The 114,076-nt window shown below is 39.1% G+C and overlaps 1 protein-coding gene and 1 pseudogene across 3 annotated transcripts; one reads left to right on the top strand and one right to left on the bottom strand.

Moving 5' to 3' along the window:
• Positions 1 to 234: 234 nt before the first annotated feature.
• Positions 235 to 61,250, bottom strand: KLHL7 (kelch like family member 7). Of its 3 annotated transcripts, none has more exons than XM_036247337.1 (11): positions 60,930 to 61,250; positions 40,726 to 40,828; positions 39,741 to 39,834; positions 39,310 to 39,434; positions 34,875 to 35,050; positions 32,351 to 32,525; positions 24,610 to 24,752; positions 9,188 to 9,428; positions 5,453 to 5,654; positions 3,109 to 3,206; positions 235 to 1,602 (listed from the first exon to the last, which is right to left on the bottom strand). In XM_036247337.1, the coding sequence occupies exons 1-11, from the start codon at positions 61,047 to 61,049 to the stop codon at positions 1,319 to 1,321; spliced, it is 1,761 nt and encodes a 586-aa protein (XP_036103230.1). In that variant the 5' UTR covers positions 61,050 to 61,250; the 3' UTR covers positions 235 to 1,318. The 3 variants fall into 3 exon arrangements, with proteins under 3 accessions (XP_036103230.1, XP_036103232.1, XP_036103231.1); XM_036247339.1 differs by lacking the exon at positions 60,930 to 61,250 and adding an exon at positions 60,292 to 60,444; XM_036247338.1 differs by lacking the exon at positions 60,930 to 61,250 and adding an exon at positions 43,697 to 43,720.
• Positions 61,251 to 61,361: 111 nt separating this feature from the next.
• LOC118620344 lies at positions 61,362 to 72,668 on the top strand (annotated as a pseudogene).
• The last annotated feature ends 41,408 nt before the right edge of the window (positions 72,669 to 114,076 follow it).

The following is a 114,076-nucleotide window of genomic DNA, read 5'->3' on the forward strand; positions in this document are numbered from 1 at the left end:
TTATGTACATAAAAACCCTACATAAAGAGAAATATCATTCGTTTTTACAATTTCATTTAAACATTTTTAGTATTTAAGATTATACAACTCCCAGATAAAGAAAACAATGAATATTAAAATAGAAACACTGCTTCACAAATTTTATAAACAATCATTATCTAACACATCTAAAATAAAGAATAAAATAGAACTTAGTCTATTTTAAGTTAAAAAATATTTAATATTACCAGATAAAAACATTGATGGTGACAGTTTTATATGGCTCATTCCATACATTTCATGATGTAAAAGGGCAAAACATTACTAGGAAAGGAATGAGTAGATGGGTTTGTAAAAGATATATTGACCACATAAATGAAATTAATATAAGATGACAAATGTTCGATTCAAATTACTATAAAACTTTTAGATATAATGGGGTCAAACATCTCTGATGTGTCTTGCTAAGAGAAAGAAATCATGTGCCTTTTAATCCATAAGAAGTTCAAAGTCAACACTGATATTGTATAACTATCAGTGCTATTCTAGTGACCTATAAATTTGCTCTAAATAGCTTTATTTTTGGCTAGTCAATCATTCTTACATAATTGAATTTTATTTAAAGTGAGGACTGAAGAGACAATCATTTTTAAAGCACTGGGTAAACTGACATAAATTAATGATGGGTACTAAGCTTGACATTTCTGTTTAAAAGATGGGATATATTTAATTGGATTGAATATATTTCATCAGGAGTTTGGTACATTTTTAAGTCCCAAAATGCGACTACAAAGTTTGTGAGAGAGTATGTGCATGCCTCTACTCACTCTGCCGTGCTTTTAAAAATGGAGCACATTTGGCACTAAACAGAACAAATGAAGACAAGCGAAATTATGTGAGACTAAGCTGCTCCATACTACTTTAGTCTTGACTAAACCTAAACAAACAGACCTAGCTACACAGCACTTCTGTGATGTATGAAAATAGAATCTACATCTAAGACGAGACTATTTCACTGATGAGCCAATCCCCCACTCTGTCATATAATATAGTCACAAATGTGAAATTCATTGAAGAATTCATATTTTCACCAAATGTTTAATATTTTTCAAGTTTTCCTGCTAGATATGTTCATGATTATGTGGGCAGCTAAAATGTGGTCTTTGAATTAAGTAAGGAAATCCATATAAAAAAAATCTATTTTATAGGGATCTTTCTTCACTTGAAACTTCCTTTAAAAACAAACCACCAAACTAAAACTTTGCAACCAAACTTTTGGAACCAAGTACTGGTGGCCATATTTTTGAGTCTCTGATGAGTCTTGAAGTCCACTCATTTTTCATGTTTCAAGGGTTTCTTCATTTGCTCCACAAGTATCAACCACACAAATTAAACAACTTGTTACTGGAAAAGCTCGAACTTTGGAGTTGGCAACCCATTTGTCTGTTTCAGTATTATATTCAAGAATGTGTCCTAATCGACCCACACCTTGAAAACCAGCCAAGACGTAAACTATAGAGCCAACTGCTGCACACTTCACAGTCACACCCTTCCATGGCATCGGTGAGACCATCTTCCATTCATTTAATTTTATATCATAATATTCCACATTGTCCAGACCACCTTTAAAAGAATAAAACAAACAACATAAACTATATAAACAATTCTAAGACAGCCTCTTCAAGTAATAATTCTTTGCATTTTTCCAACCTTTTATTGTGAAAATTTTTAAGCACGCATAAAAGGTGTAAAAATTTTATAATGCCCACTTATCTACCATTTGATTCTTAGTCTTACCTTAATACAGCAGAAATTTAACTTTTATTTTTAATCTAACAATCATAAATATTTAATTCTACAAAATTAAAAATTTTCTATCTGTTCTAGAAAAATAAAAAAGTAAACCAATCTGTGTATCTTCCTTCTGATTAACTTTCATTATAATTACTCAAATGTCTCACTTTGTCCTTATACTATTTATCTTTCAGCAGTTTATGAAAAACAGCAATGTGTAGAAATAGGAGAAGGGAAAGAAGTTAATTTATTATTACACTGAAATAATACTTAATGGTACTCACTAAAATGAGATTATGGAGTATCTATAGATTCAGTACAAATTCTCCATTATTTAAAGCAATTATTTAATATTTTTGTACACCATTTAAGAAAATAAAAATGTCAAATTTACTCATTAAAAAATAGTAATATCGATATTTTCACGCAATATTTAAACATGTTTAGGAATATTTGCCATTCAGAACTTGAATACAAGTCCTAAAGCCTGTATTTAAAAAGTTTTTTTAAAGTTCAAATATTTCTGTCACTTAAACAGTTCTTAAACTAGTGTGACACTATACCCCAGGAGGTATTTAGAAATGTGTGGAAGCCATCTGAATCTGTTACAATGGCTGATGGCATTACCCACATTTCGTGGAAAAGGATGTTAAGCATACTCCAGTGTTTCATAGTTCCCCAAAACTATAAACATAAGTATAATGATGTATGTGATAATGCTTGTATCTAGATTTTATTTTTTTATTCCTCACCCGAGGACTTTTTTTTTTTGCATTTATCTTCAGATAAAGCGGGAGGGATAGAGGGAAGAAGAGAGAGAGAAATATCGATGTGAGAGAGACACATCGAGTGGTTGCCACCCACATGACCCCAACCAAGGCCGGGGACAAACTGCAATTAATGTACATGCCCTAAGCGGGAACCAAACCTAGGACTCTCTGGTCCACAGGCCGTCGCTCTAACTGTTGAGCCAAACCGGCCAGGGATTGTATCTAGATTTTAAGAAATGTTTGTGGCCCTGGCCGGTTTGGCTCAGGGTTGGAGCATCGGCCCAGGGACCAGAGAGTCCCATTTGGTTCCCGCTAAGGGCACATACCTCGGTTGCAGTTTGTCCCTTGCCCTGGCTGGGTTGTGCAGGTGGCAACCACTCGATATGTCCCTTTCACATAGATGTTTCTCTCTCTCTTCCTCTCTCTCCCTCCCACTCTATCTGAACAAAAAATGGAAAACTGTTCTTGGGTGAGGATAAAAAAATATATATATTTCTGTAATTTAAGATAAGGAAATATCAGCAAACACGTTGGGAAAGTTGAACAGTGAATTAATATTACACACCTAAGCCATTCTGACCACCCACAGCAAATATTTTGTCTTTTACAAACACCAGTCCATGATTCTTCCTGGCCTCAATCATTGGACATAGCTCAGTCCATCTGAAAAAATAAAAGAATGTTTTTAGTGTACTGTTCATAGGCAGTAAAAAGACTCATACTAATTTATAAGAAAGATCTGTTATCCCAACTAAGTGCTCACTTACCAGTTACATATATGTGTGTATGCATGCTTACACACACACACATCTGGAAGGCTAGAAAACAATAGCTTAACAGTGATTTTGAGTAATTTATTTATAGGTAGATAGATACAGATTTTATTCCCTTCAACTCTCATAGGATATGAGATATAGAATATATCTGGAGACTCTTATTATGTCTTTGGAAGAAATCCACTTCCTGTAGTTCACAATAACTTGTAAAATGGTAACAAAAAATAAGGGAAAGATACATAAAAGACTATAAAGCATGAACACTGTCATATGTGGTTTTAATTAATATTTGTGTATGAATAGGTAAAACAAATTTATCATGGGCCTCTAGCAATCAGCAAATTAGTAGTATCCATTACTATTCACATGTTCATCCTCAAATTTACACTTAGGACTTTGGCCAGCTCTAGTAACTAAAGTACTATCATTCTGTTAAGTTTAATAACTTATTAGTATGTTGCTGTGTTCTCTGAGATTGAGAATATAAATGTGGATACAAGTGTTGAAGGACACCAGTTGACAGGTAATAGCATCATATACACATAAATCACAGACAAGGTGGTTAGCTATTTTTTCTATGAGATTAAATCCCTTCTGTTGCATATACTCCCATACACATCACTGACATTTGTGTTTGTGAAGGTGGTACTGGCCCACAGGCTTGTGTTCTTAACAGCCAATAACCAAAATACTCCAAACAACAGCAAAAGAAAAATTTGGCATAAGTGTTAACTCTCTAATATGGTTATTTCTATCTCTTCTTTTAAACAATGTGATGAATGTAACTTTTCAAAACATAATTAAGACATAATGGTTAAAGATGAAATAGTAGCAACTTATTTGTTGCCTTATATTTATGTATGTATTTTAAACAATGGTTTGGCAGTCACCACTCTCACCCTCAGAGCACCCTGGAAGGTGAGGTGGGCTACTCTGCCCCTAGTTTTTAGGACAAACACAGGTGCTCGCCAGGGGAAAGACCAGCAGAGAGCCGGGCGGTGAGAGAGCCGCACTAGGTCTTCACTGCTCTCCGTGCAGCGAGCCTTAAGAGTGGGCTGTCAAAGTGCAATCAACATAGTATGCGACTTAGAAAAATTCTCTCTCTACAGCCCTCTCTTCTTCAAATATGTCCATGGTATAAATAGCATGTTTTTATGTAGATATAAGTCTCCTGAAGGTTTAGAATTAAGGAAGTTTCACAAAACATTTTTCTTAAAAACATTTTTCTGACTGCACAGGTTTCATTTCATAGTTTCCAATTAAAGACATTCTAGGTACATAACACAAGAAAATTGTCAAAACTTGGAAGAAACATTCTTATAAAATATAACTTGGATGGCTAGATTACATATAGAAAGGAAATCAAAGACAGGTATCATATGATATGACTTATTTGTGAAATCTAATAAAAAAATAAACTGACAAACAAAATAGATCCAGAGACTTGGAAGTAGGGAACAGACTGACAAACCTCAGAGGGAAAGGAGGGTGGGAAGAGATAAACCAAAGAACTTATATGCATGTATGCATAACCAATAGACAGACAATAGTGTGATAAAGGTGGGGAGAGCCAGGAGGAGGGAGGCAATGACGGGGGAGGGGTGGACCGATATCTGTAATACTTTCAACAATAAAGATAAATTTAAAAGATAAAGAAAATCTTAGTAATATATAACTTATTTTTCATTCTGAGATTTGGAAAATTATATTCACACTACTTTTTTTTTCCCTTTATTGACTTTAGAGAGAGAGGAATGGCGAGGGAGAGAGATAGAAACGCTGATGAGAAAGAATATCAACTGGCCACCTTCTGCATGCCCCCCACTGGGGATTGGGCCCACAACGTAGGTATGTGCCCTGACCGGGAATCGAACCAGCGACCTCTTGGTGCATGGGTCAAGGCTCAACTACTGAGCCACACTGGCCAGGCATAAGCTGAAGCCATTTCTTAAGGTGTTGAGGAAGGGTCCAGGCTGTGAACATGCCCACGACCTTAGCACATTTAAAACTGTATGTACATTCTTAATAGAAGAGCCAAATTTTTCTGTTGGATTCCTTCTGCCTTTTGGCATATTCTTCCACTGAGCTTACAGAATATAATACTGTGAAACAGAGTTTTAAACTGATACATACGTTTCTGTGGCAGGATCATAAACTTCGCAGGAATTCAACACTCGGCCAGAAACATTGTTCCCTAAACTTCCACCACAAACGTAGATTAGGCCATTGGCTTCCACCATCCCATGGCTGCAGCGCTGTGTCAGCATGCTGGGCTTCGTGTGCCAGCTTTCTGTTCTCGTGTCATAACACTCAAACAAATACAGAGCTGAGTTTCCTGTAAAAGAGGGACCATCATGCTTGCAGCAGTGTGTGTGTGTGGGCTTGGAATGAAAAGTTGAGCCAGTTACTGGAAGAAAAAATTTAGGGTCATAGAGTCTTTTCTATACTCAATCAACAATACTAGCAGCAAAATGTAGGAATAGTTGGTATAGACCTTAAAAAATATTCCCAGAAGGATCTGTTGGAGAGACTTATTTATTGGTAATTAAATTTTAGAAAAAGATATTGATTTTATTTCAAAAGAAAGTTAAATAAGAAACTTTATGTATGTCCTCATGCCCAGTTCTGCATGATAGGAATGATCCAAACTTGAAATGTTTATATAGAGAGGAAAAGCATAACTATTTACAGATGGTAAATCCACACCTTAAAATAGGAAAACTACTATCTGATACTATTATGAGGCTTATCATTTAATATTCTGTAACAGTCACTGCACCATTAACAAAACTACTACTTCCTAGTTGTGTGGGTAAGCCCTGAAGTCACGCCGATCCATTCTTGAGTATACTCTCAAGGTATTGTTGTATGTTTCTGGTATATTCTGATTACACTTTAAAAAACAAAACAAAACATTTTTATTGATTTTTTAGGGAGAGAGAGAGATAGAAACATCAATGTGAGAGAGAAACATCTATCAGCTGCCTCCTGCACTCCCCCGACTGGGGATCGAGCCCACAACCCGGGCATGTGCCCTGATCAGGAATCGAACTGGGACCTCTTAGTCCATGGGACGACACTCAGTATACTGAGCCACACCAACGGGGCTGATTATACTTTTTTTTTTTATCTTCACCCAAGAACATTTTTCCATTTTTTTTTTTTGTTCAGATAGAGTGGGAGGGAGAGAGAGGAAGAGAGAGAAAGAGAGAAACATTGACGTGAAAAGGACACATTGAGTGGTTGCATCCGTACTACCCAACTAAGGCTGGGGACAAACTGCAACTGATGTACATGTCCTTAGTGGAAACTGAACCCAGGTCTCTCTGGACCGCAGACCGACGCTGTAACCGCTGAGCCAAACCGGCCAGGGCTAATGGCAAAACATATATTCATTCTGTTTTGCAACTTCTGCACATTATAGGAGCTCAATAAAAAGTTTTAGGAATGATACTATTAAAGACCAAATGCTTTGCCTGCCGGTGTGCATGTTGACCCATGCACCAAGAGGTTGCCAGTTCGATTTCTGGTCAGGGCACATCCCCAGTGGGGGGCATGCAGGAGGTGGCCAATTGATATTTCTATCTCTCTCTTCCTCTCCCTAAAATCAGTAAAGAAAAAAAAAGAAATATATATATATATATATATATATATATATATATATATATATATAAAGTCAAGTGCTTTTTTCCTTCCCAAGAAAAAGAAAGTTAGAACTTTACCCAATTATTTCTCATTTCCCACTCTGCTGAACTTTGCTAATGCTTAAAAACACTACCACCACCCTTATAATTCTCAATCGCAATCAAAATCTTGAAAAGCAAAGATCAGAGAGTAACAAATGAAAAAAGCAATGGTCATGACTAACAATAACTCCTTTTTTAAATAAAATAAAAAACGTTTAAACAGTTTGATAGATTTAATTGGTTGACATTAGGGGGGAATATACAGTATATAGCAGATATAAAAAACTAAGTAAGTGCCCTGGCCAGTGTGGCTCAGATGGCTGAGTGTCATCCCATGGACCAAAATGTCACCAGTTTGATTCCTGGTCAGGGCACATGTTCAGTTTGTGGGTTTGGTCCATGGCTGAGGTGTATATGGGAGGCAACTGATTGTGGTGTTTCTCTCTCACATGGATGTTTCTCTGTCTCTCTTTCTCCCTTCCTCTCTCTCTCTCAAAAAAAAAAAAAAAAAAATCAATAAAACCCTAATTAAATAAAAAACTGACTTAGAGTAAATGAAGTTATCTTTTATTCTTTCTACAGAAAGCATATTTATAGAACAGTTACTTATGATTATTTTTAGCACGTATCATATTTGAAATATAATGTATTAGACATTCTGTGAAAAATGCTTTTAAAGAAGGGAAAAGGTCACCTCTTAAATCACATTTTGGAAATCATACTTTTTCTTGTATTTATCTGGGAGGGGGTGAAAACTTAGATAAATACGCTGAACAAAAGTAAAACATTCTTTGGGCTAATATAAAATCATCAAAGAAAATAAACTTAATTAACATATGTATTCCATATATTAGGTTTACTCAGTCTTCCTAGTTTCTTTATTAGCCCATTACTTAGCTAAAAAAATTACTTTAAAAGATGAAAGCATGTAAAAGCTATATGTGTCTAGTCTGCACCTAGAATATTCATTCAGAAAAATTATTTATTACTAGATTTATGAGGGATCACTTTGTAAGTTACATAAATGTCTAACCATTGTGCTGTATATGTGAAACTAATATAATATTAAATGTCAACTGTAATTGAAAAATAAAAATAAAACAAAAAAAATTATTCATTTAGAAAAAGATCACTATTGGACACTAAGTTATCCACCAATGAGAAAGGTTTTTACCCTGTTCTGATCAATATCAATAACTATCAGTTATTATATTAAAAAGGTAAAGAATAGCCCTGGCGAGTTTGGCTCAGCGGTTAAAGAGCGTTGGCCTGCAGTCCAGAGAGACCTGCGTTCAGTTCCTGCTAAGGGCATGCACCTCAGTTACAGTTTGTCCCAGGCCCTGGTTGGGTTGTGTGGGTGGCAGCCACTCGATGTGTCCCTTTCACTTCAATGTTTCTCTCTCTCCCTCCCACTCTATCTGAACAAAAAATGGAAAATGTCTTCGGGTAAGGATAAAAAAAAAAAAGGTAAAGAATAAAGCAAATAAAAAGTTCATTCTTAGTTTCTTTCTGATGCAAAGAAAGCAAAGATAATACAAATTTTAAAAGCTTGAATGTAGTAAAGAGTCTTAAAAGACCTATAAGTAAGGCAAACTCTGAAATCTTAAAACAAATAATATTATGTATCAAAAACAACTAATCTAGCCCTGGACAGTTTGGCTCAGCAGTTACAGCGTCAGCCCAAGGACCAAAGAGTCTCAGGTTCAATTCTGATCAAAGGCATGTACCTTGGTTGCGGTTCAGTCCTTGGTTCTGGTCAGGGTTGTGAGGGAGGCAACCAATTGATATGTCTCTCTCACATCCATGTTTCTGTTTTTCTCTCTTTTTCCTTCCCACTCTATCTGAAGATAATAGGAAAAATATCCTCAGGTGAGGATTTAAAAAAAAAAACAACAAAAACCTAATCTAGAACTAATCCAGTTATTGTCAATGAAAGAAAGCTTTGTTATGACAAAAATGGACAATTAACATAACCTAGGAAATTGAAGTTCTTGTAAAACAATGACTTACAAAGGAGTAGGGTAAGCCTTCAGGGACATGGGCTCTAAAAAAATAACATATGCATTTAAATTATGCCCCAAATAGCTGGACAAATAACACCAACTGTTTATTTAAATATGAAAGCCAAGATACTCCACTCTAAAGCACATGCCCCAAACAAAAACACCGAGGAAGTCCTTACCGACTTCGGAACCTCCAGATGTATAAATTTTGCCCTCGGCGGCGCAGGCAGCAAGGCTGTCTCTAGGTGTTGGGGGGCCCAGTTTGGAATACCAGCTATCCTTCACGACATTATAGCAGTCCATTCGTTTTATGGGGAAGAGCTGAGAGCCACCCAAAATGTATACAACGTTGTCCCAAAACACGCATGCTGCATCTCTTCGTTTTTCAAAGGGGCAGCGAATGTCTGTCCAGCTATAATCCTGTAACAGGAAAGGGCAGGAAGCTTTCAGTAATGGAAAAATGTAGTTGAAAAGGATAAAGCAAAGATATAGTTGAAAAAATACAAAACACGAGAATATATTAATTTTCTAGAATAAATATAAAAAAGTTTGGCTTGAGACTATTATTTAACCTATGTGATTTTTTCAGAATGTTGGCTGCTTTGGGTCTTTTCTGGCTCTAAAATAAACTTTAATACATTTGGAAGTATCATCATCACCCAGTCTTCTCTTCTTTCTGCTACTGAGGATAATAATACAAGAAAATTATAAAATATGTAGTTTATTTTTAAAAAGTTTTTTTTTTTCCAAATATAAATATCCTTATCCTTTCCCTGCCAGATGCATAGAGCGTTATAAAGAATCAATGGTTGCCCTGGCTGGAGTGGCAAGGTTTCATAGACATTGCCCAGTACACTGAAGGGTGGTGGATATGATTCCCAATTAGGGCACATACCCAGTTTGTAGGTTTGATCCTCAGTTGGGACATGTACGGGAGACTACCAATCAGTGTTTCTCTCTCTCTCCCCCTCTCTCTCTCTCTCTCTCGTCAATAAAAAACATGTCCTGAGGTAAGGATTAAAAAAAAAAAATCAATGTTTAATTTGAAGTTTAAATCGCTATTATACTACTGATGTCTAAAGCTAGAAGGTATTTTGGGGACTTCTGTGAGATACTAATTTTCTGTAAACATTCAGTTGAGCCAGTGTAGTCAGCTGATGCTTAAAGCTGTGATATTTATTATGAAATAATACTTGAGTACAGTAGTTCCCCATTATCCGTGGTGGATTTATTCCAAGACCCCCAGTGAATGCCTGAAACCATGGATGGTACTGAACCCCATATATGTTATGTTTTTTTCCTATACATACATACTATGATAAAGTTTAATTTATAAGTTAGACACAGTAAGAGATTAACAATAACTAAAAATAAAATAGACTAACATATTTTATGTTATAATGTAAAAGTTATGTGAACGTGGAGTATTCTCAAATTGTACTGTACTCACCCTTGTGATGATGTGAAATGATACAATGTCTACATGAGGAGATAAAGTGAGGTGACACAGGCACTGTGACATAGCGTTAGGCTACTACTGACCTTCTGACGATACATCAAAAGGAGGATCATTTAGCCATGATATGAATTGTTTATTTCTCAAATTTTCCATTTAATATTTTCAGACCATGGTTGACTGTGGGTAACTGAAACTGCAGAAAGTGAAGTGGCGAATAAGGGGTACTACTGTAATCTGTTCTGAGTAGTCTGGAAACTTACTTTTTCTTCCCAATGATTAGAAATGGGCATCTATTAGGACTTCACAATGAAGGTTGTTCACACCCCTCTCCGTTTCCTCACTATGTTTGATGACATCCAAGGACAACTGTGCTTTTCTTTTATGTAAATGTCTAGGGGAATGTACCCAAAGTTACAGCATCTTGGATCCTCCCCTTTTTGAGCAAAGAAGCTAGTGTTTCTGACTGTTTTCTGAAAATGGATGCAAATAATTAGGGCTGGATGGAAATGCAAGCAATTCCCAATCTCACTGAAGATGATTAATAACATTCAGTTCCCTTTGGGAAAATATATCAAGTGATATCTATGATGCTAGTATTCCATGTTTCAAGCATTCATCAGATTAGAGCAAAGTATCGTAGAAAATGGCTTTTATTAAGGTTTCTTAGCAAAAAAAAAAAGTCCCTGATATAGAATATCTTGACTTCTGGTGATGATAAGCATTCTGCTTTTTAGGTGACCAGAAAAACAAAGGCTTAATCTACTTTTATTCTCAAATTAAGATCTATGTGTCCCCCTGGCTTATTGTGTGGTATATGTATTGGTAGGCACACAAAACTATAGGATATACAGAACTCCTCTCAATGCTTCAGTTTTACTGAATGGATACTGAAAAATGGGAAAAATATTTTAAAAAAATTTTTTTCTTAGAGAAACTGCATACAACAAAATGAAAATAAAAAGAGACAAAACAATGACTATTCTATAGGGAGCGATCCCTCAAAAGTAAACCAATGGTTCTTTTACATACTCTGCAGATCTATTCATAATTCTTATCTCACCAAGTTCGATAGCAGAGAAATACAATTTCATTAATGAGATACACTGTTAACTCAGTGAATCTCAAGTCTTGCCACTCTTACATCCAACTCATTAATATTATTAGCAAGCAATATGGCAACTTTTCCAGTTTCTAAGGATGTCCTCAAGAACACAGTTTCCATGCTCTTTCTTATTTAACTTCTATTCTTTTTTTTTATTTTTTATTCTCACCTGAGGACATTTTTGCATTTATTCTCAGATAGAGTGGGAGGAAGAGAGGGAGAAACATCCACGTAAGAGAGACACATCAACTGGTTGCCACACACACGACCCCAACAAGGGCCAGGGACAAACCACAACTGAAGTACGTGCCCTTAGTGGGAACCGAACCTGGGCTCTCTGGTCCGTGGGCCAACACTAACTGCTAAGCCAAACTGGCCAGGGAGGCCATTTATTCTTTTTTTTTTTTTTTTTTTTAATCCTCACCTGAGGACACTTTTCCATTTATTGCACAGACAGAGTGGGAGGGAGAGAGAGAGGAAGGAAGAGAGAGAGAGAAACATCGACGTGAAGGGACACATCGAGTGGCTGCCACCCGCACGACCAACCAGGGCCGGGGACAAACTGCAACCGAAGTACGTGCCCTTAGCGGGAACCGAACCCGGGTCTCTCGGGACCGCAGGCCGACGCTCTAACCGCTGAGCCAAACTGGCCAGGGCCCATTTATTCTTTTAATGATCTCTAATACTGCTACTCTTCAAATTAAAAATAACTGCTCACATAGAAGCTGGGATTAAAACAAACACAATACCCTTTCTTTTATCTATTTTTTATCCTCACCCGAGGACATTTTTGCATTTATCTTCAGATAGAGCGGGAGGGAGAGAGGAAGGAAGAGAGAGAAACATGGATATGAGAGAGATACATCGAGTGGTTGCTACCCACATGACCACAACCAGGGCCGGGGACAAACTGCAACCGAGGTATGTGCCCTTAGTGGGAACCAAACTCAGGACTCTCTGGTCCGCGGGCCAACGCTCTGACCTCTGAGCAAAACCAGCCAGGGCCCTTTTCTTTTAGCTAGATGAGCTTAAATATTTAGATGCTAAGTTATGAGGTTTCAAAGAATGAATCCCAAAGGCTTTGGTAACAGAACAGTTCTAACTTTCTAATACTGCTCAGGGATTTAAGTAGGAAATTAATGAGTGCTCATACATACCTGTCATACAGGGTTTGACTATGCTTCAGATTTAACAATTAAAATAAATTGCTCTCACCCGGCTGATGTGGCCCAGTGGTTGAGAGTCGACCCATGCACCAAGAGGTCGCTGGTTCGATTCCTGGTCAGGGCACATGCCCAGGTTGTGGGACCAATCCCCAGTGGGGGGCATGTAGGAGGTGGTCAATCAATATTCTCTCTCATTGATGTTTCTCTCTCTCCCTCTCCCTTCCTCTCTCTAAAATCAATAAAGAAAAAAATTAGAATAAAATAAATTGCTCTCTTGAAATTATAAGCCCATGGGGAAAATGACTAACCTTTGTGTGTGTAGTATGTGTGTGTGACACAGGAATAGGCTCATGTTTCTATTTACTTGCAATCTAGTCTATGATTCCTCTAGAAATCCTGAAGTTTTTAAATCTCTTCCAACTCTCCAAATACTGTAATTGGTCACTCTACATGTTAGACACTAAGTTTGATAAATACTAACTATATATAATATTCTGCCTAAAAGTTCATCTTCTAGGCAGAAAGTAAAATTATCCTTGCAAAAATTTCTTCCTAGAATGCAAAATGGGCTTTATTTCAACTAAAATGTAATGTTTTACATTTGGGATCACTCAATCTGTCAGATGTTAAGTACACCTGTGTTTGAACATATCTGACTTTGACTATATATGAATATATGGGGGGAGGGAAGCTTATGATCTTTTTCTTCTCTGTGTGTGTATGCGTAGACCTCCCTGGGAAGTCTGTTTAATTCTTGCTATCTACCTTAGTACCCTTAATCTGAAATAGACTACTGAGAAGGTGATTTGATATTTGCCCTTTAGTAACTTGTTATACTAGGAGATGAGGTGTGTAGTTGAGGAAGCAAGCATAGAGGGGAGAAAAATAGATGGGAAGTAAGGACTGTCAGCTCAGTGGGTGTAAGTGCTGGTCTTAGCCTAGTGATGGGACCACTCCCAACCTGGGGCCTGCAGGTGAAGGTTTACTTCAGCTCCTTACACTCCTAGGCTACCGGCGAGCTAGAGGGACATGCAGCTTTCCTGTTAGCAAATAGATAGATGAATAATAGCACTAGAGTCAGTGTATGCGTGTGGGCCAGGAAATGTTACCCTAAAAATATAATTTAATTCAGTTAAATTTTTTTTTTTAATCCTCACCTGAGGACATTTTTCCATTTTTTGTTCAGATAGAGTGGAAGGGAGAGAGAGAGAGAGAAACATCGATGTGACAGAGACACATCGAGTGGTTGTGTCTCTCTTGCATGACCCAACCAGGGCCAGGGACAAACTGCAACCGCGGTACATGCCCTTAGCAGGAACCAAACCTGGGTCTCTCTGAACCGCAGGCTGACACTCTAACTGCTGAGCCAAACCGGTCACGGCTAATTCAGTTAAATTAATTGAGGTTATCTAGTCCATGTGAGGTTCTGTATTTAGCTGCTGAGAAGATATGAAAATGTGGAAAATGGAAAGCCTGGAAAAGACATAAGTAGAAGGATTTCTCAAGTTTCCACACATCACACATATGTGCACCTAATACACATGCAGACACTCCCATGTATAGAGTCCTGCCTCCCTGGGCCTTGTCAGCTTTTCTTGCCTCTGCTGCGTTATACCACATTGGAGGCTTTTTTCAAGTTCAAGACTCCTTTTCTTTTTGTTGGTTTCTCCAACTTCCTTTCTCTGAATCCCCACTACACTGATGAAGGAGTACTCCATCATGTCTTGTCCTGTGTGATTCCCCAGCTGTATCAGGTGAAACACTTCCCGAGGTGAGGGGCTATAACATTTCTTCAAATGACTCAAGGCAAAAACATTAGTCTACTATTTTTCTTGAGAGTAAGAACTGATTTTATATAATCTGTATTCTGAAAACACATGGGTCCTCAAAAAACAGAAACACTACAGATATAGGTTTTAATAATCAAGACAACCAAAATCCAAAATGAAAGAAATACTTTTTATTTTTAAGACTTAAGAACTTTATTTTGGATCATTTTGAGAGGAAGCCAGGCAAAATTAGGGAAGATGAGGGTCTTAGAAAAAAAGAAAGCATAATTAACAAAATGGTAAACAACTTGAAGATTTCTTGCAGAAACCTCTAATAGTCAATCTGAGTTTAAGATGACCAAATTGTAATCACTTTCTCTGAAGCCATTATCTGACTTATCCTGGTTTCTTTTTCTTTTTAAAATATTCTCATCTGAGGATATTTTTCCATTTATCTTCAGACCAGGGGTGTGGATGGGGGTAGGGGAAACACGGACATGAGAGAGACACATTGACTGGTTGCCTCCTGCAAGACCCAGACCAGGGCCAGGGACTGAACCACAACTGACTGGAATCAAACCCATGACTCTTTGGTCCATGGGCCGACACTCCAACCACTGAGCCAAACCGGCCAGGGCTAAATCATCTTAGTTTCTAAGGGCTGTCAAATATCACAGAACTATGGTGACAATCAAGTTTACGTCAGATGCCAAAACATTCCTAGAAGTAGTTTCATGAAAAATATACAGACACACTTTTGTTCATTCATTTCACAAGGTCACAAAGAATATAGCTCTAAGAAACTAGTAAACTTGGGCACTGAACTAGGCTCTGTATGAAGGACCTGTGGGTCTCTCATATGTCAGTTAACCTCTCCGGGTGTTAGCTTCCTTATCTGTAAAACAAAGAGACAACTAGTTGATCTTAGCCCCCCAACCCCCTTTTAGCCCTAAAATCCAATTATCGTGTGTCCAAATGATTTAGAATGTGTCAATAACAAAGAGCCACTATTAAATTATTCATTATTGAGCACTTCCCTTTCCAGGAACTATGATTAAATATATTAAAACATTATCTTATTTCCTCCATAACCCTATGAGGCAATATTCTCATTTTATAGATAAGAAAACTAAATCTTCGCGATGTTAACTACCTTGTCAAAGGTCACAGAGTCAGAGAGTGGTGAATCCAAGATTTAAATGTGAATCTCAGACTCCAAAGCTGTGCTCTTAACCCTTCACTGCCCCACTTCTCCAAAAATCTCATTAAGTGGCAGCATAGAAAGAACAATGCTTTGGGAGTGAAGTATTCTGGGTTCTTCTAGTTCCTGTTGTGCTTCAGGCTCAGTGTCTGGGCATTTGACTTGACAGTGGGGAACCTGAACAGCCTCATCTATAAAATCAGGCTATAGGCAGGATGGCCACTGAGGTCCCACACAACCACTTGTAAACACAATGCTCAACCACTAAAACCACAGCTTCTCTGAAAACAGGGACTTTTCCCAGGTCTTGGTGTGATGCATGTTTTAGGGAATGTTCGTATTGGATGACAAGCCACTTTAGTAGAAAAGTATATCTCATCCAGCTGAGCTACCTTCATTATTGACCTTCTAAAGGCCTAAGACTGTAGATATGACACTTGACTCTTAGTTTAGACCAGTCCCTTACTGCAGCTCTGTCCTTAAATTGCACTGACACCAGCGTGCATCTTGTCACTATGGCTCCTGACCCTGTGGCAAGGAACAGGGAGACCTGTGGCCAACCAACAAATAGTAACTGGAGTCAGGGGCCAGGATTTCATCTACTTTTTGGGTAAATCTAAATAGTTTCTATTTTTATCCTTTGCTATTCCTGGAAATTTACCCTAAAGAAAAAACTGGACAGTGTACAAAGTTAGCATATACAAGGATGTTTCACTCAGGGATATTTTAACAGGACAAAATGAGAAATAGGCCAAATGTACATGAAGAAGACAGGCATTAAACAAATTATGGTACATCCTTGTGATGGAATACTCTGCAGTCCATCAAAAGGATGGTATTCTCACTGACATAAAAATACTGCCATTATATAAATGCTGAGAGTAAAAAAATGTTATTACAAAATAGCCTGCATGGCATGATGTCATATATGTAAAACGAGAGGATTTAAATGAAGTTCACTAATTACTGACAGCTGTATTTTGATATTGGGAGAACTATGACGGTCTCCTTTAGATTTTGCTATATTTGAATTTTCTACAATGAGCATGTTTTATTTATTTATTTTAACAGAAAAAGTAAATACAACAACCAGACAAATGGTACCAAAAGTATGGTACCAAGAAAACATCATCTTCTTATACTTATAATAGTGTTAAATGTTTTAATAGAAATGTAAAATTTAAAACTAATTAAAGGCTTTAAGAACTGAAAAACATAAAGAGTTATAATATGAGGCTGGATTTCAACTACAGAATGGATCAGAAATAGTCTCTGCCTTCCTGCCAAATAGTACTTTTCTGAGGGCACTCTAGCTTTTCAGAAGTGAACACATGATTATGCCAAGTAATTTCACAGGCGGAATCCATGTTGAAATGCACTCATTTTCAACAGGGTCACACAAATATTGCTGGAAATATATTAAACCCCAAAGTCCAGAAAGGAATTTAATGATCAGTCATTAGGAGAAAATACTCTGGTAAATCAAGTTCTTTAAGAAATATAGCATTGTAGCTAGGAAAAAAAAAAAAAAGGCTTCCACGGTTAAGGGTGGGTGGGGAATGATTGTGCTGTTGTAAGCTCACAGATAATTAAGAACAATGACTATGCAAACGGGTGTTTCTCAGCTGTTAATGATTAGTTAAAATAAGCAGAGTCTGAAATGATGCCAGAGACCAGCTCAGAGGGAATTACTAATTAAGAATCACTGTTGCCTTAGAAGCTCACAAAATGTTCTTCCCTTCTGCTCTCAAACTAAAACCATAGCACTAAAAATATAAAATTTGAACCTGAACTACGCAGAAATTTAAGTGTGAGATGAAACTCAGCCAAAAGTGAAATCTGACATAAATATTGTGCTCAATAAATAGATGAGATAGTAGGGAAGTATTTCATTGCTAGCACCCTACCAGTTACCTCAACACAAGATTTGTCTGTTTCTGCTCTCTCCCAGCCTTTTTAGGGGACTGACCTGTTAATTTATGATAATTATGGCTGGCCTTGGCTTACAGAGAATGAGTTTGATGTCATCCCACCCATGGTTAGCCATATTGTCATTCGGGTTTCTTGCAGAGACAGTGACTAAACACAAAAGGAAACAGATCTCTGAAGGTGGGAACCTCAGGCATTGTACCTATGTGGGGTACAAGGGGCTGAGGTTGATTTTAGAACAAAACTACAAAAACGGTGTGTTATGGAGATGCTGGGAAAGAAAAAACCAAACCAAACCAAACCAAGGCTCTCAATATTCCTGTTTTGGAAGACATTCTAGGAAGGCAGAGCGCTCTTCTGAGAATTGACCTCAGAGCATGTTTCAACCACTTCTATATAAACGTGAGGACCACTTGTCTAATTAAACTGCCTGCAAACAATCAGGCAGGAGAAATACTGAGCACAAACAGCAAAGAACATTAAATTTTTTTTTTTTTTTTTACCACTGGGTACCTATTATTCTGATGACTAAGGGTAACTTAAGGGATACCCATGACCACCCACACTTGTATTCCAGCAATGTCAGTCCCTGGGGCCCCAGCTGTGGGTCCCATCCTCCTGAGATGACTGCTGCCCATTTTGGACATTTTGTTCCTGTATGTGCTCCTGATCATTTTAGCGGTGCTCGCCTTTTTACCTGAGTTCACTACTTCTATCATACTCTTGCTGGTGGCAAACACTACCGTTACACTCTTTAAAAAACCTTGCTAATTGTTTATTGCAACACCATTTTCCTTTAAGGTTTATACTTTCTTTCATGCACATGTTTTTAAAAGTCTTATGCAACACATTATAACTGCCAATTTCCATCCTGACCACAGAGTGGACTGTCTCCTCAATGGAGGCCTGTTTAAGAGGGAAAGTGTCCATGACACTGTGAGAAAAGGCACTGTGATACCTTTCATAAACAGTATCTCCAACAGGAAATTTGTGCTCTGGCTTGAAGGTAACTTCATTTCTCTCTCTCTCTTTCCCTCCCTCCCTCCCTCTCTCCATGTCTTTTGATTTAGGGGCAATCTATATTTAAATCCAGTCCTATAAAACTAACTGACAAAACTGCCTGTGAAATGTTATATAAAGTTATACTGGTTCATTCACCTTAACAAACTTGAACACAGCCTATCTCAGAGATATCATGGGTTTGCTTCCAGACCATTGCAATAAAGTGAGTGTCGCAATAAAGCAGTCTGCAATCTTTTTTGCTGGTGGAGGGTGTAGTCTACAATTTGTAAACAGAAAAAGAACACACGCAATGTCTGTGAAGCATAATGAAGCGAAGCACATAACATGAGGTGTGCCTGTACCCACACTGGGCCAGACACTAATCTCAGTGATGAATCCTCTACGTCAGAGTTCTGAGTAAGAAAATGTACTCAGGGTAAACCTTCTGGACCTCGTGGCTCCATATAACATGGCATCCTATGGTTTTGTTTTATAATTTTCAGGCTCTGGCCCTCACCCTGTGGTCTTACCCCTTGCTTGTTTTGACAAGAAATATGCAGAATCCCCTTTTCTCTGGTCATAGTCTCCTATGTCTCCACCAAACGGAAGTGGTGAGCCAAGACCCTTACAAGGTTCTAAGTCCTCAGAGCTCATCACTTCATTGACAAGAACAGTCCAAATAAAAACTGGTCAATTAAGTCAACTTTTATTTGGGCATCAATATTATAAGACATTCCCATGCTTCTATTTGAGAACACCAATACTAAGAGAGTAGAGCACTGGATACAGACAAATAACTCTTTTAGTAATCACTAAGCACTTGAAAACTTAAAAAAAACCCAACAGGTACAGGTGGGAAAGGGGAGGCTCAGCAGGCTTTATAAAAAGACTATAACAAGAACAATATCATTTCAATTCAATACAGCGACCCAAGACTTCCTTTTCTGTCAATTTTCAGAAAATATATTAAGATTCTCTATCTTGTCATTTTTCAATCAGCCATTAATTAATACAAATATTTGCCTCCTCTCACCAGTGATATCCAAAGAATATCTAAAGATAATAGTTTACAGGGATACTGGCCTAATTCTAGATAATTCAATTAAGTAATAATGCTTAAATTTTCCCCTTTGAAGGAGATCAGTTCAATAAAAATGATCATTTTTGGCTGGTAGAGAACACACAAAAATGGGTCCCCTTTAATGACAGTTAAAACCATTTTAAGATTTGTGAAAATATTAAGTTCAAGAACTTTAAAATAAAACAATTCCTATATAGTACTTATTATGCAGTCCACTTGAATAATAAAATAATGTTCACTTTGGGAGATTCAAGGTAAATAATAATTTATTATGAAATCAGCCTCCCAAATTGTTTTAATATTAGACAGAATAGAGACTAATCACCTCATATTAAAATATTAAATACAAATAATAGTAAATGGTGCAAAATTTTAAAGATAAAGTTTTATAGCAAAAAGGGCTGGTACTTCTAAGAGAAATGTTTAATAAATAATGTAATGAGATTCTAATAGTGTTAGTTTCAAGGAATAGGACAGAATTGATGAAATGAGGATGTTTTTATTGGTAGTTATTTCCTCAATTATTTGAATTTTTCCACTGGAATTCTAAAAATTTGTGGTTGAAGGCTGTAAGTATAGCAGTGAGTATAGGCCATCTATAAGAGCAAGATAAGACATCAAATGAGAATTCTGAAGTTACAGTCTCACCTCCAGGCTGGTGCAGAATATATATCTCTTTTCAACTGTCCAATAAAAAAAAAAAAAAAAAAAAAAAATCAAGAAAAGTGTTAAAACTACAGACCAAAAAACAAAGGGCTAAGAGTCATTTCACATTTACCTTACTCTAGAAACCATGCTCACTGTCTCCTAAATGGAATCAGGATTCTCCTTGTCCCTCTGTATATGAAAATAGCTATCTATTTTACTTTAAGATAAAATATTACTACCAAAACATGTTTAAGTCTTTATAATTATCAAATTCAACTACAGTTAGGCTTTGGGAAACAGGTGGAGGTATCACTATTATTAACACCTGAAAGCTGTGGTCATGACATTACAACTAAATTCCTATGATTTAAGCTTTTTGCTGGGAAAAAGAGTATATTTACAAATTTTCTATTCTTGACTCAAAGGATCCTGAAAATTTTAAAAACACTGAAATTAAAAAGCCACCAAAGTGTCAATTGTCTTAACCTTACCCGATATGAAATAGATGTGCAGGTGTAACAACCTCTTAAGTACAATGACACTATGCTTATTGGATTGTACTGCACAGGCCATGAAGTCTCATGGGACCTGCTAGTACCCAGTCTTCTGAGAAGGGAAGCCAAATGTCTTTAGTAAAAAATATCAGCCTACATTCTAGAGATGGAGAAAGGATCTGTGATAGATGTATGAGCTGAGAGCAGCCCAACAGAGACAGCCCAAATATGATAGTATTTAGCCAGTCTAACCTAATCTTCCTTCCTTGAAGAGGTCTTTTTGATATCTGGCAGCATATTTACTCTATGCATTATGATGTTAAGTATTATAAGAAGGAGAAGCAGTTGCAGGTCTCCTTCTCTACCAAAATAGAGGAGGAACTGCCAGGAATGGCAGCTCTGTTGCAGCCAGGCCAGATGTAGTCTTATTGGACCAGACTGAAATAACCACTAAAACTGGGCATATAGCTAACACACTGGCTGATGAATATTTCTGTTACTGTCTACTCAGACCATTAGATGAAATTTCTTTTCAATTGGCAAAAATAAAATTACTTCATTGTTTGACCTTGAGGATCTTTTCACTCTCTAGCTGTATGCCATAATCAAAGCTGCAGGAGCCCTGGTCTATGTCATCTTCCCAAAGGCAGCCAGTCACATGCTGGTCTCCTATATTGATGCTCATAATACTCATCGGTTCTGGAGAACAGGGAATGGAAAGGATCCTTCCTGTATGTATTGGTAAGATCAGTGCTTGACAGGACAGAAGTTATTCTAGAATACAGTGTTGGTCATTTCAAAGTCCCTAGACATGGCCTGCTATGCCAAATCCAGCCTTCTGCCAGTTTCTGCAAACAAAGTTTTGTTTGCCCATTTATTTATGTGTTGCTTAGGGCTGATTTCCCACTACAACATCAGAGCTGAACAGTTTCAGCACAGACTATTTAGTCTACAAAGCTGAAGATGTTATCTGCTCCTTCATAGGACAAGTTTGGCAAGCCCTGATTATTGCATGTTGGTATAACCCCTTGGAAATGAAGGATAGCTTGCTGCCCTAAGAATCTCCTATATATTACAGATGATACATATCCTGTGTCCTACTTTTATACTTTTATTGGGTACACCAAAAAGGTGCCAATTGCAAGTAAAACTTATAACAGGAGAATGCTCTGAAGTGGGACAGGCTACAGGAGTACGGCTCGGCTGCTCAGGCTACACTGCGATCCTGGGGCATCAGGATGCTGACCAGGATGCTGCATATAACTTGAAGCATGTCCCAATATGATCACAGAGCATGGTCCTGGGATTTTTGAGCAAGCCAACCTACTTTAAGCAGGTACCATTAAAAAGAAGTTTTAGCCCTGGCCAGTTTGGCTCAGCGGTTAGAGCGTCGGCCTGCGGTCCGGAGAGACCCGGGTTCGGTTCCCGCTAAGGGCACGTTCTTCAGTTGCAGTTTGTCCCCGGCCCTGGTTGGTCGTGCAGGTGGCAGCCACTCGATGTGTCCCTTTCATGTCGATGTTTCTCTCTCTCTCTCTCCCTCCCACTCTATCTGTACAAAAGATGGCAAAATGTCCTTGGGTGAGGATAAAATAAATAAATAAATAAAATAAGTTTTAATTTACTTTAGAAAGAGGAAGGGAGAGGGAGACAGAGAGAGAAACATCGCTCAGCTGCCTTCTACATGGCCCCTATTGGGGATCGAGCCCACAACCCAGATTAGGAATCAAACTGGCAACCTCTTGGTGCACAGGATGATGCTCAACCAACTGAGCCACACCAGCCAGGGCTAAGCAGGTACCATTTTCTCAGTAAACAGCTCATGGCTGGCCACTAGGTTCTAACAGACAGCAAATGCCTGACACCGGGAATCCAGATGACCATATCATTAATCCTTTTTGAAGTTTATCTGATCTACCAAATCATAAATAGCATGCATTTAACCAGTAATCTGATATGTAAACATAAGACTGGGCTTATGAATGTCCAAAGGCACAGAATACCCAAACAGGCTAATTACAACCCTTACCCAGTAGGCTTTTCCCCTCAACCAGGGTTATGTCTTCATGGAGGCAGTCCTTATAAATTAGCTGACAAATTTGAGAGATGGAGCATGGTTCATTTGTGATAGTACTAGCCAAAAATGGACTGCTAAAGCATCACAGTCCCTGCAGGGATGGTACTGAAGAATAATACAGAAGAAACATATTCTGATTTGACAAAATTTCAAGCAGTTTCTTTTATTGTCCATTACACTTTTCAGGATGGAAAACCTGTGGTCAGCTTTTTAATCAATTCTTAGACAGTGGTGAATGGTTTACCCAAATGGGATGTAGACCTGAAATAAGAAAGAATGTAAGACTGCTGACAAGAAGAGCTGGGAAAAGATAAAGTAGATGGCTATCTAGAAAGGACACAAATTTGTGTCCAATATGAATTCTTTCCAGAGTGCCCAAAATTGCAGCAGTTTCTTAATCATCATGTGGATAGGGCTGCATCTATATCTTCCTTCCCCAATCTGATACTTGCTCTATGGCCTTATGAGTGACCACAGTAGCAACAATGAGAGGCTTGCACCACCAGTGGCTATAGAGGCTACTGAACACCCTCAAACTAAGATCAATGTGGCTATCCACTACTGGCCAGCACCCACTTGGTCAGCAATATTGGCCAATGGTAAGCCCTTGATTTGTTACCACACCTTGAGGGAACCAGTGAGTTACTTAACACCAGGCTAACTACACTGGGACCTTTCCATGGTTGAGGGGACAATGCCCTGCCCTCACTGGAACTGATACTTACTCTGGATTTGGACTGACCTTTGTAGTCTTTTGCACTCTTAACACCACAACCATGTGTTTTTATAAGTGCCTTGTACATCACCACTACAGTATCATACACAACACCTCCAAGGGCCCACTTCAGTGAAAAAGATCAGACAAGTATCCTGATGTCAACAGGATGCTGTGGACTTCAGGTATCTATCATCAACCAAAAATAGGCCTAAAAAATAATGAAAGGGCTTAGACTCAACACCAGTTATGGACTTGGAAGGTTGGGATGCTATCTTTCAGGAATGTGGTACCTGCTCTGTCCCAGCAATGCATGTAGTATGAGCAAAATATTGTATTATTCCCCCACAGCCAAAAAAACAGGTCTAAGAAACAGGAGGTAGAAATGTGAGTGGACTCTATTAAGGTTATAATTAGTAATCTATTTTAAAAATTGTGTCCCTAGACCTGACTCAGGCTCTGCTGGCCCAACTGGCACATGTACTAGAAAATACATTAAAATTGGTGATCATTTCTAGATGGTTGCATTAAAGGTGATTTTATCTTTTTTCTTTGTGACTTTCCAGCTTTTCTAAAATGACTATGTATTATTTTATATTAAAACATAATTACTAAACAAAAACAAAAACCCACATACACTCCAGAAGCAGATATTCACTGAAAATGGCATATAAGGAAACAAGGGGTTGCTAACAAAATGAGGTAAGATGGGAAAACCAGTGTTCCATTTCTTTGACAGTGGTTACTGTGCAGGAACTCCAGAGCAATTATGGAAACATTTGTAATCTGCCTAAACCTCAGTTTCCTAATCTGTAAAATGAAGATAACTAGTATCTCATAAGGGATGTGAAGGAATACCATAAACAGTAACATCTCTACAGACATGAGTTATTACTACTGGTGGTAGGTGAGTGTCTATGTGCTCAAAGCTTTCAGAAAGAAAACAAGAAAAATTAATTACCTTTGGATTAAAATATCTACAAGACTGTGGTTGAGAGCCTCCAAACAGGGCTATGCGGTAGTCATGTTTCTTTCTTCTGGGCCTTGTGCCTTCCACCAGTTCCTCCCGATCCTCTGGAGACAGGAGATGGTACCTCATTCCACCTGTAGAAAAATACACGGCAGCTCTTTAAGAACTGCAGGTGCATTAATGCTTTGCTGCGGGGGGGGGGGGGGGGGGGGGGGGGGCACCCAAACATAATAGTGCTTTTATTTGTGTAACTTCTTTTTCTACCATCCCTCTATAGCATTTAAGGAAAGAGTGAGGGGGAAGAGACAGGAGAAATGTATGAGGATCTAATCAATTTATTATTCTCAGCAATTACCATTATGCTGATTGCCCCACTCACTTACTACATACCAGTGAATTATCTGGCTCTTCAAGCAATAGCTGCTAAAATACAATTACTGAAATTCCGATCTAACCCGGCGGTTCTCAATATTAAATGTACATTAGAAATCACCTATGAAATCTCTGAAACCAAGCCTGGGCCATACCACAGACTAATCAAAATCTCTGGTGTTTGGGCCCAGGCGCTGGTATTACCACTCAAAATGTAGTTCAAAGCCCTGGCCAGGTTGCTCAATTGGTTGGAGCACTGTTCCGTGCACCAGAAAGGGTTTGAGTTCGATTCCCAGTCATGGTTCGTATGGGAGGCCACTGATCAATGTTTCCTTCCCTCCCTCCCTTCTTTCCTTCCTCTTTCCCTCCCTCTCTCCCTTCCCGTCTCTCTAAAATCAGTAAACATATCATTGGTTCAAGGACCAGCAGCTTCAGCAACAGGGAGCTTGTTAGAATTGAATTACAGAACTTACCCTAAACCTACTGAATCGGATTCTGCATTTTTAACAAAATATCAAGGTATGTAAGGCACACATTAAATTTTGAGAAGTACTGCGTTAGATGATACTAAAATACTGTGAGGCTTCAGAACTATTGTAATTGATATGATTCTTTAGCAATTTCTTGATTTTGTCAATGGCTGTTTAACAAAAACTTCTAAGGTGTTATTTCAGAAAAAGATTGTTCAATAAATGATGTTAAACAATGATATGGAGAAAAAAATTTTACCCCACCTCATATTTACTCTAAAGAAAATTAAAAATTAATAGAGTATCTGAATTTGCAAAAAATCTTATAAACATACTAAAAAAAAAAAAAAAATAGGATAGTTAAAAAAAATTAGGCCCAGAACTGGGAAGCCTAAGAAAAGACAAAAGATATAGAAGCCAGCCCTGGTCAGTTTGGCTCAGCAGTTAGAGCATTGGCCCGAGGACCAGAGAGTCCTGGGTTTGGTTCCCGTTTAGGGCATATACCTCAGTTGCAGTTTGTCCCCGGCCCCAAACACCCGGTTGGGGTCAAGTGGGTGGCAGTCACTCGATGTGTCTCTCTCATGTTGATATTTCTCTCTCTCTCTTCCTTCCTCTCTCCCTCTTGCTCTATCTGAAGATAAATGCAAAAAAATGTCCTCGGGTGAGGATAAAACAACAACAACAACAACAACAAAAGACATAGACGCCATAAAAAAAAAATTCAGACTTAACTACATAGATTTTAAGTTAAATTACAACATGGCAAACAAACAAACAAAAAAGACAATGACAAAAAGATACCCTATTAATTAATAAGATTACGACCAGAAATAGAGTTAGATTAAGTATCTGAACACAGTTCACAGAAAAAGAACTAACTACAAATAACTCTTAAACATCTGAAAAGATACTCAAGTTGGAGAAATACAACTTAAAATCATATTTTTTCTCTTATCAGACTGGCCAAGACAAAACTGTCTGCAACACAGGGGAAGGTGTGGAGAAGCAGCACTCCCCTCCAATGCTGGTGGGGGTGTGGATGAGTACAAACTATCTGGAAGCCAATACAGCGTGATCCACGGAAATTACAAACGCACACACCCTTGAACCAGTAACTCCTCTTATCAACCTATAGTTAGTTCACTGTCAGGTCAATGGTTAAAAATTATGATATATTGCCCTGGCCGGTTTGGCTCAGCGGTTAGAGCGGTGGCCTGTGGTCCAGAGAGCCCTGGGTTCGGTTCCCGCTAAGGGCATGTACCTCGGTTGCAGTTTCTCCCCGGCCCTGGTTGGGTCGTGCGGGTGGCAGCCACTCGATGTGTCCCTTTCACATCGATGTCTCTCTCTCTCTCTTCCTCTCTCTCCCGCCCACTCTATCTGAACAAAAAAATGGAAAAATGTCCTCAGGTGAAGATAAAAAAAATAAAAAATAAAAACAATTATGGTATACCGCCCTGGCTGGTTTGGCTCAGCGGTTAGAGCATCAGCCTGAGGTCCGGAGAGACCTGGGTTCAGTTCCTGCTAGGGGTGCGCACCTCGGTTGCAATTTGTCCCCAGCCCTGGTTGGGTTTGTGGGTGGCAGCCACTCGATGTGTCCCTTTCACGTTGATGTTTCTGTCTCTCTCCCTCTCTCTCCCTTCTGCTCTATCTGAACAAAAAAATGGAAAAATCACCTCAAGTGAGGATAAAAAAAAATATATATATATGGTATACCCATACAACGGAATAGTATATGTGGCTGTTAAAAAGACTGAAGAAGGATGAATATGTAGACATGGAATGGTGTCCAAGAAATAATGTGGAATGCAAAAAAGCAAGATGTAGAAGAGTATACAGTGTGATATCATTGGTTTTTAAAAATTTATATTTTATGCATATATAAATGCATATTTATATATGTAATTTATATAAGCATATGTAAATAAATGTGTATTCACAAACTCAAGACAACCTTTGGAAGAAGAGGGTAGGGAATAAGGGTATCAAAAAGACCTACTTTTCATTATATACTCTTTTATACCTTTTGAATTGTATGTGCTGCACAGTATTATTGATCCAAAAATAAAATAATGTAAATAACTTTCAACACATGCAGAACACTTCTGTTCATCAGGTTGTATTGGGTCTTTCTTTAGAAGAGGCAGAAGACAGGTTAAGAGAAGAGTTTTTGAGTGCATGAAAATCAATATCAATAATTAGCATTTCCTTCCATTTAAGACTTTGATTAGAAGCACGTGGCATTAGAACAGCTGTAAACCTCAGGGACCGAGGCTCTCATGCATGCTCAAGGGTTTACAAACTTTTTCTGTAAAGGACCAAACAGTAAATATTCTAGATTTTGCAGGTCACATATGGTTTTTGTCACATATTCTCCATTTGCTTGTTTTTTACAGTTCTTTAAAATGTAAACACCACTTTTAGTTCAAGACTGGATTTATCCTGTGGGGTATAGTTTGCTGACCTCACCGCCACCCATTCTGCTCTAAGGGTCTAAGACAGTGGTTCTTAAAGTATGCTTCCCTGGAAACTTGTTAGAAATCCAAATTACGGAACACTGCCCCAGTCCTTTTAAATCAGAAACTCTGGGGTTTGAGTTTCTACAAGGGCTCTACACAGATCACAGGTATAATTTGAAATCTAAGGACACAATATTCCCAACAAGAGAAGACAGGTAGCATGGAAGGAGAGACAGGAGGGAACAGGCCACTGGGTAAAGTGGCTGACTGTGGCCAACTGTGTTGACCCCTAAAGGAAGCATGAACTGTGCCTCCTTTATTGATAGGCATTTTCTCTCTAAGGGCAGGGCTGGGGACAAACACTCTGGCCCCTTTCCCTGAGGAACTTCTTGCTCCTTAGGCTTATTCCTTTGGGATTTATTCCTGTGAGAGTCAAGTATTGTCATTTGCAAATTCTACGTTAAGAACTTGGTCAGGCCCTTTGTGGTGGCTCTGACTGTGTTCTTCATTTTTATTTTATAACTGATTTTCTTTTAGTTGTAAGTTATTTTAGTGTAAATTTAGTCTATTTTTTTTTTCTTCCACTCTCAAAAGACAGCAGTAGTCAGATGACAGTAAGATGTCTGATAATTTGAAGAAGGGAGACTGGAGGCCTTCTTTCTCCATTTAGCTCCGCCCAGGCCCCAAAATCTCAAAGACTCTCAGCTGCTTATGTTTAGTCATAAAATTTTAGAACTCATTGCTCTTTATTTTTAAAAAATGTAATAAACAATAAGACCTCAAGAGCCTAATCCCTATACTTGGTTGGATTTCTGGAATAGTCCTGCTATCCTGTTTCTAAATCAATTCAGAATCCACATCAGAACTAAATACTATACTTGACTACAAATGGCTAGTTGTCTTCAACAGCTCCCACCATGCATGAGGAAACAGGTGCAGCCTCTGCCCAATGAAATGCTAAGGCCAGAAGTATAATACAGTTTGGGAATGAGGCATAGCAAAAAACCTGACATTAACATGTATGAAATGAAAAGATGAAAAGCCCTAATATAGAAACATCTTATTGGTCCCAATTTTCTATCATCTCTCTGCATTTAAGAGACTAGTGGCCACCTATGTTCTACTTCTTACAACTCTACACCTTGGTTTTCAACACACCAGTCTTTGGTTTAAGCAGCTCCGTGAATTCTTCTTCCCTGGTTCTTTTCCGCCTACCACCCCTTAAATGTAGATATTAACAAGGCTATGTCCTTGAGTCATAGATACCCTTTTCTCTTTTTCCCTTAACGCCTTAACTGGATTCAAATATCCAAGTCTTTAAAAAAAATGTATTTCTATTTAACGAAAATTTTTCTTAACTTCCAAATTATGGCGCAAGGGGAAGTGATACTACTTAATAGTTAGGACACTCAACCTTATTACTCTTGAGAAGGATGCGTTAGGCAGGCATGAAAGCGCTCAGTTCTCTTTTATTTCCTTAACTCTGTGCCTGAAACTAGCTACACCTTAAACAAAATGTCCAGATGAAGGACCAATAACAATGTAAGGTTCAAAGTAGGTTCCAGCTACCTTCTACTAGGAGCTTTCTTGCTCATTACATACAGGCACACGTCAGAGATGCTGCAGGTTCAGTTCCAGACCACCACAATAAAGCAAGTATTGCAATAAAGCCAGTCATAATTTTTTTGCTGGTGGAGGGTCTTGCCTTCAATTTGTAAAAAAACCCAACATCCAAGAAGCACAATAAGACAAGGTATGCCTGTATTAATTGAAATCTATACTGCTGTCCCATTTAAAAATTATCTGGCTACGACGATTACCTTAGTTTGCCCAAGAACTGAGAAGCCCACTCACATATACAGACTTATCCTATCAGTTTTATAATAGCTCACTCTTATATGATTCACAATAAAACCAAACATTTAAGAAAAGTTTCCAAGAACAACAAAAAGAGAAAAATGTTCAAAAGCAATACAGAAAATGCAGACAAGAAAAATCAAAGGCACTATAATACTATTTTAGAATAAGATATTATAGATATGAAATAAGAAATTAGAGAATAAGTAAAAGCTCACAGAAATTAAAAAGAGCTGAAATAAAAATTAAGGAAAACTACCAGAAGACAGAACAAAGAGGCAAAGATGGATAAGAAGAGAGACTCAATTGCTGAAGAATCACACTACCAATAGTAGAAAACTGAGAAATCTGAGGCTGACAAGAGAGAATACCCAAGATAATAATAAAAAAAAAAAAGCCCTGGCAGGTTTGGCTTAGCAGTTAGAACATCAGCCCATGGACCAATGAGTTGCGGGCTCAATTCTGGTCAAGGGCACGTACCTCAGTTGCAGTTGGTCCCTGTCCCTGTTCGAGGTTGTGTGGGAGGCAACCAGTCAATGTATCTCTCTCACATCAATGTTTCTTTCTCTCTTCCCCTCTCTCTCTTTCCCTCCCTCCATCTGAAGAAAAATAGAAATATATACTTGGGTGAGGATTAAAAAAAAAAAAAGGATAAGAGATTTTTCTTTCTTACAGCTGCATAGAATTCCATTGTATTTATGTATCACAGCTTTTTGATCCACTCATCTACTGATGGACCCTTGGGCTGTTTCTAGATCTTAGCAATTGTAAATAGTGCTGCTATGAACACAGGGGTACATATATTGTTTCTGATTGGTGTTTCAGGCTTCTTAGAGTATATTCCTAGAATTGGGATCACTGGATCAAATAGCAGTTCAATTTTTAATTTTTTGAGGTAACACCATATTGTTTTCCATAGTGGCTGCATCAGTCTGCATTCCCACCAGCAGTGTACTAGAGTCTCCTTTTCTCCACACCCTGGCCAGCTCTTGTTGTGTGATGATTTGTTGATGGCAGCCATTCTGACAGGTGTGAGGTGATACCTCATAGTCGTTTTAATTTGCATCTCTCTGATGATTAGTGACACTGAACATTTTTTCATATGTCTCTTGGCCATTTGTATGTCTTGTCTGGAGCATGAAAGGACCTGGAGAGTATTATCCTAAGTGAAACAAGCCAATCAGAGAAAGACAAATATCATATGATCTCACTCATTTGTAAAATATAATGAACAAAAACAAGCTGAGGAACAAAATAGACCCAGAGACATGGAAGTGGGGTGCAGACTGACAAACTTCAGAAGAGGTGGATGTGGGGGAAGAGAAGAGATAAACCACAGAACTTTTATACATGTATGTGTAAACAAAGACATAGACAATATTGCTGGGAGGGGGTGGTGAGAGTGGGAGGAGGGAGTCAATGGGGGAGAAAAAGAAAAACATCTGTAACAAAAATAAATAAATTAAAAAAATAAAAAAATAAAAAAAGATGCACACCAACATACATTATTGTGATATTTCAAAATATCAGGGACAAAAAATAGAAGACTTTATATGTTTACAAAGAGAAATAAAGGATCAGATTGGCATCAGATTTCTCAAAAGTAAAGCTGGAAGCTAGTAAATGATGGAGCAATGCCCTCAAAATTCTAACTGAACAGGGTTTTCAACATAATTCTATAACAAGTATAACGAACTATTGCTCAATCTTATGGTAAATAAAGATATGAGATTTGTCAAGGCTCCAAATATTTACTGACTGTATACTCTTTCTCAGAAACCTCTGGGGATACGCTCTATCACACAGAGAGAATTAAGAAAGAGGAAGACCTGGGGTCTAGGCAGACAGCAGATCTAACATAGGAGAGGAGTAAAAGGACACCCCAGGATGGCTGAGAAGGGAAGCCCAAGGATAGAAATTGTGCCTTAGGCCTAGAGAGCAAACAGTCCACATTGGGACAGGCAGAGGAAGATCTATGAAGGATATTTCCAAGAACTAAAATAAAGGTAAAAGATTGTTTAATTGTACAGTCAATTTTATCAAGTGGCATTTTACAAAGGGGTTGGGACTTAGCCTGCAAGTAAAGAAAAACTAAGTAAATGAAAAAAATGTGGCAATTATTAGCGTCAGGCCAAAACAAAAACAAAAACAAAGCTGTTTATGAAAGAAAATGTGAACACAGTACACTCTTTGGCTAAATAAAATAACAAAGGAAATACTAGAAACAAAGTACATGAAAGTTATCGTACACAAAAGGAGACAAAGCATTAAGTATACACACACACACACACACACACACACACACACACACACAAACACCCTCTCGCATTAAGTACACACACACACACACACACACACACCCTCTTACATTCTATCACACATGTCCTTATAAATAAGGGCTGTGGTTAAGTCCCCTCCAAGTAGACAGCTGAGAATCCCAATGGATTAATTATATGGAAGAGCAAAGTCTTGAATGTTTCTCCCTGGCTACTGAGTCTGATTCATTTAAAGGGTTTTTGAAGCCCATGAAAAACTGGTTACATGATCAGGTTATAAATAGATATTAAGGCAACTTACTTATCACCATCTTAAGGCATTCAGGATTGTCTTGAATAAGTGGTTCAGCTTGTACTGTTTTACTTAAGAAATTCTTTGATATAAGAGGAAACCTGACTTTAGCAAGGATATCAACCATAAATGGCTGGCGATTAGGTTCATCGTATTTCAACCACCTGACTGCGGCATCATAAACCTAAGGGGGGAAAGACAGCATAGTAAAGTTCTTAGATGGCAGGAACATTTCCAATTACCTAGATTTATTCTTACATTGAAGGAGAAGAATCTCATAACCACGTATTCCCAATATTTTATTCAGATATTTGCTTTCATCCTCAAAGACTTGCCTATACTTCAGAACAGTTTACATGCTGCTCTAGTGATTCTTTCAGGTAACATGTTTTTTAGAACTAATTATTACTACATAATGTAGTGACAGAGAGAATGTTGAATTTATAATTTTTAAAAACAAACGATCACTTGCTTTTTGGAAGGAGATATGATGCATATTTCTACTGAAAAAACAATAACAAAACGATTGGTCAATGATAGTTTTAATATATGTCCATTTGGTAACAGGAAAATACGTTAATTTCCTAAGAGGCCTTCCATCATCCCAAAAGATGTGAAGGTAACCTATGATTTTATTTCAATCTAATATTCCTGAATTGTGAAATGACAGACTTATCTGCTTTCCAGAAAACTTGATAATATACAAATTCTATATTTAGAAAATAAATTACAGGATTTTAAAAATAAGAACTGTTTTCCAAAACAATACTGTGGCATTCATTTAACTGTACCAAACAAGTCCAAGTTTATTAACATAATTTGATTAACAAATCACAGTTTAAACACACTGAAAACAAACATTATTTCATATACACACATATCTACCACATAGATACCTGAGCTAGTTAAATTTGTTAATTTTGGGTTGGTGGTAATAAGGCCTAAGTTCTCTGATCTCCCTGAGTTGGTTAATTTTTTTTTTTTTTATAGGAATTGATCTATTTTGTTTAAATAAGCTTTCTTTTGGAACAGTTTTAGATTTACAGAAAAGGTACAAAGATAGTTCAGAGTTCCCAAACACCCAGTTGTTAAAATGTTATATTAATATGATACTCCTGTTACAACTAATGAACCAACATTGATACATTATTATTAACTGACGTCCATACTTGTAAACAATTCCTTTAGTTTTTATCCAATTTTCTTTTTCTGTCCCAACCCCATAAAGGATCCCACATTACATTTAGTTATTATGTCATCTTAGGCTCTTCTAGACTATGAAATTTTCTCAAACTTTTGTTTTTGATGACTTTCACAGTTTTGAGTTCTGGTCAGGTATTTTGTAGACTTTCCCTCAATTTGGGTTTATCTGATGTTTTTCTCATTGTTAAACTAGGATTGTAGATTTTTGGGAGGAACACCACAGAGGTGACATTCCGTTCCCATTACATTATATCAAGGGTATATGCTAGCAACAATGACGTATCACTGACGATGTTAACCTATAGGCAGTATTTGTTAGGTTTGACCACCTGTAGGTAGTGTTTGTCAGGTTTCCTCAGTCTAAAGTTACCTTTTCTTCTCTTTCCATTCTGCATATAATCAGTTAATTTTGACCAAAGAACTGAACTTTTTCTTTTTGTCTAGTCAGGTCCTCCAGGTCCAAACTGTGAACTTGCAAACTAATACTCTGGGCCATGAAGAAGACTGGACAAAAGAACATGGCTCAGTGCAAACCTTTTATATTTAGAACAAAAACAACTCAAAACCTATACTCTTACAGTATCTCTATTAGTTTTCTATTGGTGCTGTTAACAAATTACCACAAACTTACTGGCTTAAAATACAAGGAAGGACGTGGGACTGCGAAGAGGGTTTATGTGAATGTCTGCATATCAAGGTGTTACCACACCTCATTCCCAAATACCTCTACCCAGCTTACACCTTTGACAGTGTAGTTTTGAAGGCCAGAGTCCAATATGGGTCACACTGGGCTATAACAAAGTGTCAGCAGGGCTGCCTGAAGGCTCTAGAGGAGAAACCACTTCTTGCCTTGGCCAGATCTAGCAGCCACTTGCACTTCTTGGCTTGCAGCCCCTTCCTCTATCTCCAGAGTAAGCAATGGCCAGCCAAGCCTTTCTCACATCACATCACCCTGACACTGACTCTTCGGCCTTCATTTTCCACATTTAAGGACCCTTATGATTACATGGGGCACACTGGGATGATTTCCTCATCTCAAGATCCTTAACCTATTCATATTTTCCGGGGATTAGGATATAGACATCTTTGGGGGAGGCACTGTTTTGCCTACCATGGTACCCAATAGCTTTATCTCTACCATAGCCAGCCCTTACAAGCACCCAAGACTTACTTTTCCTATGAAACAGATTTTGGAATACTCTGTTTAATGTAAAAAACACATTCTCTCCTAATTATGATTCTTTTCCTTGCCATGTATCCCAATATGAAGCATAAGAGATCAATAATGACATTTTTACCAAGAAAAAATGTGAGAAGGCAATTTAGTCACCTGATCCTCTGCTCTCACAGTCAGAGTGTCCTGGTTGAGGAGATGTGTAACTCGCTTGACATCAAGTTGTAGAAATTCATCAGTTTTATAAACTTCAGTAAAATGCTGATGAATAAAGTCATCTGCAGTTGCTTTTAATTCAGGACAGTCCAGACACTCTGCTAGCACACTTATACCTGAACACAGAAGAAAATGAATAGAAAAATTATTTAAAAAAAAAAACCCAAAAAACCTAAACCTACGTTAAGGATAAAATATGAATTTCATAATCTGGATTCTTTTGTTCCACTGATTTCTTTTATGTCATCTTATGTATGGTTGATTTTGATATTTTCTAGGACAAGCCCCCTTCAACATTTTTCCAAACTTTTCTTGGCTATTGTTAAATAATTTCTGTTGCATATTAATTTTAAAATAAGCTTAACACATTCTACTTTAAAATTTTTGATGCGATTTTAGCTAAGATTACACTTAATTTTTAAATTACTTTGGGGACAACGCCTGCTCTGCAATCTGGAGGAGCTCCACTTAGGAACATGGCATATCTCCATTTATTCAGATTTTTTATTGTCAATATAATTATACAATTTTCTTCATAGAAACCCTAAATTTCCCATTCAGCCTTTTCCTAGCTATTTTAATTTTTGTTTGGGAGATAAGTTAGTAATTGATTATTAATGTTACATTATCAAGAATCTACAAAGTACTAACTGTTCACGGGTTAAATCCAGCCCACATTCAGCTAAAGGGTCAGCAGCTAAGAATATTTTTTTATATTTTTGAAGTGGTGTAAAAAAAAAAAAAATAGGGCAAATAGGAAGAAGGAGGGGTAGGGGAGGCAGCGGAGAGGGGAAGGAAAGGGAATAGGAGAAGGAGGACAAGGAAGAGCGACAAGGACCACATGTGACATAGGCCTAAAGCACTATCTCACACCCTGGCCAGTATTGCTCAGTGGTTAGAGCGTCAGCCGTGGACCTGAGAGGCCCGGGTTCAATTCCTGCTAAGGGCACATACCTCAGTTGCAGTTTGTCCCCGGCCCCAGTTGGGGTCGTGTAGGTGGCAACCATTCGATGTGTCTCTCTCACATTGATGTTTCTCTCTCTCTCTTTCTCCCTCCTGCTCTATCTGAAGATAAATGCAAAAATGTCCTTGGGTAAGGATAAAAAAAAATAAAATAAAATACTATCTCGCCCTTTAGAGAAAATATTTGCCAAACTCTCTCCTAAATAAAATAATTAATTATTGTATGTGGTCTCCCTTCAAAGTCACGAGGTAAATTTTTTCAGTTCATTATCTTGATTTTCCATGTTTCAACTTCATGTTGTCTTCAGATAATGAGTTTTGAAGCTTTCATATTTATACCATATAGGCCCTCATAATTGATGCTGCAAATAAAAACTTGTCATTTTATTTTTTTTTAATTAATTTTAGAGAGAGAGGAAGGGAGAGGGAGAGAGATGGAAACACAGATGAGAGAACATTGGTTGGCTACCTCCTACATGCCCAACACTGGGGATGTGGCCTAAAACCTGGGCATGTGCCCCTGACTGGGAATTGAACCGGCAACCTCTTGATGCATGGGTCTGACGCTCAACCACTGAGCCACACTGGCCAGGCTAAACTTGTCATTTTATAAATGTGCTGACTAATGCATAGCATGGGAGATTTTCATGGTGAGCAGTCGGTTACATCTATACACGTATGTTCCCATCAGGTGATGTTTTCACCAAGAATCAGTATTTGTTTACTGACTAGTTTTTGGCAGTTGAATTTGTTGCAATTATGCAACCTAATTAAATACCACACAAAGGAACAAAATATAAATGTGAAAAGTAGTTGTTCCTATGAAAACTAATCTTGATGTTTAAAACAGATGAGAAAAAAGCTCATATTAGGCATGACCAAGATGACTGATAAAATCTGGGAAAACACTGCAAAATTTTAGAGGGATTGTGTACTCAGACTCTCATTAAGTTATTACTGTTTCTCCATCTGTTCCTTCTGAAATCCCTACTTCAAATTATTGTCCTTGGATCTTCTTTCCTTGTCTTTTATCTTCTCAATAATCGTTTCCATTTCTTTGCATTTTTGTTTTGTATCATGAGGCAATTTCCTGATTGACCTTTAAATTTTTGGTATTCCATTCTACTTTTTTTTAATTCAATTGAATTTCATGGACAATCACCCTCCCCACCCCACCCCACTGTCAAATGCATCCTTTCTATTTTTAGTTCTCCTCCATTTCTTACATTAAACTTGGCTATAGGAGCCATTCATTTTGGCTGTTTAGCTTGAGTTCCCGTCCCTCAAATCACTGGGTTTCCTTCAACTTTGTACGTATGACCTTTGCCTAATTCCATCAGCTGTCATGAATTCCTTTAGCATTCACAGAAGTCAGATTGTTGGGGGCTTCTGGGCAGCAGAAATTGGTAAGTGATGAAAAATAAGACAGGAGTTCTCCAACTGGCTTGCAGGGAGAGCCATATTCAGGGTTAAAAAGAAAGCAGGCTGGAGCACTTCCCTGGGTTACTGAGTAGCTGCACTTGGCTCAACTGGCTGGGTCACTGTCTTTGCCCCAGGCTCCCTTCTAGGCTGCTAGGACCTTCCTCCCAGCTATGTAATCAATGATGACAGAAGGCATCCAGAGGTAAAACTCTTAAATGGTCTCCTCGGAAGCCCAAAGCTTAAGATGTAGTTAGCACAAACTTGCTTCAGGTTACACACTATGCTTTGTACTGCCACATCCACTCCCTACATTCGAGATGAATCATTCCAGAATGAAATTTAGAGTGCTAGGAGTTAGGGAAACATATTTTAGCTTATCATCTTCTAAATCTTTAAAATCCTTCTTTATATTTTTGAGCATATTTACTTATATAAGGGAAATAAATCTCATAATTATAAATCTTATTGATAAATGGAGCCCCTAATTATGGCCCAGAGAAACAGAGGGACTCATCCCAGAGTGTCTATTGGAAATGAAGGCTGGCCTTCTATTTCCTAAGATAGGGATCTTTGCACTATGTAAACCAATGGCTACCTTAAAAAAATGTCATTAGTATATTCACCTGCACAGCTGTTTCCCCTCCTGTTCTATCTGGTTCAGTTCCTTTCCTGGAAACCAGAAACAATCTCCTTCTCATCCCCTTTGCCTAGCTTTTATCCCTCTATAAAATTTACTCCGCTTCCTTTCTACCTGCCTTCTAAGATCTTTTTCTCTGTGCTCACAGTGGGAGTGTGTGCCAGATGAAGTCAGGAAACTGTCTAGGAGGAGGGGAGCCTAGAAAAGGGGAACACAGGAGGCTTGCAAAACTCCTCGTGCATCTCCAGGAGCCCTGTGCCCCAGGCTTTGGCTTCTTGTCATCAGCACCCCTCATCTTCTCCTGTGGGTCAAAAAAATCTTTGCATTGGCTGAATTCCCAGGCCTCTCTTTCTACTGTCCTTGGTTCTGCTTTCTTTCCTAGACTCCTACCCTGATCCTCTTCCCCTCTGAATCACAGCAAGGGCAAGAAAGTTTAATTACAAGGACCTGGATGTTCATTCATGTGCTGCTAAGCATGATCTCCCAGTGGAAAGCATACCACTCCTCATTCTAAAAAAACTCTATCAACCTCCTCTGCTTCACCTAGTATCAAACACAAAATACTCTATTAATGGAGCACTATAGTAGTCCCTTGATTAGTATCTTAATTTACAGTCTAGGATTTTTAAGTCTTCTAGTATACAATAGTTAGCATATCTGACAGTGTGAAGAGGCAGAAATGTGTAGTTAAGGATAAGATTACTTGAATTCCAACCCCAACTCCTCCACATACCAGCTATATGACTTCAGCAAATTACATAACCTCAGTTTCCTTATCTGTGACAGACCACAGTAATCATAAGGGCTTCACAAAGGTAAACAGTCATATTTATGTTATCATATATCACACACCACCACCAGATGCAATCCTAACTCCTTGTCCAGAAAAACAAAAACTCATTACTAAAGCTACTTTATATTTGGGAATATATTGATACAGTATTTAATGAGCTCACTGCTGCCCAAGTTAATATAAACTTCCCTAGGCTCTTCTGCAAATGTATTACTAGAAAAATTTCTAGTGAACAATGTCTTTAAGATTAAATGAGAATACGGATAACCACAGTTTTTTTTTTTTCTTTACTAAAATACACATTAAAAGTTTTTTTTTTTAAAAAAAAAGGAAATTAGCCTGGCAAGAGCGTTGGCCCGCACACCAAAGAGTTGGAGGTTTGATCCTCGGCCCTGGTTGGGGTTGTGTGGGAGGCAACCAATCAATGTGTCTCTCTCACATTGATATTTCTCTCCTTCCCCCTTTCCCATCTCCCTCCCACTCTCCCTAAAAAAATTAGTGGAAAAAATATCTGGGTGAGGATTAACAACAACAACAAAAATAGGAATCTGATTGCTTACCAAGACAATTTGAAGCATCAACTTGTTCTTTCAAAAAATCAACACACATTTTCTTCACAGGTTCAATCTGGTACTGGTTTGCTGCATCTAATAAAGACTGAACGTTGTTGCTATTCACAGAAATTCTGCAGATAAGTTAAAGTAAATATTAATTTCCTATAATGTTTTATTGAAATAATGCTACTGTAGATTGTATCCCACTAGCCCTGAAATTAAGCAAACAATTAAACTTTTCAGTCCTTGAGTTAGTATGACAGAGGATCTTCAACTCTTCAACTCTCCACTCCTAGCTACACAACCCCCTCCCCCCACCCCTGGAAAAACCTTCAAGTTTTTCATTCTGAAGAATCTGGAACACAATGATTTGTTACAATGCTTTGATAGATCCCAACCTTACTCCTACACAACAGAAATAATCCTTCTTAACTTACCTAGCAGTATAAGCAAATTCCACAAGTTGTTCAATAATGTCAGGTTCAGCATCTTTGAGTTCTACCTCAAAGGACTTTGATTCAAGCATGTTAGCTAAAATTAAGAGAAGTAAAGATGGCATGAGTACTGCCACTGAGGAATGAGATCATGCCACGTTAAATATAGAGAGGAATAATACGAGAGAGACTTCTCTGGAAAAAAACCCAGAACGCCCAACATTCCTATAATAAAAGCAAATTAATTCTCCACTGGAGATATGCTGTAAATTAAAACAATCTAAGAAATTAGTGAATTAGTGTACTTCTTTTAAAAAAGGCACCCAAGTGAACAGAGAGACATAAAACTAGATTTAGTATTTACCCAACTCCTAAAATAATTTAGTAGCACTCTTTTAAACTGCTATGAGCAAAATGCCTCTGATATAGCTAAAACAAATATGTAAGAACAATGACCATTATATATAGTCAGCTACAACTAGCAAAGCTCTCATTCTTCCCCCAAACCCTGCAGGTAGCCAGAGTATCAAAGAGAAAACTTGAGGTAGATACAGTTCATAACCTGATCAAGCTCATAAAATAGTACTCAGTAGAGGAACCAGGACTTGGACCCAGTTCTCAACTCTAAATCTAGGTTCTTTCTAGTATGATATGCTACATTTCTTTTTTCATTTTTATTTAGTTTAACTTGCTAGGTAAAACGTCATAAGGTTTACCTGTTCCTTTGCCTTTCCACCAGAGGTTAAGAAGAAAACCCTAAGCACTCATTAGAAGCTATATCTCCATCAATCAAGACTGTGGGCCTTCAGGGCTAATGAAAGGACATGTTTCCTTTGATTAATCGTCACCATGACCATCTGCAATCTTTTCACTGTTCTATGGCCTTAATTTCTTAAATCCTTTAAAAATTAAGAAAAACAGCATATTTTCATTTAGACCCACCTCATTCTCATAGAATAAATAATATGTTTGACTTTAAGATACTTACTTGTGAACATTAAGTTAAAGAAATGACTGGCTGCAGCAAGGACAACACGATGTGCAGGTATTTTTCTTTCCTGAACCATAAGGATCACATCACACAACGTTTTCTAATCAAGAGAGAAATAAATAAAATCAAAAGGGGCTCATTGGGCCTAGTTTAGTAAACATACAAAATAAGTTCTTGTCAAATGCTTTATCTCTATTTTCTATTTAAATCTGGTCTTTTTTCCAGTACATAATTTGTTTATCATGTAAGACCTATTTAGATTTACAGAGCTGCTGCCATGAGTTTGCAGTATCAAAACCAGGTACTGAACTTCCCAACAGTCAGGAAAATCTTCATAATCAGCAAAGAAGTAGTATACTAATCTTTCAGGGAAGCCTTTTTTTCCCCCTCTGAGAGAAATTCTAAGCTATCTATCATAGTGAGATTTTATGGGGACAGTAAATGACATAATGACAATGTCCTTGATGGTTTTACAAATATAACAATCTGTTTTTTAAAATGATCTATTCTTGATAAAATCCAGAGTACACACTGCATTTCCCAAGACACTAGCCTTCAGAAGATCTTTTCTTAAATAATACTTCTCTCAAATGTACTTCTGATAGAAGTTGGATATCAGTCACTTTAAATTGTGATTTCTCACCTAGGCCAAAATAATGTCACTCTAGGCTGCTGAAAGGCGGCAGATTTTGATTAAATACTTAAAATGTTGGAAAAATGGACTATTAAAGAATAAAAAGGTTTACTAGAACCATTAGAGATGAATTTCAAGGAAAAGAAATGTCCTCCTCAGTAAAATAAAAGTTCTATTTCTTCATGAAGCTAAATATATAATGTACAGATAAGACTTGGAAAATGTACAGCCTGGGATATGGTAAGCACTCTTTTAGGCAATGGGATGATGAGGAAAACAGTATATTTAGAGTTTATAAAAAAAAATATCACTCAGAAATCTAAATAATGGCTTAGTAGCTCAGAGGAGATGGCATTTTGCAAATATATATCTCCTTACCCAAGGGTATTTTTCCAATTGATCTTTTTTTTTTTTTTGATGGAGGGGTAGGGGGAGAAACATCGATGCCAGAGAGACACATCAATCGGTTGCTTCCCCAACAACACCCACCAGGACTAGGGATTGAACCTGCAACCCAGGCACGTGCCCTTGACCAGGAATCAAACCTAAGACCCTTTGGTCCTGGGGCCGACACTAACTGCTGAGCCATACTGGCCAGGGTGCATTTTGCATTTTTAAAAATCAATAAGGGAATAAAAGACTTGGGTGAGAGTGGCAAGAACACAGGCAAGGAGAAGAGCTGTAAGGCTAGTGCAATATACCAGGAGACAGATTACTGTGACTTAAACCAGGTGATAAAAAGTAGTCAGATTATAGGTATATTTCAAAGGTAGAGCCAACTAGATTTGCTGGTAGAATAAATGTAGGAAGAGAGGAAGACAAGAATCAAGAATGATTCCAAAGTCTTCTGCCTGAGCAACTGAAAGAATAAAGTGACCATTTAGTGAGATGGGAAAGACTTTAGAAGCAGGTTTGACAGTGGCACAGACTCTGGAGGGGGCTGTGCAGGAATGGTGAATTAAGAGTTCAGTTTTGGCCAGCAGGTGTGGCTCAGTGGCTGAGTATCGCATTTTGCATTTTTAAAGTATTTTGCTGGAACTATTAATCTAGCTTCTGATAGATAAATTACTGCTATTTTCTACTTTATTACTCCATGAAAAAAAAATCTATATAAGATGGTAATACTTATAACTAGAAAGAAAATGGGCCCCAAACAGTAGGCTAAAGGATGAACAAAATTTCACTCTTATGCTTTATTTGAAGACATTTTATAAGGCCTTTGGACTATTGCTTAGAAAGTATATGCAGATTATTTAAAGTTAAAGCTATTGTTATCTCAATAATATCTTGAATTAAAAAAATTATTTCCTTTTATTTGGGGACAGGGTTCAGTGTAGGCATAGCTCTCAGGTGATTTTGCTACATACCACACCAAGCCCCCCACCCCCAAAAACCCAGGTGCAAAAAAACCAAATCAACTATATGGTAATCACCAAAACAAGCTGATCAAATTAAGAGAAGAGAAGAGAAGAGAAGAGAAGAGAAGAGAAGAGAAGAGAAGAGAAGAGAAGAGAAGAGAAGAGAAGAGAAGAGAGAGAATGAAAGGGAGAAGGGAAAGAAGGAAGGAAAGGAAGGAGGAAAAAAAAAGAATACTGACAGAACAGCAAGCAAATCAGGTAGGGGAGGCATTTATGGCTGCTGATGGGAAGTTCCAGAAAATGTAGAGAGCTAAACTGAAATGTGGCAAAAAATCTTTCCAAAGCATACTCAGCAATAGGGAATTTCAGTGGAGCAAATTCATAGGCACTGAAGGAAATTACAGAAATCAGAGGGATCTTTATAGAGCAATTTAGTCTTAATCTAAGATCAATCTCCAGCTGGATATTAATGTGTGTGTAGCGGGAGGGTGGGATGAAAGGGGAGGAGTCTTTTGTATCTAAGTGGTACATTTATCTGATTGTACTACAATAGATTGATAGGTTTCAACAAGAGATGGGACTGACCTAGAGAGAGGTCCCTCCTGCTATCAGTCATCTGGGGAAGAGATGTATCCACAGATTAAGAAATGGGAAGAGAAAGAGACTCAGGTAAACTGGAGAATGTGAGAGGTAACAAGTCCGAGGTGGATTAAAGAGAAACTTAAAGAAAAAAAACCACCTGTTGAATAATACATGTTCACTGAATAAAACAAGAAAAATAACCCTTGCAATTTCTCTATGTCCCTCATATTAGTTATATCTTTGCATTAATTTCAGCTTTTGAATATTTAGACTCTTCTAAACAGCATAGATGTTTGTGTGAATTCATCTGAAGCTCTCATCATCTAAGATTATTTTTAGTAGGGTTTAGTTTAATCCTTCATATTTATTATTGATAACTTATGTTTTACCTTACAAATGCCATCTTCTTTTATGCTATTTATTATGCTTCCTTGCTGTCTTCTTTTTTCTTTACTGCCAGCTGCTATTTTGGTCACTTTTTCTTTGCACTTTTTTCTTCCTTTAGGGACTGACTGACAGAAATGTCAACTATTTGGATTCAACAGGGTATTAGTCAACTATTTCTCTAGGAATGCAAGGAGGGTTCAAAAGAATAATTCTATTAATACAATTCATCATATAGACAGGTTAAAAGACAAAATATTCATGTAGAAAGACTTCAATACATGACAAAAGGGTGTTGGATAAAATTAAAAATTCATTTCCTGAGACTCTTTAATAAAGAAAATGATGTGTCTGTGCACTAAAGGCCATTTATCAGCAAACATCACATATAATGGTGAAACAAGAGAGGCGTTCTCATTCAAGTTTGAAACATGTGGGAATTGGGTATATGATAAAGATACCATTTCAAAAATGTGGTAAGAGAGTGGAACATAGATGAAGTTTAGGGCAATAAAACTATTTTGTATAATACTGTAACATTGGATTCATGTCATTATACATTTCTCAAAACTCAAAGAATGTACAACAGAAACAGTGAACCCTAATGTAAACTATCTTAATAATAATGTAACAATATAGACATATTTTTATTGTTGTTAATTCTCACCTGAGGATATTTTTTTCCATTGATTTTGAGAGAGTGGAAGGGAGGGAGTTAGTGGGTGGCGGGGAGAGAAACATTGATGTAAGAGAGATGCATCAAATCTGCCCCTGACCAAGAATCAAACCCATGACCCTTCAGTTTGCAGAATGACACTCTACCCACTAATCCACACCGACCAGGGCAATAATGTAACAATATTGGCTCAATTGTAACATGTTCACTATACTAATGCAAGATATTAATAATAGGGGAAACTGTGGGGGCAAGAGAAGAGGGTAAATGGAAACTCTCTGCACTTTCTGCTCAATTTTTCTGTAAACCTAAAATTGCTCTAGACAAATAAAGTCTATTCATTTAAAAATGTAGTGAGAGATCAGATAATTGAAAAAATGGTATTAGGGTAACTATTACACTTTTAAGGAAAACATTAGATTTCTGGCTCTTCATGTACTCTCTCTTCCTCTGGGAAGGTAAGTTTCAGTCTTTTTCTTGACCTGTCACTTGTGGAGTGACTATAGGATGGGTGAGACTATGGCAGTGGTCACACAGAGCCAGGCCTCCTGGCTCATTCTTCTTTCATAAATCTGCCCCCAAGTGGAACACAGCTCCTTAGGGCAGACTTGTCCCTGATGCAGGACGGGACTGTTCCCATTCCTCAGCTGCTCTGCCTCACACTGGTGGGTAAATTTAGTTTAGGGGAGAAAGAAGAGGAAGCCTGTTTTTATGCTCAGGTCAAAGCCATGTTCTCTCATCTGTTACCATTAATTTATCCATCTCCTGAGTCTATTTCTCAGACATTTAGAACCATCGGTGGAAGAGGGCCCCTCAAATCCATATGCACAGATAATCGAAGCACCATAGAGGAGACAGAGACTTTGGGGCTGATTTAGTGTGTTCAAGTAGAGGCTTCTGAGGAAAGAGACCCTTTGTTAGGAAAGACCTCAAAACAGGCAAGCACTTCAGGCATGTGTTGGTGGAATGACCTTTTGCTCTCTTTACGAGTTTGCAAGAAAAAACTGCAAAGGCAGCCAGGTTCCATGTAAGCTCTACAGCACTGTATAAGGTTCTGGCTTTTAAAAATATGTGCTGGCAGTAGTAGGAAGCATGTAATCAGCTATTCCAAATTCTATTCTTCAGTGTATCCCAAGGAGAGGACTGAGGAATGACTAACCTTCGGATTTATGTAGTATGTCAAGAGGTTCTGCAATCAAGTCCTTCCCAGTGTGATTTCAAGTTGGCCCTGGGTCTAAATACCTGAGCAGACTGTAGATTCAACTATAGTTGGGTGGAAAGGGAAATGGAGTCCTTATTATAGTAGGGTAAATCATCTTCTTGAATTGAGATACTAGAAAAGCCTCAACAAAAGCTATAATAAACCCAGAGGCCAAGGAGAAAAATTAAAAAGGCCTCTTTAAGAATCATGTTTATTCAGAAAAGCAAGATAAACAGCCTTAGACTTAAACATACATATAATTACAAAAAGGCAAGTGGGAGAGTGAAAGAAAAACAAAGGAAGACACCTAGATTGATAGAGGAAAAAGGGGATTTCCTTCCTTAAGGAAAATGTGATAAGTTATGCCAAACAGCTTTGAAAGGGAAAGGAGATACACTTTGGTATAATTTCTCTTTAATGATGGAACTAGGAAAGAAAGAGTTATTCTTACTGTTTATTCAAGAAAGGTAATATGGATCAAAAAGATATAATAGAGGAAGAGAAGAATTAAAAAATAGATTAAAATGGTTCTCTTACTAAGTAATTGCAAGGTGATATGGCTGGGAAGACAGGAACAGTACATGCTACAGTGGCACATTCCTGGTTAGTTTGTGGAAATAAGACTTTAAGGGAGAGTACTAGGTCACATTAAAGAGAAGTCAAGTAGTCCGGCCGGTGTGGCTCGGTGGTTGAGCGTCGACCCATGCACCAAGAGGTCGCCAGTTTGATTCCCGGTCAGGGCACATGTCCAGGTTGTGGGCCCAATCCCTAGTGGGGGGCATGCAGGAGGCAGCCAATCGATGTTCTCTCTCAGTGATGTTTCTATCTCTCTTTCCCTCTCCCTTCCTCTCTCTCCAAAATCAATTAAAAAAAGAAAAAGAGAGAAGTCAAGTAACTCAGACATAGTCCAGGACTAAATTAGATGCTGAACTTCCCCATATTTTGAATTAACTTACTGAGGGTGGTGAGGGCTGGCAGTAACTGAATCAGTCCTGAACACCGGCCTCTTATTTTCCACTATAGGAAAGTCTATAAGACAGGCGCTAGAAGAAAAAGTATGTTAGCAAACAAACATCTCGAGTCAAAAGGAGAAGGAAAAAAGGTATTTTGACCTATACAATGTTACCTCTACACAATACAGAAAGGAATGGTATTCAGCTTAAACAGGTTAGCAACTCACTTGAGGCTGCCTAAAAGAACAAAGGAATAGAGCCCATTTTGAGAAATAGGTAACAGAAAGGAATGCATCTGCTACCACGAAGTTTCCAAGGCCTAGGAAACTCAAATAATGAGGAAAAACAAGGTTTTGAGGGGCATACAGTAAAGGCCATATTGGTCTTTATGGGGGGATCACAGGGCTTATAGGACTCTGTTAAAGTCATTCTTCAGGTGAGACAAATGGAGGGGAAAAGAGAAAAGCTCCTCTCTAAGAAACATTATTAATCGATATAAGGAACTTAACAGCAAGACAGGATCATAATGGGGACACAAATGTGCTGAACAACCAGAAGGGTTACAACTGTAGAGAAAGCATGGCCATAAACTCTGTTCTGTCTCTGCTACAAATGTAGATCCCTTTTTCCTTAAAAGGAAGAGAAGACTTTGTCACTAGACAGAAACTCAATCATTTTAGCATTGGGTAGCCAGGAACACAAGGGTCCAAAAAAGAAATAAAACTTAAACTTTAAATGTGAAGGATGGACAACAGGAAAAAAGGGGAAACTCTAGGAGACCTGGCAGCTGACACATTATTATACAATCCTAACCCACATTAATCTCACTGGCAAATGTCTAACATTTTGCCCATGAAAAACAATGTGTCATATGCCAGTGAAACCTTATTATGCATAGATGAAATTCCTTCTCCATATGGTAAACACAGCGTCCCTCTTAGCCTGTTGATAAGTGGTTTTCCCCAGCTGAGTTCAGTCTTAGAGTCTATCAATTACAGACAGCCAATAGACTGGCAACCTCTCAACACCAAAGCCAAGATTTTATCTTTTTGAAAACTCTCTGTTCCTTCAGAAACCAAAGTTTCTGTTCTGTTTTTGCCCTGGAACAATAATGTGGGTTAGGATTGTATAATAATGTGTCAGCATCTGTACTATTTAGTATAGAGATGGGAGATTAGCTTGGATCTCTTCAGGTTTGTGGAGGTAGGGATGATGCTGTGCTAAGCTTAAGAGTTCTAGGGTCCCTTTGACATGCAAAAAACATGTGACAGCAACTACTTTGAAACTGGAGAAATTCAGCTTTGGAGGTACTACACTAAATCCAATCCAATGGAAGATGGCTCACGCTGCAGCTGCTAAAGAAGTTACCCTAACTACCCAAACACTTAGGCAAACACCTTATTGCTGAGACTGAACAGTATAAGGAACCAGAGAGGGCAGACATTTTCAATTCAATTGCTTTCATTTTAATTAAAAGGGAGGTCACAGATGTGGGAATTTAATAAGAGGGCTCATAAGAGTCAAATTTGGGGGATTTTATGTTGCTAGTATAGAATTATATGAAGTGCTTTAAGCTGTCATATGGTTGACTGCAGACAATATGGAACACTATGAATGACATCTTGAGAAAATTTGAGATGGGAAATGGAAGTGAACTTCCAGTCTGGAGTTAAATTAATAGATAATCTATCCATTTCAAAGCTTTCTGAAGTAAAACCTTAAATAGCCTCCTAAACTAATCTTCAGGGGATACACAAAAGAACAGATATTGATAGAGGATGCCTCATCGGCACTGAAGACAGAACAAAGCACTCCCCGTGCCAGTCAGATAGAAAGCCCAAAAGACAAAGCAAACTTGGAAAGAAGAACTCATAGCTACGTGGTCCAGCTAACTTCTGTTAGGAGTGGGGTGGTACTTTGGTGTCTGATACCAATGCAGGGAGTTTACATAAGGCTTAATGTCCAAATGAGACATAGGAGAACATACTATTGACAGCTAGGCAAGTACTTGGGTAATCCATATGCAGTGCTTCTCTAATAAAATAATGTTGGAAAATTAGGCTTTGCTTGAGAAGCCCATATACAGGCCTTTCTACCCATCTTAACCAATGACTAAATTTTGGAATCTGAATACTTTTATGTTTTGCAAGGAAAGAACAAAAACAAAAAAAACATGGCTGGGCCCATATCCAGCTTACAGAGTCTATCATGACACACACCTTACGGTCCTACTTAAGTAGAAGTATGTGGGTCTCAACACAGTAACTTCATTGTTAATAGAACAGCAATGGCCCTGGCCGGTTTGGCTCAGTGGTTAGAGTGTCAGCCTGCGGTCCAGAGAGACCCGGGTTCGGTTCCCGCTCGGGGCGCGTACCTCGGTTGCAGTTTGTCCCTGGCCCTGGTTGGGTCGTGCAGGTGGCAACCACTCGATGTGTCCCTGTTTCTCTCTCTCTCTTCCTCCCACTCTATCTGAACAGAAAATGGGGGAGTGTCCTCGGGTGAGGATAAAAAAATAAATAAATAAAATAAAACAGCAACGTCTTAAGCTCTAACACACACACACACACACACACACACACACACACACACACGGCAAAATTAGGAAGAGAGATAAAAGCTTGGGATCTCATTTCCTTTCCTTTGGGTGAGGTTAAAGTTAGAAATGTTCTTCCCTTCCAAGTCTCAGTCCCTTCATCCTCTGTTCCCAACACCACACATAGATACAGATATAGAAAGACAGACACAGCCACCGTACATTCTCCTTTTAGAGAAAAGCCTTATCAGTAGTTTTCAAACATTTTTTTTTTACATCCTGACTCAAGGATGTATTTTTATTGATCTGAGAAAGAAAGGGAGAGGGAAGGAGGAAGGGAGGGAAGAAGAAACACTGATGTGAGATCGGTTGCCTTCCATACTGTACGCTCTGACTGGGAATCAAACCTACAAACTTTTTGGTGTATGGGATGACACTCCAACCAACTGAGCCACTGGCTGGGGCCAAACTTCTTCTTTAAGCAGCAGAATCCACTCTCAAATTATCTGATTTCAAATCATTTATATATACAGAATGGTTTCTCTATGGCCAGAACTACCCTGGCAACCAAGGAATGGAAGAGGTTCCCATCACTATTATGCTTAATGATTCATCTACAAAAAAATTTGTTTTTGATCTCAGTAATGTCCTCTGGACATGGATTCCACAAGTTTGGAGATTTGGGAACCCTAAAAAGAATGATTCAACCAAGTGACATAAAAATATTTTGCAAGTTAAGACTGCGACCTGGTCATTTTGAACAAAAGTTATTACATTTGGCTAGGTGCCTGACTCTGGCCATCCATGGGGCAGAAGATGGCTGGAACTCAGGGGATCTCCCAGGTACTTCGTGGCCATCAGGAGACATAGTACTCCATAAGTTCCTACATATCTTCCTGGTCATAACAAGAATGCAAGGCCCTGCCTCTTTTTACTGGGGCCACCATTTCTCAGAGTTGTTTTCATAGCGAGTGACCATAGGGGATGAGATAATGCCTCCCCTCCAGGATAAAGGATAGACTTGTTTATTGCTTGCTATAAAAATGGTAATTTCTTAAGCTCAGTGTACATCCATCTGGGCCCCATCATTTTGCCCTCATAATACTTGTAGGGCAAGGGGAACTGAGACATCATGCTGATGTTCATGAGTCTATGCTGTGAGTAATCAAGTCTCTGACACAGGAGTTTTTTTTTCTGCCAACATCCATTAAGGAGTAACAGGCCCTGGCTGGTTTGGCTCAGCGGTTAGAGCGTTGGCCTGCGGTCCGGAGAGACCCAGGTTCGGTTCCCACTAAGGGCATGTACCTTAGTTGCAGTTTGTCCCCGGCCCTGGTTCGGTCGTGTGGGTGGCAACCACTCGAACTGTCCCTTTTACCTCGATGTTTCTCTCTTTCTCCCTCCCACTCTATCTGAACAAAATATCTTTAAAAAAAAAAAGTCCTCGGGGTGAGGATTAAAAAAAAAAAAAGGAGTAACAGGCTAACTAATCAAGTTTTAATTAGCAAAAAAACAAATCCCAGACCCAACACTGGTACTGCCAAATCCAGTGGCAAATGTTAATAAAAGACTGATGTAACCATATATATAGGCAAGACCAAAAGCTTAAGATACTTAGAACTAAAGATTAGGTCATCCCATCAGATAAAGAACCTGGAGGAGTTGGTTAAAGACAAAGAATAGGAGTAGGCAGTGAAAGAAGTCATTAAGTACAACAATAAATAATAATATTAAAGCATAAATAATAAAGAACAAGGAATGTGGCTTCTACTTTCATTTCCATCTTTGTTCTTATATTTACATAAGTTTTAACTAGTATCCTTTATTCTTTTGCATTCAGAATCATACAAAAAAAATATTACTTAGTCCTTAATATCCTGAAGAAATGAATATCACTAAGTGATCTTGAACTTGGAGTTAGATATGGTTAAGTGAAAAAACTTGATTGGTGACTTTGTTTTTTAACTATAGGAATGAGAATAAGAACATCCCTGTCTGTATAGGACAGCCTAAGGTGTGGACGTTTGTGGATCCTGGCTATCTAGCATCTAATTTCCTTTGCCTATTAGAACCCCAAGCTCCCATTTCCAGAAAATTCCTCATTATGAACTATCTTGGAAAGAGAGCAATTTTCAGAGCTTGCATCTCATTATGGAAGCTGAAAGTCAGATATTTCTTCTACTCACTCCTTAGTAGAGCCCAAATCTGGCAAACTATATAATGCCAGCCAATTAGATACCTACTTCCAGGATTCTAAACCTTGAGTAAAGGCTGGATGGAGGGAAAACCATATTTATGGCAGCCACAGCAAGTGGTTAGGACTGTTCCTGCACAAAAACCTCAACTTCAGGGTTTCTGCAGCCGGTTCCTGCTTATGTGCCACATTGGCTCATCTTCCAGCTTGTGGTCAGTGCTATAGGCTGAAGGTATCCTTGCAATCCACTATTTTTTACCTAAGACAGAATAGTTGCCTGTTGCCGGTAACCAAGAATCTCAGCAGATTCACTGCAATAATATTATCTACAATATTTGTACAACAGTGAATAATTTATCATGAGTTTTCACATTCTTTCTTTCATTATTCCCAACATCAGTAGAGTTAATATGATATTATGATCATTTTTGTGCAGATAAGAACATAAAAGGTTGAAGCAGTTGTGACTTGCCCAGTGTCAAACATTTATAAGAAGACGGAGCCAGGATTCAAACCCAGATCTCTTTGATTCCAAAGTCCATATTATTTCCACTATAGCATGCTGTTTCTCAAAACACTGAGTGAATAAAGACAACATTACTGAAAGTTTTATAAAAGACATAAAACGATTACAAATAATTTTTTACCATAAAAGCTTACAGTATTAAATTGTGACTCAATTTAATTTTAATTCAAAAAGAAGGTCTAAGAAAGAACTCATTTAATCCTAGCACACTGTTTACAGTAAACTAATCTGATCTAAGTCTAGAATTTAAGACAGCATAGATGGCATATTCTCAAGAATATCCCTCTTAAATATTACCAAGCACATTTTTGACAGCTCAACAGAATGTACTAAATTATATGCTAAACATATATTATGTACTAAAATACATAGTATACCAACTACTTCACTGATATTAATCTTTGTAACAGATGCCCACTGGAATAGCTACTTAACTTACAATTATAGCTTCTCAGGAAATGGCCTCAATACTTTAAAATGGGTCTTTCAAGATCATGTTTGTGCTACATGACCCTGTTCTCCTTAGCACAATTTATTCAAAGGATTAACATTGAACTAAAACCAGGTCTCTCAGATCCTCTCTCTCTAGGATTTGAAACTCTGAAAAAGAAACAGACTGGGAATAGGTGGAGCTGAGGTGTAATGAAGGCAGTGTCCTAGAGAAAGGCTAGAGGCCTTTGGGGCTGCCCTGGTTCTTACATCTCCCAAATCTCGATTGTTTTCTTTTCTTCAGAAAGGAATTTCAATATAATCATGTCTTCCTTAAGATGTGCTTCTGTACTCATTCATTCAGTACACCTATGGTAAGTGTTATGGTGGCAGTATATACTAGATACTACTGGACTTTAGAGGAAGAACATTATTTATCTTATCTTGGAAAGCCTGGGCCATACAGTAGGCAGGTCCCTTCCCATATACTCACCACTCTGTCCCTCCTTTGTCCTCTAAATTCTGTTTTCCCCTACCATTCCATTAAAACTTCACTTACTAAAACCACCAATTTTCAAATCCAGTAGACACTATCATTTTTGGCCTTTTTATAACATTTGGTATTCCTGTTTCTTCTTTGTAACTTATCTTGATTTTGAGTATTATCTATCTTTCAATTATTACCTTTCTTCCTTTCACTACTTAAACTCCAATGCACTTTTTTTCCTATCCTTTAAAATATTGATGTTTTTTAGAGTTTCATCCTTTGTCCACTTTTCTTCTTACTCTGCCCTCATCCTCTAGGTGTTATCAACCATACCTATGATATCAACCTTTTTTTAACAAATATTTGAGCTCTTGTGATATGGTGGACGTTGGCAACACACAGTCCCTGCTCTCATGGAGCTTGGAGCTTAGATCTTAGTAGCAAAGACAGACATTAAAGTAAAAAGTATTTACTGCCCTTATATAGATAATAAATGCACAAAGAAAAGGTCTAGAGTGCTATAAGAATATACAATAGAGGGCTTTGACATAATCTGGGGCATTCAGGGAGGAAGTGGCATTTAAGGTAAGAAGTGAAGCATGAACAGGAGGGGAAGAGAGTGATAGGCACAGGCACATTTTAGGCTCAGAAAGTTAAGACAGGTGCCTGGAGTGAAATGACTAAGAGAAAAGTGATATGAGATCTGACTGGAGAAGTAGGTTGAGATCAGATCCAGCAGGGCTTAGAAGGGGGACAAATATTCATTATAAATTCATGATAATAAGCACCACAAAACAAAACAAAAAACAAACAAAAAAATCTGCCTGCCCTCATACTACTCATTTCTACTCTTCACAAAAACCTTCCTCGCCCTGGCCAGTTTGCTCAGCGGTTAGAGCAGCCTGCGGTCCAGAGAGACTCAGGTTCGGTTCCTGCTAAGGGCATGTACCTGGGTTGTAGTTTGTCCCTGGCCCTGGTTGGTTGTGCGGGTGGCAGCCACTCGATGTGTCTCTTTCGCATGGATGTTTCTCTCTCTCTCTCTCTTCCTCTCTCTCCCTCCCACTCTATCTGAATAAAAAATGGAAAAATGACCTCAGGTGAAAATAAAAAAAAAACAAAAAACAACCTTCCTCAACCTCCAGCTTCTTCCTCCTTCATTTTGGCAGATGATCTCATCTCCTATTTTTCAGAGAAAGACAAAAGCCTCTGAATAGAAACTTCTTAATTTTCCTGATTCCAAACATACCTAGCTACCTAGTTACCTACCTAGCTACCTATCAACCTTCTCCTTCCCCATCATATGGAAGAGAAACTGTTCTCCTATGTTAAGATTAATTACACTTGCTTTGGGTCTCATCTCAGAAACCATCTATCAATTACCCTATATACTCAGCCTCTACATCTCAAATAAATTCTTCTCACTAGTTTTTAAACACACTTATATATCTCCATTTGAACAACAACAACAAAAAACAACCTTCATTTGACTCCCTCTCTCCCTTCAGAACTAAATTTCTCAAAAAAGCTGTCTCAATTTTCTCATATCCTATTCACTTCTACTCATGCTAATTTGACTTCCATCTTTGTCTCCCCATCAGAACAATTCTCACTATAGTCAATAAATCCCTCTGTGTTGCTACATCCTGTGAGCATTTAAAAAAATTATTTTTCTTTATTGATTTTATAGAGAGGAAGGGAGAGGGAGAGAGAGATGGAAACATCAATGAGAGAGAACATCAATTGGCTGCTTCCTATATGCCACCCCACAGGGGATTTGGCCCATAACCTGGGCATGTGCCTTGAATGGGAATCGAACTGGTGACCTCTTGGTGCATGGGTCGACGCTCAACCACTAAGCCACACCAGCCAGGAATCCTATGAGCATTTTTAGTTCTACTCTAACTCTGATCTCCCATAGGCTCCAAAATTTGTCATCCTCCTTCAGAAACAATTTCTTCTCTGATTCTCAAAACTCTCATTTTTCTCCTACTCTTCTGGCCATTTCCCCCCACCCCCCTTTTTTGTTTCCTTTGTAGGATCATTCCCTAGCTTTTATCCTAGACTCTTGATTCTCCACGGCTTCGGTAAAGAAGTTATATTCTATCTCTGCAGATTAGTGACATATTTATACTTCTAACCCACAACTTTCCGGACCTGTCAACTCATCATATACCTCAATGTCTCATGGGCATTGAAAATTAAACATATCTAAAACAAAAATTATGATCCTCACCTTAAAGCCTTGATCCTTTTCCAGTTAGCTCCTCTCACTGAATAGTGTCATCATCCATCTAGTTATGCTGTCTAGAACCTTAGAGGTCATAAGTGACATCTTGTATTGAATCCCTAGGCATCCAATAAACCACCACTATCACAACAGCAATAAAAATAGCCAAATTTATTGAGAACTTATCACTATCGGGTTATGTTTTAAGTTATCTTAATTTGGTTATCTAAGTTAGTCATCACAACCACATATGGTAGTTATCATCACCAGGTCCTGTTGACTTTACCCTCTAAATCTCTTGAATATATCATCTTTTTTCTCGTTGCTTCTATTGTTGCTGCTACAACCTTAGTTCAAGAGACCGTCTCATTGGGCTATTGCAACAACTTCCTGTTTGTTTTGAAAGCAACCACTCTGAGAGCTCTCTAATTCATAATTGACCACAGAGCAGTCAATTGTCTTTTTCAAAAGAAAAAGAGATAATACCCACCAATTCCTTCTCTCTCTCTCTGACACACATTTGAAAGGGTTTTAAAATAAAGTCAAAATCTCCTAACTTGACTTATGAGGCTATACATGAGCAGGTCTCTAGCTATTTCTGTTTCATCTTGCACTATCCTTCTCCTTATGTTCTGTGCTCCAGTCACACAGGCCTTTAATCAGTATCTTGTACTTGCCATTCTATGGTAACCAGTTCTCTGATTCAGGACCTCTGCATGTGTTGTTCCCTCTACCTAAGAGGCTCTTCCTTAAGGTGCCCACTTAACACCTACTCTTATTTCAGCTCTCAGTTCAATTACCACTTTCTTAGTGAAATCTTCCTGATCGTCAAATCATCTATTCATATGTTGACCATTTTTTCTCCTTATTAACACCTACCACTGTTGCAATTTTACATTTTTGTATATGTGGCTGCTTGACTAATACCTCATTTTCCTACTAGATAATAACTGCATGAAGACAGGAACTGTCAGGTTTTGCTCACCATTTCAACTCCAAAATCTAGCAAAACATATTCATCTGTGCCCTGGCCAGCATGGCTCAGTTGGTTGACCACTGACCCAGCACTGAAAGGTTGCCGGTTGGATTTCCAGTCAGGGTACATGCCCAGGCTGTGGTTTCAGTCCCTGGTCTGGATATGTGTGAGAGGCAACTGATCAATGTTTTTCTCTCACATCGATGTTTCTTTTTCTCTCTCTCCCTCCCTTCCTGTCTCTCTCTCTCTCAAAATCAATTAAAAATAAATAAATATTAATCTGAATGGATGAACTAGCAAGCCAAACTGAGACAGGAGAATAAATAGTGAGCTAAACGAGGCAGTGAATCTGCCCACATTTTGGTTTTAACGAGGGAAAGAGAGGTATTTTTTATAGAATGTTGAGACTAAGAATGGGAGGACTGGTTTGCTGGTTGGTTTAAAAGCTGTAGAGATTAAAACATGCCTAAATGCTGATGGTGAGAATCCAACAAAGAAGTTAAAGATGCTCAACAGAGGTAGAATAACCAACAGTATAAGTTGTCTGACCAGGGTAGTATGGAGGAAGTCAAAGCCCAGATAAAAGTACTGGCCTCAGATGGAAGAGGCAGCTTCTCCATTGTAGCAGAATACAAAGAGAAAAAAGAAAGTGTCAAAATAGGTTTATAGATTTGGTAGTGGGAAGTTAAAAGTTAGATAGTTCCAGACTAATTCTTTCTATTTGTTTGTGATGACAGTGAAAGTGAGGATACAGAGAAAGAACTCAAGTTAGAGAAAGAGTAAAATAAATGGAAAGTAGGATTGCTCACCAGTACCCACAGCCCAGGTGAAGTTAGGACTAACCAGGCAGAGGATTTCCTAGTAATGGGACATTTTCCAAGTTCTGGTTGAAAGCCTTGTACAAAGAAGGTAAATAGTCACAAATGCTTTTTGCCAGATGGATGTGAAAAAAGGACAGAGAGTCCAGAAAGCTTGAGGTATTGAAGAGGGGGGGAGGGTCTCCTAAACTGGACAGACAAAAAGAGAAGACAAAAGAAAGTCAAGAATAGAATAGAAAGATCTGGCCCTGGCCAGTTTGGCTCAGCAGTTAGAGCATCGGCCTGCGGACCAGGGAGTCTCGGATTTGATTCCAGCCAAGGGCACCTATCTTGGTTGCAGTTTGTCCCCGGCCACAGTTGGGTTGTGCAGATGGCAGCCAGTCGATGTGTCTCTCTCATGTCGATGTTTTTCTCTCTCTCCCCGCCACTACTCTGTCTGAAGATAAATGTGGAAATATCCTTGAGTGAGGATTAAAAAAAAAAAGAATAGGAAGGTCTGGATGATGATGGGAGTTGTCAATGGCAGTTGTTATGAGAATAAAATAAGACAAAGCATGTAAAACACTTTTCAGAATGGCTGGTAGAGAATAAGTGCTTAAGAAGTGTTTCACAAGAGACCCTAAAAATTAATGATATGTAGTAGTTTACAGTCTTGGAGAGGTGAGTGTACAGAAGTTGAGCCATTTTAGTTAGTGAGCCCAGATGACTGCCTAGTATCCAATGCACAAATCAGCCTTGTGGTTCTCTCATATAACTTTTAATAGGGTTTTAACATAAGCTTTTTAATTCCAGTTATGCTTGAATCCATTTAACATGAGGAAACTATAGTGGTACTCAACTTTAAGGGTCTTCTGGACTTCATTAACACAATAGGAACAACCGGATATGTTCAGTAGTGACTATGACACAGCTCTGCTTTGTAGAGCCCCTTACTAGTGCATCAAGCAATACAACTAATATAAACAAAAAGTTATGAAAATAAGTGAAAAGGTGTGTAACCTAATTAAATAAGATGCCACTATACACCCCCTAGAATTGCTAACATTATAAAGACTGAGAATAGTAAGTATTGACAAGGATGTAGAGCAAAAGCCTCTCACACACACCTGGCAGAAATGTAAACTGGCAAAACTTTGGAAACCATGACACTAGTAAAGCTTTATGCAGCATAACCTATAACTCAACAATTCTACACTTAGGTATTCCCCAAAAGAAATGCATACATGCACACATCAAAAGACGTACAAAATGTGCAAAACTGTTCAAAGTAGTACTATTCTTAATAGTCCCAAACTGGAAATGATCCAGATGTCCATAATGATAGAATGAATAAATTGTGGTGTTTTTATACAATGAATACTATATACAATAAGGATGAACTAGAGTTATATACAACAACATAGATAACAAACCTACTGTCATCTTTAACAAACTAAGACACAAGAGTATTTACTGTATGATTTCATTTATATAAGTTCAAAAAAAGTTTTTTCTATGGTGATAGAAGAACAATGGTTACCTCTGAGGGAGAGTGACTGGGAAGGGCATAAGGAGGGGCCTCTGGTATATTAGTCATGTTCTATTTCCTGTTGTTAGTGGTGTGGTCACTTTATAACAATTCACTGAGCTGCACATTTTTGATTTGTATCCTTTTACTTCAATCCTCTACTTCATTGGAAAATGTACTTAAAAACAAAAGGCTAGAAATGACGAAAAGGGTGCTGGAGGGAAGGCTCCATAAGAAAATGAGGCAAATCAAAAAAAAGAAGCTGAGGCTGCTGGTTCTGCAGAACCCCCTTTCACCACTATGTTTAGGATTGGCTACTATGTTACAGAGAGATGAAATGACCTAAATCATATTATTTAAAAACCACAAAACTAGCCCTGGCCAGTTTGACTCAGCAGTTAGAGCATCAGCCCACAGACCGAGAGTCAAGGGTTCAATTCCGGTCAAGGGCACATATTTTGGGTTTCGGTTTGGTCCCCAGCCCTGGTTGGGTTGTGCGTACGGCAACCAATGTATCTCTCTTACATCGATGTTTCTTTCTCTCTTTCTCCCCACTCTGTCTGAAAATAAATGGAGAAATATCTTTGGGTGAGGATTAAAACAAAAAAAATCACAAAACTAATTAATGGTAGAACAGGGATTGGAATTCAGGTTTTCTAATTTCAGTGTTCTCAAATTCTTGTAGAAATGTTTCTGGGTGTACATAAAGGAATCTTTGTCATTCAGGTATTCATCATCCTGATCCCCAAAGTAATGAGGTCATAAGGGGAAGCAAAAATAGTCATAACACAAAAGTATTCACGAAAGAACAAGAACACTTATAAAATCGGTCTTCACTCAAATATTCCTTCTCTGGCTCAGACCAGCTCCCCTTTCTGCCAGTTCCCCTCAACTGCCTTTGTCAGTCATCCTTGGTGAGTCTCTCCAGTGTTATGATTGTAAGCAGAACAATACAAGTATAATGTAAATCAACTGCAAAGTGAACCTATACATCTTACACAAGATGCAAGATTCCATGAACTTGGTAAAAGTGCTACTGGAGAACTGCTGGACTTACATGCAAAACAACTGACAAAAGGAAGATCCAACAGATTAAGGTCAGTTAACCATCATGGAAGAGATGCCACCCAGCATCCATTTTCCCTTCCTACTCAGTACAGAATCTTGATTTTTCAGTAACCGTATTTCTATTTTGACAGTAAATAGATGTTAATATAGTCTAAAGCTAAATATAAGAAATGGATATAAGTCAATTATTAAACCTAAAGAACTAAATTGTACAGTCTCAGACACCCCCCCCCCAAGTAAACATTTGATGCTGCAACCCAGTTGCACCTTGCCTATGCAAGAAATGAGGCAATGCTTTACAATGCTATACTCCATGGATGAAATCACATTATTTGAGGGAGTTTGGGAAGGTTGGTGGAAACAAATTTGAGCACTGGTGAACTGTGTCCAAATACCATTTACAGGCAGACACTAGTTAAATGCACTAGTAATTTGAAGTCAGTGGTGCTGTATATATAAAAAGGTTCACATGAAAGCAACATGAATGTATACATAAAAATAGATATATAAAAGTAAGTTACATAAAATACTGAATTCAGACATTCATCGCTATTTCAACACAAAGGCCAGGAAAGATTTAAAGGCGTTCCCACAGATATCTACTGCATTCATGCACCATGCCAGGAGCGGATGAACAAAGACAAGATCCCATCAGTCAGAATTCCCTTAAAGAAGCCAAAGTTAATCTCTTCATAAAAGATCTTAAATCCCTCTACTGTCATCCACATTCCCATCAGAACCACTATATAAGCAAATTAGGCTTGGCAGCTACTCATACAACCTGCTTTTGTCCTCTTGAAAAACAGGACCAGTGTCACAAAACCGAAGCATTCCCACAAATCTCCTGAGACTTGTTATTTTCTATAAATCAGGTTTACAGAATCAGAACGTAACTAAGTGACCTTTCTGATGCTTTATTGGAACAAGATGTTATGGAATTTGAAAATAAATAAATAAAACCTCTCTAAGCCACATTCTCCGGGGTATTAAAATCGGTTCTTTTCATAACCCACCTTTCGCCGACGGCGTGAAGACTTTCATTAATGCGCCACATACCCAAGATAGAACAAAGGGCTCGTTATCACAGCAGAGGCGCAGAGTGCCCTTAAAAGACTGCACCGCGTTTACCGATGACGGTTTCTGCTCTAAATTAACATGTACCGCAACTAGCTCCACCCGGGCATCACAGAAGGGGGCGGGGATACTTATTTGAGAGGAGCTGATTTCAGGCCAAGCAACGCTTCTCTCCTCTTTGGGGGCTTCTGGTTGGGCTGTGCCAATGGGCTCCTTCGCACAAGATCTCCCGACACCTTACACGGCTCGCCAATGGAGGGATCCTCGCCTCACAAAGCGTAACTAGGGCAGAGCTATTATACAACCGATACCCGACGCCGAATGCCAGCCCGAGAGTCTCCCACGAGTCTGACCTGGGAGCCACAGCATCGGTAGACGAGGAGGCACTTTTGCTCTATAGCAGTTTAAAGCGACCCTCTACTAACAGCACCTTGCTTGCATGCAAAAATGGGAGGGAGGGCGAGGACAGAAGAAGAGGGTCTCGATGCTCAGGGCGCGAATTTCGGCCCCGGGAGCCAGGGGCCGGAGTCCCGGACCACCTCCCCCCAGCCGTCCGCCACTCCCACACAGGCGGTACCTGTTTCCGCATGTTATTCATGACACCCATGAAGCCCGCCAACAATTTAGCTTCTTCTCGAGCAGCAAGTTTCTTCTCGGTCTTCTTCTTGCAGCTTTTCTCCACCCCTGAGGCTGCCATCCTCCGTCAGCTCGGTTTACACCCGGGGCTCGCCGGGCCGGGCGAGGGGCTGCACGCTTCGAGCACCCTGGGGCTTCTGGTTGCCAAACACCACGCCTGGGACTGCGGCTGCAGCGCCCTGCTCCGGAGCGCAAGGGCGGCGGAGGCGCGGCCACTGCAGAAGAACAAGGCCTGGAGGTCCCCTCAGAAGCTCGCGGGGAGGTAGCGTCGCGGGCTCGGCTGCATCTCTAAGAGAACCGGAGCCGGGCGGAGGAGCCTGCGCACTGCGCTGGAAGGGGCGGGGGCGCTATGAAGGGAGCAGGGGGCGGGGCCATGCGTCACAGCGGCGCGCCGCTCGGAGCTACGCAGCGCCGGGGCGCCTGGGTTGCCTTGGTCCCCGCCTGGAGCCGGTGAGTTTTGTGCAGCTGGCCCAAGGTGACGTATCCCCATCTTTTTGTCCAAGACCGATTTCATAAATTTAAATTACGTGACGAGATTATCTTTTTTGGGTAGTTGGGCAGTTAAATACATTAAAGTGTCTTCCATTAGTGTCATCTCCATAGTAACAGGGTTGGTGTTTTCTTCCCTGCACTGTCAGAGATGGGCATATCCTAGGCGCTCAATAAATACCGCATACTGCAAGTTAAAGGCGTATTACACGGAACCCAAGATTTATTTGCTTAGGATTTATTTATAAAGCAAGAACTCTCAGTCCCGTGAGTGTCTCCTTGATGCGGAATGCCTGACTACTTAGGCTGGTTTATTTACTTATCAATGTTTGAATTAAGATCAGGTGTGAGCTACAGCAATCCTCAGGCTTCCCCAAGTGTTCTACAGGAACACGAAACTCAATCACAGAACTGATGTTAATGCTTTTTATAACTGTAATAATTTATTCTCTTTAGTGTGTGGTAATACACAGGATTATTTGAAATTTTACATTCTGAAAACTTTCTACATATCCCCTTAATTTTCTTCCTCGGTGTATATAGGAATATACAGAGACATATTTTATGGAAAATGATTTGCATTATTGAATCATTATGCTTTTTCTTGATGAGGACAAACTATAGTATAACAAAGAGCACGTGGCAGATAAGCCTCTATTTTTACAAAGAATAAGACATGCCTCTGTGCACTTTTCCGTCCCTTTTCATTTCAAGATTCACAGATGGCCTTCAATTTTAACTAGTCAATAATTTGAGGTTTTTGAGTGGATTCTGACAATAGGAAACATTTATTCCTAATGAAATTAGAAACAAGGGAAAATTTGCCTAGCCGGTGTGGCTCAGTGGTTGAGCGTCAACCCATGCACCAAGAGGTCACCAGTTCGATTCCCAGTCAGGGCACATGCCCAGGTTGTGGGCCCCATCCCCTGTGGGGGCATGCAGTAGGCGGCCAATCAGTGTTCTCTCTCATTGATGTTTCTATCTCTCTCTTCCTCTCCTTTCCTCTCCCTTGAAAATCAATAAAGAAGAAAAAAAAAGAAACAAGGGAAAATTTGTTCATTTTGTTAAATTATCTAGGACACTTACAAATAAGAGCACATTTAAGCAGTTTTTAATAGAAAGGAAGTGGAAACCTATCTTCTAACTTTGAGAGACACTGAAGATTTAATTCAAAGGCAGAAATGTAGGTGATGAGATTAAGTGATATTATGTAACAAGTCAAAAGAAAGAACAACATTCTTCCTATTTGATGTTGGAACAGTCCTTTCACATATTGCAGAATATAGAACATAAGGGTCATGGAAGAGCCATAGTATTCAGAATTTAAAGAGACCATGGAGGTTGTATTTCACACAGGTTAAGCATCGTGCTTTGCCTGGATGCAAAGTCAAACACCCCCACTCTGTACTTGTTCAACTTTAGTGAACTTGCTTAACTTCCCTTGTGCCTCAGGCTTCTTATCTGTAAAAATAGAACCTATCACATGGAACTGGTATTAAGATTACAAAAACGCTTAGAGTGGTGACAGAAGAAGGCAAACAGTATGACATACCAATTTAATAACATTAACTATAATTATTTAATCCAGCATTTCCCAAAATGTGTTCTTCAAATATTAGTGCTATGAACTATTCCCCACCTCTCCCAGCATATGATCCCTGGGAATACAACTTTGGAAAATAATATGTCCTTCTTGGAGAAAATCTCAAATACATTTGCATATTAAGTTTTTAGAGAAGACTTGCTGTACCTATTGCTTGAACCTAATCAACTTTGCTGTGGTATACTGGCCTGGGGGTGGGGTGGGGGGTGGAGCAAGGTGGAGGGGGTCAATGGGAGAAAAAGGGGGGACATCTGTAATACTTTCAACAATAAAGATACATTTTTTAAAAAGAAGAGATTGAGTTTTTCCAGTTTAACAGATCTGATATAGAAAACAGAATATGTGCCCAATAATATCCAGCAAGCTGGCCCTCTGGCCCTACTCCCACTGCAAATCTTCGAAAAGAGTATTACTGTCCCAGTGGGGACTTGTCCGCCACCAAATTGGTTCCCTGGCAGGTTTGGGGCAGAGAGACCAGTCAGGTTCACCTCCTCCAGCTTCCACAGCTGAAGAAGAAGAAAGGAGGAAGATCCTCCCCAGGGCTGGAGGAGCCACGGGAATCCCGACCATGCTCACAGTAGCCACAACATCCAGATCTTCCTGGGCTTCTGCTATCTACCCCAGGCAAATTCTCTTTTCTCTGCTCCATTAATCTATTTTCTTTTAATCCTGCATATGTATATATAAATGAGACTCCATGGTTTATGTGTGGAATTACTTAGAGAGGCAGTGTACATTGTCAGCTTTACTAGGTTTTAATCAAATTGCTCTTTAAAGAGATTGTACCAAATTATATTCTTGCTAACAATGGATAAATGTTCAAATTCAGATCATCAATTTCTGTTCACATGGCTCATAATAAAAAATTGTAAGGAACTGAGGTATTTAAGATGACAACTAGTCTTAATTATGTAAGCCATTTTTCCTTCAATAAAATCAACAAAGATTAACATTTACTAAACACTTACTATATATGCTAATCACTGTGTTGCATGTTTTCTCTCTGTTGTCTCCCTTCATCTTCACATGCCCACTGAGCTAGGCACTGATAATTTGGACTTCACAAGAATGAAGAACTTTTTTGTTTAAAAGGCACTGTTAAAAGAATGAGAGGACAACTGTGGAATGACAGAAAATACATACAAGGAAATCCCTATCAAGATTCTAAATTTTTCCCCCACAGAAATTACAAACATAAAAAAAAAATCCTAAATATTTTATTTTTTGGAACCACAAAAGACCCTGAATAAGTAAAGCAATCTTGAGTGAGATTTATGTTCTAAACTTACAACATTCACAAAAATCTGCCCAACTCTAAGTCTCAGGCACTTAACATCTATGGGATATGCCTTTCTGAATTACATTTATTGTTTAAATTTTTTATAAAATGTGGAAAGTAATGAACAAACATTTATCTCACTTTTTTTTTTTTTTTTGGTACATGCACCTAGCAGGAACCAAACCCAGGACTCTCTGGTCCTCAGGCCAACACTCCAACCACTGAGCCAAACCAGCCAGGGCTGTCTCACAACTGAGATATACTGTAGGGGAAGTCAAAGAAATATAACATGGTTCCTGGCTCCCTCCATCTCCCGCCACTCCCAAGCTTAGATTCTGATTAGGGTTACAAGACACTTGAAAGCGCCAAAGGCATCAAAGTAGCAAGTAAAAACAGTCAGATGAGTGGTTTGTAAGACTTTGTCTTTTCACCCATATCCTTTGCTGTTCTTAGGAGTGAGTGAATGAATGAACACTTAGAAGAAATCAGTTGAATCTGTTGGACCCCTTTGTTTTCTTAGTGTTTTGAAATGTCAGAAGACTTTCATTTGTTCCTTTTGTGAAGATAACTGAAATCATTCACCTAGAGGAAGAGTTTCCAGTGGAAAAAGGAAGCTGGTACTGAGCTCAGAAACACTGGGATCACATTTTTTTTAAAAAAATTTTGATCTAGGTTATGACAGTAGAACCCTTGGTCTTGGAAACATTTATCAATATGACAGGCAAAACATGATTTTTCAGTGTTATTATAAAAATGCCTAATGAGATTGAGCATCTTTTCATATGTTTGTTGGCAACTGGTGAATTGCCTGTTTATGTCCTTTGTTTTCTCTTTTTTCCCCCTTATTGATTTGTAAGCATTCCTTGTTGAGGTGGCTTTTAGGAAAATTGAGTTTGAGATAAATGTATGTGTAAAAATGTCCAGTAAGTCATTGAAATTGCAGGATGAGGTCTCCAAGAAAAGAATACAAATGAGCAAAAACATATTACTGATTGATAGCTCAAGGAGGAAAAGGATCCAGCAGAGGAAAAGAAGTATTCAGAGTGACCTAGAAAATCATGTCCTCATATGATCCTTAGCAGTCACACTTTCTTCTTTTTTTTTTTTTTATCCTCACCTGAGGACATTTTTCCATTTTTTGTTCAGGTAGAGTGGGAGGGAGAGAGAGGAACAGAGAGAGAGAGAGAAACATCGATGTGAAAGGACCACATCGAGTGGCTGCCACCCGCACAACCAACCAGGGCCGGGGACAAACTGCAACCGAGGTACGCGCCCTTAGCGGGAACCGAACCCGGTTCTCTCTGGACCGCAGGCTGACGCCCTAACCGCTGAGCCAAACCGGCCAGGGCAGTCACACTTTCTTTTACTACACAATTTAGTGTGGCATGCATGCCTACCGGAAGTCCAGTCTTTTATTTTATTTTTTTGAGTTTTACTCTCCAAGTATATTTAAGAAGCCTCAGGAGTGCTGATTCATGTCCAAATGTTTGTCCTTCTAGCTATTACTTTTTCTTAGCTAGCCCCAAATTCAATGTGCCTCCTTGAAGCTAGAAGATTCCACAGAGCCATCCTGATGCTGTAACTCCAGAATGTGCTCCCGATGCATTGTTGACTAAGGTGCTTGATGCATTACCTTCTGAAACCTGAGCCATCTGAAGACATGCCCTGACCAGGCCATGCTCTCGTTGCCCAGGGACCATGTGCACTATCACTACTATTGCTGAAGCTGAACCCCTGGGATTGTTGTCTGCTGATCTAGGCCAAGCCAAACCACTGTGGCTCTAATTATGCCACCAGGGTTATTACAAATTCTAACCCAGGTTATGGTTGTTCCTCATACTAGAGGGGAGAAATTCACAATGCGTTTTCAAATGAGATCCACATCAAATATGACCTAGCCTTATCACCTTCAAACTCTTACCATTCACATTCACTTCCTTGGGGCCCATGTCTGCTGCCAGGTGGCTGTGTTGGGGGCATATCCACTAATGAATCCAGATGGGATTCACTTTTCGTAGCTGTTTCACTTGCCTTTACCTGTCCTCATGGTAAATTATCACCAAGAGATCTTGCTGTTCTTTTCTGTTGCCTAACTTAAGCCCATCAAACAATTGTGATTCATTTGAACTTGAGAAGGAAAGAGGCAAGTTCTCGCTTCATTCCTCCAAAGAGTGCTATCTTTTGTTGAGGGCTCTGACCAATACATTCCCATTCCCAGCGGCATCTAAGTTTTCAGCAGCAGTGGATATGTTTGGGGTGGGAAGGTGCTATCAAAATGTCCTGTTTCAACTCACAGATACAGAGAAGAGACTGATGGTTGCCAGAGGGGAGGGAGTTGGGGGACTGGATAAAAAAGGTGAAGGAATTGAAAAGTACAAATTGGTACTTACAAAATAGTCATGGGAATGTAAAGTACAGCATAGGGAATATAGTCAATAATATTGTAATAACTATGTATGGTGTCAGGGGGTACTAGAAATTTCAGGGGGAACACGTTGTAAAGTATAAAATTGTCTAACCACTATGCTGTACACCTGAAGCCAATACAAAATATTATTAAATGTAAACTATAATTGAAAAATAAAATAATTTTTAAAAAGGTGCTGTTGTGAGGTGCTTCTCTCTTTTAACCAGGCCAAGTTACCCTGAAATGTTAAACCCCCTGAAGGAGTGTGCTTTCTATGAGGTTAATGAAGTTTAAGTGTCACTTGCCCTGACCCCTACCAAGTGAGGGCCCTCACAATGTATTCATAAGCTCATATATTTTTGTAACATTTACAAAAAGAGTAGATATTTTTGTATTCTTTTTCTCAAAGAAGTTCTGTCCTCCCAGTTATAAAAACTTCAGTCTCTGCCGAAACTGGATCCATCCCTGATCTCAGACAAAACTTTGTAAAATATTTTTTGCTGTTTTAACTTTTAAGAGGTAAAGTAGAATAATAGAGTCAAGACAATGTGATTTGATTTCTGATTCCATTTCTTACTAGCTGTGTAATGCTGGGTGTGTCACTTAACCTCTCTGAATCTGAGGTTCCTCAGCTAGAAAATGGAAATAATTATGCATGTCTTCCAAGATTGTTGTGGGAATTAAAGCTCATGGGAGTAAAAAGTGGGAAAAAAATATAACTTAGCTCTGGTCAGTGTGGCTTAGTCGGTTGAGCATCGTCCTATGCACCGAAGGGTTGCATGCTCGATTCATGGTCAGGGCACATACTCAGGTTGCAGGTTCAATCCCTGGTCATGGTGCATATGGGAGGCAACAGATCAATATTTCTCTCTCACATCGATGTTTCTCTCTGTCCCTTCCTTTCTCTCTAAAATCAATAAAAATATTTTTTAAAAGATTACAATTTAGTCACATCCTCAGTTTAAAAGATATTAATTATATACACAGATGCCCTAGTGCAAAAGACTTGGGAATGAAAGATGCTATCTCAGATACCTTCAAGGAATTATCTAGAACAGGGGAAACCCAAGGAGATTGGAACATTTTTTTATAATTGCTTAATTTTCTGTTTTGCCTGAGCCATAACACTAATTCACTGTAACCATAGCTTATAATCAAAATATTGCCTTAGGAAGACAACATGACAGTGAATTCGTCTATGAGAAGATTTCAGCCCAAGGCATTGAGTTCTGCCTCAGAACTCAGGTCAAGTTGGCTGGAGAAAACATATGCTCTTCCTGAATTCCTTCCCACTGAGCGTCAACATCGTTCTCCAGTCTATCTTGAGTATCTATCTATCTGCTGCTGTCTTTTCCCCAAATCCCCACCCTTTAAAGACAGTCGTATATTCCTGTACTTATATTTATCTTTGTTCTTCCTCATTGCCCTCCCCTCTTTCCCATAAATACATACATCAGAGTGACCCTGCAAAGTCAGTGGAATTCTGCTCCCCACTCCTTCTCACTTGGGACTTGCAGACCAAACTTTCTAGGTAACTCTTTCCCGGTTCTCCAGGTTTATTTTCTATCCTCTTCTTCTCTACATTTCCACATACCTTTTCCCATACTCCACAAGCATTTCCGACAATAGACAAAACACACAGAAAAGTGACAATGATTTTCTAAATCCCAAAAATAGGTTGAACACAATCCTCAAGTATTCCATTGGCGTACCAACACTCAAAATCTGTTGAGAAAATCTTTTATAAATGTGAGGCAATGGCTCAAAAAGACAGCCTTTACATATGGAAAGATAGCAGAACATATTGAAAATACATGGAAAAACTGTCAGAAAACCAAATTATATACCAAAGTGCTAACAGTGTTTATATATAGGGGATGAGAGACACTTGAACAGAAATTTACAAAAGGAAAAAAAATAAAAAAGATTCTCATAATCCTCAACATAAGCTTTTCTTACGTTTTACTACTCATTTTAGGGAAACAAAGAAGGAGTAACAGAAATAGCAAATATAAGGAAGTTACAAATATTTCAAAGTTCTTTCCGTCAAGACCACTGGGCCTATTTTCTCTTGCACAGAGCTTTGATAGTTTATTATAGTGAGATGATTATACTGGTGTGTCTAAAAGTGCAGGTCAGGGCCTCCATGGTGGCGGTCAGCTGACGAGAGGCTGGAAGGACAGGTCTGGAGAGCTGCTGTAAGAAAACATTGTTTATCTCCCTTGGTCATAACCACAAAGGCATCAAAACTATGCAGAAAGTCAGTGTGTGAAGGACAGGTAGGTGTCTCAGATACTGTGTGGAACAATACAGAGTTGTGAAAGCAAAGTCTTGAACAAAATTATTTGTTACAATGTATCTGATTTTTATTGAACTCAGTGAGGGAAGCAGGAATGAGACAATAAGACAAAAGATTTGGTTGCCTTAAATGCTTACACACACACACACACACACACAGCAAAAGAAACATTGACAATTGAGATACAAAACTGGTTAACATTCTAGAGGAAAATAAAACTATAACATCTTTGGGGCTGATTTCTCTAAAGGCTATAAAATCATGACACCTTATCAAATCCTTCAGGGTGGCCTCTAACTTCACAGGGCAGTAGCATAATTTGCCCTTTTATCAGTTGTGGATTGTTAGTCAAATATACTCTGAAAACAAAGTGGCCATGCCCACTAGCATTAGATAAGGGTAAACCAGACTGTATGGTTTTGCTGTCTTTCTTCCAGTATTAACTTTGAAAGTCCAACATTTATCTTGGTAAGGGAGCCAGTATTTTCCTCCACTACCATTGCTAGAATTGTGCATAAAGTAGGAATAAACAGGCTCCAGGAGGTATATGTAGGGATTCAACCCATGACTTCCAGTATTTGGAATGTGTGAAATCAGTTTTGGCTGCTCAGAAATGTATTTTGCTCACCAGATAATTCCCTGTGGAGTTCTAGACACTTGAACAGGCAAAAACAAAAACAACAAAAAAACAAACTTGACTGTTCCCTTCCTCACTGCCTTCACAATCGCTGCTGCTTCTCTTAAGTGCAGGAGCCAGAGAACTGTTTGTAAAACCAGGACCAAGAGAAATTTTGTGGATTGCAGGGATTTATTTTTTCTCCTTATCTTTGAATCCTAAGTCCTAACATAGGACCTGCTACATTCAGTAAATGAAGTAAGCCTATACAAACTTGACTATTAATACTTCTTGGCCAATGAACTTGACCTAGTACTGAAATGTGATGAAATTGGATAAATGGAATTTGGAAAATGCCTGTTCAAATGTCAATATCTTTTTAGAAAACAAGGCAATCAGGTATCCTGTTACCATCGCCCTCATGTCTTTGACTATAAAAAATTGTATATATGTTTCTTTATTCTGCGTTTGTGAGGCTGAGCACCTTCAATTTTTTTCTCTTGTAAATGCTTCAAAAGATATAGTATCTTAAATGTGTTCCCAAATGTGGCTTTTTTGTGATTTAAAAAAAATTTTTTTTAATTCTTATAATCCTTTGCCGAAGATATTTTTTTCCATTGATTTTTAGAGAGAGTGGAAGGGAGGATGAGAGAGAGAAAGAGAGAAACATCATTGATCGATGTGAGAGAGACACATCAACTGGTTGCCTTTCATACATACTCCAACTGAACCTGCAACCCAGGTCTTTGTCCTTGACTGGGAATGGAACCTGCAACCCTTTGGTCTGTACGCCAGTGCTCTAACCACAGAACTGCATTGACCCAGGCTCATTTGTGATGTTTAAGGGATAACTTCTCTTCTTTGGGGGCACTGTGAACTTCTCAGTGCTCAGAAATAAACATGGCATTTTGCTCCTGTCTGCTCACTTGGCATGAGCTGCTACTTGCTTCAGACGAGCAGGCAAAAGGCTATTTTAAAGACTCAAATTTAATCGTGTCAGTTGTTAGGTTCTGTGGAATTCCTTCAAAGTGGATAAAATAGTATTCTTCTTTCCTGGTAACCTGTGATATAGTCTTAGGAAGAATCTTATTGTAACACAACAGCATTGAACAATTTGTGTGTGCATTTGTGTATGAGAGAGAGAGAGCGAGCGCACAAGTGAACACAGGGTGTATAAATGCTTGATTTGATTATTTTTGTTTGAGAAACAATCTAGATTTTTAGAAAGAGGTTGGGCCCAGCTCACATGAACTCTGTGTTAAGGCATAAGTAATCCACGGGACAGGAGCAGACTCTCTCTCCACCCTCTGGCTGCCTTACAAAAGGACTGGGGCTTAGATCCAAGAATGTGATGTTAGTTATGGTCCCTGTCCTCTGGGTGGGGCAGGATGCAGTTTGCTCTGATAAAAACTCCAACTAAAGAGAGGAAACTAGGGAATTAGCTAGTAAGAGGAGAGAACTCCTTAGAATCCAATGATACCTGGTTTTCATAGGCAAAGCAAAAAACGCCACAGCAGAAGAAAATTGTATTTCCTGCTTTAGAGAAAGTTCCAGGGGATCACAAGCCACAGTTACAATGTCCTTGGAGAACCCTGACTTCTCCATCACTGCCAAGGGCAAGATTAAAATGAATATTTTACTTTATCAATTTGGGAACCCAGTTTAACTTCAGAGGAATGAAGATTGTTTGAGACAGAATATTTTTCTTGCTCATGGTTCATATCTTGTCCTCATTCTGTCTCTAAAGCAATTTTCCCAAATCCTTGTGGTTTCCCACACTCTTCCCTTCTCTGGTTACATGTAAATAAATATTCATATGAGATTAGAACAAGGAAATAGAATTAAAATACAAATTTTTATTTAGCAGCCCTCTCCCAAAACCCTTCTTGGTATCTGGACATTTATGTCTGTGTTTTTCTACAGATTAACATCTTTTTCTTAGTAGAAACACGATAGAAAGTCTCAGAGGTCAGTGGAAAACCCCAGCCTTTAAGAAAAGTAGAACATAGCAACTTAAATGTGCTTGGAAAAATCAGTATAAACTCCAGTTTTTAAAAATATATATTTTTCTGTACCTTCTCAAACGCCCCAGCCAGAAGTAGTGCTCACTTACCCCCACTCTCATGAGCACTTATAGTGCTCAGATTTGGGTCTTTGATACTTTTCTCCACTAGAAGGAGCCTGGGCTCCTTGGACTGACTGGAGCAGTTTCCAAGATTGGAGACAGGAAAACAAATTAAACGGGTCAGGAAACATCCTTCTATTGCCAGAAAACAAGGATTCTTTAAAAATACTGTCATGTCAGTGAGGACAGGGCAAAAGGAGCAAATTAAAGATGTTTCCACTGACTAAATTTTGAAAAATTAAGAACCAAATGATTGTTTTTACTATTTTAAGTTCATAATGATACTCAAAAGAAAAAAGCGAGGTGGAGTAGAGGCGCCATCACGGGAGTGGGCATCCGCCACAACAAAGAGGAGAGGTTCAGCACGAGGAGCCCCAAGGCCAAGGCATCTCCCTAAGGCTGTGGGTCAGGCTGTACAGGTTTCCGGCCAGATGAACCAGCTCACCTTCAGCCAAGAGGTGCAAAAGAGGGTGTTCACAGAGTGGCACCAACTGGCTCCCTCTGTTCCTCTCCCTGATGATCCAAAAGAAGATGCTTCCTGAACGGGAGGGTAAAACCACTGTGGTCGTAGGGACTAGAACCCATGATGTTACAAACTGAAGGTGTGAACAGCCACACAGTAGCTGCATCCTCAAGGCCAGAGGCAAGATCCCCACCTTCACCTAGCTGGCCCTGGACTCCCCCAAGGGCTGCGGCACGGCCCTGCTCTCTGGCCCTCGGAAGGGCGGAGAGGGAGGTATATAGGCACTTGAGCAAGGCCCTTGGAACTGTGCGTAGCCACACCGAACCCTACCTGCACTCCAAGGGCTGAGAGTTTGAGTACACCAAGGGCCAAGGGGCCAGCCACTGCTACAAAAACTAACTGAAGATCTGACCTTGGTATTAAAAATATTTTGGATGCTGACAAAGAACAAAGTTAAGGTGTAAAAAAAATAGGTAGATATGAGACAAAAGAATGATGACTATGAATATATTTGTTCAATTTTTACTTATTAATGAAATAATAAGATTATGTTTTGTTTTTCACTTATGTCTTACTAAGGGTAATTTTAAAAAGAGGGCATTATATATATTTAAAAATTTTTTTTAAAAATTGATTTTAGAGAGAGAGGAATGGAGAAGGAGAGAGAGAGATAGAAACATCAATGAGAGGGAACATTGATTGGCTGCCTTCTGCATGCGCCCTACTGGGGATTTGGCCCACAACCTGGGCATGTGTCCTGACTGGGAATCAAACTGGTGACCTCTTGGTGTGTGGGTTGACACTCAACCACTAAGCCATACCGGCTGGGCAAGAGGGCATTATATTTATATGACTCTCTCATGTAGGTATTGTTAAAATACAATTCAGCTGAATAAATTTAAAGATGTAATTGGCATTATTTAATGATGAATTGGAAAGCATTTCATTTGGCAGACAGAAAGAAACTCCAAGGAGCTATACAGAATGAAAAACTTGCCTTGGTCGGTTTTACTCAGTGGTTAGAGCATCGGCCCTTGGACCAATGAGTCGTAGGTTCACTTATGGCCAAGGGCACGCACCTCGGTTGTGGTTCATCTCTGGCCCTGGTTGGCACCGTGCAGGAGGCAACCAGTCGATGTGTCTCTCTCACATCTATGTTTCTCTCTCTCCCTCCCTCACATTCTATCTGAAGACAAACAGAAAAATATCCTTGGGTGAGGATTAAAAAAACAAAGAGCCCTGGCCGGTTTGGCTCAGCGGTTAGAGCGTCGGCCTGTGGTCCCGAGAGACCCGGGTTCGGTTTCCGCTAAGGGCACGTACCTCGGTTGCAGTTTATCCCCAGCCCTGGTTGGTCATGTGGGTGGCAGCCACTCGATGTGTCCCTTTCACATCGATGTTTCTCTCTCTCTCTCTCTTCCTCCCACTCTACCTGAACAAAAAGTGGAAAAAATGTCATTGGACGAGGATAAAAAACAAACAAACAAACAAAAAAAACAAGCCCTGGCCGGTTTTGCTCAGTGGTTAGAATGTCAGCCTGTGGTCCAGAGAGACCCAGGTTCGGTTCCCACTAAGGGCATGTAACTTGGTTGCGGTTTGTCCCTGGTCCTGGTTGGGTCGTGCGGGTGGCAGCCACTCGATGTGTTTCTTTTTTTTTTTATCCTCACCTGAGGACATTTTTCCATTTTTTTGTTCAGGTAGAGTGGGAGAGAGAGAGAGGAACAGAGAGAGAGAGAGAGAGAAACATCGATGTGAAAGGAACACATCGAGTGGCTGCCACCCGCACAACCGACCAGGGCCGGGGACAAACTGCAACCGAGGTACGGGACCTTAGCGGGAACCAAACCCGGGTCTCTCAGGACCGCAGGCTGACGCTCTAACCGCTGAGCCAAACCAGCCAGGGCTCGATGTGTTTCTTTCACGTCGGTGTTTCTCTCTCTCTCTTCCTCTTTCTCCCTCCCACTCTATCTGAACAAAAAATGGAAAAATGTCCTTGGGTAAGGATTAAAAAAAAAGAAAACAAACAAAAACAAAATGAAAAACTTCTATAGGCAGAAGAAGGGGGAAAAGGAAGTTGTTCTATTGAAGAGTGAATCCTTTCAGGCAAGGTCACTCTCCTTTGGGGAACAGCAGGGGTCCATCAGGTTGGTTACCTCACTGGTGCTGACCAGATAATTCTAGATAGACTGGCTAAAGTTTACAGTTAGGGGAGAGGCTGGATCTACAATTAGGTCTGTCTTGGTTAGTCTCAACTATTAGGTCTTGGTTTGCTGATGTAAAGCTTAGCAAAAGTCACTCCATTATGGGCCTGTTGTCTATAACAATATAAAATGAATCCATGTAAAAGATATTATTTATCTCATTAGTTAATGAGTGAACCAACCTTATGTTACCACTTGGTCAAAGGAGAATTCTAAGAAATATATACGCAATGAGGAATGTTGAAAAAATGAATTTACAAATAGATGAAAAATGGGTCTATCCACAGGCAATAATAAATTGCATTCAACTGTTAATTTACATTTCTTTGGACAAGAATCATCTACACTATTATTTTTACTATGACTTACAGAGTTGTAAAATAGTTTGTACTGAAGGGAAAATATCATTTCTTCTCCTTTCCTAAGTTCTCAGCTGTGACCCCTGTAACAAAAGACAGGTTCGCAAGAGAAAAGCATATAAATTTGTATAAGTTCTGTGTGACACAGAAGCCTTCATAAGGAAATGCAGACTTGAAGAAGTGGTTATACCGGAGTGTTTTAAGGCTGGGTTTGATGAAGAGTGGAGAGTGGTAGAAGAATGTAGTAGGACAAAAGGGATGGGGGTATAAGTTGAGTATAATAAACTGGGCTAAACAGCAAAGCCTGTTTGCTCAGATTCCTATCTTGGATTTAAGGATGTTTCTTTCCTCTGGGAATAGGGAGAGCTCCTCTCACATGAGGGTTTTATGACCTGTTTCAGAGAAAATCAGAAAGTTCTTCCTGCACATGCCATTTCTCAAATTCCTTCAGCTTAAAATACTCACTATGTCAAGGTGCTGTATTTTGTGATAGACCATGAAGTTCAAAGACAATGGAACATGGAAAATGTGCCAGACAGGACATTCAATACAGGGAGGGGCAAAAGTAGGTTTACAGTTGTTGGTTTATGATTATTACATAGCTTTATTAACGCAAAAGAATGTCACTCATAACTGTATACTTACTTTTGCCCACCCCTGTATGTATGTATATTATTTCTGCCTATTTCAAAGTCATTCACACTTTTTTCTAGCAGTCTATTTATAAAGTATATAAATGTCCTTATTTCTATGTCTATATAAAGGAAAGAATATACACAGAACATCAGAAGCCGATATTGTTCCAAGAAACAGAAAAACTGATTGACACCAGCAACAACATGAACTAACCATGAGAAGGGAGTTTGAGAGTTATTCAGCACACATAATAGTCATGCAGGAAGATAATGTAGTCTAAGAAAATCAAAGAGCCAGATATCCCAAAGAAGAAAATTAACTCCATAGACTCCATCCCTCACCACCCAGAAGAAGCTGTCTCTATGTCCTTGCTACACAAAATATGGTTCAAGGACTTGTAGTGTTGCCGTCACTTGGGAGCTTATTAGAAATGCAGAATCTCAGGTCCTACTTCAGACCTACTAAAACCCAAGTCTGTAGTTTAACAAGATTCACGGGTGATTCAGATGCACTTTAAAGTCTGCAAAACCCTAGCCCTGGCCAGTTTGGCTCAGCGGTTAGAGCGTCGGCCTGCGGTCCGGAGAGACCCGGGTTCGGTTCCCGCTAAGGGCACATACCTCGGTTGCAGTTTGTCCCCGGCCCTGGTTGGTCGTGCGGGTGGCAGCCACTCGATGTGTCCCTTCACGTCGATGTTTCTCACTCTCTCTCCCTTCCTCTCTCTCCCTCCCACTCTATCTGTACAAAAAATGGAAAAAATATCCTCGGGTGAGGATAAAAAAAAATAAATAAATAAAGTCTGCAAAACCCTGATATAGATAGTCTGCCAATTATAGTAACATATTCAAGAAACAGATGTCTTTTATTCTACCTTCAGGTCAGATTATTATATCACAGTGGTAAGGCTATTGGTTAGATACTGCCAGACCTAGAATGCTTGAAAGAATGTATGATTCTATAGAGAGAAACCATGTATCAAAATCTAAATCTATAGAAAAGGCAACTAATTAAGAGTGAAAGAGAGTTTTAACTAAAATAAAGGTTTAATTTAATAACTAGTGGCTTGGGGTAGAATCATTTTGGACTGTGATCAGATTCCAAATCTCATTGAGCAGCAATCATCTGACTACCCCAACCCTGCAGTGCTGGTAATCAATCTGATATTGTGAGTGTGTTCGTCTCCATTATAAGTTGTTTAAAATATTTATAAAAACCTGATAGGTTAAATTTGTGATTTTAAGTAATTATTGAGAGCATATAATTAAAGAAGTTTATAATCACTGAATATCTGAGAATTTTTAAGTAGTTAAATCTTTAATTTGGTGTATCAGTTGGTATGATTAGCATATGAATGTTTAGGATATTGTTGATTGTTTAGTATTTAGAGATAAACTAATTGTTTAATGCATCAGTTAAGTTTCTTCTGCAGTATTGATGTATAAAATGCAACCCACAAGTCACTTATTTCATATTCATGGACTGCAGATGGTCTGGGGAGGCTCTCCTTCAGTCTGAGTTGAGTTTAAGTATGTTCCATGTGTTTCTGTTGTGGGACCAGTGGCTACTCAGGGCTCTTCTCAAGGTGGATGATAGAATTACATGAGAGGAGAGTGGAAACATGTGACTACCCTAATTCCTTGGCTCAAAACTGGCAGGTTCTCCTTTTGGTCCCCATTCCATTGTCTAAAGCAAGTCATATGGCCAAGGCCAACATCAAAGGAGTAGGAAAGAATGCTCTACCTGCATTCTTGTTTTTTGTTCATCATTTTTTCTTCTGTGGTCAATTTTTTCATTGATTTCCATAGAGTGGAAGGGAAAGAGGGAGGGAGGGAGGGGGGAGAGAGAGAGAGAGAGAGAGATATCAATGTGAGAGAGACACATCAATTGGCACAACCCCGACTGGGGCCATGGATGGAACCTGCAACCCAAGTATGTGCCCTTGACTGGGAATCGAACCCACAACCCTTTAGTCCAAGGACTGATGCTCTAACCCCATGAGCCAAACTGGCCAGGGCTCTAACTGTGTTCTTGAACCATGACAAAGGGGGGAGGTAAGGAAGAATAGCGAGCAAATAATGTAACCTACCATACTCAATACATCCATGAGATCAAAATATTGGATATCAGCTGAAGCACAAACAGTAGTGATCATTTGCCATGCACAAAAGCCTCTCATAAATAAAAGACTTTCTACAGCAAAGTTCTAGGTACTGAAAGACTATTTTTATGGGGTCAAATGCAATGTGATGAGAACTTAACATTATTTGATCTAAGTGTTTTTGTAGGAGGATTGCAAAATAACTCATGATATAGAAATTTAGGAGGGGTTTGGTTTTTTTATTTTGTTTATAGCTGATTTGGTCTTGTGTTCCTGCAGGTAGCTGGAAAGAACGAAACAAAACAAAACTTAGTTTAATCTGGTTTAAAATGTATTCTGATCCAGTAATTTAAACCACTTCATTAGGCCATTCTCAGGTTCTTGGATTTCCCACGTTTTCACACCTCAATGCCCTCTTACCTGAAAATCCATGGGGGAGTATAGATTACTGTGTTCTTATGAGGTAGGGAGAGAGGGCCCTATAGCCTTCTCCTGGCTCTTGATTGTTCATCCAAGTTTTGGTTATAGACGTCAGTGGCTGCTAAAGTTATCTTTTTCTGGTTCAGTCAGGGCCTAGTCACCCTTCCTTGCTGGCTTGGTCCCCTTTATGCTCTTTCTGGATACAGACCCTTCAAACTATCCCCCCACTCAACCCCTGGCCCAGCTGTTCATCCTGTGAAGTCATCTCTCCCATTTCCACAACAGGCAGGCCCCTGGCTCTCAACTCTGTGTCTGCGTTACCAAGGGAGGCTTGGGCGTACACAGGAGGTTCTCTCTCCGTCTCTCTTTCTCTCAGGGACCTCGTCACTCTAGTCTAATCATGCCAGGACATCTCGTGTTGAGATGAAGCCATTCAGCATAGCTATCCTAGAATCCCATGGCATGTGGCCAGAGGACCTCCTTTGGAGCATGCGTTTCTCACTGTCCACCTTTCCCTTCCTCTGATCCCTCTTTTCCTTCTCACCATCCCTTGGACCACAAATGGGAAAGTTTACTTTTACTTCTCTTCTATCACATCCTCTTTCTACCACAGAATAGAAAGTTTCTTGGCATAGTGTCATAGGCAAAGAGGAAAAGCTCTATGATTTACTTTGCCAAGTCTAGCTCCTAATATGTTAAGTGGGAGCCAAAGTGATGTAGAAAAATCTCTTTCATTTTGACAGTTTCTTGCTGCAGAATCCTAGTTTATATGTCAGAGGCTCACTGTTAACTTCTTTTATTCCTAATTACCACCCTCCCCCCAACAGGCACACAGATGGTTGCTGTTAGCTCTGTAAGGAGAAAGTCGTGACTAGGAAAAGCAAAAGAGAAAAGCATGTGAATTTTTCAAAGTTCTGCTGGGGTACACTGATACTTTTTATTTGTTGGGGTTTGAGTTGAATAATATTTCAGAAAATCAGATGTGTTTCCACTTTTAGGTCTATTATGTTTTTAGGCAACACTGTGGAGAGCAATCTAGGACATACATGATATGAAGGTTGACATTCACTTGTAAACAGCCATTAACTTAATGTCTGTGTGTATTTTGGGGGTTGGGGTGATGAGGATTATCTAGAAATAAGAAGGAAAAAAAAGTTAGTCATCTCCAAATTATCTGTCATTACAGGGTAGGCAATAGGAATCCTTGTCATGTTTGCCACTCACACTTAATCTCTGATCAAAAGAAGTCATGCATTGTCGTAATACCCCTAGCCCTCTCTTTCTGTGGCCAGACTCTGGAATATTCAGCTTTTGGACAGTAAGTTGCTGCTTTGTGGCATTCAGCACCTCAGAAGGAGATACCACCTCTTCTCGTGGTTGATAGCCGCCTGGGAAGATTAGGAGCACTATTCTAGCAGGAGCCATAACTCACAGAATTAATGTTGCTCCTGCTTTTAAAAAAATAAATGGAAACCATTTCATTCGTAGTGTTCAGCTTATCAAATCTTACCCAGAGTAGAGTTTTGTAGAATCTCCTAGAGGGGATTTCCAACAAATCCCTTGCTACCATCTGGGAGATGCACTGATTTCTCCAAAGAGAGGAAACACCACATCCTCTGCTTCTATTCCATTACTGTGCTGGCACCTAGGACTAGCAGAGATACCTTGTAACAAAACACTGATAGCATCCTGCCCTGTGGAGTGATACTCTAAGACTTATAGCCTTCTCAGTAGAAGATATTATCTCCCTCACATATGTCCCTGGGTCTTTAAAATCCCTTTAAAACTCAGAATCATATTGATATAAGCTTTATGGGGAAATCTAGATGGTCAGATTGATTATCTAGTCAAGAGGAGTATTGTAAATATTTTAGACCCATTCTAGACAGAGAGAGAAACAGCATTCTAGGGACCACTACTGTGTCCCTCACTGCTCTCTACAACAGGAACTCAATTAGGATGAGCATGAGGCCTTTGGGGCTAAAGTTATGTGCTCAGATCTCCAGGGCATCGTCATCTTGACTCTATTTTATGGCATCCCAACCCCCATTTGCACCTGGTCATAAGGAAAGCAAACAAGTGGCTAGAATGATGTCCCATAGCTCAGTTCTTACTGATCCCTTAGACAGACAGACCCTTTCCAGCCCTATGAACCCAGGGGACCCTAACTGTAACATGGCCCAAGAGGCTCAGCATTTTCAGTTTGGGCTGTAAACTTTGTCAATTTAACCACCATTTACAGCTTATTAAAGTTAGATAAATTTTTATACCTGGGCAAAAGTCTCTACTGATCTTTGATCCCAGGCACCAAATTTGGGTGGTTTCAAAGATACTTGGGGCTTCAAGAAGATTTAATATTTTTTATGTATAAAACAGTGATCTTCCTTAATGAGATGTGGGGTGGGCACCACCCCTGGAAGGGGTACTTAAGAATCTCTAAGGGAAGATATTAATTTAAAATTTTTATTTAATATTTTAATATACTCTGGGAATTGGGTATTAAATGAACTTTTCCTGTTCTTTCAAAGTTTCAGCAGAAGCGTCAAAGGCGAAAAATAATACAGTAGGTACCAAGTGCTCTCACATCCTAACAAAAAGGCAAGGCTGCCTCAGGGTGGCCCCAGTTCTCACTATCAGCCCATGACCCACTCTTAGACTATCTCAGAGGATGGGAAACATTCAAGTTTGAAGAAACTTAGAAAGAGGGGCAGGGAGGGTGCTGTGCATTTCCTCTTCCTGCCTCCAAGAAGGCAGGACGCAGAAGGGAGAGACTTCATCTGAAGCCAGCTACAACAGGCTTCAGTGGAGCCATTTGGAGAACTTTACATATGTCCCCGGAGTTGGAGAGACAGGAAGGTTGACAACAGATTCACATTCGAGACGCTGAGAGGCTGTGCCTGGGTCTGACAGAGTAGAAGTGTTGCAGCAGGTCAGGGACACGGGCACATTTCCCCGAGCCAGCAGGGCCCTGCAGATTAAATGTGGGCATGGGTAGTTGTCTTGAAATGTGCTGTGCCTAAGAGAGCGAAGGTAAGTCCTGCCGAGGGCTTGGATGTTGGAGATGGTCAAGATTTAGGGGTTGGGGGATGGGTATTATCTTAGAATAAGGAAAGGCAAGGAGTAAGAAAAAAGGTATGTGGAGAAGGGAGCCAGCAAGATAGAGGCTGGAATTAGGCAAAGCCAGTGAAAGTCCATGGTAGTAGCCTGAAGGGTCTTTGAGAATGACGGCGCCTATGTGACCTGAGAACCTACTTTCTTCTGGAATGTTAGGTGTGAGTGATTTTTTTTTTTTCTGTAGAAACTGAAGATGTTTGTCCCATGTTTGACATGAGAGGTAATGAGGTGTGGGGCTGGAGCAGCTCAAGAGGACATGGGTGACTGGAGCTGAGGGGTCCCGAGGTGTTAATTCACTGAAATCTTGGAGAGGTCTTCAAAGTCTCCCTTGGCCAGGGGAATGGCAGGAGATTTGAGAGTTTGGGATGCCTAACTGGCACTGCATATAAACATGAAGAATTTAAATAAGATTATTTCTAAATTGGAGAGGGAGAGAGAGAAGGCTTGGAGGGAGAGAAAGGAGTGCACTTATTAACCGAGGATGACTATGTCTTGGTTGCTTGGATGAGGCCCAGGTTAAGCAATAAATCACAGAGTCACTGAATTAAGGTCCTCCTGTGTGCCAGGGTCTGCAGAGCTAAAAGAGAGATTAAGCAAGAGAATGCTTTCTATGTATTTCTAGATGATGCTTACTATAGGTGCTACCAGGTAAGTATTGCTCTTCCCATTTGACACATTTCAAAAGTGGGTCTCAGAGATGTTAAATAATTTGCTTAAGGTCACACAGTGAGTAAGTGGCAGAGCCAAGATTCAAGTCCATACCTGTCTCATCCTAACACTTGTCTTCTTTTTGTTTCCTCATCCTAAGGCATGAGGGAGTTTGGGGGGGTATGTGACAGCTAATGTTACCGTGAACCTAGTTCAATTGTGTAATGTTTATTTCCCATAACTTATCCCTGCATAGAGAGCTTTGGGAACTTACCTAACTTCACGCATCGATGATTGTAGTATAGAACCTAATGGATTATGGTTTGAATTGACTGGGAAGCTTTTGGTTGCCAGTAATAGAATATACGGCTAAACATGGCTAAACAATAGGGGTCTATTATCTTACATAACAATAATTCTGGAGGTGGGAGGTTCCAGAAGGTTTAAGAATGCTTGAGCTCCTGGTCAGCGAGGCTGCAGTTCCCCTGGGCTTTCTCTTCGTGGTCACAAGACAGCTGTCACTGCTCTGAAGATTACACCCTCGTCTGACAATACCAGCAAAAGGAAAAGATCTTGTTCTCATATGACTCTCTTTTTATTAGGGAAGAAAATCTTTGTAAAAATCCTCAGGTGATTTTCTTTAGAATTGATTGAGCCCCATTGGGTCCCACTGTCATCCTTAAACCACTGTAAGTAAAGGGACGAGAGAACATTATGACTGGCTTAGGCCAGTTATGGGTCATTCCCAGAGGCAGGATAGACCTTCCGGGAGCATATTGCTGCCCGATGCTTGGACACATTTGGCATTCTAGTCGCGAAGGAGAAGGGAAGACAGGCAGTTGGATCCACAGTGTCTGCTACAGGATTCTGTGCCAAAGGCTCCTAGCAGTGGACCTGCGTGGGCAGGGCCGCGGTGCTGAGTCACTGTGCCTGTGTTCTGGAGAAGATCCTCCTTAATAACTAATGCCTCTCCGTCATCCTTGCCTGATGGCTTAATGCAAATAGTTGGGTTCAAGTTTCTGACTTCGCACTTGTGAGAAATAACTGCCATTCTCTGGTACATGGTGTTTTAATATAAAGCATATTATTGTTCTAAATTCTTACTACTTTGCTTCAAATATTTTTGAAGAAAGAACAATGAGTCATCTCTCAAACGTTTGGAAATAACACACAGATACATAACTAAATATGGCAAGTACTCTCATCATGTTTTGTGTCCCCAGTATAATAATGACACAGTAATATAATTACAACAGCAATAGTAATGATAATAATAATAGCTACCATGTATCAATTGCTGTCAACTACTGGGCTGAAGATATTTATACAAATAGACATTTTAATCCTCATAACAATTTTATGAGAAATGAAAGTTCATGTAAAATGAATATTCCCATTTTATAGATGAGAGAAAAAAGAGAGATTGGAGGACTTGCCAGTAGGCCTGAAATCTAGGCTTTGAATCCTGTCGATCGACTCAGTGAGCCTGCTGAATGACTGTGGTGTTCTGCGCTCAGTGAGCTCATGACGTCACCTGCTGCAGATGAAGAGCCAGGGTGGGAACAGAGAGCAGGAAGGGAGATGTTTTCTGATGGCCAATACTGATCACCATGGGAAAGGAATTAAAAATTCATTCGTAATAAGGCAAATTTTGAGTTACAGTTCTAGATAAGCATTATTACATTGTCAGTCTAAGCGTTGCCACTTACTAGCTGCATGACCTGGGACAAATTATTTTAGCTGTCTCTGCCTCGGTGTCTTCATGTATGAACTGGGATAACAGTACCTACTTCATAGAGCTGTAGAGAAGATTAAATGAATTAATGGATATAAAGCACTTAAAATAATGGCTGAAATCTAATGGGTCATTGCGAGGATGTGAAAATAATGTGAGCGTCAAATGAGATGGGCTAGGGTTTGAATCCTAACTGTTATTTAACATCTGTGTGACTTGGGCTGAAAAGCTAGACCCTCTGTTCCTAATACATGACTGTGTTAATAAATGAGTTTTAGCCCTGGCCAGTTTGGCTCAGTGGTTTGGTGCTGCCCCTCTACCTGGAGTGTCCCGTACGTTCTTTGGTCCAAATTATTCTGCCTCCCTATCTTCAGCAGGTACATCAGATTATATCATTTCTTTAGGGCCTTGTTCTTGGCCAAATGCTACAGAAGAGGGAAATCTGACAAATGAATTGAAAGGTGTTAGGGCCTCTATAAATGCCATTTACAGAGAGTGAATGAAAAGAACTGCAATTTACAAAATAAGATAAAGGCATTCCTAACATGAGTTTAGGTAGAGTAGGAGACTCTCTAGGGCCCCTCCCATCTCCCATGGTCCATCAGAAAGGCTCCGGAAGTCCTTGTAGACTAGACCTTAGAACCTGTACCTGGTTACATCCTGAGCAAGCTAGGCGCAAGGTTGGACTCAGTGGGGGTGCAGAGATTCACCTTCTTTGGTTTTATATCTTCATATGGGGCAGCGTCTTTTCCTTAGACCTCAGCATAGCACATTTAATAATGCCAGACCAAAACAATATCTTTTTAAAAAAATTAATTTATTTTTGTTGCAGATGTTTCTCCTTTTCCTCCCATTGACACCCTCCTCCTAATCCTGCCCCCCCCCAACAGCATTGCTGTCTATGTCCATTGGTTATGCATATATGCATATAAGTTCTTTGGTTTATCACTCTCCCCCACCTCCCACTCCTAAGTTTGTCAGTCTGAAGCCCACTTCTGTCTCTGGGTCTATTTTGTTCATCAGCTTATTTTGTTCATTATATTCCACAAATAAGTAAGATCATGTGATACTTGTCTTTCTCTGACTGGCTTATTTCGCTTAGCATAATATTTTCCAGGTCCCTCCACGTTGTCTCAAAGGATCTTTCTTTCTTATAGCTGCATAGTATTCCATGTGTATATGTACCACGGTTTTTTATCCACTCAAAACAATATCTTTTTTTTTTTTTATCCTCACCTGAGGACATCTTTTGATATTTTGTTCAGATAGAGTGGGAGGGAGGGAGAGAAAGAGAAACATTGATGTGAAAGGAACACATCGAGTGGTTGCCACCCACATGACCCAACCAGGGCCGGGGACAAACTGCAACCGAGGTACATGCCCTTAGCAGGAACCGAACCCGAGTCTCTCCGGACCGCAGGCCGACGCTCTAACCTCTGAGCCAAACTGGCCAGGGCAAAACAATATCTTTTCACCTGAATGATATGAACAGTTATGGCTATCATCTTACAATTTTTTTTTTCCTGTTAAGGTTAGGCTTTTTCAGTAGTGAAGACAGAAAATTATTACTTTGTGAAATTTTATTATGGCAGACCCAAACTCCAAATAACTCACGTCAAAATACAAATTGTTGTCCTGAAATTGTTCAACCATTGCCCAAATGTCCACTTCCCTTTGAGCTTTATGGAGATGGCCTAAAAATATTTCCTCTTTGGTAGATGTGGGGGCACAGGGCAGCCCACCCCAAGATATCCCACAGTGGCGTATTAATCACTTTGAATTACAATCATTTGAGAAACAGCAGGAGGGAGGAGCTGTCTGACTTTCTACCTCTCTAACTGCAGGAAATAAATCTCCCTGTGATCAGTATCCTCCTGCTTCTCAGAGCTGGGAGACAACCTTATTATAAGAGTTGAAAAAAAAGCGCTGTCCAAGTGGCTCAGCTGGTTGGAGTGTCATCCTATACACCAAAAGGTTTTGGGTTCCATTACCAGTCAGGGCACATACCTAGGTTGCCTAGGTTGCAGATTTGATTCCCCCCAAGGCTAGGGCACAAATGGGAGTCAACCTATGGATGTTTCTCTTTCTCTCTCTCCTCTTCCCTGCTTCTCTCTCTGTCTCTTAAAAAATAAAAAAATCCAGTCCTGGCTGGTTTGGCTCAGCAGTTAGAGCGTCCACCTGCGGTCCAGAGAGGCCCAGGTTCAGTTCCCGCTAAAGGCGCGTACGTTGGTTGCAGTTTGTCCCGGCCCTGGTTGGTCGTGCAGATGGCAGCCACTTGGTGTGTCCCTTTCACGTTCATGTTTCTATCTCTCTCTTCCTCTCTCTCCCTCTCACTCTATCTGAACAAAAAATGGAAAAATGTCTTCTGGTGAAGATTAAAAAAAAAAAAAAAATCCAGAGTAAAAACAGCTTGTATAAACAAACCTTGTAATGCCTTTACTAATTTACTGCTTAAGCCCAAACCTTGCTTAGAATTCTTTCTAATGAGCACTAACTTTTTTTGTCCTGCCAATTTCTAAGAAATTTATTGTTTCTCTGTCTAAAAATTATTTTTTAAATGCCTGGTTTAGTCACTTCTTTGAGCCTCATTTTATGGTCTGAGCATCATATTGTGATTCTCCCGTGTGCACGTATTAAATTGGGTTTTTCCTGTTAACCTAGTACTGTGTCAATTTTATCATTTTATTAGTAGTCCGGCCATAAGAACTTAAGAAGGGGAGAGGGCAGGAATTTTCTCTCTGCCTGATATAAGCATTAGGGGTTTAGATGGAGATTTATAGGAATCATGATTTGCTGGGCTGCCATTCTGCGTTCTGAGATAAAATGACAATCCGTTTTAAAGCCTAAGACTTTTTATAATGAAACATGACAGACCAAAGCAATTTTCAGTTTTTCACAAGGATCCAGGGAGTAGAACTCCTGCTACACTATTAAACATTTCTTGGCAGCAGCTTGCTGGATGTGCCTGAGAGCTCTTGGCAGAAGCTATAATAGAATTGTCCTTCTTCCCTCTCTCGCCCCAGCAATTCATAGTCGATTTATAGTACTTTCTGAGAAAGGCAATTCTAAGTCCTAAGGGACATCAAAATGAAAAGCACACCAAATGAAGTGTCTAATTTCATCAACCCAAAGATTAAATAAAAAGTCTTTTTCTCCATTGGGCTTATAATAGCAAAATAACCTTCTGTTAGACTTGATTACATGAGCACTTATAAAATAAACTTCTGGCATAGATGATATATTATTTAAAATGTAGTAGAGAAAAACATTGAGAAATAAGCCTGTCCAATTTATTTCCTATGGGACTACATGCATTTTTTTGTTGTTCTGCTGTTATTAATCCTCACCCAAGGATATTTTTTCATTGACTTTTAGACAGAGTAGAAGGGAGGGAGGGAGGGAGCGAAGGAGGGAAAGAGAGAGGAAGAGAGAGAGAAACATTGATGTGAGAAAAACATCAATTGGTTGCCTCCCACACGACCCCAATTGGGGCCAGGGATCAAACCTGCAACCCAGATACATGCCCTTGACTGGGAATTGAACCTGAGACCCTTTGGCCTTTGGGGTGACGCTCTAACCACTAAGCCAAATCAGCCAGGGTTGCATGCATTTTTTTTTTTTTTTTTACTATAACAAATAGATCCTATAATATGTCTCAATATGATAGATGTTGATCTTTTTAATGAAAAAAAAGTTAATAGACTTTTTAAGAGCAGTTTTAGGTTTACATAAAAGTTAAATAAAACCCTGGCCAGTGTGACTTTGTTGCTTGGGTGTTGTTCCATGAATTGAAAGGTTGCCGGTTTGATTCATGGTCATAGCATATGCCCAGACTTGATCCCCAATGGGCGGTGTGCAGGAGGCAGCTGACCAATGTTTTGCTCTCACATCAATGTTTCTCTCTCCCTCTCCCTTCCTCTCTCTCTAAAAATCAATAATAATAATTTAAAAAACTTTAAAAAAATTGAGCAGAAAGTTTCTGTACCTATACCCACTTTCCTCACAGTTTCTCCTGTAACTAACAACTTGCATCAGTGTCATACATTTGTTACAATTGATGAGCCAACATTGATGTGTTTTTATCAACTAAAGTCTATAGTTTACATTAGGGTTCACTCTTTGTGTTGTATATTCTATGGGTTTGCACAAATGCGTAATGACATGTATCCACCATTATAGTATCACATTGAATAGCTTTACTCTCCTATAGATCCCCATTCTCCACCTATTTATTTCCCTCCCCACTAACCCCTGGCAACCACTGATCTTTTTATTTTTAGTTTTGTCTTTTCCAGAATGTTGGAATCACACAGTATATAGCCTTTTCAGACTGGCTCCTACACTTAGCAATATGTATTTAAGGTTCATCTATGTCTTTCTGTGACTTGATAGTTTATTTTATTGCTGGATAATATTTCATTGCTGAATATTTCATTGTCTGTTTTTCCATTCACCTACTAAAGGACATCTTAGTTGCTTTCAAGTGTTGGCAATTATGACTAAAGCTGCTGTAGACATCCATGTGCAGGTTTTTGTATGGACGTAAGTTTTCAACTCATTTTAGTAAACATAAGGAGCGTGATTGCTCTGTTATATGCAAGATATGTTTAGTTACATAAGGAACTGCCAAACTGTCTTCCAAAGTGGCTGCAACATTTTATATTCCCACAAACAATGAATAAGAGTTCCTGTTGTTCCCACATTTTCCAGCCTTTGGTGTTGTCCATGTTTTAGATTTTAGCCATTCTAATAGGTATGTAGTGGTATTTGACTATTGTTTTAATTTGTCCACATGCATTTAAAATTTTTTTTTCTTTATTGATTTTAGAAAGAGAGGAAGGGAGAGGGAGAGAGAGGTAGAAACAACGATGAGAGAGAACATCAGTTGGACACCTCCTGCATGACCCCCACTGGTGATCGGGTTCATAACCTGGGCATGTGCCCTGACCAGAAATTGGACTGGTGACCTCTTAGTGCATGGGATGATGCTCAACTACTGAGACACACCAGTCAGGCTGTCTACATGCATTTTATTTTATTTTATTTTTTATTTTTAAACCCTCACTGGAGGATACTTCTCCATTTATCATCAGATAGAGTGGGAAGGAGAGAGAGAGAGAGAGAGAGAGAGAGAGAGAGAGAGAGAGAGAGAGATCAATAAGACAGAGATACATCGACAGGTTGCCCGCAGCATGACCCAACCAGGGCCAGGGATGAACTGCAACCTAGGTACGTGCCCCTGACTGGAATCAAACCTGCGACTCGTTGGTCCGCGAGCCGACCCTCTAACCACTGAGCCAAACCGGCCAGGGCTCCACATGCATTTTAAATTGTCTAAAAACATATTGCTACCTCCTGATCTGGACGTGAGAGATATAGTTAGGACCTTCATGAAACTGTATATAAAATTGTGTGTGGTTTTTCTGGAACATGAGATGTTTTCATTATCAGAATTTAAAAGAAGTTTATCAACAACAAAGGTGAAGAGCCTCTCTTTTAGTGCCTTTTATTATTATTATTATTTTATTATTGTTATTATTTTAAAATTTAAGTCACCTTTACAGTATTGTTTGGATACCATGCTGTTTAAAACCTTAGAGTACAGACTACATTCATGATCATCTGATACATTTTGGGAGCATCTTTAATGTAACAAGCACAATATTAGGCACTGGAGGTACAAAGGTGAAACCCACAGGACCTCTGTTCTTAAGAAAGTCAGGCTTGTGTAAATCATGTTGTCAGCCAGTAATCACCGAGGAAGACTCAAAGACTGTGGTCAGTTTTGATTTCCTCTGGGTGCTCAGTAGATGTCCTTGCAGTGTAGGCCAGCTAACTGGTCAGCCAGCACAAAGGCATGGAATTAAAAAATGTCTGATTTTTTTGGTCCTGATGACATACATATTAAAAAGGCATCATGTAAGTTTTTTTTTTCTCTTCCTGACACACACACAAAGCTACTGCTATAAAATTGTGGTTATTTTGGAAGCTAGGAGATTTCAAAGTCTACCTAAAAAATATTTCTACAAAAGGAATGTATATAACCAAATATTATAATTCCTGAAATATAATGTAGCAGGCAACTTGAGACTATTAAGCTTTCAACATAACAGAGGTTTATTAAAACCTCCATACAAAGAAAGCCCAACAATAACCATTACTTTTATTTAATAACATCAGATTTTTCCATTGTAAAAATCAGACAAGTTGAATACTTATAGTAGCAGTGAAAGACTTAAATTTTAGCATTTATGACATATATGTTGTTTCAGAGATTATTCTATTCTGATATAAAAAAAATTTTGTATAAAAAAAGCCCTGTTTTAATTTTTAAAGTTCTCATTCATTCATTAAATAAATTATGTTAGTGCTTAAGATTTCCTAAGCCTTGTTAATGGCATTGTGAATACAAATGATGAATATGTCATATGCCCTGTCCATAAGGACATTGTATTATGGTGAGAAAGAATTTTGTTTTTGATATTTGAAAATAAAAATTAGAGTAGCAGTTACATAGACCCGTTTTTTGGCTAGCTCCCGAATAAGAGACCAATATATAATGTACATCAACTTGATAGAGGACATCTATGAAAAATGTATAGCTAACATCGTAATGGTGAAAGACTGCATGCTTTCCCTTAAGGCTGGAACAGGGAGGATCGTACACTCTCACCACTGCTATTCAGCATCTAGCTGGAGGACATAGTCAGTGCAAAGGAAAGAAAAAATACAAAGAGTTTGAAAAGGAAGAAATAAAACTCTTTCTATAGACGACATGATTATCTACATAAGAGATCTCAAAGAATCTATAAAATAGCTATTGGAACTAATAAGTGAATTTAGCAAGGTTGCAGGATACATACTTAAAACACAAAAATCAATTCCATTTCTGTATGCTTGCAATAAACAATTGGAAATTGAAATATCACTTCATAATAGCACTAAAACCATTAAATATTTGTATATAAATCTAACAAAATAGGTGTGAAGTTTGTATGCTAAAAAATAGAAAACATTTATGATAGAATCAAAATGTCTAAAGAGCCCTGGCAAGGTGGCTCAGTTGGTTGGGTCTTTGTGATGTACACCAAAAGGTTTTGTGTTTGATTCCTGGTCAGAGCACATACCTAGGTTTTGTGTTTAATCCCTAGTTGGGGCACACCTGGGAGGCAACTGATTGATGTTTCTCTCTCACATCAATGTTTCTCTCTCTCTCTCTCTCTCTCTCTCCCCACCCCCCTCCTTTCCTCCCTCCCTTCCTCTCTTTCTAAAAATCAATAAAAACATATCATCTGGTGAGGATTAAAAAAATTCTCTAAAGAAAGAAGTATCTGTGTTCATAGATTGGAAGACTGAATATTGTTAAGACACTAATTATTCCCAAATTAATTATAGATTTAGTCAATCCTAATAAAAATTTCAGCAGATTTTTTTCTCAGATAGAAGCCAGCAAATATATTCTAAACTTATATGGAAAAGCAAAGAATAGCCCAAAAAATTTTGCAAAAGAATGACTAAAACAATTCTGAAAAAGAAGAAAAAAGTCGTAAGACTCACTCTACTGCCTGATTTCAAAACTCACAAGACACATTCAATAATAGTGTGATATTTGCAAAAGGATAGATGCATATCAATGAAACAGATTAGAGCAAGAGTTGTCAAAACTATAGTTTAAAGGCCTAATCTGACCTGCTGTCTGTTTGGAAATAAGTATTATTGAAGTAGAGCCAGGCTTATTTGTGAACATATTATCTATGGTTGCTACTGTGCTGTGATTACAGAGTTAAGTAGTTACAACAGAGACTGTAGGCCTGCAAAGCCTACAAGCTTTTGTATCTGTTCCTTTACAGCAAAAGTTGGCCAACTCTTAAAATAGAATCCAGACATAGAACAACTCATATATGATCAAATGATTTTTGACACACATGCTGAGATAATTCACTGGAGAAAAGGTAAATTTGAACATATATGTGCAAAAATATGAACCTTGACCTGTAACTCACACCATATTACAAACTTAACTGGAAATGGATCAGAAACCTAAGTGTAAAACCTAAATTATAAAATGTATAGAAGTGAATAGGTGAAAATCTTTGTAACTTGAGTGAGGCAAAATTTTCTTAAATAGCATCCCTAAAGTGCAAACCAGAAAAGAAAAAGTTGACAAATTTGACTTGATCAAAATAAAAACCATTGACTCTTCAAGACACTGTTAAGAAAATGAAGGAGAAGTCACAGACTGGAAAAAATATTTATAAAACACTGTCTAATAAAAGACTGAGTTCCTTTATAAGGAAGAACTCTGGCAAGTCAATAACTGCAAACAACCCCAATGTTCAACTTGTGAAGGGATAACTAAACTGTAGTATATCCATGCTGTGTATGCACAAACTGTGATGCATTCATAATATGGAACACCACTCAGCAACAAAAAAGACAAATCTCAAATGCATTATTGTAACTGAAAGAAGCCAAACTTAAAGGCCACATACTATATGTTTCAATTTATATGATACTCTGGAAAAGTTAAAACTATAAGGACAGACATAGACTGAGAATTGACCACAGAGGGGCACATGGGAACATTTTTGTTAAATAAATTAAAGATAAATAAGCTATCATTTCTGTTCTCCAGGAGCTCATGGGCTAGTACACACACACACACACACACACACACACACACACACACACACCTGTTAAAAGATTTTCAAATAGGGATATAGGCATGTATGTGCATGTTGCTCAGAGACCAGAGGGTCTAACTCAATATGGTGGCTGTGAGCAACTAGTATGAAAGGATAAACTTGACCAAAAAAAGGACATTCAAACTGGGTCTTGAAGTGTAAGCAAGATTTTCCAAATAGGGGACTAATGTCTTGCAAGGCAGGAGAAATGGCACATACCATATGCAAAAACAGAGAGCAGAAGAAGAGACTATGGCACTTGGAGTAAATGACAAGTCATTTAATGTAGCTAGAGAGCAAAGGACAAGGTGACTTGGAATGCATACACAAAGAGGACCCGTGGCTAGGAAAGTGGACAAGGGGTCTTTGCATGCCATGCTAAGGGATTGGACTTTTCCTGTAGACAGTGGGAACTACTGAAATATTTTACCCAGAGTAATAATATTACCAGATTTGAGTGTAAAAATGCCATTTTGCTAGCATTTTGGAATATGATTTGAAGAAATAAGAAACTAGAGACTGGGAAACTGGTTTGATGATTGCTGCAGAAATTAAAAAATATTAATTTATCTTTATTGTTGAAAGTATTACAGATGTCCCCTTGCCCCTCCCATTGTCCCCCCTCCTCCCTTCTTTCCCCTTCACCACACTATTGTCTGTGTCTATTGGTTGTGCATTGGTTTATATCTTCCCGGCCCCCCTCCCTACTTCCCTGTGAGGTTTGTCAGTCTGTTTCCTGCTTCTATGTCTCTGGATCTATTTTAATCAACAGCTTATTTTGTTCATTAGATTTCACATATAAGTGAGATCATGTGATGCTTGTCTTGCGGAAGAAATTTAATTGTGTGGTGCTGAGGACCTGGCCTAAGGCAGCAACAGTGAAAGTGCTGATTAAGGGACACTTTCAAAAGATATGTGAGAGTGAAACTGATGGATTTGGGAATTAGTTGAAAGTGTGCAGGGGGAGAAAAAGTGAAGGGGAAAGGCACTTGAGTATATATAACAGAGTTCTGGTTTGAGTAACGGTGGTAAAGCCATTAATTGGTTAGCTTGTTATAGAAGAAAGAGCAACATTTAAACACAATTGTCTAATAAGAATCCATTTTCACATAGGAGATCTAAAAACAGTACAAATTTAAATTTGAAAAAAATGTCAATAAAAAAATTCTGGATCCTGTTTCCTCTTTTCCAGTCAAGAACATATTTCTTTGCTCCTTCTCATTCAAATATTGAAACAGAATGGAATCTGAGACTTTGCAAACCATGCCCAATTTATGCCTGAGCTGTTTCACTAGTGATACAATGGTTACCTTAGAGATGAGATAAACAGAAAATTGTTCCCTTTTTTGTTCCAAATAATTGTCTTGTTGCCTAGGAAGATAAGTTCTAACCTCAGGCTCTTTGGGAGAGGGTACCACCTCTTCCTCTTTGTTAGTTCACTTCATTCTGCTTTGAGATTTATTTCCATTGAAATCTCAAAACATGTTGTTCCAAGATTATTTGCAATGCCTTCTTTAATATACAATATACAATTACAACAATAGTTACTGAGTGTTTACTATGTATTAGACTCTGTGCTATGTGCTTTTGTGGTACTATTTCTTTAATTCTCAATATACCTATAGGTACAAGTGAGTCTTATCATTGTAAATATGAAGAAGCTCTGTGAGTTCTTGCTCAGTCTCCCCAACCGGTTAGTGAAAAGAACCAGTACCTGTACTCAGGTCTACCTGATTCCAAAGCCCTTGAAATTTCCATTGTGTCATACTGATTACATCTATATATAGAAAAACAAAGCTTTTTAGTAACAATTTAAACATAAGCCAAAGAACAGGGGATCCTATAATGAACCTCCATGTACCCTTCTCCCAGCTTCTCCAATTATTAACTCAGCCACTCTTTTTCATCTTTACCCTCCTAGTTTTTCTCTACTCTCTCCCACTACTAATAAATTATTATTATTATTTAAAAAATGTTTTCGCCCTGGCCGGTTTGGCTCAGCGGTTGGAGCGTCGGCCTGTGGTCTGGAGAGACCCGGGTTCGGTCCCCGCTAGGGGCATGTGCCTCCGTTGTAGTTTGTCCTCGGCCCTGGTTGGGTTGTGTGGGTGGCAGCCACTCGATGTGTCCCTTTCACGTCGATGTTTCTCTCTCTCTTTTCCTCCCACTCTATCTGAACAAAGAATGGAAAAATGTCCTCGGGTGAGGATAAAAAAAAATGTTTTCACTGAATTTTTAGAGAGATAGAAACATTGATGTGAGAGATACATTCATCAGCTGCTTCCTGCATGCCTCCTACTGGGGATTGAGCCCAAAACCCAGGCATGTGCCCTGAATGGGAATCAAATTGGAACTTCTCAGTCAATTGGATGACACTCAATCCACTGAGCTACACTGGCTGGGCCACTAAATTATTTTGTAGCAGATCCAAGACATCATTATCATCTTATCAGTAAATATTTTTGTATATAGCTTTAAAAGATATATATTCTTAAAAACAATGACAACCTAACCACAGTATCATTATTATTTACATCAAAACAAGTAGGCAATAAATTCCTTAACATTATCAAACATACAGTGTTCATTTTTCCTGATTGTCTTTTTTGTTTTTTAATCCTCACTTGAGGATATTTTTTATTTATCTTCAGATAGAGTTGGAGTGGGTGGGGCGGGGAGAGAGAGAAAGAGAGAAACATTGATGTGAGAGAGACACACGGATTGGTTGCCTCCCACACAACTGTGACTGGGACTGGGGACCGAACCACAACCGAGGTACATGCACTTGACTGGAATTGAACCCGAGACTCTTCAGTCCTTGGGCCAATGCTCTAACCACTGAGCTTGATTGTCTTTTTAAAAGTTTTAACTATTTTATTTTATTTTTTAAGTTAAATTTATTGGGGTGACATTGGGTAATAGGATCATATAGGTTTCAAGCGTACATTTCTGTGGTACAAAATCTGTATATTGCACTGTGCCCACCACCCAAAATCAAACCATTTTCCATCACCATATGTTAGGCCCCCTCCAACCCCTGCCACCCCTGATTGCCTGATACATTTTTTTAAACAGTTGGTTGTTTGAATTAGGATGATTGGAACTAATTTTTACATAAGCCACATTTTTTTTCAGTGTTTCATATTTTTATGTATGTATGTATGTATGTATGTATGTATTTATTGTTGAAAGTATCACAGATGTCCTCCCTTTTTTCCCCCATTGACCTTCTCCTTCCTGCTCCCACCTCCCTCCTACTTTCTCCAAACTAATGTCTGTGTTCATACATTGTTTAAATTAGTTAAAACACCACCTCATTTTGGTTTATTTATCATCACATCTACATGCACAGCAGCTAGAAGGAGCTCACAGACAAATCGTAAATAAACTACTGAATCAGTGAGTGACCTGTGGGTCTCTCTTTTTTTTTAATTGAGATATAATTGACATATAGCATCATAATAATTTCAGGGGTATAACATAATGATTCACTATCTGTATATATATTGCAAAATGTTCTCCACAATAAGTCTGGTTAACATCCATCACCATGCAGTTACACTTTTTTCTTATGATGAGGACTTTTAATATCTACTCTCTTAGCAACTGTCAAACATACAATACAGTATTATTAACTATAGTCTCCATACTGTACATTACACCCCCAGGACTTATTTTATTACATAGCTAGAAGTTTGTACATTTTGACTCCCTTACCTATTTCTGATATAGCCCAGGAAAGATATGGCCAGAAGTCAACCTCGTTGGTGATCTGTGTGAAATAAATAATAACCTTGGCACCTTAATCAATATGCAAAGTTTCACAATGTTTGACTACCTATGACAGATCAGATTATCTTCCTGTGCTAACTGCTTCACAAACAAGATGAAGAATTTAGTGCAGAATTTGAAATGTCAAATTAAAATGTCACACAATAAAAAAATGTAAAAGCTATGCATATTTAGTTTTTATACAACATATAGTAATGTCCAGGGGTCAGAATCTGTTTCATGGTGCTCACATTTTTGGAGTAGGTTATGTTTGTCTTTAATGCCCTCCCTCTCCTTGTCCTCCCTACCCCAGCTCCCTTGTGGCTAAGGTCCATGTTTCACTATGTCTTCCTAGAGACCCGTACTAAAAAACTTGGGCCTGGTCTGACTCTAAATCCACCCATCCTTTATCCCATCCTCTTATCAAAACTTCTTGCCAGAAGAACAAGAAAATGCAGTGGAAAGCCGGTGGGCTTTGGAATGGAATTCCATCTCCACTACTTTGTGACCTTAACAAGTTGGTTAACTTCTCTAAGCATTGTTTTTTTAAAATTCTCATCCAAGGATATTTTTCCATTTTTCCTCAGATAGAGTGGAGGGAGGGAGGCAGGGAGGGAGGGAGGGAGGGAGGGAGAGAGGGAGAGAGAGAGAGAGAGAGAGAGAGAGAGAGAGAGAGAGAGAGAGAGAGAAACATCGGTGTGAGAGAGACACATTGACTAGTCACCTCCTGCATGACCCTGACCAGAGCTGGGAATGAACCGCAACCAAGGTATGTGCCCTTGACTGGAATTGAACCCATGATTCATTGGTCCTAGGGCCGACGCTTTAACCCCTGAGCCAAACTGGCCAGGGCTCTAAGCATTGGTTTTGAGATTAACCATTGGGTTGTTGGCAGGCACCAAGCATTTACGCTCCCTATACCTTTCAGGTAGGAGCTTCAGACAAGCTCTCTTTTAGACAGTGAATCAAAATGATTAGTCCAGGTTTCAAGCCTTGGAGGGAGGCTCACAAAGACTAATGGTAGAGACTCAGAGGGGGACAAAGAGAGGATATGATGTCAACCAGACTTACCTTGTTTTTTTTTTTTAACATAGATGAAGACTCATATGCTACTTACTTCCTCAAATTACCAAAGCGAAGAGGATAAAACTGTCTTCTGCTACTCTTCACTCCCCTTTCAGGCTGTGTACTGCTCATTCATGACTGACAGTCACTTTTTTGGTCCCTTGGGACATTCCCTGAGATCTGATTTCAAGACAGAAACAGCAGAGAGGGGAGAACAGGGTATGGTTTGCTTAATTCCACTACCCATTAGAAAAAGCCTTGCTTAGAACTATTCACACCAACAATGGGAGGAAAACAACCTTCTAAAAATCCAGTTACTGGTGTTTCATGGGCAAGCAGAGATTGATCCAGGACCTGCCTGAGTGGAGCTGCTTATTGTACAATTTATCAGATTGTTCCGGGGCTCTTTCTTTCACATCTGAAATAAACCTTCTGGCATCCACTAGGTGAGATAAACAAGCTCTCCAGTGTCTGAACGGGAGGTTATAAAACGGTGCTCTCTGAAGCCTTGGGGTTTCAATGATGATGGAGAAGGGGATGTGAGAGCAGAAGGGGCTTGAGGCACTCCACTTCCATTCTGCAAATTCTGCTTTGTTCGGTTTCATTTGTTGAGTCTGGAGGAAATATAATTTGGCAAAAGAACAGGAGAATAGAGATTTCTTGCGCACACACACCAGCCAGCAAAGCAGTCTTGGATATTCCGATCAAGGGGAAATTAAAGAGGAATAATGGAGAGAGGGAGCAGGCAGAGAGCAAGCAGCAAGGCTCTTGAGCTTGTCTGTGCTAGGAGACTTTATTACTCTCAGGACCGCAGGCCGACGCTCTAACCGCTGAGCCAAACCGGCCAGGGCTAGGAGACTTTATTACTGATAGTAGGTTTTCCCAGTGAAGTTAAGAAAACATGTTTTCATGTTCACGTGTGGTTGGCAGAACCTTTTGGATAAGTGGCTCTGGACACTGCTTGCACATTAATGATCGCCTGGGGAGCTTTAAAAAAAATATTGTGTCTGGGTTTCACTTTATAGAGTTTCAAAATCCTTGGTTATTAACCAAGTTCTGGTGGCTAGTAATTAAAAACATTTATCCATATTGTAACATCAGAACAATTATGTTTTATAAAATTTTATAGGGAAACTTGGCACAATTATAGAGTTGGATTATTAAGAATGACTATCAATAATGAGGTTTTTGGATATTTCCCAATTTTATATTTTCCTCTACTCATGAAGACACAAGATATATGGCCAAAGGCTTTCTTGGCATTGTGTTAGATAAAGAGAGACCACAAAACAAGCTTTTGTCATTTTGTGTTTTTTATATTAACGAGAGAGATAATAACGTACATTCATCTTTATGATCTATTACTGCTTCCTGATTATAATAAAGAACATTTTAGAGACTCTCTGAATGAATTTCTAATGTCAAACACTTGCTTCACAATATGACTATAAAGGGTATTGGTCACAGCCTTGGAAAACACAAGGCTATAAATGTCCACTCTGCTTGAATAATGTTGTAGAAGCATTACATAACTTCAGAAGCCATTTATTGTAAATTTACTTTAAAAGTTTGTTGTTCTTCAAGATGACAAAATTAAATAGCTCACAACCAACTATAACATTAAAATTTAAAACTAACATAAGAGCTTCTTACTTTTCAAGCATTTGAAAGGGCTGTGTTTCCTAAATCGATTACTTTTTACTTTGAAAAATGATGTGTTGATAGAGCCATAAAACAATTTGTCCTAAAGAATCCTTCAAACCCCATGGAAGTGAATCATGAAATATTCACAATATACACTCTGATCTCGGAGGGTAAAATTCTTCCCTTGTTGATGTAACTCCTTCAAAGGGAAGATTCTTTCCTAGGGAGCCATGGCCTTTGTTTGGCATGAGCCAAATAACTTTCCCAAAACTCTGTCTGTGGGTGCTGTTACCCCTCTGTTGCTTGGACACTGTGAAATGAAAGAGGGGAATCCTTACCTCACAGTGACTGTTCTATTTTGAAATTAACACAGGTTAAGAGGAATACTTCTGAAATTTGGAAACGATCTTCCAATTTCAAATATAGACCTGCATAGCCTACTTGAAAAAACTCTGGGAGGAGATTGTTAGGAGAACATGCATGGTTGGGTGGGGGTGGAGGTGTGGGTGGGGCTGGGGGAAGGGAAAGGGGAAATTCTAGGGTATTCTGAAGTTCTGGGGTCCTGGATGAGCTTCTCTATCAGGGTTCCTAGGTCTAAAAAAGTTTTTTTTTTTTTTAATTTATTTTATTTATTTATTTCTAAATCTTTATTGTTGTATGTATTACAGATGTTCCTCATTTCCCCCCCCCTCTATTGACTCCCTCCTCCCCACTCCTGCCCCCCTCCCACCTTTTCCCACACTATTGTCTGTGTCCATTGGTTATGCATATAAGTTCTTCGGTTTATTTCTTCCCACCCCCAACCCCTTTCCCTTTTTGGTTTGTCAGTCTAGGAATGAATTTGTACTTCTTAATCCTTTCACCTTTTTCACCCATTCCCCCAACCCCTTCCCATCTGGCAACCAACAAAATGTTCTCTGTATCTATGAGAATGTTTCTGTTCTGCCTGTTCATTTTGTTTGTAGATTCCATTGTCGATACATACGTATTCATTGCCACTTTGTTTGTTCATATAGTTTATCTTTTTCTTCAAAAAGACCCTTCATCATTTCATATAATAACAGTTTGGTGGTGATGAACTCTTTTAACTTTTTCTTGTCTGGGAAACTCTTTATATGGCCATTGGTTCTAAATGACAGCTTTGCAGGATAGAGTATTCTTGGTTGTAGGTTCTTGCTTTTCATCACTCTGAATATTTCTTGCCACTCCCTTCTGGCCTGCAAAGTTTCTTTTGAGAAATCAGCTGACAGCCTTATGGGAACTCCCTTGTAGGTAACTAACTGCTTTTCTCTTGCTGCTTTTAAGATTCTCTCTTTGTCTTGAACCTTTTGCATTTTGATGATGATGTGTCTTGGTGTGGGCCTCTTGGGGTTCATCTTGTTTGGGACTCTCTGTGCTTCCTGGACTGGTATGTCTGTTTTCTTCACCAAGTTAGGAAAGTTTTCTGTCATTATTGTTTCAAATAGGTTTTTAATTTCTTGTTCTCTCTCTTCTCCTTCTGGCACCCCCAAGATGCGAATGTTAGCATGCTTGAAGTTGTCCCAGAGGCTCCTTACACTATCCTCATTTTTTGGATTCTTTTTTGTTTTTGCTGTTCTGATTGGGTATTTTTTGCTTCCTTATATTCCAAATCAATGGTTTGCTTCTTGGATTTACGTACTCTACTATAGAATCTGTGTAAATTATTCTTTATTTCAGTTAATGTCTCCTTCATTTCTGACTGTGCATCCATCATTTCTGACTGGTCCTTTTTTATGCTCTTGAGACCCTCACTAAGTTCACTGAGCATCTTTATAAGCAGTATTTTGAACTCAGCATCTGTTAGGTTGCTTATCTCCATTTCACTTAGTTCTTTTCTTGAGGTTTTGTTCTGTTCTTTCATTTGGGACCTGTTTCTTTGTCTCTTCATTTTGGCTGCCTCCCTGAATTTGTTTCTGTGTATTACTTAATGAGAAGTATGGGGTTAGCTGAGACCAGATGCTGCTTGTTTGAAAGAATTTAGGAAAACCTGAAGCAGGATCCAAGACAGGCCAATCCTATGGTTAAGCAACTGGCAACAGCTTGGGTGGACCTGAAAGTTGGGTGGGGCGGGGCCTCAGAGAATCACCAGGGCGGGGCTACCAGTGTGAGCCAGGTTGCTGGAGTCCCAGATATGGCGACTGTCTGCTGCCCCCGGGAAGGGCTCACCAAAGGAACAAAGGCCTCTGACAGCATGTTTGTCCTGGAGAAAGCCCCCTCTCCAGCCCTCGTTCCAGTGCCAAACAGCTCAGTTCTTCCCTGTATGTCTCTGGTGCCCCTGGAGCTGCCTCCCCTCCGAGCTTAGAGGGAGAGAGTCCGGTAAGTTCGTGCGCGGGCCCTTTAAGGAGCTGCCTGGGGCTTCAGCTGCCTCAGCTTCCCTGAGCCTCAGTTTTCGCTGGTTTTCCAGCCAGAAGTGATGGGGATTCTCTTCCTGGCACTGGGACCCTGAGCGGGGCACCTGGTGTGGGATGGGGACCCCTCAGTCCTCAGGGAGGAGCTTCCCAGTGAGGTGTCCTCCTGATTTTTATCCGTCACACATGGGTGTGGGACCAGCCCGTCTGCCTCCGCCCTCCTACCAGTCTCGATTTGGCTTCTTTAATTCTGTAGTTGTAGGACTTCCGTTCAGCTTGGTTTCAGGCAGTTTTGAATGATGGTTGTTCTGTAGTTTAGTTGTAACTTTGATGTGGTTGTGGGAGGACGTGATACCGCATTTACCTACCCGCCATCTTGACCAGAAGTCTCCAGGTCTAGAAAAGTTTTAGCCAAGAAGTCACAGGCAGAATTTTTCCTTTCCTTATGCTATCAATAAGGTCATGCTATTCAATGAATGAAAATATTTGAGGAAATAAATAAATAAGTAAATAAATATTCTAAACCCTACCCTCCAACCCATTCAGCAAATGACATTTCCCAACAGGCAATAGGCAGGGAGGAAATGAACATTTATTGACTGCCAACTATAGTTCAGGCACTCTGCTAAGCACTTTTATATGTATTACCTCCTTTAATCCTTACAAATACCATGCAAAATGTTACTTTACAGCCCTGGCCGGTTTGGTTCAGCGGTTAGAGCGTCGGCCTGCGGTCCCGAGAGACCCAGGTTCGGTTCCCGCTAAGGGCATGTACCTCGGTTGCAGTCTGTCCCCGATCCTGGTTGGTCGTGCGGGTAGCAGCCACTCGATGTGTCCCTTTCACGTTGATGTTTCTCTCTCTCTTCCTCTCTCCACCTCCCACTCTACCTGAACAAAAAAAATAGAAAAATGTCCTCAGGTGAGGATAAAAGAAACAAAATGTTACTTTACAGATTGATGATTTAAGTTTCAGAGAGGCTAAGCAATTTTCCTAAAGTAATAAATCAGGAGAGTGATGAAGCCAAGATTCAAATTGTAGCCTGAATTCAATGTCCACTTTCTTCTCATTATACCAAACTATTTTTTTTAGAAAGCACAATGAGCTAAACCATATGAAACAAAATAAATTATAGATTCACAAAGAGTCAGTATTAAGGGGGCAGGGGTGGGAGAGAGTGGGCCAGTGTCGAGCAGTGGCTTAGCACATGGACTGTAGAGTCAAAGAGACCTGAATCCCAGATTCTTCACTCAGCAGCCTAATAAGTTTGGGAAAGTTGCATACGTCATAGGGGCTATTCTAAGTTTTAAATGATAGTGCACACTAAATAAAATTCTTGACCATGCCTGGCAAATAGTAAATGCTGGCTTTAATTTTTTTTTTTTTTTTAATCTTCAGGTGCTTAAAGATTCTCTGTTCCCAACAGACTTACAGCCGTAAAGGGCTGAGGTTCAGAGAGTCTAAGTAAATTTCTCAAGACCATAGAGTTAATCAGTGACAGAACTAGAACTGGAACTCAGCTCTTTTGAGTCCTGATATATGCTCATTGTCTTTTTAAGATAGTACATTCACAAGAGGATTTCAAGATAGTCCTCTTAATAATGACCATGTTTGTAAACCCCGTGGAATGGAGAATTTGAAACCAGTCCTGCTCTTGAAAAATCCAGGATGTGGACACTGTTAGTATCTTAAGAGGCATAACTTTCTCTTCCTCCTTCCTAGCATAACCCCAATTTGGCCTAGATATCCACCTTCTCTCCATCCCCAGGGGTGGATTCTGTTTAGTTAAAGCAGTGGTTCTCAAACGTCAGAATACATGGAAGACTTGCTAAAACTCAGATTGCTGGACCTCACCCTCAGCATTTCTCCGTCAATAGAAATGGAGTGAGGACAGAGAATTTGCAGATTTATAACAGATTTCCAGGTTCTCAGAAGATTAAGCTGCTGATCTGTGGACTGCACTTTGAGAATCACCAGTTTAGAACAATCAATGTCATTTCTATGCTCAGGGGTGAGCAAATGGAGTAAACTGGCCCAATCTGACTAAAGGCAAAAATTCATATTCCTTGGTTGGAGGGTTTACTCTTTCCTGATGTAGGTGAATAATGAACGATTACTGGCTGCTGGCAGCCACCTTATTGCCATGAGGAGAGAACCAGCCTCAGCAATAAGCCAGTGCTATAGATGGCAGAATAGAGAGAGGAACAGAGCACAAGCCTTTGATCACATAATTGAGCCACTGACTCAACCAAACCAGAGGCTTAACATTCCTTTGCACCTCCTAGTATGCAAGATTGTGCAAATTTCCTTGTTTAAGCCACTTGAAATCAGAGCTTCTGTTACTTTGGCTACATGTAGCTACTTAATGTCATAGAAATTCCTAAAACTTAATACAATGAAAATACATGTATTTTTTTAAAATGTATTGATGAGAGAGAGAGAGAGAGAAAGGGAAAGAGAGAGGGAGAGAGAGACACTGATTTTTTTATTGTTCTACCTATCCATACTCTCATTGGTTGATTCCTGCATGTGCCCTGACTGGGGGATGGAACCAACAACCTTGATGTTATCTGGACAACGCCCCAATCAACTGAGCCACCAGAGCAAAGTACATGTGTTTAAAATGAGTAACATCTTAATTTAACGCCAGCTTTCCTTTCCCAAATATCTTTTGTTAATGAGATCATACATATATAAATAATCATCTATTTCTATGCTTGAAATCACGGAAAGTACTCAGTAAAAGCACGACCCCTTTCTCAGTATACTGTAAGCAGGAAAAACAATGTTCTTTCAGAAGAATCGATGTCATTAGTTAGTAGTTGTCAGTGAGAAACATACTCCAGTACATTTCTAAATTAGGAAACACTTGAAATTCTTAGACAAGATAAATTCCTTCTAAAGAAGCTGATCCACATCATCTTAACAACTGCAGTTTGTTAGAGCCCCATTCTGTTTTGTAAGTCCAGATAGGAGCCTAAGTGAAATAAATTACCTTACCTCCTTTATGTTTCATATTGTTACTGTAAATAACTGCAACTATAAAAAAGATATTAGAAATAAAAAAACTCTCAAATAATGTATTCACTTTTCCTTCTTACATCACTATATATATATATATATATATATATATATATATATATATACCCAGTCCATTTCTTCCTTGTAGAAACATACCATTTATTCTTTATGACTGTAAGCAAGCAACATTTTTGTTCGTGATTCTGATAAGTTGCCAAATAAGACTTCTCTCGGTGAAAGGTCATTTTACTGTGGCATGCACATTAGGTTCTTTTTTAGAAAATGTATGTTACCTGAGGACAGAGCTTACCTATGTCTTTTAGTTATTTTGAAAGGGGCCAATAACAAGTTTTGAATTTTTTACCAAGAATCATGATGAGTAATAATAATAGCATCTGTTGCTACTTAGTACTCTGTGTTAGGTATTATGCTAAGGGCTTTACAGGGATTATCTCATTTTATCCTATCATTAACTCAACAAACATTTGTGGAACACCTAACATATGCCAGTCTGGCACTACAGACCATTCTGAGCTAGAATATTCATCAGGATGGAGAAGAACAGCAGTCTGATTTGGGATCCCAGGGCAAGAGCCACATTGCTCAGCAGGTGGGAGATGGAGAGGACAGAAATCACATTCCCTCCTTTTTACTCTCTGAGTTTCTGGGATGATATACTCTGTTTCTCAAAGTTTGTTCCTTGATATTTCTGAAAAGAATGTTAATATGTGTTATTTTAAAAGTTTCTATGACTAAAAATTTCCAGGAGAAATATGGGTATTCAACCATTAAATAGAATTCTTCACTGCAGGAGTTCTCAGTGTCTTTAATATGCTTTTGGGCTCTCCAGGAAGGTGCCGCATTGTGTACTATGTATTTCCCAAACTTATCTGACCAGAGCCCATCTTACCCTCTCTTCTTCCCCCACAGGAGCTACAGTATTAGGGTTCCATGAGCTATTTTTGCTTTTAAAAGCTTTGTCATCCCTCCCTCCACTTTAGAGCTTTCTAGTGCTCTAAGAGCTCTAGTTTTTATTTTCCACAATTGCAAAGTCCCCACCTCCCTGCCAATCTTCCGCACCTTCAACACATGTAATTTTCAGACATCACAGACATTTCCAGTCAAATCTGAGACAGCTCCATGATATAGTGGCCTCCCTCCACAATGACTGGGGGAGGAGGACAGAGGAAGAAAGGTAGGATCAGAAAGGAAAAAAATGTCAATTACAGTAAATAAATGAAACTTGGTACAGCCATTCTGAAAAGCTGCCAACTCCTGACTATAACCAAAATGCATAAAAATTAAAGGCATAGAACATGATGTCTTGGATGCAAAAGTGAAAGCTGCCTGCTTTCTCTTGGAAGCTGCCTGCTTACTCTGGTTATGTTTCAAAGTCAAGTCAGTAATTCTTATCGAAGGAGGTGTGGGGAGGGAGGGAATGGTCTTTGGAACTTAGATGTTGTTATTTGGCATTTATGTTAGCCAAATAACTTAGCCATTTCCAAACCTCGATTTCGTTTGTGTAAAGTGTGTTGCTGCTCTGATGAGGTCCAGTCAGAAAACAATAATGTAAGTAGTTAAAAAGAAAGAAGAAAGAAAGAAAGAAAGAAAGAAAGAAAGAAAGAAAGAAAGAAAGAAAGAAAGAAAGAAAGGGAGGGAGGGAGGGAGGAAGGAAGAAAGGAAGAAAGGAAGAGAAAGGAAGGAAGGAAGGAAGGAAGGAAGGAAGGAAGGAAGGAAGGAAGGAAGGAAGGAAGGAAGGAAGGAAGGAAGACTCTTAACTCTGTGTACCTTTTCATCCTTCAGGAGGTCCTCAGACCTCGTCATTCCCTGGAAATGAGAAGAGTAATAGCATCAAATGAGGAGAGGGGAGGACGCAGGGAGTTCTGTAGTTCACAGCTTCCTTTTTGAAGAGAAAGTTTTTGTATGAGCCAGAATCCTGATAGGAAACCAAATTCTCCACTCAAAATTGTTCAACAGAAGAGGTATTAATTAGTAAAAGGACTATTTACAGAGAAGAGGGCATGGGTAAGGCAGCCAGCAAGGATGTTGAGGTACTAGTGACAGTGGGAAGCTATTACCATTGTAGGTTTGAGGAGGCAAGGAGAGAAAGGTGTTAGCAGCTGGAGAAGGGGTCACCCCCTACAGGCTGGACTTGTAGATGTAGGACATCGAAACTGGGAAGAAGTAGGAAAGAAATTCTCTCTCTCTCTCTCTCTCTCTCTCTCTCTCTCTCCCCCCCCCCCCCCTCTTTCCCCTCAGTTCTCCTGCAGCTATCTCCCATTGGCTCAAACCAGACAGAACCAGAGATCAAAGGAGCCTCTCAGGGACCAGAACAAGCAATCTCTGGGGAGGGGGAGAAACAATGACCAGGCCTCTGTTGCCACACTTCTAACTTCTAAGTAAAAGCTTTTGAGCAAAACTCCTATATGTCAATGAAGGGAACATGTTACTTTCAGACCAGAGTCTAAGCCCCTCATTTTACAGATGACAAAAGTGAGATCCACAGAGCTTATTCAAAGTCACACATCTTACAACATCAATGTGAGGTTTAAGCTTAATCCTGACTTCTAGTTCCACAATGTGTCTTTTCACTGTCCTAGTCTGCATCTTTGAGGCACTCTGGGTCTACTCACTATCTTATCTCTGCCTCAAAATTCTGTTTTTCTCAGATCTTCTGTGTCTGCTAGAGAGGCAAATGGGAAAAAGAAGATTTACTCTCCAGAAAGATGTATTCCACCAACACTAGACTATTTATCTGAATAAGGTGCAAATTGCATAGAAATGAAAATGTGATTATATTAAAGCCCACCTACGTCTCTTTGAGCAAATGGATGAATAAGAAAAACTGACTCACCAGGAGAGGTCAGCTTGATCCTTCCAAATGCACCACAGAAAATAAGTAATTAAGGTTGTCAAAATGCTGAGTCTATTATTAGGTTCAGTGGTAGCTTTGGCCACCCAGGGAATGCAGGATACTTCAACACTTTGGTGCCAGTCTTAGGGAAAATTGGAAAACAGCTGACTTTTGCCTTAAGTCATTTCATGCTTACCCCTCCTTCCAAAGTTCCTTCCTCCCCTTCATTCCTTGTCACCAAAAGCTAGTTCCAGGCTTAGCCAGGAGCTGGTCTTCTCCCCCGCTTGAATGTGGGTCCCTTGAATGTGGCTCAGCATTTCAGACGGTCCTTGGCCCTTTGCTCCATGGAGGTCTACCTGTCCTTTAGGGTTTCCTTTTCACTGAGGTATCAGCAGGAGATCTGCTAAACAAAGGCATGTTTGACTGTTTCTGGTTGTTACTTAGTATGTAATGTGTTACCCTTCCCAAGTACTCTCCTCATATTCTCATTTCTGCCTACTCTCCCCACACTTACAGTATTTCAGTATGATAAATAGAGCCTATGATGGGATATTCACATACTCCAGTCAACCTGTGACAGAGGGCAAGGTTGTCTGGCACCACTTCTTGGTTGAGATGCAGAAGGTAATTTGCAGCCAGCTCTGGAAAAACTATCAAATGGGATTTGAGGCTGAGTTAAACCTTTCTTTGGCCCCCAGAGAACATCATGCTATCAAAGGTTTACCCACATTTGTAGAAAACCTATTCTCTCTATGAGTCATTCAAATAAATATCTTTCTGGGAGGTTTTTATTTCACAATACCATCAAACACCTGTCAATGTTCACTTTCCCTTTTGTTTATAAGGACTAGTATTATCTGTATCAGTATTAACCATCATCCTATTTTATGGCTGATAGGTTAAATTCCTTAGTTGTAGAAACTGTCAGTAACTATTTTCAAGCTGTAAAGTTTGAAAACCCAGCTGGTTTTTACTCTTTATACTTCACTCCTTCCCCACTCCTCTGCCCTCACCCCTATTGGCACGTTCTTTTCTCAGAAATGTTCCTTCTACAGTGTCAGTGACAGAACACTGATGCTAAACTAGCAGGACTGACCAGAAATCACCTCGACCAGAAAAATCTCTCACCACCAACTTCAGGCCATGTACATGAAGAAAACCAACACATGTAGTCTCAGGCTCACAATAGGGACTTAATAAATGATTGTTGATCTTGCAACTAGTAGAAAAACAGGCCCTAGAGATCTGATGTACAGTACAGTACAGTGATTATAGACAACAGTATTGTATTATAATCATCAAACTTGCTAAGATTTTAGATCTTAATTATTCCAACCCCAAAAAAGAAATAACTATGTGACATGATAGAAGTGCTAACTATAGCTACAATGGTAATCATATGATGGGCACCTTAAATTTATATGATGTTATATGTAAAACATATTTTAATTAAAAAAAGATTGTTGATTCTGAATTAAAATGTGGCTGAGCAGTGAGTTGTAATGAAATAGACCTGCAAGATGGTTTAGAATTGCAAAGCATGAAAAGGTTTGCATTAGTCTTCAGGGAAATGCAAATTAAAATCACAATCAGGTACATTACATACCTACCTGAATAGCTGTAACTTAAAAGACTGGTAATATAAATATTGACAAGGATGTTGAGCAACTGGAACTCTCATATTCTGCTGATGAGTGTGTAAATGATATAATTACTTTGGAAAATGATTTGACAGTATCACATAAATGAGAGCATATGCTGACCCTAAACCCAGTAATTCCACTCCTGGATATATACCACAAAAGTGCACATATATGTGCATTGAGAGTCATGTACAAGACAGCTCCTGGCAGCATTATTTGTAATAGCCCTCCACTGAAAACAACCCAAACATCCATCCGCTGTAGAATTGTCAGATACATTGTGGCATATTCAGTAGAATACCACACAACAGTGAAAAAGAATAAATCATAATTACAACAAGAAAAATGGATAGACTCCACAAACAACATGGAGAGAAAAAGTCATACCCAAAAGTATATATTCTGTATGATTCCACTTACATAAAATGTAATAGGCATAGACCCATTACAATAGTAGGAGTCAAAACTGAGGTTATTTTTAGGGAGGAAGGAGGGAGTAATGATTAGGATTAGGCCCAGTGGGGCTTCTAGGTTGTTGTCAGTATTTTTTTCCTTCGCCTGGATCAGTGGTTATAGTGTTCATCTGTAACAATCCACTGAAGTAATTATATTTTTGTTTTCTTCAATTTTTTATATGTATACTCCAATTAAAAAAAACAATTAGCATTGCAGAATGGCAGGAGTGGTCCAGCTCAACATGGCCTGGCACTCCTTGACCTTTTAGCATATATTTCCTTCAACAGTTCCCCTGATTTTTCTCAGCTTCTGTTGGTGTCTTACTGTCCACGGTCTACAGAGTGAGAGACCTCCCTAGATATTGTCAGGCTCAGACAACTACATTCCTTCCTTTTGTCCTCCCTGTTTTCTTTCCTAAAGTTTTGTTCTGCCCTTTCTTAGGGACATAATCATTTAATCTTTGCTAACTTTTTTGATGACTAATGTGATTTTTCCTTTTCTTGATGTAATTCAAATTTGAAAAAATCCTCAAGAGTGACTTTAAGGATTAGTATCATGGCTCAGCCCATAGACCTGGAAGTTTTTTTGGGATGGCACCTTTTATATGACACAAGGTATCCCATGCTTGTGCTGATGATGTGCCTCAGCTAAATCAGAGAAGTCTGGAGAAGGTATTTCTTATTTCTGCCAGCATAATGGGTATTAAGACCAGCTTGATGGTATCCTTACTGAACATTACTGATGATGTTGAATTTGCTCACTGAAACTTTTTATTGGCATAAATATCAGGGTGTGGTGATGATGACTAAGTGTATGAGAACAAAATTTGAAAAATGGAAGTATTATTCATACACTGGACTCTCTTAACCCAAGAATTACATACCAGAGTGAATGGGCTGGCAAAACTCTTTGGGGGTGTGGCTCTTCCTGCCATTTCCTTTCATCCCTCTCCTTCCCAGACTCATCTACCCATCAACCATTACTTGTGTTTGTTGAATTATTTGGGGATACCACTCGGCAAGGAAACCAAACAAGTGTGTGACCTGTTTGCTGCCTCTGCTCTCTGGGTGAGAAGTTAACACCCAGGAAGCAATTTGGGGAATATTCAAGTCGATACACAATAAAGTGCTACACTGAATACAACTGAAACACTTGGCTTCTGATGAATACAATGAGTGGTCAGAAAGGGGAAAATCATGTTTCCACTTGGCTTATAAACTTGGGGATGGGTGTGCGATCCTGAAAAAGATTCATAAACCAAACCAAGACAGTGAAGGGAAACTGCCATCTTTTCATGTTCTCCTTTAGTCTGTATTTCTGAAGTTCTTCTATGGGCTGAGCTATTACTATTACTATTGTGGGGACCCAAAGATGGCAAAGCACAGTTCTATTTTGAGGTGGTGGTATCCCTGTTTATTATAGTTATCTATCTATATTTTTCTGTTATCTGAGCCCCCTATTTGGAAGAGACGATCTACATATAAGTTTGTTATTCTATACTAAGTACTCACTAGTGAAGTCTTTTGCTTCTAGCAGCAACAAGAGCTACTCTGTGGGATTTCTGTGAACACTTTAAAGAATTTTGAATCATGAATTGGCTGAAAGTAAAAAGAAGAATGTTTGAGGTTCACTTGGGCAGAATTATCAAGTGTGCAGTCTGTCGTCTCCTTATTTTAAAAATAATGTATGCCTCTTTTTTTGGTTATAAAACTAATTCCTGTTTATTGTAGAACATTTGGTAAATTAAAAACATATGTGAAGAAGAAAATTCACCCATGATTTCTCCATGCTTCCATGTTGCTGATATACAGTCCTGACACAAACATTAGCAAAATCGTGACCATGTCATGTATGCCGTTTTGTATTCATCTTTTTCCCAGGTCATAAAATACTTCTCAAAAACATGACTCATAAAAGCTGCAAAAGTAGACCCATCCAACAATAATTCTTCTAGAAGACATTGGTTAATAAAGTGTTTTAGAAGATATATGTGGATATTTTTCATCTCCAATTACTTGAGGGTTGCAATTAATCTTTAGGTTTTCCTCCCCTATCTATATAGCTTTTTTGCAAATATGAATAAGATTGATTCCACTATTAAAAGACAAAAGAAATATATTTTCCCTTGAAATATCTGTTATAAGGATATTAAAATTAATTTTAATATATGAATCTTTTTTGTAAAATATGGAGAATGTTTTTTTCCTTCTAGATGTTATTTTTAGAAAAACCTGTAACCAACATTGAAGGATAAAATTCTCTGTGCAAAATGCTTCTTTTACTTGGTCCATGATTCAGGAAGTCTACTTATTGGTTTATACATGGTGAAAGATTAAATTCACTTAGACTATCTTAGGTGATGCAGATGGGAATCTTACAGGATTCTGGGAAGAGCTGCCTTTGGACCTCACAGATGCTGAACACCAACACCTAGAACTGAAACTGTAGGAAATGGGCTATCTCATTGTCCCCTGGATAGCAGGACTTCATTGACCTTCATCTTTGTTACAGTGATTCATTTTACTGCCTCTATTTCTGTGGCTCCTTTGTCACCAATTCCTTCACCCTCTATATGTCTTTTTTCTGCCTAATGCCTTCAGTTTGCTCATAACTTGCCCCTCTTAGGAAGCTACTGCCTCACCCCCACCATATGATTGATTTTCCTTTCCATTTCCAGTTCATATTCTTGAAAGAAAATGGGTGGAGGTAGTCACCATGATCCCTGTTTGGGTAGAATGTTCCCATCAGGTCACCTTTTAGGTCTGCCTGCCCTTTAGTTCTGTGAAGGGGGTTGTATGGCATAGATCATAGTTTAGGCTGCTGCCTCAGCTAGGGGAACTGGCTGGAGTAGCTCTCCTAGAAGGGAAATCTGGCACAGCAAGACAGAATGACCTCTTAGTCACATTCTTTTTGTTTTGATTTAAAATATATATATATATATATATATATATATATATATATATATACTGATTAAATTAATATATTTTTCATTCAATTTTGTCAAGGCAAAATTCTCCTCTTTCATTTAAAATAGTCATGTTACATAGAAACAAAGCATAGATTAGTGGTTGTTAAACACTGGAGAATGGGGAAAACAGGGAGATTTTGATCAAAGGGTACAAACTTCTAGTTATAAGATAAATAAGTTCTGTGGATGTAAAGTACAGCATGGTGATTATAATAATCAATACCGTGTCATATATTTGAAAGTCGTTAAGATTTCAAATGTTCTCACCACACACACACAAAGAGAAAGAAAAAAGGTAACTATATGAGGTGACGGATGTGTTAAGTAACCCTATTAATAATTTCACTATATACATACATGATTTATATATATATAATTATAATACTGTACACCTTAAACTTACACAATGTTATATGTCCATTATATCTCAATAAAACTGAAAAAAAATAGTCATATTACCTAGCTATTTTCTGGCTGATATTAATAGAAATATATTCGAGCTAAATGTTCCTTAAAGTTTCAGAAATTTAATATCACAGGGAAAATGTTTGTGCTTTAGAATGTTCAACTGACATTTTAATAAACTTATTTGCAAGAAGGTAAATGCATTTTAATAGTTAATGTAGAATTGTGCCTGTGGCCATCAAAGGCTAGCAAAGATGGGTAGGGAAGGTCTGGAATATGCTGACTTTAATAAAGTAGGTTAAAAGCATTTCCCTTTTAAGATAGAATGTTCTCAGGCATTTTCCTGGTGCTTTGCTGCTAAAATATTAATAGTTACATGTAACAGTTAACTTAGACTGTTATTGTTGAAAATAACTTTTATATGCACAAATTGTGATAAAAAGGAGAATGGATTACAAACATAAATATGTATTTTGGTTTTACTCTAGAAGTAAGACAACTTAAAATGCTTTCTACATCATCTTACCACAGCAAAACGGGAAGTGAAGTCAGGCTGTCAACTGCTTCCTGTCTTCTTGCAGAAGGAAACAAATATGTAACTATACTAGGCAGCCTTCAATTCTCTCTCCACTCAATCATTCCTATGCACAGTCCTGATTTGGTATTAGTAAAATGTTATGCTGTCATTTCTATGTTCTCAGCCCTGGGTGTATGTTCGAACCACCTGGGAAGCTTTTAAAATAAACCTTACTTCCAAGGCTACCCCCTCCCCCAATTTTCTGATTTATTTGGTGTGGGTATGGTTTAGGCATTTATATTTTTAGGAAGCATCCTAAGTCATTCTTAGAAGCAGGCAGGAAGCCACTTGGCAAAAGGACAGAACCTGAACATTTGAATTTGCATTGGAGGTGCTCTATTTTCTATCCCCAACTAGTTTGCCAGGCTCTGGCAAGCCCAAATGGCCTCTCATGCCCTCTGTCAGTCGCTTGTGCTTCTCCTCTTCTGCTCCTTTTCCAGGCATTCCAACAGGTTCTTCCTCACGCACACATTTTTTTCCTGGTTCACATTCCTGTCCATTCATCACTTCCTTTGTGAAACTTTCCCTGACTGCCCTTGACTGAAGGGCTTGCTCTCTCTTCTGAACTCAGACAGCAGTTATTGCCTAGGCAGTTCTCTGAATAATTACTCAATCATGTACTGCTTTGTGTCATCTCTTTCACTGTTGTGTTGGATGATTAATCTTTGCTTAACTTTTTCCTTGTTATCCAGCTATGTATACTGTAAACTTCCAACATTTCTTTGTATTCTTGTCAAGCTGAATGCCTTGCAGAGTGCAGAAAGTCAACACATGTTTGCCCCCCCTTCTATCCCTACTTCCACAGGTGTGGTTCAAGCCTTCATCTCTCCTGGAGTTTTGTCCTGATCCTAATGGGCCATCCTGACACTAGACTCTCTGGCTCTTTAAATCAGGGCAAAACATGGTGGCTCACCTGGATAAGGGCCAGTAGAACTGAGTGTGTGAGTGTGTGTGTGTGTGTGTGTGTGTGTGTGTATACTCCGCTGTTCACTCTTGCTCTCTCCCTGTTTAATGAGCTAGCTGATCCTTTGGATTTCTTTTTCTTTTTGGCCCCTCACTCTCCTATTCGCTGTTCTGCCAGGACTTGATAGCAGAATTCAATTTTCTCTGGTTTTGACTACTTGTGTTCTTTAAGATGTCAGGGTATAAC

The sequence above is a fragment of the Molossus molossus genome, unplaced genomic scaffold, assembly GCF_014108415.1.
Source record: "Molossus molossus isolate mMolMol1 unplaced genomic scaffold, mMolMol1.p scaffold_m16_p_7, whole genome shotgun sequence".
Taxonomy (NCBI): Eukaryota; Metazoa; Chordata; class Mammalia; order Chiroptera; family Molossidae; genus Molossus; species Molossus molossus.

Coding starts and splice junctions, on each gene's coding strand:
- KLHL7 (XM_036247337.1), bottom strand. CDS start 61,049: ATGGCAGCCTCAGGGGTGGAGAAAAGCTGCAAGAAGAAGACCGAGAAG. Junction 32,526..34,874: donor CTGTGAGAGCAGAGGATCAG/GTGACTAAATTG, acceptor TTCCCCCCTTAG/GTTTATGATGCCGCAGTCAG. Junction 24,753..32,350: donor ATGCCTTAAGATGGTGATAA/GTAAGTTGCCTT, acceptor ATTTTTCTACAG/GTGGAATGAGGTACCATCTC.